The sequence below is a fragment of the Ovis canadensis genome, chromosome 12 (genome assembly GCF_042477335.2).
Source record: "Ovis canadensis isolate MfBH-ARS-UI-01 breed Bighorn chromosome 12, ARS-UI_OviCan_v2, whole genome shotgun sequence".
Lineage (NCBI taxonomy): Eukaryota > Metazoa > Chordata > Mammalia > Artiodactyla > Bovidae > Ovis > Ovis canadensis.
This window is the reverse complement of record NC_091256.1, coordinates 38021278-38134808: the sequence shown is the minus strand read 5'-3', so window position 1 is coordinate 38134808 and position 113531 is coordinate 38021278. Positions and strand designations below refer to the sequence as shown.

Sequence of the window (113531 nt, the reverse complement as noted above, 5' to 3'; positions counted from 1 at the left end):
CATGAAAATCAGGCTCTTAGCAATCACATCTGAGCTTGACCGTGAAACCACAGGTTCGATCCTGGTGGGGAAAGTTCTGTTTCACAGCAGCTTTCATCTTGGGGCCTCTGAGAACTTTCCAAACACAAATTAATTGCATCTCCTGTCACCTCTGAAAAGATGGAGGAGTATTTTACAGATAGTTAAAGAGAGTCTATGGGAAATGAAGTGTCTTGTCTAACATCACACCATGAGAGGCACTCTACATTGAGACTAGAGACTTAGAAATTCCACAGGCAGCCCTCTGGCCTCACCACAACTGTGATGGGTCTCCCCGATAAAGATGAATAGGCCACAGCGTCGGCGGCTCCCTCAGAACTGACATAGCATAATGCGCCATGCTTTGAAGGAACAGCCCTGACAGAGAGGTCAGCCTCCCTTTCTTCACATGAAGCCTCATCTGAAAATATCCTTCCACACATAAATAGACATCTTTTTCAGGGACAACCCAAACCACATCCTCAGGCTTTTATTTCACATGTCCAGCTCGGCTTTTTTAAGCGCAGGGCCTCTGGTGGAATGAGGCAGCTCACCTCCTGTCCTGTGTCCCCTTCTCTCAGCAGACAGGACGTGGCAGGAACAGGCAAGGCCACTGGCCTCGGGCCTCCACCACCAGAGGAAGCCTAGTCTGAGCAGAGCCAGTACGGAGACCACTGGCTCCGGAATCCCCTGAGGAGTCACAGGAAACATCTCTGACGGCTGATTCTGGAACTCATCTCCTCTTACGGCTCCTCTTTCCTGCCTACCTGATCCCCACAGCATCAAGGGCAAGCGACTGGCCGGGACACTGATAAGGTTCTGGTCCTTACCATCTCAACCGCCTCCATGCTTAGCATCCTAACCGGCCTCTGTGGCTCCAGACTGCTGGATGCGATAGTCCTGAAGCCCAAATCCGACCACGGTGGGCCCCCACTGAAATTGTAAGGCCTCCCCACCTGTGGAGGATGGAATCTACACTCCTTCGCATGGGGCATGAGGCCTCCAGCCTCACCTGCCTCTGCTCCCCCTTCCCAGAAGCAGAGCCCCCCTGGAGAAATTCCCCACAGAGCATCCAGACGTGCCATCCATGGGTCAGTGAGGAGGGACGAGTGCAGGGTTCAGGGATCAAGCTTAAGCCAGGCAGGATGAAGAGGGTGGGCCAGCAGCAAAAAGCCAAGGAAGCGCCCAGCTGTGGACACCACCAATTTTCCCAGGCCTCCCGCCCCACGGCTCCCTGGGTTTGCTCCGTGGAGACACTGACCCAGTCCACTGAAGCTCCGAGGGTGCAACGACGCCTGAGGACACTCTAGGTCCAGATGCCGCCCCGGCAGGCCAGACTTAGGCACTGCCGTGACTCCAGCACTCACACCGCTGGGTGAGGGAAACGCAGAGGCACCCAGAGCCTGAGCACCTGTCTCACTACCTGGGCACCTCACACCACAGCTTTGGAATCACCTGGCGGCCAAGGAGCCACCAAGGAGTCTCTCCTGGGGGAGTGACATGATCAGATGGGGACTTTGCAGAAAGACCACTCTGGCAGTTGTATGGAGGTGGGGAGACAACTTGGGAAATGGTGACAAGAGTCTGGGGGAGATGGCAAGAGCCTGAACTGTGCAGGGCCCCTGGACTCAGGGAGAAGGGTGCCAGGTCTCCAGGGCAGGGTGGTGATATCTGAGGTGGGGGAAGCATGGAGCCAGAACAGACAGAGGGAACCAAGAGGAATACTCATGGCCAATATACCAGCAGTGAAGGGGTTTTTACTTACCCTGATCTTTGCCTAGCAGCAGACACTAAGGGCTACTCTTCCCTTGGAGTATCTAACACATTTTACCTCCAGTTTTTGCTCAAATGCCTAGTTCCACTACTAAACTATATGTTGGGTGGGTGCTCGGTAGCTCAGTCATGTCCAACTCTGCAACACCATGGACTGTGATCTGCCAGGCTCCTCTGTCCATGGAATTTTCCAGGCAAGAATACTGGATCAGGTTGCCATTTCCTCCTCCAGGGGATCTTCCCAGCCCAGGGATCAAACCCATGTATCCTGCACCTCCTGCATTGGAAGGCTGACTCTTTACCATTGAGCCACCTGGGAAGCCCCAAACTATAAGTTACTTTATGATAAAAAAAAAAAATCTTATTAGTTGGGGATTCTCTGGTGGTCTAGTGATTAGGTCTCGGTGCTTTCATTGCTGGAGGCTAGGGTTCAATCCCTGGTTGGGGAACTAAGCTTCCAAAAGCCACACAGTGCAGCCAAAATAAAATAACTTCTATTTTAAAAAAAAACCTTACTGTATTTATCTTTGAACCCCAGAGTCTAACACTGTACCTCACATAAAATAAACGTTTAATAAATAAAGTCAATAAGGTTTCACCGGCATGCAGATTCTTTACCGTTTGAGCCACCAGGGAAGCACCAGAAGTGTTAGTCACTCAGTCATGTCTGGCCACTGGACTGTAGCCCATAAGGCTCCTCTGTCCATGGAATTCTCCAGGTAAGTGGGTAGCCATTCCCTTCTCCAGGGGATCTTCTTGACCCAGGGATCGAAACCAAGTCTCCCACACTGCAGGCAGACTCTTTACCATCTGAGCCACCAGGGAAGCCCACAAGAACATATACATACAGAATTAATGGGAAAAGTTGGAAGGTAGAGCTAAGCCATATTTCTAAGGATGCTGAATTAAGTGGATAGTTGTCTATTTGATACTATAAGTAATGGGGAGTCATGGAAGTTTTATAAGAAGGACAGTAATTTGATCAGAGCTATGAAAATCCCATGAACAGAGGAGCCAGCTGGCTATAGTCCATAGGGTCACAAAAGTCAGACATGATTGAGTGACTACCACAATGCTTAGGAAAACCAAACAGGCCAAGATATGTTTAAGAGATTAGAGCAGGGAGGAACTAGAAGTAGGATCAGTCAGAAATATTTTAGCATGAAGAACTCCTACCGAGAGTTTCACTCATGGACTATGGCCCCATTCTATAGAATGCGAGCTAAGTTACTGCTCACTAAATTGGAAATCACATCCCAGGAATTCCAATTAAGACAGACGCAAATACAGTATGACGTCCAACTGTGTTAGTTCGCATATTTGTCTTTGTTGGGAAAGCCCACTCCTTCAAATGCCAAAGGCATTCACAACTCTTCCAAGTTTCAGCCTGTACCATCTTGGGAGTCTGAAGAGGCCCACATCTGGCTTTAATGACCAGTGTCAAAAAAGAAACCTGGCTAGAGAGTTAGAAAGGAGGGAAAACCTTGCATCTGGGGGTAAATGGGGAGAGACAGATTTTCTCTCAAACCATCTAGCTTCTCTGTTTTAAGAGAAGCTTCCCCATCACCAAAAAAGCACACAGGCCTGGATTCTCACAATGCTTACAAATAACAGAAAATAGGGGCTAAAATGGAAACCTGTCTCATTTGTTACTTGGCTATGGCAGATGGCCTGCTCCTGACGTTCAAAGAAATGGACTTTGCTTTCAGAAAGAAGAGCCTATAAAACAATGAAGAGCTGTCCAGGATGGGCAGAAATGCTTACCCCTTAGGCACAGATGTCAAACCTGTAAGTGAACTATGAACAACATTCATGGTCTAGTGGGGACCAAGCCTCCACATACAGGCAGGTAGCAAACACTTTCAAATGTAATTGTATATACAATCAGTTAAAGAAGAAGTCTTGACACAAGGTATAAACTTAAATTGGTCCCTCCCACTGATAAGCCTATGAGGTTTCTGCATTCAGTAAGACTCTAACCGGGAAGCAAGATGCCAGGTAACTGCTTCTTGCAGACACCTTTGATAAAAGAGCAAGGATGGGGTTAATTTGGGGTTCAGGCTGTGTCATATTCAAAGCCAGGGGTCCCCAAACTCTGGGCCACAGACCAGACCCAATCTATGGCCTGTTAGGAACCAGGCTGCATAGTAGGAGGTGAGCAGCAGGCAAGCGAGTAAAGTTTCATCCATATTGACAGCCACTTTCCACTGTCCTCCCATCACCCCCAGATGGGACCGTCTAGTTGCAGGAAAACAAGCTCAGGCCTCCCACTGATGCTACATTATGGTGAGTTATATAATTATTTCATTACATATCACAACATAATAATAATAGAAAGGGTTTCCCAGGTGGCTCAGTGGTAATGCAGGAGATGCAGGAGACAGGGGTTCAGTCCCTGGGTTAGGAAGATCCTCTGGAGGAGGAAATGGCAACCCACTCCAGTATTCTTGCCTGGAGAATCCCACAGACGAGGAGCCTGGCAGGCTACAGTTCATGGGGTCACAAAGAGTCTGACACAATTGAGAGACTGAGCGCACACACAATAATAATACAGTGTACAATAAGTGTCATATGCTTGAATCATCCCCAAACCATCTCCCCACCACCAGTCCATGGAAACACTGTCTTCCAGGAAACTGGTCTCATACCAAAAAGGTTGGGGACCGATGCTCAAAACCTTTTGGTTTAACCATGGACCCTAGTTAACAAATCAGGCTGCAGTCTCTAACATCATGGGGGTCTGAGATATATCAAATGTACATGTATTTGACAAACACTTATACAGACTTTATTATATGCCCAGCATTATTTTTAATCACTTTAAAATATTCATTTAATTTAATGTTCATAATAAACCCAGAAGACAGGCACTGTTATTACCTTCATTTACTGATGAGAAAATTGAGACACAGAGAGGATATTAAGCCTGCCCAGGGTGCCAATGCTACCAGGCGACAGTCAAGATAGGCGACAGTCAAGATTTGAAACCAAATTCTGTGTCTTAATGCTAACTCCTGGCCTTGTACACACCTCTTTTCTGGGTTGATTAAAACATGATCATTTCCTCTCTAGTCCAATTTTGGGCATAGTCTGATGGCTAAATACATGTAAAATTCCACTACAGAAAAGGGTCCAATGTAAAAACAACTAATTCCATTTCTCAAGGATGGCTGAAGGCTGGAAAGATTGAAGGCAGGAGGACAAGTGGATGACAGAAGATGAGACAGTTGGATGGCATCACCGACTCGATGGACATGAGTGTGAACAAGCTCCAGGAGACGGTGAAGGACAGGGAAGCCTGGTGTGCTTCAGTCCATGGTGTCGCAAAGAGTCAGACACGACTGAGCGATTGAACAACAAAGGATGGCTGCTGGACATGGTGACTTATTGCTCCCCTTCTGAGCTCACACTGTTCCCTAAAAGGGCTAGGTCAGGTTTAATGTCAGGGAAGGCCTCAGAGGTAGGCATGAGACAAACCCCATTCTGACTCAAATGCCCCCAGGAGCAACACGCACACTAAAACTCAGTCCACTGAGCAGTGGAGTCCGTGACTGCCAGCAGATCTGTTACTACCAGGGCCGGGAGGAGGCAGGAGGGTGTTACAGAGCAGAGCACCGATGCCTGGCAAAACAGAGGCCAAGCCTGAAGGGAAGGAGCAGAGACAGTCGAGACGGAATGTGCTCGCTTCAGAACTTTGCCTGCAGTGTTTCACATTCTTCTGTTCTGGGACAAAGAGGAGTGGCTGTGTGTGCAGAGGACGGGAATGCAGCCCCTGTCCCGGTGACTCACACCGACACCACTTCGCTGTGGAGTTGTTGTTTGTATTTAACACCCAGTTGCCTTTGTCACAAAGGAATTCCTTCCCAAGAGATTCACTTGTCCCGAAAGATTCATTCCCAAAGAGTCATTATGTCAAAATTCTATGAGCCAAGATTCCTAAAAATAAAGAAGCTTCCCTCCTTGGGCACCAAAATCTTTCTGACTGGGGGCTAGAGAGAGAGTGTGTTTTCAAAGTGGCAAACAAGATTAAGCTTAATTTAAGCCAATCACTTCAAGAGAAATAACCAAAGTTTTAGTGCCATAAGTCACAGGGATCAAAGTACTACTTCCAGTTAAGGCTTCAACCTGTTCAAGGCACTTTGCATCTGCAGGTCTTTTTGGTCATCAATTGAGAGTTCAATTTTGTCTAACACCAAGAGTTGGTATGGTGTCAGGATAAGCAGTAAACGAAATTAAAGTTCAGAATATGTTCTGCAAAGACAGTGTGACTAAAAGGCACAAACAATAAGATAAAACGAAATAAGACCTTAAAGTCAAACAGAACTGCACAGGATTCTCAATCCTGGCAGCTGTGTAATCTTGGTCAACTTAATTTCCTTGAGCCTGTGTTCCACAATGAAAGAAGCCACTGCAATGAGAAGCCTGCACACTACCAGGAAGAGTAGCCCCCATTTGCTGCAACCAGAGAAAGCCCACACACAGCAATACAGACCCAGGGCAACCAAAAATAAATAGATGAATAAATAAATAATCAGCCTTCTGGCTTATTTTTTAAATGGGAGGAAAATGTATCCAAGGTATGTATTGATTATCCAACACATATACACCACAGTTCATGCTATGATGGGAAAACAGAGGATATGTCTGCTTTTAAAGAGCTTAAACTCAAGACAAGGATACAAAAATGTTGACATTAGGCAATTAGCAACATAAAAGTCATAATGAACCTCAACTGAGCATTTACAATGTGGTTAACACATGCAGACTTCAGGAACAGGGTCTCATCTGATCCACTTAACAACCCAATGAAGTCATTACCCATTCACCATTTTCCAGATGAGGAAACTAAGGCTTGGCAAGATTTAGTTACTTACCCAAGGCCACAGAGCTCAAATACCGGCTTTGAACTCCAGCAATCTAAATCTACAGACATGACTTAGATACAACTGAGTCTTGTAAACTAAAGGGGAGTTAGACTAGTGACTCAGCAGTGGCCACAGAACTGGAAAAGGTCAGTTTTCATTCCAATCCCAAAGAAGGGCAATGCCAAAGAATGTTCAAACTACAGCACAATTCACTCATCTTACACGCTAGCAAAGTAATGCTTAAAATTTTCCAAGCCAGGCTTCAACAATATGTGAATCGTGAACTTCCAGATGTTCAAGCTGATTTTAGAAAAGGAGGAGGAACCAGAGATCAAATTGCCAAAATCCACCTGATCATCGAAAAAGCAAGAGAGTTCCAGCAAAACATCTACTTCTGCTTTATTGATTACGCCAAAGCCTTTGACTGTGTGGATCACCACAAACTGTGAAAAATTCTTCAAGGGATGGGAATACCAGACCACCTGACCTGCCTCTGGAGAAACCTATATGCAGGTCAGGAAGCAACAGTTAGAACCGGACATGGAACAACAGACTGGTTCCAAATTGGGAAAGAAGTACGCAAGGCTGTATACTGTCACCCTGCTTATTTAACTTCTATGCAGAGTACATCATGAGAAATGCTGGGCTGCATGAAACACAAGCTGGAATCAAGATTGCTGGGAGAAATATCAATAACCTCAGATATGCAGATGACACCACCCTTATGGCAGAAAGCAAAGAAGAACTAAAGAGCCTCTTGATGAAAGAGAAAGAGGAGAGTGAAAAACCTGGCTTAAAACTCAACATTCAAAAAACTAAGATCATGGCATCCAGTCCCATGACTCCACGGCAAACAGATGGAGAAACAATGGAAACAGTGACAGATTTTATTTTCTTGGGCTCCAAAATCACTGCAGACGGTGACTGCAGCCATGAAATTAAAAGATGCTTACTCCTTGGAAGAAAAGCTATGACCAACCTAGACAGCATATTAAAAAGCAAAGACATTACTTTGCCGACAAAGGTCCATCTAGTCAAAGCTATGGTTTTTCCAGTAGTCATGTATGGATGTGAGAGTTGGACTATAAAGAAAGCTGAGTGCCAAAGAATTGATGCTTTTGAACTGTGGTTTTGGAGAAGACTCTTGAGAGTCCCTTGAACTGCAAGGAGATCAAACCAGTCAATCCTAAAGGAAATCAGTCCTGAATATTCATTGGAAGGACTGATGCTGAAGCTGAAACTCCAATACTTTGGCCACCTGATATGAAGAACTGACTCATTTGAATATACCCTGATGCTGGGAAAGATAGAAGGCAGGAGAAGGGGACGACAGAGGATGCGATGGTTGAATAGCATCAGCGACTCGATTGACATGAGTTTGAGCAAGCTCTGGGAGTTGGTGATGGACAAGGAAGTCTGGTGCGCTACAGTCCATGGGGTCACAAAGAGTTGGACACAACTGAGTGACTGAAAATTAGTGACTCAAGACTTCTTGGAGGAGGTGAGTTGGGCCCCAGGGGAGAGTGGGATTTGGACCAGCAGAAGATGCAGAGTGAGTAAATCGCAGGAAAAGCCTCCCACTGAAGACTCCAAAGGACCACAGAAAGAAAGCGGAAATTTTCTTAAGGGGGAAAGAAACCAGAAAGAGAACTCCTTTACAAAATACTGCTTGGAACCCAGAATTTCAGCTGGCCTCACACGTAAGAATAATGTCCCATATTTTAAACACTGCACCAGAGTTTACAAAATGCTTACACAAAATCTTTGCATTTGATGATGACAAGAGGCAACATTTATTGAGCAACTTATAATAAACCATGGCTTCCCTGGTGGCTCAGACGGTAAAGAATACACCTGCAATGTGGGAGACCAGGGTGCGGTCCCTGAGTTGGGAAGATCCCCTGGAGAAGGGAATGGCTACCCGTTCCAGTGTTCTTGCCTGGAGAAATCCATGGATAGAGGAGCATGGTGGGCTATATAGTCCATGGGGTCACAAAGAGTCTGAGACGACTGAGCGAGTAACAGTACACTTTTATAATAAACCAGGCACTGTATTAAGCTCATTCCGGCCTCACCAGGACCCAAATGAGGCAGGTTCTATTACTGTCCTTCCCAGATGAGAAAATAGATGTTTAGGTCAGTTAACACATGGCAACAGTAGGGCCTAAGCCCAGATCTTAACTCTGGAAGACATCATTCAACCACGTGGTTCTCAGAACAACCCATTTAGTAAGCAGGGCAAGTATTACTGTCATCTTTCAGAGGAGGAAAGTGAGTCTCAAAGAGAGCAAGTAACTTGAGTGAGCTTACTCCATTAGAACCAAACCAGGTTGGCAGCACCTACCCCTTGCTTACCCCTCCACCACCCAGGACAGGCCTCCCCAGTCCCCTTCCTCTGACCAGGTGTAAGATGGACTCCCTTAAAGAAGGGAGAGCCTGTTTGCCTTCCGGGGACTGAGGGGTCTCCAGCTCCCCCCCTCCTGGAAACCGGTTGCCTGGCTACCGCCAGGACCGCATGTTTGCGCCTCTGGGCTGGGCCTGTTATTTCACAGGAGCTGGCACTCCCGCCGAGGCCTCTGCCAGAGGGCTGGGTCGGCTTTCCTGTCTATCTCCTCTGCAACAGCTGTGTTTTCAATAGGGAGAGCCTCCTGCTCGCCTCTCCTCGTGGGAGGACCGCACTCCAACTCCCCTTATTAAATACCAGGCTCCCGAGCGCGGTCGCCGCAGGGTTGTGCGAGGATAAGATTAGGAAGGGGCCCCGCCCCTGTGCCGTGGGTGGGCACCGACGAGGCGCCGGACTTGGCTGGGCCTGGACAACCTCGGGCATAGGCCTCCCCTGGGCCACCGCCTGTGAGGCCCTGGGGGTTGGGAGGCCCGGGATGTCAATTTCAGCACCAGGAGTCCCTGGAAGGCATCGCCTTCCCTCCGCAGGGAACCCCGGGGTTTTGCCCATGCCAGGAGGAAGGAAATGAAGAGGGGGAGCAAGACAGAGGCAAAGCAAATGAAGAAAAGCCAGGGAGGAGAAGACAAAGGAATTACGGGCCAAAAGACTAACACTGGAGAAAGAGGGTACTACCTGTGCTGCCAACCTAGCTTTCAATCAAACCTGAGGCCGGTGTCTCAGCCTCTGCTTAACAAATAGAAATTTTAACTGAACAAAGTTAAGTTTTACCCCAAATTTACTAGTTGTGGACTAAACCGCAGACTGGCCCTTAATACAAAATAAAGACCATCCTCCTTCACATCCTCCTCCCAAAAGGATGGTGACTTCATCCTTGCGGAAGTCTCCCAGGCTTCCCAGGCCGGGTTCTCTCCCCCAGAGAGCCATGTGCTTTAGAACAGACTCCTCCGGAGGCTGGCACCGCCTTCCTGCCCTCTTCCCCTCTCTCCCTCCCTAGGACCTGTCCCCCCACCTTTGCCCTCCTCCACTCTACCCCATCAGCTCACACATTTTCATCATCTGTCTCACCCTCCCCTCCACCTTTTCTGTCTCTCTGGCTCTGTTCCTTGCAATTCATATGGTTTTTAAATCCACCGCTTCCTTTCAGTGGTTAGAGAAGGGATAAAAGCTTTCCTTTATGTTTGCCAGTGTTTAAATTGCTTTTGAAAACACCCAGTGGTAAAGCCTATGAAAGGGGACAGTCTTTTTCAACTGATTGTTTATGTAGAGCTTAGCAGGAAAAACAGGCAGGGGGGTGCTCAGTAATTGCTACGCTCCATCCACCTGGCCCCCATCCTGTTGGGGGCCCCAACTCTTCTTGGAGGGATAGCAAATCACCTCCCCAGGACTGGCTAGTGCAAAGTCACCTCCAGAGGGGCAAAGGCTTTGCCCTGTGCTCTCCCAAGCCAGGGGGCCCTGGAGCAGGCAATGGGGGCTCAGTTATGAAGGAAGGAGTGAGCCTCCGGATCACAGATTTTCAGCTCCTGCTGCACTGCTGCCACCTTTCAGGAGATCTGGGCTTTCTGCTCCCAGAGAGGCCCCTCATCTCCTCCCTCGAAGTCATCAGCATGGAGTTTCTACAGGGAGAAGCCCTCTGCTGCCCAGCTGCTTTCTCATAGGTAATATCTGGACACAGTCTCGCCACTTCTTTTATTTAATTAATTTACTTGATTGCACCTGGTCTTAATTGCAGCATGTGGGACCTAGTTTCCTGCACAGGGACGGAACCCAGGCCCCCTGCATTGGGAGCATGGAGTCTTAGCCACTGGACCACCAGTGAAGTTTCACCACTTCTTTATCTTAGCAGACAGTCACTTGGGTTTCTCATTTCCAGTTCATCGAGACAGTCAAATGACTTGATTCCCTCATTCGTGAGGACTCCAAGCAAACAGGAGCCTCAGTCAGGGTACCATACTCAGCAGCACTTTCGATTCTGCCCATGAGCGGTACCGGAAAGGAAGACCTCTCTGGCAAACCATCCTGAACAAAGCCCATAATCTTCCTCTACTCGCCTGATCCCTACCCCACACTCCTCCATACCATCCCTTCAGTTTCTCAGGGAGCCTCAACCTCCTTGCCCTCCTCTACCTTCTCCACTCAGAGTCACCTCTACAGGGACTTATCTTCTAGGAGAGTATCTCTTTGCAAATTTCTGCACAAACATGATAAACGCTTAAGAACATGAACTCTGGAGTAGGAAAAAATCTAGGTTCAAGTCTCTACTACTGCTGACTGTGTTGCCAACACTAAATGAGACTAAATAAAATTCTCAGAAGCATTTTTTAAAAAGCGCCTTTTGCACAGAAAGCTCTCAGTGATGGTATTATTATTACTCATGACCATTCAACACTACAATGAGCTGAGTAGGACTCCCCCTACCTCAAGGATCCTCCTGTTCACTGGAGGAGTCAGACAAATGGACAACTGGATACAATGCTATAAAATAGTAAGATATAGACAGGCGTCTCTATCTCTGGTTTCTCATGTCTAGTCTTTGACCTTCATTCCTGACACAAGAGCTCCTAAAACCCTTGGAACTTTCTAGGAGCATCTTTTGTTCTAAGGACATGAATCTTGGTGGGCTCCTGGATGGGGAGTTGGTCATCAGAAAGACTAAGCCATGATTAGAAGCTTGGAACTTTCAGCCCCACCTGGGTAGGGAAAAGGAACAGCAAAATGAGTTCCCAACCGATCACACCTACGTGATGAAGCCTTCACAAAAAGCCTTGAAGTACAGAGTTCTGAGAGCTTCCAGGCTGGTAAACACATCCATGTGCCAGGAGGATGGTGTACCCCACCTCCACAGGGACAGAAGCTCCTGAATGCTCAGCATCCTTCCAGACCTCGCCCCATGTACCTATTCATATGACTGTTCATCTGCGTCCTTTATAATGAGCTGGTAAACACAAATGTTTTCTTGAATTCTGTGAGTCATTTTAGTATATTATCAAACCTAAATAGGAGGTCATGAGAACCACAACTGATAGCCAGTTCATCAGAAGTACAAGTGACAGTCTGGGACTAGCAATTAGCATCTGAAGTGGGACCGTCTGTGGGACTGAGCCCTTAAATTTATAGGCAGAAAATAGTGTCAGAACTGAATTGAACTGTCAGACACCCAGCTGGTGTCAGAGAATGGGTTGGTGTGGGCAAAACCACACATCTGGCCTCAGAAGTACTGAGTGTGAGGGTACAGGAAAACGTAGCACATTTTGCCCCAGACAAATGCCAAACAGAATTACATATGAACTGGAATAAATGCATTTACATATGAGCTACAAGTATGGTGTATCCTGGGGGAGGTGGGGGAGAAAAGAAGGATTAGTCTTACCAGGAGAACAGAAGAGACATAGCAGTGGCACTTGAGCAAGGTCTTAAAGCATGCATAGGTCTGTGATCAGTGGAAGCCAATGGAAGCATTGGGGGAGGCACAGAAACGAGAAGGGGCAGGGTGTATGGAATGGACAATGCTGGATGCTTCCTTAGGTTCTAGCCTGTCTTCCTTCCTCCCAACAGTTCCCAATGTCCATTTAGGGGTCCATTCAGTTCTGGGAAAAACTTCTGATGTAAGGAGGAACTTTGTAGTTGCACCTCCCACTGACCACAGGCTTTGGTGCAGGAGTAAAAAGATGGTATAAACAAAGTCTAAGCAGATTGGGCTTCCCTGGTGGCTCGATGGTAAAGAATCTGCCTGCCAATGCAGGAGTCACATGAGACACAGATTCCATCCCTGGGTTGGGAAGAGCCCTTGGAGGAGGAAACAGCAACCCACTCCAGTATTCTTGCCAGGATAATCCCATGGATAGAAAAGCCTGGCTGACTACAGTTCAGGGGGTCACAAAAGTCTGACGAGACTAAGCAACAATCAGATTGAAGATGGATCAGGAATGCTGGGGCAAGGATATTCTGTTTTTCTTTAGAGACATGAACAAAGAAGCACAAGGCCCAAGAGTTGCTGGCAATCATCTTGGGACCATGAGAATCAGTTGAAAATAAACTGAGTCCTTGGGGAAATGGTTGAGCTGCTAGATCAAGCCCTGCCTGCAGCTCAGACAGATAATGGCCTTTTTTTTAAACCCAGAAGCAAATAAATGCCTGGATTGTATAAGCCAAGCTTTTCATGTCTTGATGTTCAAGAGATGAACTCAAAGTATGTATAGCAAGAATTTGGGGGGTGGGGGAACATGGAGGACTGTAAAAGACATTGACACTTGAAAGGAATTAGAGGGTTAAATCATGAGGGGCTTTCCTTGACCCATACTAAGGTATTGGACTTTGTATGTAGGCAGTGGGGAGACCCACACTGAAAATTATTGAGGAAGGGACGTGACACAATACACTGTGCTTAAGGAAATTAACTCTGATGGCAGGATGAGTGATAGACTGCAGGGAAGAGAGATTAGAAGCAAGAAAATGTGATTAGCAATGAGTCTGGGGAAAGGAAATTTTATCAAGCACCCCCCAGAGGTCAACACTGCCTGGAGTGGGGAGCGGTAAGCAAGCAAAAATACTCCTGTGGTAACCCCTCTTATCACTACCAAAGGCCTTTCCTTTGCCCTCAAAGTCATCCAGTATACAGCTGAGAACCCAAATCCTAGTACTGTGATACCTTAGCAGGCTATCTAGTTGTCTTAGAAGTTTCAAATAACAGGACTTTAAAAAAAATTTTAATCTAAAACAAAGTGCATTTCAATTGACTTAAACGTTTGAACTAACAATATTTTTAAAGGGTAGGAAAAAGAATACACCCCAGAACAACAAGCCAAAACAAAATGTCTCCATTCCCCAAGTGTGTGAATCACTGATAAATCATGGTGCTGCTAGCTCCCTTCCTGATGGGAGCATACACCACAGCTTGGGTTCCCAGGCCCCTGGGCAGCTGTCAGTTTGCTAGGCCCTTCTAGAACCTGTGCACAGAAGGGGCCTCCAGCACTCATGTGGCTCCATCCTTTATATCCACGAGAAGATAGAAATCTCTCCTGGAGAGATGTAAGCATCTTCATTTTCTCACACTGCACGTAGAAAGCCCTTGCTCCCTGCTGCCCTTGGGCTGCCCCACCATTCCAGCAGTGCCCTGGGCTGACAACTCCAGGGCAGTGATGGACCACACCCCCTCATCTAGCCCCCCTGCCTCGTAGCTTCCTCGCCAGTGCCTTAACAGCACTTGATAACCTGGCTGCTCCCATCTGGCCTCATTCTCCAGTCTTTCCCACAGGCAGACTGCCACCTGCATTCCACAGCAACTGTTTAATTTACATAATTCCAATAGCACTCATTGCCAGCTTCCTGTTTTTGTAAACTCCTGGACAATTTTTTTGTTTCATAAGAAACAAAAGCCTGGACTCACAATCAACCTTCTACCAACCCAGTCCCTCCGCATCAAAGGAGACAGGGAAGCTTCTCTCTGATAGCTTCCCTTCTTATTTTAGAAACAGAAGCTTAAAAAGCACCCCGTGGTTTCCAATCCAGAGTTTCATACAAGCTTTTGACTTCACTGGTTACTGGCTTCCTGTTAACAGAAAGAAGTTTCAAGCTGAGTCAGAGAAGAGAGCCAGGCCCAGCCGTGATTCATTAGTGTTGTAATGACACCCTGCCACCACCACCAACCGCCATCAACCCTGCTTATGCCCAAGCTGCTGTGGCCCACAGCCTAACCCTAGGAGAGCAAGAAACTGAAGCAGTTTTCCTGATCTTCTCTTCCAGATGGTGTAGCAGAGGCAGTAGTCAGCACAGGCCAAGCAAGGCTGGCCCTGGGATAAGGAGACCAGATGGGCCCTGAATCAGGGTGACTTCAGGGATGCCCAGGAAGGCACCACAGCTTCAAAATGACTTCTGCTTCTCCTACCCTGCCTTTTCTGCAGGGCCTGATGATTCCTCCCTCTGAGCTTTATTGGTCTTCCTTTAAGATACAAAGACAACTTAACCAGGCCACTCACACCCTAATATGATTAATATGATGAGCTCACTTTGGAAAACACGAATCACTTAAGAAAGCACATGGAAGAGATGCAGAAATGATAACCCAAAAGACAACCAGGCCAGAAAAGTGACAGAGATATCGATTACTTCACAGTGTTGCCCAGGACCAGGCTTGGCTGCAGGGTTGGCAGTTGGGAAAACACTCACCCCTTTGCCATGACTCTAGTTTGGGGATTTCTCTGGATTCCAAGGTCGTCTCAAAGAGCCTCAGCAGAGAGCAATTCACTTAGAAGCTGCTTTATAAATGCAGGAATAAAATGAAGGGGGCTCTACTCCTACACTGTTGGTGAGAATGTAAGTTGTTACAGCCACTAGGGAGAACAGTTTGGAGTGTCTTTTAAAACTAAAAATAAGATTGCCGTATGATCCAGTAATCCCACTGCCGGGCATACACCTAAAGAAACTATAATTTGAAAATATGCATGCACCCCATGTTCATAGCCGCACTGTTTACAATAGCCAGGACATGGAAGCAAGGTAAAAAAATGTCCATCGACAGATGAATGGATAAAGATGTGGGAGACATATATAATGCACTGCTGATTAGCCACAAAAAAAGAATAAAATGATGCCACTTGCAGCAACATGAATGGACCTAGAGATTATCATCCTAAGTCAGAGAGAGACAAATATCATGTAATGTCACTTATATGTGGAATTTAAACTACGACCCAAATGAACTCATCTATGAAACAGAAACAGACTCACAGACATAGAGAACAGACTTGTGGTTGCCAAGGGGGACAAGGGGTGCAGACAGAAGGATTCAGAGTTTGGGATTAGCAGATGCAGACTATTAGATACAGGATGGATAAACAACAAGGTCCTACTGTATAGCACAGGGAACTATATTCAATATATAGTCAATATCCTGTGATAAACCATACTGGGGAAGAATACAAAAAGGATATTTTGCTACTGCTGTTCAGTTGCTTCAGTTGTGCCCCACTCTGTGTGACCCCATGGACTGTAGCCTGCCAGACTCCTCTGTCCATGGAATTTCCCGGGCAAGAATACCGGAGTGGGGTGCCATCTCCTCCTCTAGGGGATCCGACCCAGGGATCAGACCTGCGGCTGCTGCATCTCCGGCACTGCAGGGGTTTCTCTACCGATGAGCCGCCAGGGAAGCCTGAAAAGGACATATAAATGAAAGGTTGTGCTGAACCACACAAAGACGCCGGGATTCTTGGCCTCCGGAGAAGAAGAATTCAATCCGGGGCCAGAGATGAAGCTTGATCGCTCAGAGCTTTTGTGTAATAAAGGTTTATTAAAGTATAAAGGAGATAGAGAAAGCTTCTGACATAGACATCAGAAGAGGGTAGAAAGAGTACCCGCTTGCCTAGTGTTAGCAATGGAATTATATACTTTCCAATGAATCCAAAGAGTGTCTGGAGGTTGTAAAGACCTCACCAGACCTACTCCCATAATTTAGATTTTAAGGTAACAGGCCTAGCCAGAAGGTTTAATCCAGAGACTGTCCTCAGGCAGGATACATTATTGTTATATAGACCTACTCCCATAATTTACATATTAAGATAACAGGATTAGCCAGAAGGTTTAATCCAGAGACTGTCCTCAGGCAGGATACATTATTGTTATATAATCCTAAGGATTGTAGAGGGAAAAAAAGTTTGTCCTTTCTTCCTCCTTGAGAATTCTAGACCACTCTCCCCTTGGCGATCCCTAGACTTCTGCCTAGGAAATGACTTTCTTATATATATGTATATAACTGAATTACTTTGCTATACAGAAGAAATCAACACAACATTGTAAATAAACTATATTTCATTTAAATAAATAAAGCGGTTCCAAACCATGCCATAACCATAACAATAAAGAAAGCTCCCAGGGTCTTTTTCAGATAGCCAAGTCTATCACAAGCATTATCCTGTCTAATATTCATAGCCATCTAGGAAATATAGCTTCTCCTGATTCTAGAGGTGGAGGGTAACGATGACTCCACAAGAAAATCTGACCCATGTTTTCTGACTCAAAGCATCACAATACATCACAGTATAATTGGTCAACTCCTACATTTATTGCAAATCAAGTTAAAATTCACACACCATTTTAAAGTATACCATTGGGTGGGGCTTTGTAGATTCACTGCTGCACGACCACCACCACTGACTCATTCCATGCGCCAGCAGATAGGAGATGTGAAAGTCCTTCCCCAGACCCACCCGTGGCCAATCAGCTCTTCCTCCTCAGGTAGATGGTAGTTGGCAGACTCCAGAAGACACAAGAGAGGAGACGATAGCAGACGTCCTGAGGAAGCAGAAGATAGGTACCCAGAAGAAGGGAAGGGCGTTGCTTGGTAACCACTGTGTCACTGCAGATCAGAGATGAACAAACTCCTGCAGCTGGAAGGACGAGGGCTGACTCTCTGGAATTACATGAGCTCTCCAGTAATTTTTCATTTCCCAGATGATGTCCACTCCACATGAAAAGAGCACACCCTACTGCTTAGCTGGTCTCTCTCTCCCCCATGGATATCTCACAAACATCTTCAACTTAACTAAACACAAATTTTCCATGTTTCTCCTCAAAGTCGGCTTCCTCCCTCCAACCGCTTCCCACTCCTCTTGTTCTCCAGACTCGCTGACCTCCTTTCGTCTCTTTGCCTCACCTGGCTCCTCTTGCACCACAGAATCTGCAAGGAGGCTCCCTCAGAGCCACAGTGTCTCCTCTAGGCTCTCTAGAGCACAGCTGCTCTAGGCATAGCTTCTTTGTGACAGTACACGCAGACTGTGATGAGTTCACTCATGTCTACAGCCAGCTGAACTAAAAACTCCACTAGAGCAGAGATCCTCTCTATTAGCCTCAGCTCTGTACCCCAGCACGTAGAACAAAGCCTGAAACTCAGCAGGGCAATAAATATTTGCTGAACAAATGAATTCAATTGGAGGAGGGAGGTACTATCTATCTATTTCAGTTCAGTTCAGTCGCTCAGTCATGTCCGACTCTTTGCGACCCCATGAATCGCAGGACGCCAGGCTTCCCTGTCCATCACCAACTCCCGGAGTTCACCCAAATATTGTCCACCGAGTCGGTGATGCCATCCAGCCATCTCATCCTCTGTCGTCCTCTTCTCCTCCTGCCCCCAATCCCTCCCAGCATCAGAGTCTTTTCCAATGAGTCAACTCTTTGCATGAGGTGGCCAAAGTACTGGAGTTTCAGCTTTAGCATCAGTCCTTCCAAAGAACACCCAGGGCTGATCTCCTTTAGAATGGACTGGTTGGATCTCCCTGCAGTCCAAGGGACTCTCAAGAGTCTTCTCCAACACCACAGTTCAAAAGCATCAATTCTTCGGTGCTCAGCTTTCTTCACAGTCCAACTCTCACATCCATACATGACCACAGGAAAAACCATAGCCTTGACTAGATAGACCTCAGTCAGCAAAGTAATGTCTCTGCTTTTGAATATGCTATCCAGGTTGATCATAACTTTCCTTCCAAGGAGTAAGCGTCTTTTAATTTCATGGCTACACTCACCATCTGCAGTGATTTTGGAGCCCCCAAGAATAAAGTCTGACACTGTTTTCACTGTTTCCTCATCTATTTCCCATGAAGTGATGGGACCGGATGCCATGATCTTCGTTTTCTGAATGTTGAGTTTTAAGCCAACTTTTTCACTCTCCACTTTCACTTCCATCAAGAGGGTTTTTAGCTCCTCTTCACTTTCTGCCATAAGGGTGGTGTCATCTGCATATCTGAGGTTATTGATATTTCTCCTAGCAATCTTGATTCCAGCTTGTGCTTCTTCCAGCTCAGCGTTTCTCATGATGTACTCTGCATATAAGTTAAATAAGCAGGGTGACAATATACAGCCTTGACATACTCCTTTTCCTATTTGGATCCAGCCTGTTGTTCCATGTCCAGTTCTGGAACAACTGGACAACAGTTGCTTCCTGACCTGCATACAGGTTTCTAAAGAGGCAGGTCAGGTGGTCTCATATTCCCATCTCTTGAAGAATTTTCCACAGTTTATTGTGATCCACACAGTCAAAGGCTTTGGCATAGTCAATAAAGGAGAAATAGATGTTTTTCTGGAATTCTCTTGCTTTTTCCATGATCCAGTGGATGTTGGCAATTTGATCTCTGGTTCCTCTGCCTTTTCTAAAACCTGCTTGAACTTCTGGAAGTTCACGGTTCACGTATTGCTGAAGCCTGGCTTGGAGAATTTTGAGCATTACTTTACTAGCATGTGAGATGAGCGCAATTGTGCAGTAGTTTGAGCATTCTGTGGCATTGCCTTTCTTTGGGATTGGAATGAAAACTGACCTTTTCCAGTCCTGTGGCCACTGCTGAGTTTTCCAAATTTGCTGGCATATTGAGTGTAGCACTTTCATAGCATCATCTTTCAGGATTTGAAACAGCTCAACTGGAATTCCATCACCTCCACTAGCTTTGTTCATAGTGATGCTTCCTAAGGCCCACTTGACTTCACATTCCAGGATGTCTGGCTCTAGGTGAGTGATCACACCATCGTGACTATCTGGGTCATGAAGATCTTTTTTGTACAGTTATTCTGTGTATTCTTGCCACCTCTTCTTAGTATTTCCTGAGGTATACTTGGCATTTAGCATTATGTTGGTTTCACATACACAACATAATGATTTGACTAGAATCACCACAATAAGGCCAGTTAACCTGTGTCATCATTGGTCATTGTTCAGCCGCTCAGTTGTGTCTGACTCTTTGAAACCCCAAGGACCATAGCTGCCAGGCTCCTCTGTCCATGGGATTCTTCAAGCAAAAGTCCTGGAGTAGGTTGCCGTTTCTTTCTCCAGAGGATCTTCCCAACCCAGGGATTGAACCCAGGTCTCCTGAAATTGCAGGTGGACTCTTTACTGTCTGAGCCACCAGAGAAATCTGCAAAGATGGCTGCTAGATGGCAAGCATTCTTCTCCTTGCTGAGTTCCCTCAGGGCTCACTGGCTCACATCTGTTGCTGTTGTTCACTCAGTCGTGTCTGACTCTGCCCACGGACTGCAGCACGCCAGGCTTCCCTGTCCTTCACTATTTCCCAGTTTTTGCTCAAACTTATGTCCGTTGAGTCGATGATGACATTCAACCATCTCATCCTCTGTCCCCCTCCTTCTCCTCCTGCCCTCAATCTTTCCCAGCATCATGATCTTTTCCAATGAGTTGGCTCTTCACATCAGGTAGCTAAAGTATTGAAGCTTCAACTTCAGCATCAATCCTTCCAATGAGTGTTCAGGGTTAATTTCCTTTACAATTGACTGGTTTGATCTCCCTGTTAACAAAAAAATAAGGTTTCTTCTCCTGTGATGATTAGGACTGAAACCCTAATAGCTCTCTAGAAGAAAGTTGCTGCATAAAGAACCTCAAAAGAGCCATAGGAGTTAAGCTATGAAGTCATCAAGCTAGTGACCGCATTGCTTCAACTTTGCAGAAACTTGGCAGGAATGGGTTCAAGAAAAAGGATTGTCAGGCAGTGTGTTAATTAGTGACTGCTTTCTGCTTTCAAAATGTAGGCTGAAGGAGGATCTGAATATGTGACACTGGCTACTCTCAGATATATATTCTCTCAGCCTAGTGGTCTCAGAGCACTGGAGGGACACAGAGATAAATTAGGAGGACTTAGCGTGCTAAGGAAATACCTGCGAAATTCATTCATTCTAATCACTCAGACTACATAGCGTGTCAAGGGGCTTGGTCATTTTGGAAATTCGGTATGAAAATGACATGAGATCTAATTTTCAAGTCCTTTTAGTCAATTTTATCAATAAAAGATGTGAAATACCAACTCTGCTGGTAAAATAGAAATTACCTGACCACGGCTTTTGAATCAACATCTGTGATAAGACATCCAAAAATCGACCCTGGTGACTTCTAAGACTAAAAACCTGAAGGGCACAATTACTGGTTTTACATTGTCCTTTCTCATCCAATGTGTTCAAGTTTATCGTCTATTAAAATACTGCAGTAACAACAGCTAATTTACATGGCATTTTGTTTCTGGGGTGGTGACAAGCACAAAGTAGAGTTACTGAAGGAATTCTGACCTGTCCTTTGCAGAATGGAGAGGAAGTATATGAGACCATAACTCGGGGGGCCAGAGGAGAAAGGAACTGCATTCTGTCCTTCCTCACTCTCCTGGTCTCCAACCCCCACATACAGCTTTAGACCAAAAACTACTGGGGAGGGCCAGGAGTGAGAGTGACCTGAATTAACTCTAATGCATGATGAAAGCAAATCATTCACAAATTATACTATAACATTAATAATCACTTGTGATACACCTTGTAACTCATCTGGACACCTGTTTGAGAAACTTAATGTGGAGTTGACTGCTTTCCTCAGGGGAAAAAAAGAAAAAAACGATACACTGGCTTACCAGTCCACATTTACACATTACCACTCTCTGCTAACAAACGGAGTAATTTAGCTTCCTTTCAACCTCTTTGTAGTTCTATCTCACTTAACATAATAACTATGTTCCTGGAAACCTGTGTGCATTTCATGTCTTGTAAATGGTACGGCACTTGAAAGGCACTAAGGGAGCTTCCTATTTAAAGGAATTCCAGGGACTTCCCCGGTGGCTCAGAGGCTAAGACTCTGAGCTCCCAAAGCAGGGGGCCCAGGTCCAATCCCTGGTCAGGGAACCAGATCCCACATGCTGCAACCAGGGATCCCGAATGCCACAACTAAGACCTGGTGCAGCCAAATTAGTTAATTAATTAATTAACAAAAAAAGTAAAGGAATTCCACATTAAGAAAATATCAGAACTAGAGCTACCAAGACTTTGTGGCAACATGAAAAATGCTTATGAGCCAGTGTTGAGGGAAAAAAAATAATCAAAATTGTGTGCACACTATGACTGCAATTTTTAAATAACATAGATGTACATATGATAAAATTTTGTGGTTTTTTTGACAGATAATTGTTTAATTTTTATTTCATAATCATAAATTTAACTTTGCAATCCAGCTAAACTTGGAGGGGGATAAGGAAAATATGGAATCCAAAGAACTGTAGCGAGAGCACAAAGATTATAGGATATTTCGAGCAGATGGGGTGAAGGGGTGCTCTCCTGAGCTACAGAAGGAATGGTCTGGTGGTTAAGTAAAACATAAGTCAAATTTATTAGATTTGTCCATAGTCAGCAATGGTGATCTTCTTGCTGGTCTTGCCGTTTCTGGACCCAAAGCGCTCCATGGCTTCCACAATATTCATGCCCTCTTTCACTTTGCCAAAGACCACATGCTTGCCATCCAACCACTCAGTCTTGGCAGTGCAAATGAAAAACTGGGAACCGTTTGTGTTGGGGCCAGCATTTGCCATGGACAAGATGCCAGGACCTGTATGCTTCAGAATGAAATTCTCATCATCAAATTTCTCGCCATAGATGGACTTGCCACCAGTACCATTATGGCGTGTGAAGTCACCACCCTGGCACATAAATCCCGGAATTATTCTGTGAAAGCAGGAACCTTGATAACCAAATCCTTTCTCTCCAGTGCTCAGAGCACGAAAGTTTTCTGCTGTCTTCGGGACTTTGTCTGCAAACAGCTCAAAAGAGACGCGGCCCAAGGGCTCACCGTCGACAGCGATGTCGAAGAACACAGTGGGGTTGACCATGGCTAGACAGCGAAGAAGGCTCCGGGGTGGCGGCGTCTGCAAGGCACCATATGATAAAATTTTGGAATGAAATTTACCAAAAATGATAATAGTTACATTAGGAGATGGGATATGAGTTATTTGTGTCTCATTCTGCTTTCCAAACTTTCTGGAATGATGTTTTTAAAACTAAAACTGTAAAGTAAAAGAAGTATGTGCTGAATCTCATTGATAGAGTTGAATAATTATTCAGTCATGCTCTCTACTTGGATCTTTTTATGGTGAACTTCACTTAAGTTCAGGAAAATCTGTATTTCAAACATTTTAAAACCAGTAATATTTCCCATTAAAATAAATCTTAGGGCTTTCTAAGTAGCTCAGTGGTAAAGAATCCTCCTGTCAAGCAGGAGACATGGGTTCAATCCCTGAGTAGGGAAGATCCCCTGGAGAAGGAAAGGGCAACCCACTCCAGTATTCTTGCCTGAGAAATCCCATGGACTGAGGAGACTGGCAGGTTACAGTCCATCGGGTCACAAAGAGTTGGACACAATTTAGTGACTAAACAACAGCAACAACAACAATCACATTAACTGACGAAAGTAATTTAACAAAATCCAATATCCATTTAACCAGCAAGTTAGGAATTGAGAGGAGCTACCTCAACCTGATAGAACATCTGCAAAAACAAAAAGAAGAAGAATTTTAAATCTAACAATTAGAACAACCTAAAGTCAATCAAAATTAAGATGTGAAGAAGAAAAATATTGGTAAACTAGAAAAGGACTGTTTCTCAATATGCAACTCCTTAAGCAGTTTTAGTGCACAGACAGGCAAAAACAGGACTCTCTCATCTTTGTGCTTTGTTCTATATGGGGAACCATCTGCTCCCCTCTCTACCTCCTACCCCAATGTTTACTTTTCATTATTTTTGCTAATAGCAGTCATATCCCTTCCTTGAGCCCTTGGGGCACACTGAAACTACATTCAGAGAAGCGTCCCAGTTCTCTCCAGCCACCACCAAAAATGTGCATAAACATACACACACATTCTCAATGTCAAACCTCAGGCAGGTTTGCTAAGGACAATTTTAAGAACCAAAAAGTGGCTTGTAAACTCCCTTTATGCTCTAGAAATATAAAATTTCCACATGTCTATTACATAAATCAGCCACCTACCCAACAACCTCTTTATTACCCACCATATTAAGTTGATATACATAAACTAACCAAATAACTTTCAACAAATTAATCCCTTTAAGCAAAATAAATAAATAGAAGGAAGATTTTACTAGTAGGCCTAAGATGCTCCTGTCAACTAGCAACAAACAAAACACATTTTGCAGGTTGAATTAAAGGCCCTAGGATGAATGCCCTCACTATGCACAGAAATCATTGACTAAATCCTTGTAAATTGATTAGACGGCTCACTCTCCTCCATTCTGATATTATTCGATGTTATAATAAAACAGTCGAAGTCATTCAGGCTTGTTATAAACAAGATGGTCTCTGCCTTTCTCTCAGGCCTAAAGGCCTCTGCCATAAACTCAGAAGAAAAATTGAAATTTTTGATAGTAACCTCAAAAACAGATTCAATAAAAACTGCAGCAGGTACTTTATTGATAGTACAATAAACAGACTCAAAAGTGCAGGCTTTCGCCCGGAGCTGACATCCACAGAAACATGTCTGTACCAAGGACTTCTTGCTTTCTAGTTTGGAAAAAGATGATCCTGTGAAAGCAGCCTACTTATCCTGAGATCGTGTTAAAAAAAAAAAAAGAATTGTGATTAAGTGAACTGATTTAACTGTAGTTAATGTTCTATTTTTGAGTAGATATATGAGAAAAAAATCCTTTTCTTTCTCTTTTATCTCTATCAGTTTAAAGTAGAGATACTTACATACTACATACTTTCATAAACTGGAACGAAACATTCTTTAAGTGGTGTATTATTCCAACATCCCTCCTTAAAATTCATGGGAAAAAAATTTTTTATGAAAATTCTCAGTATATATTTTCAATGTAAAAAAACCTAGAGAAACTTAAAAAGAGCGATTCTATAGACTATATTAATAGGCCTTATCTCCAGTACCCAAAACAATAGTAACAATGGTTCGATATTATTCAAAATGCTTTTACCAAATTCCTCTATTTTTTATAATCATGTAGTTATTTATTCAGGCTTAGTAAAAATTCATTCTCTTTCCTATAAGGTTTAACTGGATAAATCAAATTTGCAACAGTAAGGCTCAAATGTCATTTAATTACATAAGACAAGCTGCTACTAGGACCAAGGACTGTACTTTACAGGTTGAAGGGAGATGCATCCAAACAGTAATATGCCAGTAAATATTTAACATCCAGCTCACCAAAGGAAAAAACAAGCATTTGCCGATGTCTGTGGTGTAAACACTTCCATCATGGCCAATTTTAACATGACATCACTAAACATGGAGCTGGGAAGAGACATGTAATAACACACCATTATATAGTATTTTCATCACAGATGAACGGATAAAGAAGTTGTGGTATATGTTCAATATCTTATAATAAACTATAATGGAAAAGAATATGAAAAAGATTATATATATATGATTATGTTTGTATAACTGAATCACTTTTCTGTATACCAGAAAGTAACAGAACATTACAAATCAACTATACTTCAATTTTTAAAAGTAGCTTTCAAAAAGGTCATACAATAATTAGGAAGTGATAAGTTTTGAGTATTTATTACCACTGATTTAAATACAACCCATTTAATTATAAGTTACAAAGTTTAATTTCTGATAATGGCCATGTTTAATAAGCAGCTTCCAAAATTCCTATAAATTTAGCAGTGAGCTCTCATGAGCCAGCATGAACCAATTCCAGTATACCATGCTCAGGAAACTGTCCTGGAACTTATTCTATGGTTTAAAAACTATGAGCTTTTTAGGTAATAAAGAATTTCCTAGCAGGTCAGGAATTTGACAAACCCGAGTGTTGCAGACAGAGAGACCCTTCAGTTCAGTTCAGTTCAGTCGTTCAGTCATGTCCGACTCTTTGCAACCCCATGAATCGCAGCACGCCATGCCTCCCTGTCCATCACCATCTCCCAGAATTCACTCAGACTCATGTCCATCGAGTCCGTGATGCCATCCAGCCATCTCATCCTCTGTCGTCCCCTTCTCCTCCTGCCCCCAATCCCTCCCAGCATCAGAGTCTTTTCCAATGAGTCAACTCTTCGCATGAGGGGGCCAAAGTACTGGAGTTTCAGCTTTAGCATCATTCCTTCCAAAGAAATCCCAGGGCTGATCTCCTTCAGAATGGACTGGTTGGATCTCCTTGCAGTCCAAGGGACTCTCAAGAGTCTTCTCCAACATCACAGAGAGACCCTTACAGGCTACTAAACAGGTAAACCTCATAGAAACAAATAGGAAGGTCTTTGTTCCTTAGCTCAATAGATGAGCTGATAAAGGCAATAAAATAATTCTGATACCTAAAAGTAAATTATAACTGTAGAGGAGTTACAAGTTAATTCTTAAACCAGAACTGCTCCAGTTTTATTAATATATAACAAGGATGTCTTTGTATATTAACATCTCTTATATACTATATAAATAAAACCAGTTAAATAAAACAAATCAAATGAGTTACATTGAATCAGATAATCTCTAAACAATTTATGAGGTCAAATCTGCATGTGAGTGAGACTTGACCATAAAGAATCCCAGAGACAAAACACACACACACACACACACACACACACACACACACAAACACACATACACACATACAAAACATGGTCACTGTATACACTTCTAGTCCTCAAAATATGAAACCTTGAATATTTCCTATGAGTCACTGCCTACCTAACAAAAATGTCTCTATACCTAACTTTTCTAATATCAGTGTCTGAAGATATATCTTGTCCTTTGTAAAAGTCATGCAAGAAAACTACTATTTTTCTACCATAGACACACTGACAGTAAACTCTGTGATTTGGTAATTTTTTTCCTTTAAACATCTGCTGCATTTTTCTTATTTGATAAACCTATTTTTCTAAAGCCTAGTGTACTCATTTGTTCAGTTGTGTCCAACTCTCTGTGACCCCATGAACTATAGCCCGCCAGGCTCCTCTGCCCATGGATTTTCCAGGTAAAAATACTGGAACGGGTTGCCATTTTCTTCTCCAAGGGATCTTCCAGACCCAGAGATGGAACCTGCATCTCTTGCATCTCCTACATTGGCAGGTGAATTCTTTACCCCTGGGAGGCCACCTGGGAAGCCTCTCTAAAGCTTAGAGTCCCTTGCAAACCTCTTCTTAAGTAAAGTTCTTTTCTCTCCTAAATGCTTTTGTCTCTGAGTCTTTGTTTGACAATAACTTGCTTATTTGTCCCTGTGTTTTTTGGTCCTACCTACCTATCTAGTCACGGCCATGTGGTGCCTATTAGACCAAACTTCTCATGGAAAACAAATATAAACTGAGCTAAATATACAAGCAACTATCTGATGATATTGAAGAGCAACTAAGAACAGGTAGATACTGAAAGGGAGTCAACACTTGGATGAAGAGAAAAGCACTGATGAGTTTCCATTTTTTATCCTGAGAGAAGGCCTCAAATTGCAATGCAATGCAGCTAGAAATCAAAGAAAAATTCAAAATCTTACTAGCTGGTAAAACCAGAGTCTGAGGGAAACACAGCTGCTGGAAAGCAAAGGGAGAAATCCTAAAAAGTAGCAAGCCAGGAAAGAGGGGACCTGAATCATGTGTATAAATTCTAGCCAGATCTCTGGCTGAGGTTGAAGCTATACATGTGTGAGGCCCACTTCAAGCAGAAGACTGAAAGAACTGAGCAGAAATTTGAGCCACCATCCACAGCAAGGAAGATAAAGTTTACAGTTTGAAATCAGCCAAGTTAACTGATTACTATTAAAAAAAGAAAAACTACTCTTCATGGGAACATAGCAGAATTCAGAATCTCTATAACATATCATTCACAACATTCAGGACACAGTTCAAAATTACTTAACAGTCAAAGAAAATAGGAAGACATTACCTATTCTCAGAAAAAAAGAATCAATGAAAGTCAATCCTGAAATGATTCATGTATTGAAATTAGTAGATAAGAGTTATAAAACAATTATTATATCTTAAGTTCAAGGACACAGAGGAAAATATGCTAGTAATGAAAGAAAAACTAAGAAGTATCAACAGGTTACTAGAAGCCATAGAAAAGGACTAATAATAAATTCTGGAATTTAAAAATATACATTTGAAATGTTAAAAAATTACCCATTGGTGGAGAAGGAAATGGCAATTTCCCAGTATTCTTGCCTGGGAAATCCCATGGACAGAGAAGCCTGGTGGAGTCTAGTCCTTGGAGTCACAAAAGAGTCAGATATGCCTTAGCAACTAAACAACAATAATAACATACCATACTTACAAGTAAATTCCAGATAGATTAAAAATTTTAATGTAAAAAGTAAAGGTATAATATTAGACTAAACTAAAAAATTACTGAATGGGCTTAACAGCAGAATAAAAATAACAAGAAAGAGCCAGTGAACTTGAAGAAAGATTAATAGATTAATTATATATTAATAATCTGAAGCACAGAAGAAAAAAATAATTGAAATAATTAAGAGAACTTCAGGAACCTGTGGGACATTATCAAAAGATTTGTCATATACAACTAGAGTCCCATAAGGAGAAGAATAAAATAAAGCAGACAAAATACTTGAGGAAATAATAACCAAACATTTCCCATAATTGTTATATCCCCAGCTAGACCATAAGCTCAATGAAAGCAAGGAATTGAGTTGTACCTCTTTATTAATCCACATAGCACCTAACAAAGGCTGCATAGTGGGTTCTCAATTAATACATATTTATACATTCAGCATCAAGAATGATTATTTATCGAGTGCCTGCTGTCTGTAAAGCATGATGAAAGGTGCTACAGACACAAATATGCTTTAGTTACAGCCACTGTACTTAATGAAGAAAATTTTGAAAAAGATAAAAGAGAGAAGCCTCAATTGTTTTGAAGAAGGGTTTCCAATGGCTCCTGTTTTTCATTTTTCCCTAGGCAATTCATCTAACTTGCTTACTGTACTCCCTGCTAAAAGGAGAATCAGTTCAGTTCAGTTGCTCAGTCGTGTCCGACTCTTTGCAACCCCATGAACAGCAGCACACCAGGCCTCCCTGTCCATCACCAACTCCCGGAGTTCACTCAAACTCACGTCCATCGAGTCAGTGATGCCATCCAGCCATCTCATCCTCTGTCATCCACTTCTCCTCCTAACCCCAATCCCTCCCAGCATCAGAGTCTTTTCCAATGAGTCAACTCTTTGCATGAGGTGGCCAAAGTATTGGAGTTTCAGCTTCAGCATCATTCCTTCCAATGAACACCCAGGACTGATCTCCTGGAGATCAAAAGAAGAATATAACATTGTATATCCAGAGTGAGAGGGGTTACATTCCAGAGCCTGTTCAAACAGTCCTATTCTCCCCAACTTGGTTCAATTAGGACAAACAGGGGCGATACTTCTGTACAATTTTCACTAATTTTTTTTTACATTTGCCTCTAGCTTTCAGGCAGAACTTACGTCCTCTAGACACTTGGTCAGTAAGGACATATTTTTATACCTCAGCAAAATATGGGAGGAAACAGCTAAGAAAGAAAATTTCTACACTTTGGGAAGAATACACAGAAATGTGCATACCTCTCCAGAACCTGGAGTGTATAAGATCAAAAGAATTAGGTGTGCATATGTTTGTGTGTGTGAGAGAGAGAGAACACTGAGAGAGACAAAGTAGGACTCAACATTCCTTTCTCTGTGTGAAAGCTTGAAGCACTTCACTCAGTTTGTTTAAAAACTATCTACTAACAGTCTGTGATTCTGAAAGCCAGTCTATCCACAAATAAACTCAGCAAAACACCACAACAGAGATGCCCTGGTCTGATATGCTCATTTCAAGTATGACCATCTATGTAAGGACATGGTTTGGGGCACAAAGCCCAAACCTAGATGCCTGGAACCATGAATTTAGTAAACCCCCTTAAAATGAGCTGTTGGAAATGTCTTGTTTCTGTTAAAAAATAGAACTCACTCATAAAGATATAAGCAGAAATTAGATTTCGGTATGTTTGCAGGAGCCTCTGAGTCCAGGAAGTGGCATTTATGACTTTGGTTATGAATCTGTCTGTGACTTTAGTCAGTATTTTAGTCTCTCTGGTGCCTATTTAGTCAGTCGACTGGGGATAACACTCTTTGCTATCCATTTTACAACACTGCTACATCTGTCATGATCATAATAGCTGTCATTTATCGAGTTACTACTATGCATCAGACACTGGGATAAGCGCTCTGCTTGCATTATTTGCAATCCTGACAGTAATCCTGAAGATGGGTGTTATTCAATTTACAGATGATGATGCTGACTCTCCAAGAGGTTTAGCAACTTTGGAAAAGTCACACCAACTAGTAAGTACTGGTGTCAGGATTCTCTCAGATACCTTTCACTACATTACGCTAGTTTGCTTTTTTTTTTTTTTTTTTGCTAGTTTGCTTTTATTCCTTAAGCATAGTTGAAATATAAAGAACACTTGAGGTATATATATATACTTACATGGAAAAAAGGGAAGGAACTTAGGAAATGTATTCCAGGAGTGTAAACCTAGACTGAATATAAGACATGGCCTAAATCAACCAGAGGCTAGAAACAAATCACAGAGCAAAGGCAACAGGCTGCACTTAAGGACTGTGCATAAAACATAAAGGGAAAGGGTAACTGAGATGCTAGCAGTTATCACCTGGAACTCACTGGAGGCTCTTAGTTTTCATGTTGCATGCATCCTACCTGGGATAAAAACCAACAGTCCTACACACATACACACACACACACACACACACACACACACACACACACACACACACCCCACAAGACAAAATGGGTTATGCAGCTCTCTACCACATGATATCTAATGTAACCTGAAAATAAGTCTCAATGCTTGCAAATCAGAAGCATTAGAATAATAAAGCTTCTACATCAACTATACCACAATTTTAAAAAGAAAAAAAAACTTTTTTTAAAGAAAAATACAATTTCACAAGTTAATGATTGTTGATTGGTATGTGGAACTATCCATTGTATCAGTCTCGCTGTCTTTTTGCAGGCTTAAAATTTTCCATAATTAAAGTTTTAAAAGAAAGAAAGGTGTGAAATGAAGGGAAAGGAAGAAAAGAGGAAAAGAAAGAATAGCCGTCTTCCTGAGATGGAAGAAGAGTGATGTGTGAAAACAAAGAAACTCTGATTTTAAAATGACTTAAGAAAGAACTTCTTTCCCCCAGTTCAACAATAGTCGTAGGATTTCAAGAGAACAAAACTCAGGAAAGAAAGGAAAAGATCCTCCTGTTAAAACCTGAAAGTGTTTTTACAAGAAATGTAGGACTCTAAATCACCAAGAAAAGCCAGTATCTTGGAAAATACACCAGAGTGACCCAATACAGAAGAGCTGAGAATGAGTACGCAAGGAGTTCATGAGAAAAGGGCAAGTTTTTAACAGAGAACTGTTCCCAATGAACATAACTGCACCTAAGAACAAAGTCCAAAATATTAAGAAATATTAATATATTTGTATATATATCAAAAATATATCTATAGTGACATCTCAGGGAGCCAGTCTGTTTAGGCACTTATCAAGGCTTCCACATATTCATTTTGCCCTGGTTGATCCTGTTGTTTGCTGCCATTGGCATGAGACGGTCAACTGTGGCTGTTACCTCCTTTCGTTCAATCCTAGCTTATAAACCAGTGATTCCCAAACTTCAAGTTAAGACAGATTGTTTATTTGATTTGGTGGAACTTGTTCTTTTCCTCCCTAAAGGAAAAAAGCTGTACGATGTTTTAAAAAACTAAGCAAAAATAACAGTTCTGATAATTAATTAAAATATTTTTCAATATTAATAAAAATACATAAACACTCAGCACTCAAAATGGTGAAACTAACAATGTCTGGCATTCAGTCAAAGATTACCAGACACAGAAAGAAACAGAAAAAACTTACTCTTAAAGAGAATGATAAGTCAAAATAAGCTGAGCCAGAACTGACCCAGAGGTTTTGTGTCCAAAGATGTAAAAATAATGATAATAGTTGTATTATATATGTTCAGAATTTTAGTTAACACATGAAAGATATTTTTAAAGACTCAGCTAACTTCTAGACACCCATAAATCAATGGAACAGAATAAAGAGCCTAGAAATAAAACCATGCATATTTTGTCAATTAATTTATGACAAAAAAGCAAAAATGCAAAATGGAGAGAGAATAGTCTCTTCAAAAAGTGGTAATGGGAAAACTGGATAGCTACACAAAAAGAATGACTGGACCACTATCTCACATCATACACAAAAATCAACTCAAAATGAATTGAAGACATAAATTTAAGACCTGAAACCATAAAATTTCTGGAAGAAAACATGGGACATAAGCTCTTTGACATCACTCTTGGCAATGACCTTTTGGATTTGATGCCAAAAGCAAAAGCAAAAATAAAAATGGAACTACATCAAACTAAAAAGTTCCTGCACAGGAAAAGGAACAATCAACAAAATTAAAAGGTAACCTACAGAATGGGAGAAAATAAGAGCATGAAATATACATGACTCCTTGTGCACTGTCAGTGGGAATGTAAATTGGTGCACCCATTACAGGACACAGTATGGAAACTCCATAAAAATTAAAAATAAAAATAAAAAATTCTTTAAATAGAAAAAATTAAAAATAGAACTACTATGCTCTATCAATTCCACTCTGGGTATATGTTGTTGTTGTTGTTGTTGCTGTTCAGTGGCTACGTCCTATCCTACTCTTTGCGACCCCATGGACTACAGCAGGCCAGGCTCCCCTGTCCTTTACCATCTCCCGAAGTTTGCTCAGATTCATGACCAATGAGTCGGTGATGCTATCTAACCATCTCATCCTCTGCTGCCCCCTTCTCCTTATGCGTTCAATCTTTCCCAGCATCAGGGTCTTTTCCTATGAATCGGTTCTTCACATCAGGTGGCCAAAGTATTGGATCCTCAGCTTCAGCATCAGCCCTTCATGAATATTCAAGGTTGATTTCCCTTAGGATTGACTAGTTTGATCTTCTTGCTGTCCAAGAGACTCTCCAGAGTCTTCTCCAGCACCACAGCTCAAAAGCATCAATTCTTCACTGCTCAACCTTCTTTATGATCCAACTTTTACATCTGTACATGACTACTGGAAAAACCATAGCTTTGACTATATGGACTTTTATGTGTCCAGGTGGCCCTAGTGAAAAAGAACCCACCTGCCAATGCAGAAGACATAAGAGATGTGGGTTTGATCCCTGGGTTGGGGAGGTCTCCTGGAGGAGGAAATGGCAACCTACTCCAGTATTCTTGCCTGGAGAATCCCATGGACAGAGGAGCCTGGTGGGCTATAGTTCATTGGGTTGCAAAGAGTTGGACATGACTGAAGCGACTTAGCAGGCAGGCATAGGGACCTTTGTTGGCAAAGTGATGTCCCTGCTTTTTGATATGCAGTCTAGGTTTGTCATAGTTTTTCTGATAAAATAGATAACTAATGAGAACCTTGTATAGCACAGAGAACTCCACTCAATGCTCAATGGTGACCTAAAAAAAGGGGATATATCTATGTATATAGCCAATTCGTTTCACTGTACTGCAGAAATGAACACAACATTGTACATCAACTATACTCCAAAAAATCAATTAAAAAATAAATGGATGTAGTTTATGGTATGTCAATTATACCTTGATAAACTGACTTTTAAGATGACTCAGAGATCAAAAAATACATGGGTCATCTGACACTAACAAGCTCACCATGCTAGTGGGCAGGGGAACTGAACCAAGGGCCTCAACCCAGCTTTCTCTGAGCTCAGTGCCAGAGTTTTTTACGAGCTCCAAATGTGTTTTGGTTTTGTTTTGTTTTGTTGCCACGCTGGGCAGCCTGCAGGACATTGGGTCTCTAACCACGACTGAACCCAGGCCACAACAGTGAAAGCATCAAGTCCTAGCACTGAACCACCAGGGAATTCCCCATTCGTCCATCTTACAAAGGCAATGCCTGGTTTTCCCCTCTGTGTCCTTAGGAGCCTCCCTCACTGCTCTCCACATATTTAAACTGAAACTAAGGCAACCAAATACGTGCTTCTGAAACTCCACTCCACTGTGAGGAACACTTAAAATCAGTAATTTAAGAACAATAGCCCAACCAGATCTATATTACTATGTGCAGAGTCCTACCAGAGGAACAACCCCTAGCCCCAGAGATTCAATCTGTGTTATTTCTGTTCTTTATTAAGAACTATTTGCCCCCATGCAATAGTATAGATGAGAAACAAGGAAACACCTGGTTATCACAGAGGGTCGCTATTATCTGTTACCACGAAGTTTGGCTTCATATAAGAAAGTCCAGTCGTTCATGTAGGTGGGTTTCTTTTCTCACTTTATTGAGAGTAAAGCAGTCAACTGTTTTGGCAGCTCCATGAAGTCACCAGGCTCTCAGCCTTCTTCTGTCTCCCCAAGCACGTGTTTTCTATCCTCAAGGTCACATGGTGTTGGCTGGAGAGCTTTGATCTGAGCAGGAGGAGGAAGGAAGGAGGAAAAGAGAGGTACCTTGATTTTCCAGGAAGGTAGAAGGTGGGGACTACCTTGAGGAAGGAGAGGTGGGTCACCAAGAGTGATCCAGGAATGCCTGACTTTGGAAGTCAAAAGATGGTGGACACTCGGGTCAATCCTGAGACAGCACTTATGCTGTCTTGCACCTTGAGGGACTCCTAAAAGAGTTCATCACTAGACCATCCACTGCTTAAGATTCAAGCTCCCAATGCAGGGGACATGGATTCAATCCCTGGTGAGGGAACTAAGATCCTGCATGCCACATGGTGGGGCCAAAAATAAAAAAAGAGTTAATCACTGGAGCTGAAAAATGTTCTCTGGGTATAAAGACCAATACTTGAGTGCAGTGCTGAGATTTTCTTTCCCTGAAGAGCTGCTTTGAAAGAGCTCCACTCCTGTGTCCTGGTCCTGATTCCACCCTCAGGGACCACATGACAAGCGCAGGCAGGAACTCTCTCCTCCCTGGAGATCAGACCTGGCCCTGGGAGACTTCCCTGGGGCTGTGCCCTGAACACCTTGCAACTTCCTCTGCGGTCACCCAGTCACCCAGTGTTTCTGGGCTGCTGGCTGGTAAGCTGGGTGAATGGGCACAGTCATGCGAGAGGAGTGTTTGCTGTCCAGAGCACATACTTGGAAAGTGGCTACGTGCAACACACGTGCCCTCATGAAGGCACGTTATCATGAGCGGGAGTGGTGGGAAAGCGGTGGGAGGTGTGTTCAAGAGCAGAAGGCAATGCTGGTGCTGCTCAGTAAGAGGCACAGAGAAGCTAGTCAAAAGGTGACGGCTTTTGTCAGACCGGGCGCTCCTGCCAGCCAGGCCCAGGCCACATCTGCCCCCAGCCCACTTCTCTGGGGTTAAAATCTGGGGAGCTTTTGCCCCGCACCTCAACGGGCCTCGCCTCACACACCTGGTGAAGTTTAGCTCTGGGTGCCTTACACCTGTGAGGCGTCAGAAACTCAAATGAGTGGTTGACTCTCCAACTGGAGCCCCACCGCGGAGCACGACCTCGGGGAGCGGGCAGCCCACACCTGGCAGGATGGCTGCTTCCTTCACTACTGTGACCACCAACGTGCATGCCTCCTAAGTCGCCTCAGTCATGCTGGACTCTTTGTGACCCTATGGACTGTACCCCGCCAGGTTCCTCTGTCCATGAGATTTCCCAAGCAAGAATACTGGAGTGGGTTGCCGAGCCCTCCTCCAAGGGACCTTCCCGACCCAGGGATCAGACATGCATCTCTTATGTCACCTGCATTGGCAGTCAGGTTCTTTACCACTTGCGCCACCAGGGAAGCCCGTGACCATCAAGGGAGAGGGGAATTTTTCCCTGCTTCAGCACTCCGGCCATTCGGCTCCCCAGGACCGGCCTCTGCTCAGCTGCTGGGCTCCCCCACCACCAACAGTGAACAAGATCAGAGGGAGGCCAGCCATACTCCACGCCCTCCAAACACATGAAAGCACTACAGGTCCCTGGACACAAAACCAGGAGAGGGTCGGAGCCCTGGAGGGGAATATCCTGGACTTCCGGGCCTCCTGCCCAAGTGGGGTCCTCCAGCCACACTCAGAGTAACCCTTCCTTCCCGCTTAAAATCGATTTCAGACATAACTAGTGGGTGTAAAGTAAATAAGTTCCCCCTCCCCTCCAAACCTAGCTTCACTCCAAGGACTGTAACATGCAGTTTGGGGTATGTCTTTACAGAAATGTTTTATACAAGTGTATTCTGTTAAATGCATTCTCAAGAATTTTACTCATAAATAATTCAATTAGTAAGACTAACTAAGGTATAAAGTATATCTTATTTACATTGAAATTGGAACCGGAAAAACAAAAACTTAAAAGTAATCAGAAGACTGTCGATCCTCCCAGAGTGCAGTTTTTGAAGTGACCACCAGGTGTCAGAGTTATCAATAATATTCCCCGAATTACAACTGGAAAGTTACAGGATGGGGAAAGTGCTTGGCTGGAAAATGAGATGCTGAGATTCCCCAAACAAGATTATTTGGCCCTTTGGCCCAATATTTTGTCTACTTAGGGCTCCGTAGGGAGACAGTAAAGGGAGCAGCAGGAAAGAAATCTTACGTTCTCTCCCCACAGACTGCCACTCACAGACTGCCACTCAGGTGAGCACGCTTGGATCTTCAGAGCTCCGAGTGCTGGTGAATTTCACAGGGGAAATGTGAAAATGGCTGGGCGGAGTTGGGCCTCCTCCCTTTGTGAGGCTACTTTGGGAATCCAAGGCCATCTCCCCTCTCCTCAGTAGGAGACCAGAGGATGGTGATCACCAGAGGACACACAGGAGGCCACATCAGCTGTGGCCATCTTCATTTTAAAAGGGAAAACCCACTTCTGCGTCAGGAGCTCTTCCTATCTAACCTTGAACACCATGGTCTCTTATTCACTTCCAGTTTGGCCTCCTCGCATATATTTCCTTTACCAGAACTGATGGTGGAGCCTGTTGGCTGTCCTCTAGAGCTGCTGGCCTAGAAAACATGCACCCGCCCACGCTTGAGAGCACAGGGCGGGGCGTCTGCCACCAAAGTCTTCAGGCTGTTGCCCAGGGTTAGTTACACGCTTCCTCTAGGGGCCCAGCCACCTCGCTGGCACCACCCACCCGGCTCTAGTGGAGTCAACATACTGTGGAGGACTCCAGCTGATGCTCATGGCAAGCATTACCCTTCTTGGATTCACCAACTCAGCCAAAAGGGGATGTTGAGGCAGTTACAACACAGACTTGTAGGAGGAGGGGATGATGGCCAAGGCTCCTCTTCCCTGGGAGACGACAGCTGAAGAGTGTCAGAAAGCAAGGAGAACCCTTGCCACGTGTCCCTGTTGGCACTCGTCTAGGCTGTTCCTTGGACCACATCCCATTTCTGGCCGTGGATCCAGGCAAGGGTTCAGACCCACTACACACTGGGGCTTGTCATGGGTGGACCTTTACTGTGAAGCGATGCCAAGCTTGTGGGAGAAGGTGGTGTAAGGAGAGGGGAGAAGGTAAGAAGTTGTCAAGATTTCATGGACAATGTTATTGGTATGAAAATACTTCTCCAGACTTGTGATTTCCATGAATTCAGACAGGAAGATTAAGGGGACTATTTTGGGGTGGGTGGAGGGGTACAAGTAGCATGCAGAATCCTAGTGCCCAAACCAGGGACTGAATGGAGTCCCCCTGCACAGACAGCGCAGAGTGTTAGCCACTGGACCACCAGGGAATTCTAAGGGGAGTTTTCATGTGATTTGAGTGACATCATCTGCTAAATTGGTACATCCTATGTAGGCCACATGAAGCAACAGTAATTATATAAGTCACTATACACCTTAAATGCTATATACATAATTTAAAATGATACACCTGTGGTGCCACAGACATAATAAAAATGCCAGTTATTATTAAAACATAAGTAGTGTCCATATTCAAATATGACCATGCATTATGTTTGATGTTTCAAACAGAATATACAAGCCAAATGCTTCTTTTAAAAACAAAAAGGGATAAAGCCGTGTTTGTATTGGGATCCATGTTAATTTGCCATGACAAGTACATTAACTGTTGCTTTGATGTGGCAACACTGGTATGGCAATTGAAGGGATTTTTTTTTCCATTATCCTATTACATATGCTATAAGAGGGATGGAACAAAAAGAATCTCTCATAATGCTAACCACAGCCTGACTGTTTCAAAGGCAAGGTTCTCCAGACTGAGCCAAGGGAAGGGACCCTTCCCTTCCTAAGGGAGCTCCACCCTAATCTACTCAGGGTTTATCAACCTCAGGAGGCCCCACTCACTGTGGCTCCTGGACAATCCTGGACCCACTATGTTCCTGTAAGTCAAAGAACCTCCCCTAGCCATGAAAAGTCTGGCTGTCCATCACATGCTCTACTTGTGATGGATACTCGAGCCACTTAAGCGACAACGCTGTCACAAGCCCAGAAGAGATTTCTCACAGTTAAGGCATATCTTGAGATCCCCAGACTTCAAGGTTCTCTGGAAAAGGCACAACCAATGGTGCCCCCTGAACTGGGGAAAAAAAGGATTTCAGGCCCCTGCCTCCCCAATGCCTGCTCACCACCTGCCCCCTCCAGGGTGATCATGCTTTGTGTAGGTAAGTCAGAGAGGAGTTGTGTGTAGATATTCTGATGACAGTGACTCCTCCCTTGACTTAATCCTTTCAAGCCCTGCAACTCAGCCAGGCAAGAGGCCTGATTCATAATCTCCTCACCAGTACGGCAAGGCTGTTTCCCTTCGATAAAGCGAGCAAGGAAATTGTTGATGTGGACACACAAAAATAGATTTCCTGAATCAGATGTGAATTTGGGTGCAGAGTAAGGCCAAGCTAAAGGCTCAAACTCACTGACCATAATTATCCCTCCCATAGGGCAACAGCCTTCCTTACCTGCAGCCAGGCAGCTTCTGAGGCAGTGCTGAACAGCCAAACCTGTCGAAACCTCAGAGGAAACATTCCTCACCAGGCCTCCCAGCCCAAGCTTCAGAGGACAGGGCACCAGAAAGGTAAACAGACTAAGCCAATAGCAACAAGAGAGAACTGGTTCTCCTGCTCTCAAGATGGTTCATGACACTTCAATTAAGTTCAACACAATATAGCTGAATTATTTTTAACCTTTTATGGAGCCTCTTGGCTTCACAAACCAAATGTTTGTTGGTAAAGTTGAAGGATAGCTAGAAGCAGAGACCAGAAAAAAAGAAAGAAATCACGAGGAGAAATGAGCCTTTTATTCAAGAAATCATCAGTGTGGTACACTTTGGGTGTTGCTTATTTGTCATTGATTTCTCAGAATAATATAGCACATTTCCTTTAAGCAATTTCACGGTTATCCCAGCAAATGGGAAAGGAATCCTCGGTTCTGACTTTCTCAGTATCTCTGTTGCCTTGAATATCAGCTCACAGCTGAACAGTTCAACATATTCCTGCCTAAAGTTAATATGAAGAGTTCTTAATGCACAGCCTTTTGGACAACTTGACTTACTCACTGTCTAAGCAGACTAATCTCACATTTAATAGCTCTGCCATGGGGCAAAGCGAGAGAAGGGTCCCTTTTCCTTTCTCTGTTCCGCTTTTCTTCTTGGCCCCATGCTACAAAAATCTCTTTTCAAAACTTGTCAAGGGTATTCTGTAACCTCACTGAAAAAATGTATCCAAAGTTTTTCTGATATGGTATCAGAGTTTAGCACAAGAGTTGCAACTTCTAATGCCTTATAGGTTCCAAACAGATTTGTTTTATAGTATCTTGAGCTGTATTCTTTGGCCTTGAAACACTTTGCTTTTTAAAATATCCATTCTGGAACTTCCCTGGCGGTCCAGTGGTTAAGACTTTGCTTGCCAATGCAGGGTGTGATTCCTGATTGGGGAATGAGGGTCCCACATGCCATGGGGTGTGGCAAAAAAAAAAAATTTGTAATCCATTCTTCTTGAAATATGGCCCACTTTTAATAGATAGGTGGGGCATGAGAAATAGCTCTCTTTCCTCTTAATTCTCCTATCAGAAATACAGCAGCTCACAATGGACCATAAATGGCAGCTGACAGTCAATTTCAGTGTTTGAGAGATAATAAGGACTAGTGCAGACTGTAGTAAACTGGAGACCACATGACCTGTATAAAGGAAGAAGCCACTGCTGCTACCAACAGCCAGTCCTGCAAGAGTATGGACTCAAGTCTTTCTGGAGAAACCAGAAACCCAGATTCTGATGTGTAATCTCCCAATTTTAAAATATGAACTACCAGTTTAAAAAAACTCATCAGTTCACCATTTTGCTATCTCCCTTCAGTGATTAAAGGCAGTATGACTGGGAACAGAAAAGCCACCATGGAAGCCAGGAACCCAAGACTGTCAGACCTAGTCTGACACCAACCCACCGTCTATCCCTGGGCAAGACACCTAACACCGCAGTTAATTTGTCTCAAAGGCTTAGAGGTCCAAGAATCCTTTTAATCCTAAATTATTACACTGTGTATTTAAGTAAGTTTTCTAGATGGTCAATTCCACGAAGAACAACCAGAAACATAATTAAAGCGCGGGGGGTGGGGGTGGGGTGGGGACACGCACACACACACACACACACACACACAAACCAGATCATTGTGCCATAGCAGGGCCTATTATGCTGTCTAGACATGGCCTTGATGTGGCCAAGCCACTTGGTTAATAAAACCACAAAGAATGTGAACACTTCTATCAGGCCTGATCGCCTATATCATAGCCACCCACCCACTGGGGAAGATGAAACTTGTATATCACCATTTCTGTGGCAGGGAGCACCTGTCTGTAAAACAGAACTCTCTTGGCCCTTTTGAACCCAAACCCAGGGTTTTCAGGAAACATTTTGAGCTGGAAAATAAAGCTGGCCAGCAGGCTGCCCTGAGCCACGACTCCTGATTTTCAAGTTCATGCTCAGCCTACCTGCGATGAAATTTGGAGTTGCCACATCAGGGCTTTCGGCATGAGCCAACTGTACTCAGAACAGCTCTTGTTATGTAACCTTCGGCCACGGCCCACATGTGTACATGAGCACATGCTCACCCTGTACAAAAGCACACAGATCTTCAGATACAGCTTTTTTTGTTTCAGTTACAGGAAGGGAGTAAAAAACATTAAGCTGGAAAATAATGAGGGATGGGTAAAGTAAAGGCCCTTTCCCACTGGAAAGGTTAAAAAATAGGCAAATTTCAGAGCAGATAAAAGTCCACATTCTTGTGGCTATATTAACTGTATGGCTTGGGCAAACTGAAGGCTCCAAGAAGAGAAAGCCAAGTGGATTACAACTGGGCAGTTTCTTCACACAGGCCATCTTGACATGGACAGCTTGGCTTCCAGTGAAGTGGGGAGGCACCTACATTCCTAAGTGCTTTTGTGCATCAGGTGTGAACAGCAGGGCCTTTTTATTTTGCTATTTGTAGCTGCCAATAAGTATCTAGTATGATTTAAAGAACCTTTGACTCCTAAACCAGCTATGACCTATGGCTTCAGTTCTGCCTGCTGCAGACACTTTCCTTACTGTGCCCTGATATTGCCCTGGCTTTAGGTAACCAGTGTTTGTTCTAAGTCAGCTTGTTCTTACCCTAAGGCCTTTGTATTATCTGTTCCCTCTTCTTGGAATGCTCTTTACCCTGATCTCCACAAGGTAGTTCATTCAGGCCTCAGCCTGCAGGCTGTCGCTCGGAAAGGCCCTCTCTGGCGGTCCACAGAATCCACCCACGCATTCTGTGTCACGTGACCCTACTTTACTTCTCTGCCTACACTTCCTACCATTTGCTTCAGTCCCCATTTCTTTCTTTATTGCTTGTCCTCTTTCACTGGTATATAAACTCCATGGAAATAAGGATTTTGTGTCTTTTTCACCATGTGTTTCCAGCAGCTAGAGTGCTTTGCATATGGCAACTGCTCAATAAATATTAGTCGAAAGAACAATGGACAGTTGGATGAAGGGAAGAATGCATCCAGCAAATATCTGTGAAGCACCTATGGTAACCTGGGAAGAGATGAGGAATGAAATCCTCTTTCAAGGACTCCACAATCTACCAGGGATGACAGACATTTAAGCGGAACAACATGGTGAGACAACTGCTTATAGAAGAATACCATGGGGCTTCCCTGGTGGTCCAGGGGCTAAGACTCCCAAAGCAGGGGTCCGAGGTTCGGTTGTTGGTCGGGGAACTAAATCCCACATGCTGCAACTAAAGATCAAACACCCTGCGTGCCGCAACTAAAACCTGGTACAACCAAATTAATAATAAATATTTTTCTAAAAAGAAGACACGTGCCATGCCTTCCACCCAAGGTGAGTAGGAGGACAATCTCTTAAGGAAAGTTAAGAGTTGGCCAAAAGGGCAAAGATGAGAAGAAGGGTGGCAGGGAAGGCACCCTGTTGAGAAACATCCCAAGAAAGGCATGATTATGTGAAAGCAAACTATGGGTTCCAGAAGCCCCAGGAGGACTGGGATGGTTGGTTCCACAAGTGACAAAATGAGAGAGATGGGGCCTCAAAAGAGAGACCAGGGCTAGTTTTTAAGGAGCCTCACAGACCAGCCTCTGGATGTTAAGATTTTAATTCTGTGATCTGTGGGAGCCATTGAGATGTTTTTAAGCAGGGAAGTGATATGATGGTTTTATGTTTTATAAAGATAATGCTGATGGCAGTGAAAGAACTAGTTAGAGGGAAAAAAGCATTCAGGAGGTTATTGTCCAATCCAGGATCCCAATTAGTGGCAGCAGAAAAGGAAAAGAGCAGACAGATATGAAAGCTATTTAAAGGGCAGAATCAATAGAGCTTAGTGACATATGAAATGTGGGAGGTAAAAGAAAGGATAGGGTTAAAGAAAATCCCAGGCTGTGGTCAGTGTCATCAAAATGAATGGTGCTCCTGCTTCAGGCCTGGGAAGCCTAGATTCACTCTGTTTGTGATGTGGCTGAATCTGAGTCTGCTCACTAACATGAGCTCATGGACCCTTGCCCAGGTGGCTCTCTGTGATCCTAGCACAAAGGTTCCTTTCTCTGCTTATCAAGTAAATTTCTATAGACGTCCCTGTGAAGTGTGTGCATCAAATCTACAACGTCGATGATTTATCGGTTCACAAAGACACACAGTATTGTTTCGATGCTCGGCCATTTTTGGAGGCACACACTGATCCATCACCACAGGAGCATGACTATTGGTCTAAATATAGATGTGCCTGTCACCTCAGAGAAAGAACAGACCAGAAGTCATGATTCCACTTACTCCAGGGAAATTTTAAGGTGACAAAATTGTAAAACAAATTGATATCATGTTTCTTAAGTCTATAAATCTGATCTAAAGAGAAAATTATGATTACCTCACCTGTGTTTCACATTCTCTTGATATTAATTGCTAATTTAGCCCTCAGATCCGTCTAAAGCAGCCCTCACCCCAACCCCAAGATACTGCTTCCGGTCCTCATGGGCTAGCTAGCCCACGGGTGACAAAAAGCAAGCAGAGTGGGCTCTCTGGCCAGAGGCCCTTCAGGGATCCCCAGCTTATTCCTTTTCTCCTACTTTAGCCCCCATCTGCTGCTGCCATCTGAGAGCCTATATAATGTTAAGAGACAGGGGGCACTGGTGCTTGAAACCTGGCTTTACCATTTATAAGCTGTGTGATCTCAGGCAAGTTATCTAGCCTCTCTGTGCCTCAGTTTCCACCCTTGTAAAATAAGGATACTTTTATCTAATTTACCTCATGGGGTAGCTGCGATTATTAAATGAGTTAATAAAGTACTGAAAACAGTACCTAACAGAGTAACAAGTAACAAGCACTCAATAAACGTAAGCTACTAGGGATTTCCCTGGTGGTCCAGTGGTTAAGACATTGCCTTCCAGTGCAGGGGGTACGGGTTTGATTCCTGGTGGAGGAGCTAAGATTCCACATGGTCCACAGCCAAAGAACCAGAACATAAACAACAGAAGCGATATTGTAACGAATTCAACAAAAGACTTTTTAAATAGTCCAATCTAAATAAATAAGTAAATGGAAGCTCTTAATATTACTCCTACTATTACTGCTCTCAGTGGCACTGGGGGTGCCTCTGGTAGGTTCTGAAATAAAGTGCCAAAGCAAAACTAGTTCTAAGCTGAAGGCCAACGTCCTGCTTTTGCACCATATCAAAGGGGCCACAAAGCTGTACAGTGTATGCATACAGTGTTTTCTAAAATTGCCAGTAAAAGAGTTCTTTGCATTTTTCACTGGCAGCCCTCCCTCCCCACGCCAAAGGACTGAGACATGAGTCCACAGGTACCGCGGCTAGAAGACACATGAGTGACAGACAGCACACAGTCTCACTCCCTCGGGGCAGGGCTTCATTACAGGGTCAAGTGGGTCCAGCCTGGCTCCCACTCCCTTAGGACAAGTTCTTCCCCAGAGAATCGCTCATTCCTCACCTAAATAGCCTCCTGGAGCCACCCACTTCTCAATCCCTCCAAACGAAGCATTTAAATCTGATACTTGAAAAGGGTAAAAGACCAGCTATATTGTTAAATTATTCGTAAGTAGAAAGTAAATATAAATTGTAAAAACAAACTGAATTCAAGACTAAAGGCTAGTTCTGATATGGACTTTTAATTTATCTGTAATGATAAACTACCTGTCAATAGTCTTAACATTAGTACAGGCAGAGGAAAATCAAATGTTAAACATGATACCACTTTTATTAGCATAAAAAATTCAATACACAGAACAGAACTGAGAGCCCAGAAATAAACCCACACATACAAGAACAATTAGTAATTTACAATAAAGTAGCAAAGAACGTACAACGGAGCTGGAAATAAATATAATTGGGAAATCTGGACGGCCACATGCAAAAGAATGAAACCAGACCATTATACCATACACAAGAATTAACTCAAAATAGTTTAACACTTCAATGTAAGACCTGATACCAATGGCTCAGCAGTAAAGAATTCACCCGCAATGCACGAGATGCGGGTTCGATCCTTAGACTGGGAAGATCCCCTAGAGGAGGAAATGACAACCCACTCCAGTGTTCTGGCCTTGGAAATCCCATGGACAGAGGAGCCTGGACCCCTACAGTCTGTGGGGTCACAGAGTCGGACACAACTTAGCAACTAAACAACAACATGCTCTTTGATGTCAGCCCTAGCAGTATTTATTTGAATCTGTCTCCTCAAACAAGGACAATAAAAGCAAAAATAAACAAATTGGAGCTAATCAAACTAAAAAAAAAAAAAACACTCAAAAAAAGAAAGAAAAGGCAACCTACTAAATAGGAGACAATATTTACAAATGATATGTCCAACATGTGGTTAACATCCAAAATATATAAAGAATTCACAAAACACAACAGCAAAAATAAACCATCCAATTAAAAATGAGCAGACAGGGACTTCCCTGGCGGTCCAGTGGTTAAGAATCCTCCTGTCAACACAGGGGACACAGGTTCAATCCCTGGCCTGAGAGGACCCCACATGCCTCAGAGCAACTACGCCCGTGGGACACAGCTGCTGAAGCCCAGGCACTCTAGAGCCTGTGCTCCGGAACAAGAGGAGCCACAGAAATGAGAAGCCTGAGCACCACAAGGAAGAGTCGCCCCGCTTGCCACAACTAGAGAAAGCCAGCGTGCAGCAACGAACACCCAGTGCAACCAAAAACAGGTAAGTAAATAAATTTTTAAAAATACTTTAAGTGGGCAAACTATTTACAGTAGCCAAGATATGGAACCAACCTAAATGTCTATTGACAGATGAATGGATATAAAGATGTGGTGTATACATAATATAGACTAATATACATAAAATAGACTACTACTCAGCTATAAAAAATGAATGAAATGATGTTATTTGCACCAACATGAATGGACCCAGAGATTATCATACTAAGCGAAGTAAGTCAGACAGAAAAAGACAAGTATCATACGATATCACTTACATGTGGAACCAAAAAAATTATATAAATGACCTTATTTCTAAAACAGAAATAGATATAAAAAATGAACTTATGGTTACCAAAGGGGAAAGGTGGTGGGGAAGGGCTGAATTAGAAGTTTGGGATTAGCAGATACAAGCTACTATATATAAAACAGGCAAGGGAATTCCCTGCCAGCCCAGTGGTGGAGTTCAAGAACCAAAATCCCACAAGCTCCACTGCGTGGCCAAAAAGGAAAAACAGACAGGCAAAAAGGTCCTATTGTATAGCCCAGGAGCCATATTCAATATCCCGTAATAAACCATAATGGAAAAGAATATGAGAATAATATATATATAATATACGTGTATAACTGAGTCACTTTTCTATATACCAGAAACTAATATAATACTGTAAATCAATTATACTTCAACTAAAAAAATGAGCAGACACTGAATTGATCTTTTTCCAAAGAAGACATACACATGGCCAACAAACACATGAAAAGATGCTCACATCACTAATCATCGGAGAGATACAAATCAAAACCACAATGAGATATCAGCTCACATCTGTCAGAATGGCTGTTATCAAAAAGACAACAAGTAACAGGTGCTGGCAAGACTCTGGAGAAAAGGGAACCCTTGCGCACTCTTGGTGGGAATGTAAATTGGTGCAGCCACCATGGAGGACAGGATGGAAGTTCCTCAAAAAACTAAAAATAGAATACCGTATGACCCAGCAATTTCACTTCTGGGTACATATCTGAAGAGAACAAAAACACTAATTTGAAAAGATACATGCACCCCAATGTTCATATCAGCATTGTTTATAATAGCCAAGGTATGAAAGCAACCTAAGTGTCCATCAACAGATAAATGTATAAATAAAATACACATGTATGTGTGTGAGTGTGTGTTAGTCACTCGGTCGTGTCCGACTCTTTGCAACCCTGTGGACTGCACCCCACCAGGCTCCTGCAATTCTCCAGGCAAGAATACTGGAGTGGGTTGCCATTCCCTTCTCCAGTGGACCTTCCTGACCCAGAGAAGAACCTGGGTCTCCTGCATTGCAGGCAGATTCATCAAATATTGGCTACATTCCCTGTGCTGTATTCCCTTGTAGCTTATTTATTTTATACATAGTAGTTTGTACCTCTTAATCTCTTACCTCTCTTTTACCCCTCCCCTCTTTCCCTTTCCTCACTGGTAGCCACTAGCTTGTTCTGCATATATATTAAGTCTGTTTCTTTTCTGTGATATTCACTAATTTGTTTTATTTTTTAGATTCCACTTGTAAGTGGTAACATAAGTATTTGTCTTTCTCTGTGTGACTTATGGGCTTCCCAGATGGCATGAGTGGTAAAGAACCCACCTGCAAATACAGGAGACATAAGAGATCCCTACAGTCCATGGGATCACAAAGAGTCAAATACAACTGAAGTGACTTAGCACACACGTGTGACTTATTTCACCAAGCATAATACCCTTGTGAATGGTAAAATTTCATTTTTTATGGCTGAGTAGCTTCCCAGGTGGTGCTAATGGTAAAGAACCTGCCTGCAGATGCAGGAGACCTAAGAGATGTGGGTTCCATCCCTGGGTTGGGAAGATAGCTGGAGAGAGGCATGTCAACCCACTTCAGTATTCTTGCCTGGGGAATCCCACGGACAGAGGAGCCTGGCAGGCTACAGTCCATGGGGTCCAAAGAGTTGGACAAAACTGAGCACACAGGAAGGCAGGCAGTATTCCATTGTGTGTGTGTATGTATATATATATGTGTGTGTGTGTGTGTGTGTGTGTGTGTGTATCAGTTCAGTTCAGTCGCTCAGTCGTGTCCGACTCTTTGCGACCCCATGAATCGCAGCATGCCAGGCCTCCCTGTCCATCACCAACTCCCGGAGTTCACTCAGACTCATGTCCATCGAGTCAGTGATGCCATCCAGCCATCTCATCCTCTGTCGTCCCCTTCTCCTCCTGCCCCCAATCCCTCCCAGCATCAGAGTCTTTTCCAATGAGTCAACTCTGCATGAGGTGGCCAAAATACTGGAGTTTCAGCTTCAGCATCATTCCTTCCAAAGAAATCCCAGGGTTGATCTCCTTCAGAACGGACTGGTTGGATCTCCTTGCAGTCCAAGGGACTCTCAAGAGTCTTCTCCAACACCACAGTTCAAAAGCATCAATTCTTCAGCGCTCAGCCTCCTTCACAGTCCAACTCTCACATCCATACATGACCACAGGAAAAACCATAGCCTTGACTAGATGGACCTTAGTTGGCAAAGTAATGTCTCTGCTTGTGAATATGCTATCTAGGTTGGTCATAACTTTTCTTCCAAGGAGTAAGCGTCTTTTAATTTCATGGCTGCAGTCACCACCTGCAGTGATTTTAGAGCCCAAAAAAATAAAGTCTGACACTGTTTCCACTGTTTCCCCATCTATTTCCCATGAAGTGATGGGACCTATGTGTGTGTGTATATATGTGTATATATGTATATGTGTGTGTGTATATATGATACACACACACAATTTTGTGTATAATGCGAATAGCCAACTCATTGGAAAAGACCCCGATGCTGGGAAAGATTGAAGGCAGAAGAAGAGAGTTACAAAGGATGGCATCACCGATACAATGGACATGAACCTGGCCAAACTCCTGGAGATGGTGAGGGACAAGGAAGGCGGGCGTGCTGTAGTCCATGGGGTCACAAAGAGTCGGACATGACTTGGTGGCTGAACAACAACGTGTGTGTGGATGTGTGTACATAAGTATAGCTATGTGCATACATACACACACATAATGGAATATTACTCAGCCATAAAAAATGAAATCTTGCCATATTATAGATATTTGTTCTCACAAATCAATGCACAGATTTTATTTAATTCCAGTCAAAATCTCGGCAGTTATTTTGTGTAAACTGACAAGATTATTCTATTTTTCTATGGCATGTAAAGGGCCAAGAACAGCCAAGAAAATCTTGAAGAAAAACAACTGATAGATTTACATAACCACATGGAAAAACTTATTATAAAATTATAGCAATTGAGTCAGCATGGTATTAGCACAAACTTTTGCCAACTGAAACACAAAGATACATAAACAGACCAATAGAACAAACAGAGCTGAGGAACAGACCCGCACAGGTACACTCCTCTAATGTAGGATAATGATACCACTGCAGGACAGAGGGGGAAGGATGGTCTTTTCAAAACGGTGCTAGATCAGGAATTTCCTGGCTGTCTAGTGATTAGGACTCTTGCTCTCATTGCCCAGGGCCTGGGTTCAATCCCCGGTCAGGGAACAAAGAACCCTCATGCTGCACGGTGAGGCCAAATAAACAAATAAGTAAACAACAACAAAAATGGTGCCAGATATCTGGATGTTCACATGGAGAAACAAATTAATGTAGACCCCCTGCCTCATACCTGTCACAAAACCAAATACTAGGAGTATAGATGTAGACAATTTTAAAAAACAAAACGCTGAAACTTCTGGAGGATAACTTAGGCGAATATCACCATGCCCTTGAGGCCAGGGATTGAATTCTAAAGTCGGACAAGAAAAGCACAAACCATGAAGGGAGCAATTGATGAACTGAACTTCATTAAGAAATTCTGCTCATTAAGACACCATTAAGAGAGTGAGGGCAAGCCACACAGGAGGAGAAGACATTTGCAGTACATACATTCAACAAAGGACTCGTATTCAGAATCTATAAAGAATTCCACAAATCGATAAGGAGGAAACACACTTTTAAAAGGGAGAGAGAGGAGCACAAGAACTTTCCTAGGCACTTCATAGAAGAGACTATAGAAATGGCTCCAAAAAATATATTTTAAAATGACTTAACATCATCAGTCATCAGAGAAATGCAAATTAAAACTACAATAAGGTACTATGGGATCCTGGTTAAAGCTCTATTTCATGACACATGGGTGGTGGTTTCATGGAGAAATATTCACTGAGTTGTGCACCAGGAGGTGTGCGCTCCCCTCTTAATATTACACCTAAATAAAAATGCTTCCTTAAACAGTGAGACTTTAGAAATATATCAACCAAAAGCAATGTGTAGATCCTATTTGGATCTTGCTTCACACAAGCCAACTGTTTAAAAAGAATATGTATGTGAGACAGTTGGGGGAATTTGAACACTAACTGCATATTTGATGGTAATTAAGGGATTATTCAGCTTTTTAGGTATGATGATGGCTTTGTGGCAATGTTTTCAAAAAGGGTTGTTATTTTAGACTTATATACCAAAATATAAATACATATATTATAAATAATATCTTGGATTTACTTCAAAATAAGCAAAAGAGGGAGAATGGATGAATTGACCGCTACTGTAACTGGACAGTGGGCACATGGGAATCTCTAGACTATTCTACCTTTGCGTATCCTTAAAATCTTGCATAATAAGTCTTAAAAAAAGAAACAAAGCTATGGCATAGCCAAAGTTTTATGCTTTGGGGCTATTTAGGATTCCTTTCTTCTACCCGCAAAACCTAATCAAGTAATACTATGTAGTGGCAACAGAAACCAGATACACTGAACCCTTAGGCTACAGGGACCTCAAGAAGTCACCTAGGGCATGATCTTATTTGCAAAAGAAAGATAGAGACACAGACATACAGAACAAATGTATGGACACTAAGGTGGGAAGGGGGAGGTGGGATGAATTAGGAGATTGAGACTGACATATATATACACATATATTGACATATTTGGGTTTCCCTGGTGACTCAGACGGTAAGGATCCGCCTGCAATGTGGGAGACTTGGGTTTGATCCCTGGGTTAGGAAAATCCCCTGGAGAAGGGAACAGCTAGCCACTCCAGTATTCTGGCCTGGAGAATTCCACAGACAGAGGAGCCTGGCAGGCTACAGTCCATGGGGTCACAAAGAGTTGGACATGACTGAGTAGCGACTTTCACTATTGACATATTTATATATGAATAAAATAGGTAACTAATGAGAACCTACTGTATAGCCCAGGGAATTCTACCCGGTGCTCTGTGGTGACCTAAATAGGAAGGAAAACCAAAAAAGAGGGGCTATACCTATACGTATAGCTGATTCACTTTGCTGTACGATAGAAATACAACATTGTAAAGCAACTATATGCCAACAAAAATTAATTTAAAAAAAATTTAAAAATAACAATAAAAAAAGAAGTCATCTAGGCCACTTTCTCGTTATCAAGTAGAGTATCTGAAATAGAAGAGAACCCACACCCCAACTACGCGGTGATGGGCACAGTAGACACAGTGTGCTTATCCTCAGAGAAGCTGCTAAAAAAGAAACTTGACTAGGGCACCAGCACAAGGCAGAGCAATCATTTACCCACATTCTTCGGGGCACATGCCGTTGTAAGGGCTCCAAGCAGCCCAGCCGCCCTCCCTCACAGTAGACTCTCAACAGAAGCTCCTGTAGTCTCTGAGCTGGCCCTTCCTGTCCTGCCCTTGGATACTAAGCATCTGCTGTCTGGCCTCATCTTAGTTAGACATCTATCTTCCTTTGCCAGTTGACCTGGCTGGAGCCACTAATGGAGTAAAGCAATCAAGTACGAATTCTTGTATAAATCAAGGCTGGTTCTTTCTTTTCCCAGGATCCTAGACAAGTACAGGCTTACATAGTTGAGAAACTCGCACTAGAGAGAGACACAAGCAGTTGCAAAACAACCCGGCTGAGGCCTCCTGACTTAATGTGTCTCTCAAGAAGCCCTCTAGGTTTGGAGCTCTCCCAGTTCGAAAGGAAATTAAGTTCATTCATTCCTTCTGGCCCTCCTTCACTATTTTAAGATGAAGTTCGCTAAATGGATAAACAAATCTCCAGGTTATACCTAGCCTAGTGTGCTATCTATCCCTTCTAGGCAAGACGCTGCATTTCAACCAGGACTTTTTTGAAGAAATGAACTGTATGTTTGACAAAGAGCTTTCGGGCACTCCCCCAGGTAGCTTCTGGAAGAAGGAAAACCTTTTCCTAGCGCTCATGAAGTCATTTATCTACCACTAAATGGGCCGATGAGACAACAGGAGCTTCAAAGGTGAGGGACCAAAATTTTATGTACACAAAAAGGGCAAAGTCAAAAAATTAATTCAGGGACCTCCTTGGCAGTCAATGGTTAGGACTTTGCTTTCCAATGCTGGGGGTGCAGGTTTGATCCCTGGGCAGGGAGCTAAGACCCCACATACCAAAAAACCAAACCATAAAAATGTAAGCAATACTGTAACAGATTAAAGTCTTTAACAATGGTCCACATTTTTAAAAAAATTCTTTGAAAGAATTAATTTATAGGACTTGCTCTATTTCTTCTTTTTGGCCCCTTTAAACAATCAGTACTTTTCAGAGTACCAGCCATCTCCAAAAAGCAGTGGAGTGCAGAGCACACAGTTCTGAAGCCTGTGCATCCGGCTCTCCCACACGCCAGCTATGTGACCTCAAGTTTTCTGTGCGTCAGTTTATCACCCATAAAATGGGGGTAATATTGATAATACTGTATACCATCAATAATATTACATACCTCATAAGGTTGATGGGAAGGTTAAAATAGTACAGTGAATGTAAATACTTAAAACAAGGCCTGGTAGGTGTTAGCTCTTTATTTTTTTTTTATTATTATGGTAAACCTTGTGGTGGACATGTCCAATCATAGGAAAGAAAGGATAAGAATGCAAAGGACGGACACCAGGAAACAAAAGGAAAAGAACAGTGTTGTTGAAACTCTGTGACTGAACCTTACAAACACATCTATTTCTATTTTCATAATATTTGCCAAGGGTCAGAGGTGTAGTTAGAAAGTGGACATTCTTGTATTTCACAGATGTACACAGGAAGGTCACTCTTATGAAAAGACACAAACCCCATTGGTATTATAGAACCAGAAAGTCCTAAAACCCTCTAGGTCCTGACTTAGCCAAAGACTGCTCCACAAACCTTTAAAAAAAAAAAAAAAAAAGCTAAGAACTACTGTTTTGCGCTTTTGTTGTTAATGAATGGCATTCATTAATTCCTTCAGCTTTTTAAATTTAGGCTACCATCCTGTGCCACATTTGCCTACACATTTAGTATGATTAAGTAAACAGCACATTTTTTGAGATAAAATTAAATGAAGAAATGCAGGGACTCTTTCAACAGTTTTTTTAAACTTCACGAATAATCACCTAAAACCTTTAAAATGTTTAGGCATTAGACCATTACTTCTATCTGGCCTGTGTATAATCTAATCAGAAAACATATTTTCTCATACTAATTAGAATTTGTTGGTTAACAATAATTGTGTTTTTCCACTGATTATTATTTACAATTAACATACTGCCAGAGAGATGAACCACATACAAGAAACTGAGAAGAAGAAAGATTGCCCAAAGGGCCTGCTATCCAGTGTCCATGGACTCCAGGGGCTATTAATTATTTATCTACTTTTCAAAGTTAATAAATAGGAATGTCTTTTTGCCCTTTATTCCCCAGATGAATTTAACCAAATGAGAAATGGGTGTGTGTGTGTGTGTGTGTGTGTGTTGTGTGTGTGTGTGTGTGTGTGTGTGTGCAGAGTCAGCAGTCTGAGAACATAGGAAGTGCAGGTAATGGGAAAGAAAGAGATGTTTACAAAGCAAATATATTTAATGTCATCAATTATACACAACACTGCTTCATCTGGCATCTTTAATTATGATTAATGACCATGAATATTTTGATTGGTTTTGAGTGTACTTTTAAAAATGTGAAAAAATTTTAAAAATTAAAATAAAAATAGAAACGAGTACTTTAAAAACATGGCACTTATTAATATATAAAAAAGCAAAATCCAAATAACCTCTATTGACACTTAAAAAAAATACTTATATTTAGTTAGAAAATGCAAACACTGCAGAAGAGTATCAAACGGAAAAATCAGAACCTCCCTCCTCAACCACCCCAGTCCTTCCACTCAAAGATAAATCACTGCTTTATGCTCTTCTAGCCTACCAGAAAAAAATAATGCATACATTTCTATTCATTTATTTATCAGGTGAGTCATATTAGGCACACTGTTTTGTCATAGGCATTTTTTACTCAATATATCTTGATCCTATTTCCATATTAGCACAAGGTGATGACCCCATTCTTTTTGCTCCTACCAATGATGCTTCAGTGAATATCTCTGCACACACATCGTGTTACATGCATTTTGTGACAGAGCAGCAAGAACAAGCTACTCCAAGCAGTCTAACCCAGCTGTGTGGTGGGAAAAGAACAATCTAGTTTTCTTGGCAAAAAGGACGGTATTCAGCTGAGAGGAGAAAGAATACTTCCACATGTTCCCTTCTAAGTATAAGGCTCCTGTCTCTGCACTTGGATTCACCCAGTGTGCCACCCCTCCCCTCCCTTTCAGGAGGGTACTGGTGGACGGTACTGGAGGGTACTGGAGGATGCTGGTGGCCAAGAGCAGAATGTTTGTAGGAGGGGAGGACAAGCAAGTGCTGGAGAGACACGCACAGAGCAGCAACTGCCGGGTTACCGTGCCATTCACTGTACAACGCAGGTACTGGAAACTCCCTGTTCATGGAAGACCAATCGGAAGCACAGTATTGAGAGCTGTCAGGCTAGAGGTGCACAGGAACCCAGTGGAGTGGCAGTGTTGGGGTTAACAAATGACTATAGAGTCCACAGCTCAGAAATAACGAGCAGTTATTACATTCTCTTTGAACTTCATTGCCTCAAATCCTTTTTGAAATGATGGAAGATTTAAATTATGTTTTAAAACCTTTCAAGATAGTCTTTTTCCAGCTATCTGTTATACCTGATATCTCCTTTGACTCCCAGATTAAGTCTCTGAGGCAGGTAGGCCGGTACCATTATCCACACTTCTTTTTTGTGAAATGAGTGCAGGGCAGTGAAGTCAAACTACTTGCCCAAGGTCAACTGGCTGATCAAATGTGCTCTCACTCCAAGAACAGTGCTCTTTCCTGAATTCTCCCAAGTCCAACAAGTCCAGCTTGCCAGTATTAGAACCCTGAACAAAGAAAAGCTAGGAATGATACAGGCAGATTCTTTACCGTCTGAGTCATCAGGGAAGCCCCAGAAATGATGCTAGAGATGTAAATACAAATATATCCCTCTCCAAGGACACCCGAGAACTACCTCTTCCAGTAGAAATTTAATAAACTGAATAATAGTAATGTTGCTAACACTAAATTTAAAACTTGACAGAAGAGTAAACAGTCTCTTCTAGTTTTTTTTTACAAAGTCTTTTATGAAAATTTGGTTTTATGTTTTATTATGAACACCCATACTATCTAAGTAGCTTTTAATTTTTTAATCTAGTAGCTTTTAATTTTTACGGCTAAGACACTGCTCTGGACAGAACTTGTCTAACACTGATTTCCTGAGTTGCCTTTAGTCAGTCTAGACCATCCGAGATGAGGGTTTTGCAAACTTTTATGAGAATGGTCTACAGAAGAGATGCATTTTGCTTTGTAAAGCTGAGAGATATGTCTGTCATTAAAACAGAACTTTAACAAAATAATAATGACCTTTCTTACTAGTGACTGACTTGGATGTTTCCTACTCTTCCATTTTTCCATTTCATTTTTAAAAATTGTAGTCACAACCAATACACCAATTTTATGATTCACAGGTCAGGGTCCAAAATCTGAAAAACATTGTCTTAAATGAACAATACACAGATCCTACCTCAAAGAATTTATACACTAGTTGAGAGACACATAATGTACATAACTCACAGACATCTTGTAGTTGGAAAGTCCTCAGACATAAATTAGCTCAACTATCTTTTACATCCCTGTAAGTCTTTGCTTCAGTATCTCTAGGATAAAAGTTGCCTCTTATTTGGAACCTAGCACAGGATTGGTCATATAAAGACCTGTTAAAATAGCACAGGAAATGAAAATAAATGAATCAAATACCTGAATATACATTCAAATTTTTTTTTTCTTAAAAAATATCTTGGACCTTTACTCATAAATCTATCTCAGTCTTTTCCAGGAGGAGGGTGAAAAGGGGAAGAATCAGGGGGACTGAATCAGTCCTCTCTGAAGACTTGAAGAAGGGGTTTTAGTTAAATATTGCAAGCAGGCTTCAATATTGGAAGTCTAAATAAATGACTCTCAGAAGGAGGGTAAGGAGGCTGGAAGTCAGGAAAAACTCCTCCAAGGAGGTGAGAAAGGAGCCAAGTCTTGAATCAGAAGGGTAGAGAAAAGGTGGGAGGGAGCATGTGATCAGACTCAGAAGATGAGGCCAGCACATTTTGGGGAGTGAAGAGTTCATAAAGGGAGCAGTAAGAAACAAAGTCAAAGAGAAAGCTGGAGAACAATCTGTGGAGAGCAAGATAAACTCTGGATTGCATCCTGCAGGTAATATGGTATTACTGAAGATTCTGAGTGTGTACAGAGTGGTATTTCAGAATTATTCATCTGTACATGGGCTTCAAACCTGGCTCTAAAAACATTCAAAGTTCAGACAACAGGGTCTCCAGCTGTACTTTAGTTTAGAGAAAAATGTGTGCCCACATGGACTTCATAAATTCAAAATTCTAGTAACAGCCACCTTAGTCATATAAAACATACAAAAGCTAGGGTGTATATATATGAGTTTAGACACCAATTGAGACCAGTTTCCTTTGCCTTTCATCCTTTACTTTTGTTCATGAAGTGTAAGCCTTGTCTGTGGCTATCACTAAGTAATTGTTTCCTTCATGAAAGCTACAGACTTTATTCAGAAGCTTGTCCTCAGTACTGCTATGGGTCTCATAAATTATTATAAATGACTTTGCAAAATTTAATTTTGTATAAACAATAACAACACTTTTAATAATAAGGCTGTCTAAAGTTAGCATACAACCAGGACTCTCTGAAGTGTTAACTATCTAGTAATTCAGGCTCTGCTGGATACAATGGCAGTGCCCTATGAACCTCAAGTAGAACTCAGGTCTGTCTCAGGTGAGTAAGAATACTGAATGTGAGTCAGCTTGAAATTACACCGCCACCTGGAAGCATATTTAAGAGATGAGACTAAAAGCTAAATCTCTGTCAGATCTTGCATTGGTCTTCTTCCTTCCTTAAGTTTGAGGATAAACAGAGCTCAGGATTCTTTAATACTTTCTCATAAGAATTATTTTTTGTGGTGGTTTAGTCACACAGAGTCGGACACAACTGAATGCAGAGCGGCGGTCACTAACTAGTGTCCGACTCTTATGAACCCATGGACTGTAGCCCACCAGGCCCCTCTGTCCATGGGATTCTCCAGGCAAGAATACTGGAATGGGTTGCCACTTCCTGCTCCAGGGGAATCTTCCCAGCCCAGGAATCGAATCCAGGTCTCCCGCATTGCAGGTAGATTCTTTACCAACTGAGCAATGAATTTTTCTAACTTTAGAAACCTAACCAAAAGTCTCAAAGTTATTTTGCGCTATAAACTTTTGAGATTTCTGAGCTGTAATATACTCTATTGTTGAGTCTGTTTTTCCACATGGAAACTACTTCAGAATAAGATTGTTAAATGTCTGAGAAAATCACTGTACATGTCAGGTGTATATGCTATCGACCACATATATGTAAATAATTGTTTGGGATAATGGAGAGAGACTATCCACCAATGATCAAGACTCAGCCTAGCTCTTGGTTGTTGCACTTCTACAGCCACATAAATGGGTTAAGTTACAGCGACGCTGAAGCCTCGCAGTTCACCTAAACATTTAAGCCTGGATCCAAATTGAGTCTGAATTCTCCCTGAGATGCATGTTTTGGACAAAGCTGTTTGGTCTCTACTACTGCTGCCTAGAGTGGGCAGTGACTCAAGAGGCAACTGGAAGGGAGAAGGAGATGCTGGGCAAAAGCTAAGTGAAAGCCCCTCAGCAAAGTCCTTCCCCGCCCCTCTACACCCACAGCCTTTTTCTGACTCCTTGCCCCCATCAGATATTGCTCTTAGCCATCTTATTCCATCTTCCCTGGGTGGAACACAGAGTCTCCCAGGGGGCCGGCTCATCATCTCAGACCTCCAGGGATGGCCCAGGCACGACAACTGTGTGTGGCACCTGGCTGTGGAAATTCGAATTTTCCACACTCAAACCAAGAGCTGGCCAGTCCTGGTTACCATTGAGCGAGTCGACAGGGCCTACTACAGCCCTGTGCCTGATCATGACAAAAACCTCGCCACCTGCTCGGCCCCGTCCTCGGCCGGGGATGGCGAATCTGCAGTCCCTCCGCACCCCTGGCGTTTCTAGGTCACCCCGGGGTCCACACGCACACTTCTCGCGCACACGATCGAGATCGCCGCCCGCCTGTGCACGCCCAGCCTCGGAGGGCGGTTACAAACTTACTCCTCGCCGAGGCAGCCCTGCCAGGGGCGCTGGGAGCGAGGCCCAGCCGGCCAGGCCCGGGCTCCGGGGCGGATCTGGTCGGGTCGGGTCGGGGTCGGGGTCGGGGTCGGCCCCCTGCCGGCCCGCCGGCCTTCCTCCCCTCCCGCCCGGCCGGCCCCCGGCGCACGTGCCGGGTGACAGGCCCCCCTATAGGTTCCATACCTGCCACCGGAAGTGAGTGAGGAGGGCAGTATAGGCATTTCCTGTGACGCGAGCGCCTGGACTCCATTAGGCAGCAGCTGGGGGAAGAATCAACACACCAGGGAGCAGAGCGGAGCGGACCCGAGGACAGAGGCGGCAGCTGCCTCCGCTGCCGCCCGCCGCCGCCGCCGCCACCACCGCCGGGGCTTAGCCCAGCGGCGGGCCCCGAGCCCCCCGCAGCCGCCCCGCGGCGCCCCCCCCGGCCCGACCCCCGGGCCGCGCACCCCGAGCTGCCTCCGGGAGGGGGGGGGGGAAAGGGCCCGGATCCTCCTTCTCCCCCTCCTCCTCTCCCTCCTCCTCCCCCTCCTCTCACCCCTTACCCTGACCCCCCTCCCCGCCCCCCCAGCCCCCCCTCACCCCGACCCTGTCCCCGGCCCCCGCCTCCCCTCCCCCGCCTCGCCCCACCGGCTTCCCACCACGGCCTCTCTCGGCGAGGAAACTCTGGCCTCCGCTTCCTCCTCCTCCGACTCGGACACCGGCGGAGCCTCCCCGCCCCCGCGGAAGAAACCCCGAGCCTCGGCGGCGGAGGGAGCAGGAGAGCCCGGGGCTTCGGCAGGCAGAGCAGGCCTCTCCCCTCCGTCCTCGTCGTCCTCGTCCTCGTCGTCGTCGTCGTCCTCCTCCTCCTCCTCCTCCGTGGTGGTAGTGGTGGGACTCCCCCCGGCTGCTGCCCCTTCCGCCGCCGCTGCCGTCCCCCACCGAAGTAGCGGCCACAGCCTGGTCAGCGGCAGCATCATGCAGGCCAACGGGGCAGGAGGAGGAGGAGGAGGCGGCGGCGGCGGCGGAGGAGGAGGAGGAGGGGGCGGCGGGGGCCAGGGACAGACCCAGGAACTCGCCTGCCTGTCGGCCCAGAACGGGGAGTCGTCCCCCTCGTCCTCGTCGTCCGCGGGGGACCTGGCCCACGCCAATGGGCTCCTGCCTTCCGCCCCCTCCGCCGCCAGCAACAATAGCAACAGCCTGAATGTCAATAACGGGGTCCCCGGCGGGGCCGCCGCCGCTGCCTCCGCCACCGTCGCCGCTGCCTCCGCCACCACCGCCGCCTCTTCTTCCTTGGCCACCCCCGAACTGGGCAGCAGCCTCAAGAAAAAGAAGCGGCTCTCCCAGTCAGATGAGGATGTCATTAGGCTAATAGGACAGCACTTGAATGGCTTAGGGCTCAAGTAAGTATCCCTTACAGGCAAGCTGGTGTGGACGGACCAAGGGGACCGAAGCTGGCGGGGAGGCGAGGGGAGCGGGGCGCGCTGGAAAGAGCTCAAAGAGAATTACTGCTGGGCCCAGGACACGGGAGGACGCGGCCCAGACAGACTGACCAGGGAGGAGGAGCTGACCTGAAGGGAAATAAGGGAAAATCAATCTGTAGGACAAATTGTGAGAGGAGACAGGCGGTTGGGAGGGTTGGGGGAGAGGGGGCGTAGGAGCCCACAGATTCACCCCTCTCCACACACCTTCAGAGCTTAATTGTCTGTCAGTAAAGACAGATGCGGGAGTGTGTCTCTGTATGTGTTGGGGGAGGGGTGGATTAGAGCTGATGGAAATAATGAACCTTGGAGGATTTGTTTTTCAAGTGTATCTCAGAGGCATCTTTGTGGGACACCTCCCCACCCCCAACCATGACAGACGACCCAGGCAAACTACCAATCAGGAAAGACAATCAGTTACAAGTGTTTATGGGAACTGGGGGGCTGGGATCATTCGGAAGGAGGCTACTAAATAAATCTGATGGGAATAATGAAGTAAGATACCATGTTGATGACATGTAAAGGCCCTTGTGTGTGTGCAAGAGGCCTACCACTAACTTATCTGAAATCCCAATGTAATACCAAGAAAGCGGTTGCCTCTGAAAAAGGGACATCGGATCTGGTGAATCATTTATTTTCAGATACAGTTTAGATGGCCTTGTGTACCTAAAATGGGGTGAAGGTAGACGACCTTGGCCCCAACCCCCCCACCCCCGTTTTGTATACACACAAAGAAAAACCAAGCCGGGGGTGGGGGTGGACGGTAGGATTGGTGAGAGTACCGAAGAGCCTGATGGAGGAACCAGACAGAATAAAACTAGGAAACAGCATGCAACAGTCAGTTTCCAGCTTCAAAGCATAGATTAAATAGAATAAGTTCTTAGACCTAGCCTACACTTAGTATTTTTGGATTTATAGATTTGTTCTGGGAAGAAGGTGAAAGAGCATTTTTAAGAGTGACATAAATATTTTGATTTTCAAGCAGATTATTGCACTGTTTTTGCTGAAAAATGGAGCTGAATAAGAAAGCATTGAAACATAAGTATGTAAGATGGATAAAGATTCTTAGAGATATCAAAATATCTGATGGAAGAAACCACATGTTGTGAATCCTTTAAGCTCTGAAAGAAATGTATTGAAGGAAGATTTCACTTTGTTCCCTAAGGAAAAGGATTAGTGTGAAAACAGATTTTTGTAAATGCTAACAGAACCTATTACTGAGACAAGAAGCAAGCTGACAGCAGCAGGAGGAAATAACTCGTGACTGTTTGGAACCTACACCATAGTAAATTTGCTATTTTTAGTATAGAGAGAAAGGGAATGATTTTTTGATGCTGGATTTATTTTAATTTTAGAGATTGACTTGTTAGAATTCTTTGCAGACATAATACCTGGATGTAAGGCTCTTACCTAATACAGGTCATTTCCATCACCTTGTATGGAACTAACTTTTTTTTAATCTTTCAAACTGTAGTAATGTAGCTAGTATGTAAATCATGGTTTTTCATGTTTCTTTACCAGTTGGTTACAACACATTTTTAGAAATTTTATACTTTATTAAAGGCATAAAATAGAAAAGAAGAAAGAATTTTATTTTGATTCTGGTTTCAAGAAGGTTTTCGACTTTAGATGTAAACATAGATGGCAGTTTAAAAATCTTGTTTAGCCAAGCACATCAAAGCTGTTTCTTTTTCCTTCATCATGAGGTTAGCTTAAGAACTTTGGAAACTGTTTTCATAGACAGTAGTTTATTTGGAAGAGTAAACCCTAAAGTTGGTCAGGTCTTTTTTACACTGTATCTCTCCTGCAGCCAGACTGTTGATCTCCTCATGCAAGAGTCAGGATGTCGTTTAGAACATCCTTCTGCTACCAAATTCCGAAATCATGTCATGGAAGGAGACTGGGATAAGGTAAAGTAGGGCATATAGAGCTGTGTAACTGCTGCTAAAATTATGTATTTGATGTGCATTTTGTGACATTTCTGTTTTTCTCTTATACCAATTTTTGCAGGCAGAAAATGACCTGAATGAACTAAAGCCTTTAGTGCATTCTCCTCATGCTATTGTGGTAAGAGGCGCACTTGAAATCTCTCAAACGTTGTTGGGAATAATTGTGGTAAATACACTTTTGTTCTTAGTTTCACATTTATGCTTATGTTAGTAGGTTATTGATAAGTCTAGGCTTCTGCCTCTTATAAAAGATAAGGCTGTAATTTTCATATCATTACATTTGTAAACTAAGATGAATATTGATGGTGTTTTAAAGTTTGAGCTTTATATTTTTAAAATCATATTTAATAAATACATCCTTTGAATCTAGTTTATAAATTTTCTACTAAGTTATATTGAAAGATCTTTACACTCAATACTATTAATAGGAGTTTTATATTTATAGGATCAAGGATAAATTATCCTTTTATTCTTTAAAATACTGAATGTGCTGTTAAAGAAAACATTTTGGGATGTATGTGTATCTGTATAACCTTAAGTAGCTGACCACATTAAGTAACTTAAAAAATCTTTGGGAATTATAATTAATTCAAACCAGCTCCGTTGGTGTGCTCACCATTTTCCATTCCTGCATTCCAGTTGTGTGAATTGACAGTGTCAAAGTTTGTATGATATAAATCACTCTGGTGGAGGACTCATAGGCAAATTTGACCATTGGGCTCTGCTTATTGCCCTTATTTCCCGACAAGATCATTGTCGAAGTTTAACCTGTTAGCCTCTTTCATAAATCTTAATGAATCTTTTATACTAATAGGCTTTAATTCTTCAGTAGATGTTGGTGAGGGAAAGGAGGGGATCAGTTTTTTTCCCTAACTCCTTGTGATTGGAAACCATGAAGAATCAGCTGCTGGCTGCTGTCTTTTTAACTTCTAGCTGATTCATTTGTTGTCAAAAGCAGTTTCCTGTCTGGTGGGGGAGGGAAAGAAGGCGAATAGGAAGTGAAGTAGGGAAACCAGCTGTTTGTTGACTGTTACATTTTGATTTTTTTTTAATTGGGTCAAACATTAATCTTTCTACCTTTGTCTATAAACCTAATAGACCCTCCTGTTCTGTTTTTTGGGATTTTTTTTTTTTTAAGAAAATCTTAATTACGAGAGTTTTCAAATTCTTAATGTTTTATAAAAATATAACCCTAGAGAATGGACTTCAGGTGAAATAAAGGAGGAGCCATATGAACAAATATGGAGTCATTTAAATTGATGATCTAGTGTTTTGTGGGATTTTTCCCCTTAAACACTTTAAATACTAAAATGTTTAAGTTACTATTGAATCAGATGCCTGATAATAAACTGATGGAATAATCAACTCTGTGGTAAATTTTTTAAATGGGAACACAGAAGTTCAACATCTATATTCAGAAAGATTGCAGATTTTCTAGCAAGTAAATTTTCCCCAATCAGTATGTTTGGGGGTTGCTTTTTTTATTAAGTGATACCCAAATAAATTTTGATTGAGCAGTTTTTTAATAAATTGTTAGCCCTGACAGAATGGAGGTGACCCTAATGTGAAGACAATTAAAAGGCCAAAATAAGAGTTGGGGTTCCTTTCCCATTGGACATTAGCACTACTTGTATGGTGACAGTAGAGAACTTGCCTGTGGACTATTTTAAAATGTGTGATTTCTTGGAGGATTGTTTTCCTTTTTTAAGCTTCATCCAAATTGTATCTGTAACTTCGTAGTAAGAATTATTAATAGGCTCACTTCTTTTTTTCTTACTTATTTGTAGTAGTTTGAGACTTCTGTATTGGATTTTGATTATAAATATCTCATTAGAAATCTGCATTAGAAGCAACATGTAAACTGATGAGAGGTAGTTGTAGATAATAAGGAGGAATCCTTTCTTTTTACAGCCTGTTCAGTCTATAGAACATTCTAGGATCTAATAAGAGATGAAGATAAAATCTCTGGCTGAGCCTCACACCATCAAACTGTTTAGGTATTTATAAAAGAAAGGGGTTCCAACTGTATCTCACTTTAAACATTAATATCAATTGCTTTTAAAGATTTAGGTCAGCATTTTTTCACCTAATTATGTTTAGATATACTCCTTTCCTCCACTCCATTGCTAAAAGATAATCTAATGTAAGCATAAATTTGTAATAATACCTTAGAAGACAACTATTTGGGTTTTTTTAAAAAACATAATTATTTTAATTGTATACCCAGACACATTTGATGACTTAGTCTAGACTAAAATTGTATTTTCTTTTTAAACCTGAATGTTTCTGTTGACCCAGTCCACTCTCCCTCTCAGCCTCCATATTTTTAAATTGTTCCTAGTCAAGTGATTCTACGAATAGCAGAATTTTTTTCTGGAGTTACTAGAAGCTGAGCCTGTGAATCAACATATTTCAGTTTGGGTTCAGATATGCTTAGCTGTGTCTAGATAATTTCGGTATTTGAGATCAATAACATAGAAAACTTTATATGTCTAGAAATGTTTGATTCTTAATATAATAGAAACATGTTTAACAAAAGTGTTCAGATATTAACTTGATATACAAAAATTTACTAGTGTATTTTAAAGTCAAATAGGGAGACATTTTGAAAGCCATGGTTTAAATATAATTCATTTCCCCTTTCTCTGAGTCATGATTTAATTGATATAACTTGGTTATAACCTTGTTTCAGAGTTAGTCAGAATCACTACTAAGTTAGCTAGCAGTCTGCCCTTAATAACCAGACTTTCTGTATATCATAAGTTCTGAATTTCAGAACTTCACATTACGTTCAGTTAATGGAAGAAAACAATAAATCCAAACAATGGATAGGGTTGAGGGGACAACCTAAATCCTTAAGATTTACCACATACACTATCTTTCAAACTATCCTACCTAGTCACTTACAATTTCAAGTTTTTGTTAAATAATAAAAGAGAAAGAATTATTACTAGGACCAAAGATGCTGAAAAATTACCAGAGATTAAGAATAATCTCTTACAGAGGTCTAGTTAGGAGGTGGGGAAAGATACAAGGAGAGTTTATTTTCTCAACCTGTTTTCTTTTTTTCTTCATTTAAGAAGCATGTGATCTTTAAAAAAAAAAACATAGCAAAACCATATCCCTACCTCAGCAAGCTTTAATTTTACCTGATTCTTTAAATTTTTTCAGTAAATAGTTAACATTTTGTGAAAGATGTTCATTTTCTTGAAATTGTATTTTTACTTTTGTGCTTTAAATTTTGGAAACTAAAATAATGGCTTTACTTTCTCCATCTTTATCATATGTGTCAAATACTGAAATTGATTCTTAGCAGAATAAACAGTTTCTCAACCAAAACTCTAGCAGTTCTTGGCCAGTAACATTAGTTGCCATGCACACTACCAGAAATTGGTATCTGTTTGAGGATATTCTGTGTCTTAATCTGGATAAAATGACTCATAGAGAAATGTTCTTGCACTGCTTTTATAGCATTCCCTGTACATGCAGAAATGTGTGTTTATATTGGCTTCTCTCAAAGTTTTACTCTGCCTTTCTCTTCTCTCCTGCCCTGCCTCTGCCCTTTAGAAAGAGAGGGACATGTAGTAGGATATTGATGGGAAAGTAAGGGGGAAATAGGAAGTAGCTCTTGGGGCACTGTCCCTACACAGATTGGAATGGGCAAGGAGGAGTACATATACCCCACAAATTAAGATGTGCCCTGAATTAAAACAAAATTTTCCACCAAATTCTCAATTACTAAGAAAATTTAGTCAAATTAAATACACATGCCACCAATGGCATTTAAATGAAAAAATTCTACAAGTAAAAGATACTTGAATTTGATTCAAAAACACTATAAAATGAAACTTTTTAACAGTTTGTTGATAAATATATGAATGCTTCATTTTCATAAAGAATTGATGTTCTTTCCAGAAGATAAAATGGTGAGAATACCCATAATAACTTTAAAATCCTTTGATTTTTAGATTTTTTTAATTTAGACTTTTGGTTTTTGTCACCTGGTAGACTTTACATATTTTATTTGCCATCTAGAGATTAACATTAGGTTATATGTTTCAAGACATCTTGGTAACCTATTTCTGAAACATTCACTGTCTATCTAACTTTATGTGTAAAATTTGGTAAATGTAATTTTTCTAGAGTTACAGGAGCTTAGCGCATAGTTTAAAATTTTTTCTGTTCTTTAACTGTCGGTTTAAGATTAGATTATTATCAAACATAAGCAATGTATATTGTAAAAGATGTATTTAAATGTATGCCTAAGTTACATGGGAGGGTATGTTTTGTTTACTTTCTCTAGAAACCATTTTTATAAACTTGTAGGTTAAGCTTTCCTTTCTAAATACTCCCTAAAAGAAAATCTTATAGACCATTTAATTATACTGTTAATTTTTAAGTAAAACATGATTTCTCCACACCATTTTTGACAGCAGTACCTTATTTTTTAAAGTAAGCGTCTTATTGAAGAAGAAAAGTCATTTGGCGTTTTCTTTTAAATGGATTTGAGATCTTAACTGCTATATTCCTTGGCATCTCTAAGTATGACTAACGTTTCCTGTCAACTTTTCTATCTGCATCATTTGGCTTGCTTAAGCACCACAAGTAGCAAATATGATAGATGAAACCCTAACCCTCCAAGCAGTGGTCTTTAATTAGGTTTAAGGTTTAAAAGAAATTCCAAACTTAATGTTAGTAAAAACTTTTGTCTAGCAGAAAGCTGCTAAATGAGTGATGATCACTTTCAAGTTAAAAGTAAAGTAACAGAGTAAAGGAACATTAAAAGTATTAAACATGTATCGGAAAAAAACTAAATGTGAAAGGGCTTCACCATAAGCTGGAAATGGTTTGTCTTTTGTGGGGAGGAAAGTGTTAATAGTAGTGCTTCATAGTGAAATGCATCAGGATGAGATGTTACCAATACACAAAGACCTTCAAGTTTAACCTTCAGTTGTAGGCATCCCTTTATTGCCACCTGGAGAGAGTGAGTCCATCAAGCTCGTGCTTGTCCACTTTAATCATAGGAAACTCAGTACTTTGCACACCAACCTCTAGTCCAGCTGCCGGTCGACTCCTCTTACCTTTGATAAGCCAAAATCTGACACTTTGTAGCTTCGACCCAGTGGCTCCAGTTCTGCTTTTGGTCTCCTTAGTCCTTCTTTCACATTGTGGCTTTTGAATAATTCCTTCATTAACTGGTTTTTCTGCCATCTTTTTTAAACTTGTTGCATGAAACTCCCCAGTACCCATTAGAGAAGAAAGGCTAATTTAAAAGCAAATTTAGGATATTTGAAATAGTTCTAAATTTTCACAGAAGTAAAATTCTAGGTGAATGTTTTGAGGACAGTAAGTTTTCTCCAATGTTGATGCCTTGGTCACTAATGATCTTTTCTAATTTGAGATTATTCGTTCAAAGAGTTTTATTAAGATGTGAAATGGGCAATAGAGTCACGTTTCATCTGTTGTGACCCTATTAAATAAAGATATTTTGAGTCATTTTAAAGCTTTATAAAAATTATTTTCAAAGGGCATAGTAGAATGGTTTCTACTGTTCTGTTTAGGCACAAACATTTTCTGAAACCTCCATCAACTTTTTTCCCCTGACTGCTGCTTTCTGTCATGTCAGAGGATGAAGTTTTTGCTGCTGCAGCAGAAGTACCTGGAATACCTGGAGGATGGCAAGGTCCTGGAGGCACTTCAAGTTCTACGCTGTGAATTAACGCCACTGAAATACAATACAGAGCGCATTCATGTTCTTAGTGGGTAAGGAAGCTCAATTCTTAGACTTCAGGTTGAGGAAGAAGCTATTTTTATCAAGGTTACCATCCCAGAGTTGCATTTCTTTTAACATTTTCCCAAGATCTGAGTATTGCTAAATTCTTGGGTAATACTTGTTGGGTAGTTTCACTTATGTGTGTTCAGACTATTTTTGTCATCCTAGGAAGCTTTCCATATTAGAATAGAGGTATTTAAGTGAATGAAAAGAAGAAATATGTATCGACAGTGAAATGCCATTTCATGATCTTCTGTAAAAGTCCTACAGCATAATGTTCTATAGATAAAATAAGCAGTGAAGTTTCTAGGGTTGTTGCATACATTTTTTTTAAACATATACTTGTCATGTACAAGGTCCTTGCTAAGCATTTTATATACATAGTCTCATTTTATCCTCACATCAACCCTTTAAATATTAGAGTGCCCCGAACCTTGGTTCTGGACCGCCTCTGTTCTGTCTATACACACTTGCTAGGTGATCTCCTTCTATGCCATGGCTTCGCATACCATCTGTATGCCAGTAGCTCATAAAATTACCCTCATCTGAACTCCCAACGTATATATCTAATAGCCTGCTTGATAGTGTCCATTTGGATGTGTAATAGGTATTTATATATATGTAAATAATAGGAACAAATTGTGTGTTCAGAATAAAAATTCTTGATTCCTGTGATCCCTCCACCTACCGCCACAAACCTGTTCTTCCTCTAGTTTTCCCCATCTCAGTAAATGGTAAGATCATCTACCCACTTCTTCCAACAAAAAACTTAAACTTCATCCTTGGATTTTAATCTTCTAACTGTGACATATATTGTTCGTATAAGGAAATAGCCCATAGAAGGCAAGTATCAAATTTGACATGGTTTTTTTCTCTTAGTTCAGTGTCCTTTGAGTTATACTATGTGACCCTCATGAACAGACACACATTTGAAACCTTAAAGTATAATGTATATTTTCAAAAGGAAGCAGAAGTAATCATGGATAACTTGGAAATTTTTTTTAAGAAAACAGTTTTTCATAAAATTGTTAATAAATTTTCCTCCCAAAAAGTTATTTTACAAACCAAATTTTTGTAGTGTCCAACTTCTTTCATAGGGTTTTGTGAGTCTGATTACTACACTATTAAAAAATAAATTCTCATCAGCTAAGGCATGTGTGCATGCTAAATTGCTTCAATCATGTTTGACTCTCTGCGACCCTATGGACTGTAGCCTGCCAGGCTCTTCTGTCCATGGGGATTCTCCAGGCAAGAATACTGGAGTGGGTTGCCATACTCTGCTCCAGGGGATCTTCCCCACCCAGGAAACGAACCCACATCAGTCCCCTGCATTGGCAGGCGGGTTCTTTACCACTAGTGCCACCTGGGAAGCTCCAGTCAAGGCATATTATATAGCAAATAGCAGGAGAACAAGTAGTCCTGCTATTGGGTAAGAGGCTATTAAATTCTTTACCTGCTAAATGCAATTTGCTAAATGCAGTATGCAGTTTAAGAAAAGAAGGTGATGATACTCATGTAAACTGATACATTTCTGTATACCAGACAGTAGATCAAGTACTTCATGTATTCCATCTTATTTAATCCTCACTACTTCCCTTCTTAATATCCTTTTTACAAATAAGAACAGATTGGTCTGAGACCAGAGTATGAGGCAGAATAGGAGGAGAGTTACTTGCCAGGGCTAATATCCATGTTTGGTTAATGCCTTCACTTCTTTTACTTTTAAAGCCAGTTCTTCTGAGAAGAGGCAGAACCAGGTTAGACTCACACTTCCAGCAGTGGGCCCTCATGTATTCTCTAGAATCCATGAATTTAGCGCTTACACCTCCTTCGGCATATATAGTGAGTAATAAAATAGTACCCAAATGTTCTTCTTTGGGATCCCATAACTTTCATAAGATCACACAATGATGATAACCCAGTTATACCACTTCTTGAGTGGCATTTATGATAAACTCTTGAAGATATGTTGGTTTGGTTTATTTAACTTAGTATGAATATCTTTGAAGGTTTTTTGTTGGGGGTTTTTTGTTTTGTTTTGTCTTAACTATTGAGGAGCAATTAAGTTAGCATGGTGATTAAGAGCAAGTTCTACAGCTACCATGCCTGGATTTATTTTCCTACTTTGCCTCTCCTAAGCCAGTTCCTTAAGCTTTCTGTGCCTTAGGTTCCTCATTTATAAAAATAGAATAATAGTGTTTACTTCATAGATGATCGTTATGAACATAAAATGAACCAATATATGTTGAGTGCTTAGTGAAGAATAGAGCCTGGCACACCATAAGAGCTACATATGTATAATGATACATAACAGTAAATCTAAGGATGGTGGTGGTGGTTTAGTCACTTAAGTCGTGTCCAACTCTTGTGAGCCCATGGAGTATAGCCCACCAGGCCCCTCTGTCCATGGAATTCTCCAGGCAAGAATACTGGAGTGGGTTACCATTTCCTGCTCCAGGGGATCTTCCCAACCCAGGAATTGAACCCAGGTCTCCTTCATTGCAGCCAGATTCTTTACCAGCTGAGCTATGAGGAAAGTACCAAATCTACGGATACATTCTATTAATTGATAGCAAATAGTAATGTCTGTTATGCTGTAACTCTTATTCAGGTGCTAGATTGTATTAATGAATTGAGTCCACTGTATAAATTTCTTCTTGATATATATTTTTAATAAGAACTAGATCTCCAGAGTATAATCAGTATTTATCAATTATGTTTAATCCAAAGAAAAGGGTTTGATATTTGGTGCTCTCTTTGTCATATTTTTTAGGTATCTGATGTGTAGCCATGCAGAAGACCTACGTGCAAAAGCAGAATGGGAAGGCAAAGGAACAGCTTCCCGATCCAAACTGCTGGACAAACTTCAGAGTAAGCATCTTCATTTTTGATGTTTCTATGTGTTCTCTTAGAAAGGATACTCTGAATCCATTAGGAAGACTTATATCTAGACATACTCTTATCAAGTGGTTATATAGAAGGGATGAGCGTGGAGACCCATTAGGACGCCCTTTAAACTAGAGGCTTCAGAATCCACCGTGGAGTCAAAGAATCTAAACCTCAGGAGTCAGCAAGTGGATGCTGTTCCCAGAGCATGTCTCCTTCATTTCTTTTATGTAGTGATGCTCCCCTTAAGATTTTGTTTGGGGGAGAAGTACTGTGGTTGGAGAAGAAACATGGAAACCACAGCTTTAAGCCACAAGTGTTTTAGATAGAAGCAGACCTCATTGTGCTTCACAGATACTGCATTTTTTTATAGATTGAAGGTTTGTGGCAACCTTGAGTTGTCAAATTATGGTTAGCATTTTTTAGTAATAAAGTGTTTTTTAATTAAAGCTTATACCGTTTTTTAGACATAATGCTGTTGCACACTTAAGACACTACAGTATAGTATAACCACAACTTTTATATGCACTGGGAAACCAAAAAAGTTTCTGTAGCTCACTTTATCAGGATGTTCGCTTTATTTCGGTGATCTAAAACTAAACCCTCAATACCTCTGAGGTGTACCTATTTTTATGTTGATTTCAAGCGTAAAGCACCAATTTCCTTTGGTAAATTGTTTTACCCTCCCTCTAGATATTTTTATATAACTTCCAAATTACAGTAGCCATTTCCTGTTTGCCACATCTTTATAATAAAAGACTGTCTTTCCCTCTTTATTTAAACCATATCCTATGTTTTCATACTGAGGTGAGAGTGGAGATACTTCAGAATCAGAAAACAATGTTGTGGAGGGATAAGGCATTAAAGGATTGAAATAAATTGGTAAAACACCAGTTATTCCCTGCATTTTCACAGTACCTTGGCATTAGACACAATTTGATGAAACCTGGAACTTGATTTCTTCCTCCATTTTGGTTTGCTCCTTGTTAAGTAGAGATTTTTCTTACACTTTTAGTGATGCTTTGTCTACCTGTGGGACACAAATATCTTTAGATTTTATTTTCATCATCACTACCTTTTCATTTTCTGTCGAATTTTTTTTGTTAGGTTTTTGCTGTTGTTTTAGAAAATTCACTTGCAATTTAAAGCTCTCCTACCCAAGTATATTCGTTCTAGTGACAGCATAGCTATAGTTGCTGACAAATACTCATAAAGCTTACATGTTACATCATTTCACCCAGAACTGCTCTATTTAAAGGTCAGGACATCACTCAGGTAGGGGCAAGTGCAAGAGAAGATGAGTCAAATGTCCTAAATAAAAGTAAACTGTTCTGTTTTGTTTTTTAATTTTAATTTCTCTTTTTAAAAAATATCTTCTATTAAAGCCTATTTACCACCATCAGTGATGCTTCCCCCACGGCGTTTACAGACTCTCCTGCGGCAAGCGGTGGAACTACAAAGGGATCGGTGCCTCTATCACAATACCAAACTTGATAGTAATCTAGATTCTGTGTCTCTGCTTATAGATCATGTTTGTAGTAGGTAAGAGGAAAACATTTTATATTTTAAAGTAGGCTAACATTTTACAAACTCACTTATGAAATTTATTAAAATGTTAGGATTCTGTTTTAGACTTTTATCCTGTCACCATAAAGCAATTCATGTTTGCTTTAGCATTTACAAATACTGCTAGAACCACTGAAGTTAACAATTAAGAGAAATTTGTATATGTTTGTATAGGAAATTACTCCTTGAGAACTGAAGCTGGTTAGCCTGTTTGTTCCTTTACTTGTCTGTGGGTTTGGTTGGTCATTTTCTGTATCTGGCCTTTATTTATTTTATTTTTTTTAAGAAATTGTAAGTGATCCTATGTGAGAATTCCAGTGATCCAAGCCTTTGTTGTCTTTGTATGCCAGAGACCACTTAGTTATTCCCCTCCCCAACCCCCACCCCCCCTGCATGTCCCCACCCCATCCACTCCCTCCCAGACATTATGACTGTTTTAATTGTGGCCCAAATTATTTTCTGCTGATGAAGATCATGGAAGTACTTTTCATAATGGACGCTCTGCTTTTTAGTTGAAGGTAACCTTTTGACTAGAAACACTTATAAGAACAGGTATTAATTTTCTGGTTTGGGTTTTGTTGCCATAACCTATGCATCTGCATAGTTGAACTTACAAGAATCCAGGCTTCACTTTTGATGTTAGAAGTATTTTGAGTATGAAAGTCCCTACCGTTTTAATGACAATCTCCAAAATTTCAACAGAGCTTTCATTTTTAAGATACTGAAAAACAAAATGTGAAATCTTTCAAACTCTAAGATTTATAAAATGTTAGGGTATTTAGCTTGATTAAAATGCTACTTTTTTCAGTTTGATTAAGGAAGGTCCTTATATTTTTAACAAATTTTACATTTATTTGAAACAAAGACTATCATTTTAATACCCTAGAGTTAGCCTTTTAATAAACTAAGGGCTTAATTACTAGTCTTTTTAGAAGATTACTTAAGTAATAATAAAATAGTGACTATTTGAGTGCCACTTTGGTGTTCCCATACAAGAGGGGGCTTCCCCGGTGGCTTAGTGGTAAAGAATCCACCTGCCAATGCAGGAGATGTAAATTCAATCCCTGGGTCAGGAAGATCCCCTGGAGAAAAAAATGGCAACCTACTCCAGTATTCTTGCTTGGGAAATCCCATAGAGAGAAGAGCCTGGCAGGCTACAATCCATGGGGTCATAAGAGTCGGACACAGTTAGCAACCTGAAACAATATTTTTAAAAATAGACTTAAGAGTTTACCCATTAATGTTTAAGTAACTTTTACAATACAGATCTGTATTGTTCCAGCAGTAGCCACTGATTACATTTAAATTTAAATGAAAAGTAATTCAAGTTAAATTAAATGAAAATATCTAAGTTCCGCAAGTATGCTAGCCACTTTTCAAGTGCTCAATAAACACATACAGCTAGGGTTATCAGATTGTACAGTGCAGGTATATAACGTTGGAATTATCACAGGAAGCTCTACTGAACAGTCCTGATAACTGGAAAAGGATAGAATGGTTTTTAAAAGTGAATACTTAATGAGAATAGTCAGTCTTAACTTTTTCCTCTTTAACTCAAAGTTAATCATAGAATTCTTTGTCTTTAATAATAACTGCAACTTTATAAAATACTAGCTAAACATCAGAGCCAGTCTAAATGCTTTACATTCATTGTCTCATCCTTTTTATTTCATCCTTATATAAGGAGTTCTTGTCTTTAGGTTATGGTTGGATATATTGAGATTTAGAGAGATTAGGCTTCTCAGAATCACAGCTAGTAAGTAGCCAGAGTATGAACCTGAGTCTCTCAGACTCTACTGCCCCCATTCTTAAAGACTTTACTTTTGACCACTACGGCCTCTACCATATATTGCACTTCTCTTATGCTGTCCCCAAAATAATACTAGCAGTCCACTTTTGAATGGCTATTGCATTCCAGGAATTTTAGATGTATTTCTCATCCTTATAGGAACCCTAAGAACCTTGGTAGATTCATCTCGTTTTATAAATGAGAGAGCTGAGACTCAGGAGTTAAATGGCTTGGCAAAGATACTAAACCTTGTAACCCCAAATTCTCTATAGTGCCTATTCTGTTTGTCATACCAAGTTGCTTTTATATCAGTGAAAATGTACATTATTTCTTCTAGAACAGCCTGATCCCAGCCACAAATACAGACAAACATGAAGACCTGGTTAATTTTTATTTATATGAATTGACTTAATCTGAGCAAAAAATGTTTCATTGTTTTTTTTTAACATTTTTCATTATTATTACTCTTAATTGATTTAAGAGTAATTATTTGTGGCTTTATTTGTTTTAGGAGGCAGTTCCCATGTTATACTCAGCAGATACTTACGGAGCATTGTAATGAAGTATGGTTCTGTAAATTCTCTAACGATGGCACTAAATTAGCAACAGGATCAAAAGATACGACAGTTATCATATGGCAAGTTGATCCGGTATGTATTCTAAATATGAATGTTTAGATTATAAAAAGGTAATTTTTCATCTAATTAAGTACATAATTTTCAAGTATGTGTATATAAATGGCATTCTTTTCCAAGAGCATTTTTTGTCATCTTTGTCATGTCTTACCTCTTTTTGTGTTGTTTAAATAATACATAGAGATTCGTATGATCAGAATTGGTGAGTGTTACATGCTAGGATTGTACTTAGTCTGTGTGTGCATTTTGTAATTTCATCCTCTGATTAACTCTCTTGAGATACTAATATCTCCTCTTTTCAGATGAGGAAACCAAGGTAGAAGTTGAACACCCAGGCTCTCACAGCTTGTAAATGGCAGAGTTAGACTTAAATCCAGGGATATTTTTACTCTAGACCTACTGCTCTTCAATTTCTCTGACAGTCGGCTATCTTTGTTAGTATTTGATTTACAGATTAATGCAGTAACCATTCTGACACAGGTTAGAAAAGACTCATTTACCATTTTGCCTTCCCAAACCCTTCATTATCTTTTGTAATTTGTGGAACTTCTGTTAAACATTTCCCCTACACACACACTTCTTTCCCGCCAAGTGGTGCATACGAAAAGTATTGTATTCTAGATTTAAAATTTTCAGTGCAGTTCAGTCACTCAGTCGTGTCCGACTCTTTGCGACCCCATGAACTGCAGCACCCCAGGCCTCCCTGTCCATCATCAACTCCCGGAATTCACCCAAACCCATAACCATCGAGTCAGTGATGCCATCCAACCAGATCATCCTCTGTCATCCCCTTCTTCTCCTGCCCTCAATCTTTCCCAGCATCAGGGTCTTTTCAAATGAGTCAACTCTTCGCCTGAGGTGGCCAAAGTATTGGAGTTTCAGCTTCAACATCAGTTCTTCCAATGAACACCCAGGACTGATCTCCTTTAGGATGGACTGGTTGGATCTCCTCGCAGTCCAAGGGACTCTCAAGAGTCTTCTCCAAAACCACAGTTCAAAAGCATCAATTCTTCGGTGCTCAGCTTTCTTTATAGTCCAACTCTCACATCCATACATGACCACTGGAAAAACCATAGCCTTGACTAGATGGACCTTTGTTGGCAAAGTAATGTCTCTGCTTTTGAATATGCTATCTAGGTTGGTCATAACTTTCCTTCCAAGGAGTAAACGTCTTTTAATTTCATGGCTGCAGTCACCATCTGCAGTGATTTTGGAGCCCCCCAAAAATAAAGTCTGACACTTTCCACGGTTTCCACGGTTTCCCCATCTATTTGCCATGAAGTGATGGGACCGGATGCCATGATCTTCGTTTTCTGAATGTTGAGCTTTAAGCCAACTTTTTCACTCTTTCACTTTCATTAAGAGGCTCTTTAGTTCTTCTTCACTTTCTGCCATAGGGTGGTGTCATCTGCATATCTGTCTGAGGTTACTGATATTTCTCCCAGCGATCTTGATTCCAGCTTGTGCTTCCTCCAGCCCAGCATTTCTCATGATGTACTCTGCATAGAAGTTAGATAAGCAGGGTGACAATATACAGCCTTGACATACTCCTTTTCCTATTTGGAACCAGTCTGTTGTTCCATGTCCAGTTCTAACTGTTGCTTCCTGACCTGCATACAGGTTTCTCAAGAGGCAGGTCGGGTGGTCTGGTATTCCCATCTCTTTCAGAATTTTCCACTGTTTATTGTGATCCACACAGTCAAAGGCTTTAGCATAGTCAATAAAGCATAAGTAGATGTTTTTCTGGAACTCTCTTGCTTTTTCCATGATCCAGCGGATGTTGGCAATTTGATCTCTGGTCCCTCTTGCCTTTTCTAAAACCAGCTTGAACAACTGAAAGTACACTGTTCATGTATTGCTGAAGCCTGGCTTGAAGAATTTTAAGCATTACTTCACTAGCATGTGAGATGAGTGCAATTGTGCGGTAGTTTGAGCATTCTTTGGCATTAAGTTCCCTCAAAAATCATAATTGTCTTTCTTTATAACCAGGTGACCTACAAATTTGTAGAGAGGAGTACATCCATTTCTTTCAGCCAAGCAATTAAGGAAGTACATGACTCCAAATAGGTTCAGATGTATTTGGTTTAGGAGTCATTCACCTAAAATCAGAAAGTATAAATAACATTATTGAGAAAGGGAGCCATAGAAGGAAATATTTTAAAAAGAGTAGAGTCAGTTTGAGAGCATACATCAATTCTTGTGTACCTGCAATATGCTATGAATGAAGAAAGATGAACAAGATCTACTCTGCCTTAAAGCAGGCATTTTTTTCCTTTTATTGTACCATGTACTCCTCTGGCAGTCTGAACCCTATGGACTCCCTCCTCAGAATAATGTTTTTAAACGCATAATCCAAAGCACTTAGGAAGCCCAAGTATATATCATAAATGTAAACCAAATTATACTGAAATACAATTATCAAAATAGTACAAAAACAGATACAGTATAGTAATATGCTGCTTTTTATAAGCTTAGTAACAGATTCTAGAAGCAGATCTGATAACTTCAAAAAAATTTTGAAGTAGTGATAAGCATAAAATTTTGAGATATCCAAAGCTATAATATGTGAAAATAGTTGAAATTTCCATTATTAATAGTCGCCTAATACCACCCAATGCTGCCTTGTTAATTGCCTGTATTCAGGATTGAAAGAAATGCTGAATATCAGTGTGTGGTTAGTGAAAATAAAGAAGTGCATTTTCAAATATAAGAACTACTATTTAGTAAGCGAATAGGATGAGTAAGGCAAAGCATGGGAAATGTGACTAGAAAAATAGGTTGGGATCCATCATAACCTTATCATTGGAAGGACTGATGTTGAAGCTGAAACTCCAATATTTTGGCCACCTGATGCGAAGAGCTGATGCATTTGAAAAGACCCTGATGTTGGGAAAGATTGAAGGCAGGAGGAGAAGGGGACAACAAAGGATGAGATGGTTAGATGGCATCACCGACTCAGCGGACAAACTGGGTAAACTCCGGGAGTTGATGATGGACAGGGAGGCCTGGCTTGCTGCGGTTCATGGAGTCGCAAAGAGTCCGACGTGACTGAACTGAACTATTACAAGAAGTATTTTCATTCAGTAGATATTTATAACATGTCTGAAAAGAAAGCAGCCGTATCAAAACTTCTTTATTACATATTTTCTTTTAGCAGCGATGTATGAGTCCCTTTTGTTTAGGGAGTATTTATTGAGCACCTGCTGTGTGCTTGACCTTTTTGATAGAAGTCGGACTAGGCTCCCGATAATACATGTAATTATTCTTTAGTGAATGCTACAGGAACTCAAAAAAGATCCTACTGGAATTGGAAAGCAAGGAAAAGTATGACAAGTCTGAGATGAAGGAGAAGTAAATTATTTAGGCAAAACGTTACAGCTGGCCCTCAGGTAAAAGATAATGTGACTGGGCAGTTTGAGTGAAGACTCTGTAGACTAGGAGATGAGGTTCATGAAGTAAGTAGCCAGATCAAGGAGGATCTTCTATACTTTGCTAAAGACATCAGACTTTTATGCCATTGTTTCCCAAAGTGTTTTTATCAGAATACTGGTTATGTAAAATGTTAACAGTGGTTACATGTAAAGGGCTTTTACGTCCAGATTAGCTTGGCAAATGCAGAGTCAGTGCTTATATTTAAATCTGTGATACAGTGGGTTTTAGAGTTTGGTATCATGGTATTTTTCTATGTCAAATACTATTTGAAAAACTTGTTAGGAAAATCAGTTCTGTTTTTGAATATGTATTTTTAGTGGATAGAAAGAATATATAGAGAGAACCTTAATATTTGAATTGATGTTATTCCAGTGGCAAGTTTCCTTTAACAGGTTTTTTTTTTACCTTTTTTCCCAATAAAGAACTTCACCCATTCCCCTCCTCAGAATCTAAGCAAAATTAAGTGGATTGCATGAATATGATATTACCATTTGGAATAGGTTACTCTTTATAAAGGCATTGTACTTCTGAAGATATAATATTAATATTCTCATTTGTTTTCAGCTTTTCCTTTCACGGCTTTCTATTTTTTAATTGCATGAAATTATTAGTTTTTTAGGTAAATACTTCTGTAGTAGCTTGTCATTAGTTTAGAAGCAAATCTTTGTGTAAATCTAAAACACCACTGTAAATGAAAGTTTGTTCCCAGAAGATACTGGGCTAGTCCGAAAGACTTGACTTGCTTATTACATTATGCATGCTACTTTGACTTAATGATACTATGATCGAATACCCCAGGCCTATTATCATCTTCCCAAAGAAGAATCAGAAGTAATAGCATTGTAAACTATTGAATTTTCAAAATAAATTCCCAATCTAGTTTTATCAGACTAGTTCCAGACCCATTTCTAACTGCTATAGGTCATCACTGAAATTTCCATCAGCATTGGAATTAGCCCAAACTGGTCTCCATTAGTCTAGTCTTCCCAAATTCTGCTTCCTTCACACGGTTTACGTTCATCCTTATTCCCTAAAACAGAAATTTAGAGATAGTCTTTGAACAATTTTTGTCTCATTCTGTCATGTCAGTTTTATGTTCCACAACCTCTTTCAGTCCTGACCATGTTAGTTTAAGGCCCATTTCTTGTCTTAACTATGTGACTGTTGTGCTGGCTTGTTGAGTTCAGTTCAGTCGCTCAGTCGTGTCCAACTCTTTGCGACCCCATGAATCGCAGCACGCCAGGCCTCCCTGTCTATCACCAACTCCCGGAGTTCACTCAGACTCATATCCATCGAGTCAGTGATACCATCCAGCCATCTCATCCTCTGTCATCCCCTTCTCCTCCTGCCCCCAGTCCCTCCCAGCATCAGGGTCTTTTCCAATGAGTCAACTCTTCGCATGAGGTGGCCAAAGTACTGGAGTTTCAGCTTTAGCATCATTCCTTCCAAAGAAATCCCAGGGCTGATCTCCTTCAGAATGGACTGGTTGGATGTCCTTGCAGTCCAAGGGACTCTCAAGAGTCTTCTCCAACACCACAGTTCAAAAGCATCAATTCTTCGGTGCTCAGCTTTCTTCACAGTCCAACTCTCACATCCATACATGACCACTGGAAAAACCATAGCCTTGACTAGACAGACCTTTGTTTGCAAAGTAATGTCTCTGCTTTTGAATATGCTATCTAGGTTGGTCATAACTTTCCTTCCAAGGAGTAAGCGTCTTTTAATTTCATGGCTGCAGTCGCCATCTGCAGTGATTTTGGAGCCCCCCAAAATAAAGTCTGACACTGTTTCCACTATTTTCCCATCTATTTGCCATGAAGTGATGGGACCGGATGCCATGATCTTCGTTTTCTGAATGTTGAGTTTTAAGCCAACTTTTTCACTCTCCACTTTGACTTTCATCAAGAGGCTTTTTAGTTCCTCTTCACTTTCTGCCATAAGGGTGGCATCATCTGCATATCTGAGGTGATTGATATTTCTCCCGGCAGTCTTGATTCCAGCTTGTGCCTCTTCCAGCCCAGTGTTTCTCATGATGTACTCTGCATATAAGTTGAATAAGCAGGGTACTCCTTTTCCTATTTTATTGGGAGTATCCTTATTCTGTGTCTCTCTCTGTTCTGATTCTTCTTCCACCCTGTTAATGAGTTCTCTTCCTAAAGCCAAGTATGCTGTATATTTCCAAGCTTAAAAATCATTCTTCACTTGCAGGATAAAATTTAACCCTTTAGTCTAAAATAAAGATGTCAATTTTCCAGTCTTTTCATTTGCCGCTCCATGTTTGCAGTTTATGTATTTCATCCTATGTAGCTTTAGAGTCAGGCACCTCAGGTTCAAATCCCTGATAATACTATCAGTAAAGGCAAGTTGTTTCTAACCTTTCTCAATCTTCGTGTCCTTTCCTGTAATATGGGGGAGGAGAATAATTCTTAACCTTTTAGATTTATGAGGTTTAAATGAGATTGATTGTGAATAGTGCTAATACTGATTAGCACCAAATAAGTGGTAGCTCTCCTGGTAGGAGTGTAAAATGGTTTAAACACTGAAGAAACAGTTTGGCAGCTCCTCACATTGTTAAGCGCAGGATTGGCATATGACCCACCAATTCTACTCCTACACATATACCCAAGAGAAATAAAGACATGGGTCTGCACAAAAACTCTTACATAGTTGTAGCAGCATTATTCATAATAGCCAAAAAGTGGAAACAATCCAGATGTTGCTTAATATGGTATAGGCATAAAGTGGAATACTATTCAACAATTAAAAGGAATAAAATACTGATACATTCCACAACAGGGATGAACTGTGAAAACATTATGCTAAGTGAAAGAAGCCAGTTACAAAAAACTGGACATGTTGTATAATTTATTTTATGTGAAATGTCCATAAGAGACAAATCCATGGAGAAAGTGGCAGTTGCCAGGGCTGGAGGAAGGGAGAATAGGGAATAACTGCCATTTAGTATAGAGATTCTTTTTGGGGTGATGAAAATGTTCTCAGTAATGGTTGCACAATCTCTGAATATACTAAAAGTCACGGAATCATATACTTTGGAAGGGATGAATTTTATGCTAAGATACATCTCATTAAAACTTTTTAAGAGGAGGGGGTAGCTTTTATTATTACCTGTTTTAAGTTTCCTTGAAAGTCTCGTAAGTACAAAACCTGTGTCATCTTTATTTCCATCTAGCATTCAGTGCTCTGTGTGTAGTTGATGCTTAACGGATGTTGCAGCGTGAATGAGTTTTTATGAAGCAAGTTAGAGGTTCTCCTAGGGGCAGGGAATTGGCAAAATCTGTGAAAATGTCCTCCTATTAAACTATATTATCAAAGCGCATCTTTGTAGCTATTTAAGTTCTTAAGCCCAAAAAACAGTGACTTTAGAAATGAGAGTTAACTGAGTTGTCTGTTTTCTCTCCTAGGATACACACCTGCTAAAACTGCTTAAAACATTAGAAGGACATGCTTACGGCGTTTCTTATATTGCATGGAGTCCTGACGACAACTATCTTGTTGCTTGTGGCCCAGATGACTGCTCTGAGCTTTGGCTTTGGAATGTACAAGTGAGCAAATTTTATCCTTGGTTTAGTCTTTATAAAGTATAATCATACTGCACATCTTTGTTATAACTTTATTCATTCAACCTAAATTCCCATGATGTATTTCTTATAAAAGATGATTAATTCATCAGATGGAACCCAGGTGTCCAGATTTATAAATCTAAATATTTTGTTGAGCATTTTTGAAAGAATGATCGGTAGGTATTTTTAGGGATGTTGTACTTTGTAGTGTGTAATATGTACTATTTTACTTTGTGCCTCAGTAAAGATTTCACAGTTGCTTTGAGGTTGCACAGTTTTATATAAAACTTACTTTCAAGTGTGGAAACATGGACATGACCACACTTTCCATCCCAGTGGCAATTGCACCGTTTCCTTACCTATATTTAATGTTACAGTCTCGTTTAGTAGATTTAAATGATGTTTACAGTACTTACTATCAAGAGTTTTATTGTAATTTCCAAATGAAAACTTAAACACTTTATCTAGAGTTCCATTTTAGAAAAACTCAGCACTGAGTTCACCCTATCATCTATTGGCTCTATTTTGGAAACCTTCTAGTTAATCATTTTAAATTATTTTTAAGTTTCTTCCATAAGCTGGCTGGTTAAATGATTTTTTTTTTAAACTTCTTGGCAGGGGAATAGTTCAGGCTACAGTTTGGGTGTAAAAGTATAAGCTGATGGGATATGGTTTTGAGTTTAGGGACCCCTGTGTAAATTGATTTTTATCAAGAGTAAAGATAAAAGCTCCATAGAAATGACTCAATAAGATGGTATAGGAGACAGATGAATACTAAAATGTACGTGTGCCATAAATCTAATTCTACAGTAAGATTTATATTTCACCCCAGTTTTTTTATTAAGAAAATTTTGAAATATTGAGAAAGGTTGAAATATGAATATAGTGATGACCTGTATCTGTGCCACTATAGATTCAGCAGATGTTATTAACATTTTGTTACATTTTGTGTGTACATACACGCGTGCATACATATTTATATATCTATACCTAAAACATCTGGAAGTAGATTAAGATTATATTTTACCACTAACTATTTAAACATGTATCTCCTAAACAGTAATATTTTCCTGTGTAATCAAATGCCATTATCTTACCTATAATTCTCTAATATTTGTTTCATAGTTTAAAAATCCCCAGTTGTTCCCAAAATGTGTCTATGCCATTTTTATCAAACTAGTGTTGAATCAGTGTTGTATTTGTGATTGGGCTCAGGGTGGCAAAGCACAGAGCAGATCAGATGGCTTCTCAAGCTTAAAATGAATCTGACCTAAAAGACAATTTCCACCCCTCAAAGGGAGAAGAAGTATATGGTCATAGTGCCACAACAGAGAGTCAGCCTGTATAGTCTTCTTTAAATTCAATTTTGAATTTCTGGACAGTTAGACTATTATAGCTTAACTGTTTTACTGTGTGTTATGTTATAGACTTATTCTAAAAGGGTGGTCCTTTTAAGTCAGTTTTCAAAATTGCTTCTTTTAGATTTTATGTAGACTGCTCATTACAGGTTTCCCCTGCTATCTGAAAGTAATTATTTCTGTGAAATTTTTCATAAGCTAAAATGGTGTAAAGAAGCAGTTACCTTAGGACACATCTTACTAAAGCATGCACAAAATAAATCAAGATAAAGCACAGGTGCTCACATAGCTCAGAGCCATGGCAGCTTGATGCTGAGATGCTGAGTGTAGTTCCTGGGAAGGAGCCACTCTCACTCTTCAGAGTGTATGCTGCCTCTGTAACAACTCCCTGCGAAACACTGTTTCACTTTCCACAGACATTTTTCATAAAAGCAAACATCCTCTTCAGATGTCTTTTGCTTGGCAAAAACAGGTACTAATGTAGATCTTTGTAAAAGCCAAGTGGTACAAAGCAACCTTTCAAAATTCTGGGGATACCTGTAATGTCCTCATACTCAAACAGTCCTGAGCATAACAGAAGAAAAGACCATTTCTGCCTTCAGAACTTACTATAAATAGAAAATGCTGAAGGTTCAGCTGTTGCATATGTATTTGTGTTTCTAAATTTTTTTTTTTACCCATTTATATCAAAAGATCATGACTTGAGAATAGTTAACAATATGAACAATATGGGGGGAAGGGTTTAAGACTGCTGAATATTTTTTTTCTTTTTCAGTGTAAGGAAGACATTCTGGTTTTTGTGCCCTCTTTGCTTTTATTACTTTGCCCCATTTCCTGATCATGCACCCTTTTTTTTCTTTTTTTTTTTTAATTTGATTACCCATTTCTCACAGGAAAATTATGCCCATGTACTTTTTATTATCCCAAGGGCAGCTCTAATCTCTCAGATCCTGTTTCTAATCCATGAACAAAATGGAATCAAGACTAGATTAAATGGTATGTGTCTACCTTCTAAGTTGAATAACTTAGAAAAAATAACAGGAGGATATCTGAGGGTTGTAACCAACTAAATAGTCTTACTTAGTTGGGAATGCTTTAAAATGACTATGCTAAACAGTACAAATGTCCTTCACTCTTTTCTGTTACTTTTAATTGAAATAAAGTTGTGTATCAGAAAAATAATTTTTGTTTTCCCATTCTCCCTTCTACATTTTGAGCATATCGGATATGAAATTAATGTAATTTAGACTACCTACACTCTTGGCCTAGAGTAAGGGCATAGTTTTTCTGCCTGTTAATCATGTTCTTAAGGAGTTGCTAATTGCATGAACTACAATTTTAGAATAAAATAAAGAACTGTGAACTAAGGAGAAGTGAGAACTCAGAAGCAATAGGTATGTTGTGCTGGGCTTTTCATCATTGTACTTGGGGAAAATTACTTGTTTTAATTTATGCATGTAATTGATTTAAGACAAGAGTTCTGTTTGAAGTTTATCTCATAGCTATTCTTTGAATCACCTATACCAGGCTTTGTTTGACTCCTGAGTTTTTTTCAAGTATTTAATTTCTCTTCTGAATGCTATAGTCTTGTTCTGTAAGGCCAATTTAAACAGTTTACTTCACTAATTAGGAGTATTAAACTAACCAGATATCCCAGTTACTATCCTTTTTCTTTTTTTTCTTTATACATTCCCTTTAGAGGAGTATCTTGAAGATCTCATCCACAGTTTTATTTCCTTGTAGACGGGAGAGCTAAGGACAAAAATGAGCCAATCTCATGAAGACAGTTTAACAAGTGTGGCTTGGAATCCAGATGGGAAACGCTTTGTGACTGGAGGTCAGCGTGGGCAGTTCTATCAGTGTGTGAGTATTTAGTGCCCTATTTCAGATGCCTACAAATTTACTTAAAAGCAAATTTAGTTTTGTAAAAATAAAGAATTCACTTGACTTGATAACTTTTATAAAATATATAAAAACCCATTTGACTATCTAAGATAAACACTGTCCAATAGAACTTTCTGTGGAATCTTTTTCTTTTTTAAAAACACATTTCAAGTGCTTATACAAAGTATAGGCTTTGAATTTAGTGAAACATTAAAAAAGAGATTGTCCTACTAAACATTTTGTTCTTATAAATAAATAAGTTTCTTATGTATAGGGACAAAAAGTTTTAGTATTAATTTTCTTTGGTGGGGAGGTCTTTAGCCCTTTGGATTTTTTGTATCTCTCTCGGCCTCCCGCCACCCCACCCCCACCCCCCGAAAAATGCTGTATTTCATGAGGAGACTGACTTTTAAATATTTGAGGAATAAAAGTGATGATGAATGTTGCCAGGAAACTGTCCAGTCTTTATTTGAGGTGTCTTCTGATCATTACCTGCCCTATTAATCTTGGAGTGTTGGGATAATAAAAGTAAGTAATAGGTAAAAAGTCTTTTGACAAAGTAGATAATGATACAAATGCAGTGTCATTACTCCCTATTATCTAGATTTCATGTCTCATATCACTGCCTACCATGGTTCCAGTAGATCCTTCTAGATTTATTTATTTAAGACTAAAGTTAAATATCATAAGCCCATCAAATCATTCAGTGTAGGTCATTTATCATAAAAGCTTTCATGTTGCCATTACAAATTATCAGTTTCATTAAGCTGACTGCAAGACTCATGGAATCTAGTGTGCTATTGTCTCAGCATGGTTGTAAGTCATTTAATTTTTCCCCAGTTGTCCCAAAACAGTTTATTGATACACCCCTGATTTTCTTTTAAGTTATTTTAAGTGGTCAGTACCATTATAATATACTAATTTAAGCATTTTATGTCTGGACTTTCTCTCCATGGGCTAATGCTGTACTTTCATTGATTGATTGATTGATATAATTGACATATATTGTTACATTAGTTTCAGGTGTATGACATAATATGATCAGTATTTGTATGTATTACAGAATGATTTCTACAATAAGTCTTATTAACAAACATCACCATACATACAAAATTTTTTTCTTAGGATTTTTAAGATTTACTTTATTAGCAACTTTCACATATGCAATACAGTATTATTGACTATAGTCATCATTTTGGCATTTAAGCCATTAGTTCTTAATTCCCTGGATTCAAAGTGGCCTTGTGTGTTTCTTGCCATCCCTTACAGTGTTGAAGCCTTCAGGGTACATGACTTGGTAGTTCCCTAACCTGTAAAAATAGGATTGCCACTCAGAGCTTTGAATGTTCAGGAAGATAATGATCCTAAGAGCTTTGCTCAGTAGAGCATGTTACAAACTTGGTGATTTTTTTAAAAACATCATAACAGATTCCTAAGTTCTATACAGCTATAATTCATATTAGTTATCTTTTTCCATATCACAACTTCTGAATATTATAGTACAAATCCCAGTATAGTGTGTTTTAAAGGGATGTTTAAATTCTTTTCCAAAAGTTGTGAGCCCTTGAAACTTAAGGATTCTTTTCTTTCTTTGTATTTATTGTATTTATCTATGCTTGATAGAAGGGGAGATAGATTTACTAAGATTCTCCCCCTTCCCCTAGGTATTGTAATGAAATTTGACTTATATAAATTTTGATGATTGAAAATACTTAAGGAACAACTAGGTTGCGATCAGTCTCAGGAAAAGATAGATATTACAAAAAGATATATTAAGAGATTCTTTTGGGGTAAAAAAAAGATTCTTTTGGTTCTTTGTTTGCTTTCTGAGTGCTGTTCAGTAATGAAGTTAATAGTGATTTTTTCCTCAGGATTTAGATGGTAATCTCCTTGACTCTTGGGAAGGAGTGAGAGTGCAATGTCTTTGGTGCTTGAGTGACGGGAAGACTGTTCTGGCATCAGATACACACCAGCGAATTCGGGGATATAACTTCGAGGACCTTACAGATAGAAACATGTAAATATACTTTATATCCATTAAACAACAGTTATCTGATTTATATTACAACAAAAGTGTAGTAGAACTTGCTTCTTCAAAAGAAGAGTTATTATTTTTATTATGTTTTTGGTTTGATTGGTAATTTGGGTGGATAGTCAAGTGGTGCTTAGTAATTATTAACTCAGATTCTTTTTCTTGATTGAAATATAGTATGTAATAGTGATTACAGACAAAATTTGTTGTATTTAAATAATTTGAATGTCTTGATTCTTAGTATGTTGGTTTTGACAAATTATTTTTTGGTTACAGAGTACAAGAAGATCATCCCATTATGTCTTTTACTATTTCAAAGAATGGCCGATTAGCTTTGTTAAATGTAGCAACTCAGGTAAGTTTATTAACATAATTCTCAGGAAAATTTAGCTTAGTTAAAATTCGTGGGTTTTAGTTTATATAAACAAATATCTTTATGAATTCTTAAATTTTACTTCATATGTTTGATCCATAAGTTTGTAGAGTCAATTGGAAATTTTTCAGGACATTGGCATTTTGCATAAACAGAAAATGGAAATGTTCATCAGGCAAATGCATAGTCACAGATTACTCTTTAAAATTCTTTTGCGTTAAGAATAAATACCTATATTCTCTTTTGCTTACAGGGAGTTCATTTATGGGACTTGCAAGACAGAGTTTTAGTAAGAAAGTATCAAGGTGTTACACAAGGGTTTTATACGATTCATTCATGTTTTGGAGGCCATAATGAAGACTTCATCGCTAGTGGCAGTGAAGGTAAATTGTGTCTCTGTTGATTCACAGATATATACAGACGGACTGAAAGTTCTATAATTCTGTTTGTAAAGGTAGTTATGTCTCCAAACAAATTCAGGATGTTAAATCAGAAACTGTATGAGTCATTTATCCAGTGCACTGTTGATTTCCCTTTTCTTGAGATGATTTGAGTCCCTCATTGTCACAGATCAATAGTGCCTGTTGTGGCTGTATGGAAGTGTGTTTGATGCATGTGTCAAATCAAGATTTAGTTAAATCATTACTCTTCGTGACATTGAACGGTTTTCAGATATTAATAGTATCTTAAAAATCAAGGTTAATGATGTTTTACTTGATCTTGGACAAAATTGATTGTAATTAGATCTTCAGTGGTTCTTTAATGACCGAAGAAAATAATTTAGATTTTCTTTGAAACCATGGGATTCTTATGATCTCAGAAGAGCTCAAATTATGGAATTAACTACTACCTTTTTTAATAGCTTACTCTGGTCTAATAACATCAGTATATCAGGCAGGCATGTGCCTCAAGTAGTCTAATTTAAAACAAATTGTTTAAAATATGCAAGCACAAATAAGTGAGGCAGTATTAAAAGTTGCTGTACATTTTAAGGTAATAGAAACAAATAATGGAAGATTATTGAAAATTTCACTTCTTGCCCATCAAAAAATCTTTTTTATCTGTTAATTTAATGTTATTTTCTTCTAGATTTTCCATTGGTTTCTATTTGATATGATTTAAATATATTAAGCCTTCTACATGCTTTTTAGCTCCTCCTACTCGAAGATTCTTCCCCATGCTCTATTTAATCCTGCTCCTGGTGGGGTTTTTTACCCCTCTTAATTATGCCTCACAATCGTGTGTGTGTGTGTGTGTGTGTGTGTATGTCCAACTCTTTGTGACCCCATGGACACAATCGTGTGTGTGTGTGTGTGTGTGTCCAACTCTTTGTGACCCCATGGACCGTAGCATAGGTTGCCATTTCTTCCTCCAGAGGATCTCCTGGCATGTGTATGTTTGTGTGTGTGTGTGTATCTGTGTCTGTCCAGCTGTTTGTGACCCCATGGACCATAGCATAGGTTGCCATTTCCTCCTCCAGAGGATCTTCCTGGCTCAGGGATAGAACCCACATCTATTAGGTCTCCTGAATTAGCAGGTGGATTCTTTACCAACTGTGACAATCCCCTATTCTCTTTCTAAAAATAAGATGTAACCTAGAAGTACTTTTAAAAAATATGTATTGCCACCATTATCCCTAGTGATGCCAATCTTTTTTTTTTTTTTCGGCCCAAACTAACTTTAGAACTAAGCCTGATGAATAATGTAATTAAGCCACATTATATTCTATTTAGGGCTAAAAATGAAACATAACTGTGAAGGAAAGAGATTAGGATTCTCATGACTCGGATGGTTTAGAATGACTCTAAAAATGTTTTCAACACCAAATGGTTATAGCAAATATGTTCTCTCCCAAGATGTCCACAGTAATCCATTCGTTGTTTATTTGTAAGAAATATATTCCAAGAACCTTCCAAACCCCCAAAATCATGAATGTCAATATAAGATAGAGCAATAGGAAGCATTTCCACCTAAAAGTTATGCCATTACTCCAGCCTTTTCATTATGCTGATAATAAAGAGAAAAACTTATTTTTTCCTCTGCATTGGCACTGGATTCCTTAAACTGATGAAAGTAAGCAGAACTTGATCATAAGGCCTGTCATTCTGACCTTGACTGCTCAGATCTTTCTTAATTTTTCCTTCATATTCAATAAATATCCTCCTTGGATATTTACAATGTTCACAAAAGCATTTTTCATCCAGATTTCAGTAGGCAGATTTCAGTTGCATTCTCACTTTTCAAGAAAGCCTGTAGTCTTTCTTTGTGGACTTGCTCTGTCCAAGGGGAAACATAGCTGGTCTGGGCTTTTTTTTTTTTTTCAAGTTTTATTTTATTCAAGGAAAATTATTTTCAAAAATGACTGAACAACAAATACCTTCTAGGAAAGATAAATTCAGTATCAGTGAGTTCCTTTTAGCTTTTGCTTCCCATACACAAAAAAATGTTCAACAGTGGTTCCAACTTTTTACCTTTGTAAGTTTTGAAACCAGGGCATGTTCTTTTACCACAAGTTTATTACCTATTCACCACTGTAAAGTTTCCTCAGTTGGCAGCACATCTGCTGAAAGTTCTCACATTGATCATGTAGTTGAGTGACAGCTCTTCAGATGGGACAATTCTATAACTCACCCTGGGGTTCTGCTGTCTGTTCAAGAACCATCACTTATATTTAGTTAACTCTTTATGGGAATACATGGTGTTTACTGTGTGTTAGACTCTGGTCAAAACATTTCTTCATATACAGACTTATTTTATCCTCATAACATGATGAGGTAAGTATGACTCCCCATCTACAGAAGAAAAGTTGCAGGGAGCGGGAAATGTGCCCACAGCTGCACACCTGGTCAGGAACACAGGGAGGATGTGGACCAAGCAGGCTGACTCTACAGCCCTTTCTCTGAACCACTGCTCTGTACTAGACAGTTGTTTCGTTTTGTTTATGAAGATTAGTTTATCCAAAGAAACAAAGTTGTTGGGGTTTTTGGTTTTTATGGGCACTTGATGAGAGTATAAATAGACTACCACACAGTTATATCATGATACAGCTGTAGGACAGCTGTCTAGCCTCACAAGTAAACACGTGAGCAGGACAACCCGGGTTTCAATCCCAGGGTCACCGTTTACCAGCTGTTAACCATGAGGAGATTGCTTACACTTGCAGTTCATCGGTCACCATAAAAGGGATGAGCACCACCTCTTGATGGTGAAGATTAAATAAGAGTTATTTAGCACCTAGAACGTTGTAAGCACTCAATATTTAGCTGTCATCTTAATTGCCATATTTGAGTTTGGATATATTGCTTCTCTGTCACCTCTCATTTCCATAGAATTTATCTTCATCCTAGATTTCTTTATATTCAAAGGTCTTGACTGTGATTATACATTATGTATTACAGAATATTGCAGATTCTGTGATGACTTGCAAGCTAGTCTGTCGTTTTTAACAGGGAAAATGTGTATTAAAATTTAAATGGATTTTTCAAAAAATAATATATGTTGTTTTTCACATTATTTTTGTTGTCCTTTCAAGTCTGATAAATGTTCTGTAATGAGCAGAAAACTTAAAATCAGTCAGTTTTGTTAATCTGTTAACATTTTCCCAACTTTTTTCTGAATTACTGTTATTCAGATCACAAGGTTTACATCTGGCATAAACGTAGTGAACTGCCAATTGCGGAGCTGACAGGGCACACACGTACAGTCAACTGCGTGAGCTGGAACCCACAGATTCCATCCATGATGGCCAGCGCCTCAGATGACGGCACTGTTAGGATATGGGGACCAGCACCTTTTATAGACCACCAGAATATTGAAGGTAACCGTCATACAGTATTGTGTTTATTTCCAAATGAAACCTTGCCTTAATTTATCATAAAGTTGTAGCACTTTTAGGTGGTACTTTAAAGTGTAGGATATAATAGATTTTCTCCCTCATTTAAAGATTGTACACTGTATCTCACTCCACAGGAGTTTTAATTAATCTAATATGCAACAGTATTTTTTTGTTTGTTTTATTGATGACAGTGGTGAGAATAAGCAGGAATATGCCACCTCATTTACAGGCAAGTTAGTATTGCCACTTTCAAAATCTTCCTAAAAATCTTCCTTCATTAGACAAGAAGTATTTTATACATCTGTGCTCATGAAAACTAGCTAGTATATGAAATTTGAACAACTTCAGGATGATCTTGCTTATGGTTTTATCCTTACAGATGACTGTCTGTTAATACCATGTAGCACACTAGCATGAACTATGCATGATGGATAAAGAGAATGGAACTAGATTTCATCATGTACCTGTGTGCCTAGTAACCTGCTAGGCCCTTTATGTACACTGTCTTGCAGAACATCTGTATCAGTTCAGTTCAGTCGCTCAGTCGTGTCCGACTCTTTGCGACCCCATGAACCGCAGCACGCCAGGCCTCCCTGTCCATCACCATCTCCCAGAGTTCACTCAGACTCAAGTCCATCGAGTCCGTCATGCCATCCAGCCATCTCATCCTCGGTCATGCCCTTCTCCTGCCCCCAATCCCTCCCAGCATCAGAGTCTTTTCCAATGAGTCAACTCTTCGCATGATGTGGCTGAAGTACTGGAGTTTCAGTTTCAGCATCATTCCTTCCAAAGAAATCCCAGGCTTGATCTCCTTCAGAATGGACTGGTTGGATCTCCTTGCAGTCCAAGGGACTCTCAAGAGTCTTCTCCAACACCACAGTTCAAAAGCATCAATTCTTCGGCCCTCAGCCTTCTTCACAGTCCAACTCTCACATCCATACATGACTACTGGAAAAACCATAGCCTTGACTAGACGGACCTTAGTCGGCAAAGTAATGTCTCTGCTTTTGAATATGCTGTCTAGGTTGGTCATAACTTCTCTTCTAAGGAGTAAGCGTCTTTTAATTTCATGGCTGCAGTCACCATCTGCAGTGATTCTGGAGCCCAAAAAAATAAAGTCTGACACTATTTCCACTGTTTCCCCATCTATTTCCCATGAAGTGATGGGACCAGATGCCATGATCCTCATTTTCTGAATGCTGAGCTTTAGGCCAACTTTTTCACTCTCTTTCACTTTCATCAAGAGGCTTTTTAGCTGCTCTTCACTTTCTGCCATAAGGGTGGTGTCATCTGCATATCTGAAGTTATTGATATTTCTCCTGGCAATCTTGATTCCAGCTTGTGTTTCTTCCAGCCCAGCGTTTCTCATGATGTACTCTGCATAGAAGTTAAATAAGCAGGGTGACAATATACAGCCTTGACATACTCCTTTTCCTATTTGGAATCAGTCTGTTGTTCCATGTCCAATTCTAACTGTTGCTTCCTGGCCTGCATACAGATTTCTCAAGAGGCAGGTCAGGTGGTCTCGTATTCCCATCTGTTGAAGAATTTTCCACAGTTTATTGTGATCCACACAGTCAAAGGCTTTGGCATAGTCAAGAAAGCAGAAATAGATGTTCTTCTGGAACTCTCTTGCTTTTTCCATGATCCAGTGGATGTTGGCAATTTGATCTCTGGTTCCTCTGCCTTTTCTAAAACCAGCTTGAACATCAGGAAGTTCACGGTTCATGTATTGCTGAAGCCTGGCTTGGAGAATTTTGAGCATTACTTTAGTAGCATGTGAGATGAGTGCAATTGTGCGGTAGTTTGAGCATTCTTTGGCATTGCCTTTCTTTGGAATTGGAATGAAAACTGACCTTTTCCAGTCCTGTGGCCACTGCTGAGTTTTCCAAATTAGCTGGCATATTGAGTGCAGCACTTTCACTGCATCATCTTTCAGGATTTGAAACAGCTCAATTGGAATTCCATCACCTCCACTAGCTTTGTTCGTAGTGATGCTTTCTAAGGCCCACTTGACTTCACATTCCAAGATGTCTGGTTCTAGATTAGTGATCACATCATCATGACTATCTGGGTCGTGAAGATCTTTTTTGTACAGTTCTTCTGTGTATTCTTGGCACCTCTTCTTAATATCTTCTGCTTCTGTTAGGTCCATACCATTTCTGTCCTTTATCGAGCCCATCTTTGCATGAAATGTTCCCTTGGTATCTCTAATTTTCTTGAAGAGATCTCTAGTCTTTCCCAATCTGTATAGCCCTATAAGAGAAATGGAGAAGTGTATTTGTCCTCATTTCTGGAGTGTGAAAACTGAAGCATGGCAAGACTGATTAACTTGTAGAGTGCTACCAGGTCTTCAAATCTAAGTCTAAAAGGTGTTTTCCATTACTTTGAGATACCAGAAGAAAGCCCAAAGCCAGAAAGCTAAAAAGTTAAGCATATAGCTTAATTGAGCAAGATATGCTAGAAAGAAGAGATAATGAGAAATTTTATGTAAATGACTTACCTGTTCTTTTTTCAGAGCAAAACTATTTAGTTTGCTTAAAAGGAAATAATTTACCTAGAAACGGATAAACAGATTTTTTGGTTCACAGTGTGTCCCACCTAAGTGTAAGTGTTTTTAGTAAGAAAGATGACCAGCTGCTCTCAGTTATTCTCAGAGGAGGAGGGTTGTCAGGGTAGCGCGAATGGCTTAAAAGCATGTTCTCTGTGCTTTTATCTATATGGTACAAGCTGTACCAGATCTCACTGCTAGGTGAGGATATACAGCCAAAGACAAGGGTAAAAAGCATGTAGAGTACACACCTCAAGAAGTTTGAAAACTACTCTTGAGTTACTCAGAACATTCTAGGGCCTTTTTGTGTTTGTAGATCACTACATGACATGATTTCACTAACATACCTCTGAAATTAGCTAAAGGCAAAAGTCTTGATTGATTTTGTGTGTGTTTGTTGGCCCTTTTTAGGTTTCAAGGCCTACTCATAGATACTTAAGAGATCTATAACTGAGATTATATGTGATTTTCAAATTTTATTAGTCATTTTGGAAATTATTTCTTCAAATAAACATTTGATACAAAGAACTAGGAAAATACTAGGTATATAGTAACAGATTTACCTTGTAAGTAGATTTATTTTAGACATAGCTTTAAGGATATGTTTGTGCCTCCACTACAGTGGAATAAGAGTTGCAGTGCTATTTGGTAATTTAATTATTGTGGATACTCATTATGGTGGATGAGACAAACTTAGTCCAGTTGTAAGAACTGGGTCATATTAAGCATTTTTCAGTTGTGCTTTGCAAATAGGTATAGCACTAAAAGATTTTCATTTATACCTACAATAAGAAAACAACTTCTTTATAACCAGATACTTATTTACATGCCTTTTATTAAGGTATCCTCTGAGTTCTTTTTCCCCTGCTTGAAAACATGTTTTCTAATTAATACCTGTTTGGAATAGACATTTGGGAAAAATGTAGATGAAGCTAAGGAAATGGCATTCCAAAACCATAAGTATCCTAAGATACTATAAGTCATTTAACTAAAAACACTTAAGTTCCCAAAAAAAAGAATCGCTGACCTTTCATTATAAGTAGCAATCCATACTGCACTTTTTTTTTTGGAGGACTATACAAAATGGAATAGAATCAAGTACTCATACATGCTACAACATGGATGAACTATAAAAACAATATGCTATGAAAGAAGCCGGACGCAAAAGAGTACCTATTGTGGTTCCATTTATATGAAAGTGTCCCAAATAAGCTAATCTGTAGAGAAAGCAGACTAGTAATTGCTAAGGATTGTTGATTGACTTCTAATGGTGATGAAAATGTTTTAAAATTGATTGCCTTGATGGTTGTACAATCCTATGTGAATATGCTAATGACTACTGAATTGTCCAGTTTAAATGGGTGCATTGTAGAGTATGTGAATTATATCAATAGAGCTGTTAACACATTGTCCTTCCCACAAACACACACAGAGTAAGGTAATATTGCAGAGTTTCAAACTGAGCCACTAAAAGAATTCAATATTGGATTGGACAAAAAAGTTTATTTGGATTTTTCTGTAAAATTGGGGAACTGAACAAACTTTGGCCAACCCAGTACAATAGCTATAATGCAGTTTTGCCTTGGACTGCCTGATGTCCTTTCTTCTATTCTATCTCTTTCTTCTCTTCTATTTCTTTCTTCTCTATTTATTCTACCATAAAAATGTTTCCACTCTGAGTAACTATTTCAAGATTTCTTTTTAAAGTATAAGATTCCAATATGATTATTCACTTGGGTTCTCCAATATTCAAAATAATCATGGGTTTAGACTGTTAATATGTAGCCTAAGATAACACAGTTTTAATGATCATGATGAAAATACCAAGAATTTGCCTTGATGTGATTGTTTTTTAATGTTAAGATATTTTGTGATGTCATGATGCTGATTTCAAAACTTTCTAACTGGTAACTTTTTTCTCCCCCTCCCCTCTTCTTCTTTTCCCCCAATACACATTTCATCTTGTCTTCATTCAGAGGAATGCAGTAGCATGGATAGTTGATGGCGAATTTGGAGCAGACGACTTCTGTTTAACTTAAAATTAGTCGTATTTTAATGGCTTGGGATTTGGTGCAAACAAACATGATTGATAGCTGGACTGACATGCTCGTCATGAAAAAAGAACCATTTCTGAAGCCCGATTGGGGCCAAACATTTACACCTTGCTTCATAGTAACCAGTTGAGATGAAGCACGTCGTTAGAACGTTGTTGGACACCATGTTGAATTATCCCCCCATCGGTTGTGAAGAACTGTGCTACATTCAGGCTTACCCATTGAACTCAGTATATATATTTTTTTCCCTTCTGCCTTTTGTCTGGCAGGATACCATTCTTGTTGCTCTTCTGTGTAATGAAGTTTAAATGCTTGTTTGGAAAACTTTATTTAACAGTTTAGAAGGCTTGATAGAAAGAGTGCATTAGTCTGAAGAGTATACATTGGATAGGAAAGAATTTCCTTTTGTTTCTCCAAATCTTTCCGCCTTATTTAGCTTGAGATCTTTGCAGCTTGGTTCATGGATTCTAGCCTTGCCCGTTGCGCAGTATATACTGATCCAGATGATAAACCAGTGAACTATGTCAAAAGCACTCTCAATATTACATTTGACAAAAAGTTTTGTACTTTTCACATAGCTTGTTGCCCCGTAAAAGGGTTAACAGCACAATTTTTTAAAAATAAATTAAGAAGTATTTATAGGATTAAAGTGACTTCATTTGTATACATTTGGAATCTAAACCAGCTAAAAAAGAGTTTCCTCTATGACTTAGATACGCAGTATAACTGATGCTCTTCTGGAATACCACATGAGACATGGTCAGAAACAGTACTTGGAAGGACATTATACAGAAAGTTCAGAGTAGTGCTTTGAAGATTTTCCCCCTTTTGTTTTATTCCCGAAGGAACATCAGTACCTGATCTTGAAGAAATTCAAGATTCAAAAAGAGAATTTTAAATTTGTACCAACATGAGAGATCAGTAGTCCGTATAAGTTTTCAACAAAGCTTGTTCCAAGTTGTTTTCAATTTGGGGAATCATTTTGGTGTCATCTAGCAAGAGAGTAGAAATCAGCAGATATAACCACTTTGGAAGTTTATAGTATAATTGAGCTTGTTAGAATTCAGCAGGTTACAAACATACTTAAACTGGGTTTCAAACCTCATAATCATTTCTCTAATTGCCCTTAGTATTTTGACATAGGGATACATAAATTTAAACACTATTTCTCCTCAGTTTTTCAGATATTGCCATACTGAACCTCATTCTAAACTGGTGCTGTGGGTAGTGTCCCTCTCCCCTCCCTGTTTAGTTTAAGGAAAGGTTTCCTTCATGGAAAAGCACTTTTGAGAATTTCACATTTAAAATACGCCAAAAGCCTGATGTTCACATTGTGCTTTTAAAATCCCATAACAGCTGAGTACAACATACTTAGTCTCCTTTGAAATTTCCTCCCCTTTTCAGTAGAGGATGAATATGGTGACCATAGCTGTTACATTGAGAAGAGTGGGAATATCTCCAAAATAAGATTCTGGTGAAGAAAAAAGTCTTAACACTGTTTCCTTTTGACCCAGCCAAATCTTTATTATTTACCATGAGCAGACTTCTTCAGGATCCACAAAGAAGAGAAGAAAGGCTTGGATGTCAGGAGTTCTTCCTTGGTGGGTGGGATGGGGGTGGGGGGCGTTTAACAGGAGGGTAGCAGGGAGAAATGGTCAAGTCAGGGAAGGGGAGAAGAAAGAAAAACACAAATTGGCCTTAAAATAGCTCGGATTCTCCCAGAAGCTCATAGTAAGAGGAGATGACAGATCGTGGTCAGCAGATTATTTTATCAAATTGGTAATGTAAAAGATTTCTTTAAGCTCCATTTTGCAGAGACCACCACTTAGAGAATCAAGAATTCCTGTTTTGATATTTCTAAGTTAAAATAACTATATGTTACAGTTTATCTGGTACTTCATTTTTCTTAACTAAAATTACTTTTTACTTTAAGCTTGAATAAAATCTTCATTGGTAACTGTATATAATTAAGTGGCAACTTCTGTTTACCTCAGTACAGTTAAATCCATTCATATTTTAAGTGATTCATGTATACCCTGAAGCCATTAATTACCCTGATCTCTATGGTAACATCACTAACAAAATGTGGGCATAGAAACTCCACAGCTGTTTACAAATTGCATTACAGTGTGCCATGGTACATTTGTAACATTCACTGGGATTTGTGCCCGTTCAGGGGCAATTTGGCACTCAGAGTCTACTGTCCTTCACCCAACCACCCCTAGATCTGAGTTTTCAGAGTGCTTCTGAAGTACAGTTTAAGAACACTTTAAAAAAGTGGAGGCAAAGTGAGGCACATTTTACAAGAACATAACTCCATTAAAATGGAGTAACAACTATGCAAAGGTTTCTGTAGCAGCTAGGTGAGTTTGTGTTCCAAGTCTGTCTTAATCGGCAGCTTCCTACATAACTGGAACTTTGCGGTGCCAAGTTGCTATAAACGTCTGTTTCGTGCATGTGCCGTGCAGCGACTGTGGTAGAAAGGTGAAATACGTGAAGAAACAGGATTTTATGGGACAAAGAACCTGATGGCAGGATGGTCTAACTCATAGCTGTCAACTGAAACCTCTGTGCTGTAGTCTCTAGGCTTGAGGTGAGAGTATTTTCAAGCCAGCTGCAAGATACTCACAAATGTATAAACTGAAAAGTACCAATACTTTTTGCACATAGATCAAAATAGAGTGGAGAATTTTGGCTCCAAAAATCAGGTTAGTAGGCTCATTTCCATGTGCTTGAAAATGTTTTTGTTGTTAATTATTCATTGATCAAGGGCTAGAGCACGTATGAAATTAAATGTCTTTTTCCTCCAAATAACTGGTTATTAATAGTTCAGTGTTGGATGTGGGGTTCCTAAAATGGGTGTGTGGGTGGTGAATTAAGAGTAGGGAATTAGCTGGGAGGGAAGATGGCCTCAGTTTTTATTTCTGTATTTTATTAGTGTTCACGCTAGCTACACTTTGTGTTACTGGCCAGGTAAATGTTCTATTTAACCAGGTAAGTAGTTTAAACAGGAAATTTTGTTTGCAAATACCCCTACAGATTGGCCCATTTTAGTGGGTGGGAGAACAAAAAGGGATTACCTAACTTTAAAAATAAACTAAAATGACTTGTCAATATTTTATCAATCTGAAATCACACTAGTAGTAATTTGGTGATTTTTATTATTAGGAGTGTTGTCCCTGTAGAGTGGCATTCCATGACATTAATAGAAAACCCTTTTTCCCCACCCCTCCCCATCTTGAAATTCTCTTTTTTAGGTTCCTGCACACAAGAACTGACCCTAACACCTCTGCTCACACTGGTAAATATATCTTACATCTCTTGAAAGGGAAATATCCATGTCAGTTTCTTTCACAGCAGAAGAATGACTACTTTTGAATGGGGAGGAAAGAAGACATTTTTAATATCCTTTTTGTCCCATATCTAAAATGTTTATCTTGGTTTCGTTTTACTTTCTCATTTAAATTTTAGCAACGTTTTTGGGGTTGTTCCCAAAAACATTACTTCCATTTCAAAAACCATACCTGATTTAATACAAACCGCTAACTTTAAGAGAAGAGGTGAATTTGCATTTACACTTAGACACTTTCTAAAAACAGGGTGAACTTAATTGAAAATTTTTGGTGGTGTTAAGCTATTGTTACAGTAGCTGCCCTATAGTTGCAAAAACAAAACCCATCCTTTATCTACTTAGTCCAGATAGCCTGGATTTAATGAAACTAATAGTATAAAAATGTGTGTGTGTGTTGTATCTGTATGAAAGAGAGAGAGTACTTAAGCCCTAGGAGCAGCTGTTCTGGGTTCTTAGCAGTTTTACTGACAGTCTCGTGCACATGTGAAGTGCCCTCTCTGAATTAAGGTTTGGTTAATACTGGTATATTTTTATAAGACTGAAATTGTGTCCCCATCTTTAACTTAAAAAAACATTTTCATCATCAGGGTCAGTGTGCTAAAACTGAATCAGAACATTTTTAGGCACAGGTGGAAAAAATTTTATTGGCTCCTTGAAAATGTGTGTGTGTGGCGGGGAAATAGATCCACAAAAGCATGTGTGTATTTACAAACCAAGCTGTAGAGATCAAAAAAAGAACTTAAGTGTTGATCTCAAGATTTCTAAATTGTCAAGATTTACATGGCATTGTGGTGGAACTAGTTAACACTTAGAGCTTTTGGTATGTAATAATTATTTGCTATGGACTGATTAAATGTTTCAAAGGATTGTGTTCTTAAATTTGGTGGGGGGGGTTGTTTTTTGTTTTTAACTGCCTCTCAGATTATATTTAGTAGTTTAAATTTCTTTGCTTTGTTATTTCATTAAAGCGTAAAAAACTTCAGGTCTCTGGTATATTTATTTTCACTTGTTCTACTAATTATTTACAAAACACCCTTTGTTAACTTTTATTTTATAAATGTGTAGTATATTAAATGTCTTTAAATTTTTGTTCAACTGAAACTACGTTAACTTTGATTTGCTTTTCTGGTTTTTTTTTTTTTTTTTAATACACCTTTTCCATGTCAGTGCATAGCACTTAACCAATTGTTTGTACTCCTTTTTAATTCAATAAACAGAATGAATAATTAAGTAATTGTAGCTGTGTTAAATCTAATAGCCATTAGTCTGAGTGTTTAAATAGTACTTGTTACCTAGAACAATCAGTTTGCTGAATTTGACATCCATAGATTCACCTGGAATTTTTTAACCGTGTCTAACAAAGCACTGCTTAGCCAGTTATTTTTTTAAAGAGCTATTGTATGTAATTATGGATTAATTTAGAAAATCTTCAGGAACATTTGTATTTTAAAGGACTCATATGCCACATGTTCAAAAATGTTGTTCAGTCACCCGGTCGTGTCCGACTCTCTGCAACCCCCTGGACTCCAGTGCACCAGGCCTCCCTGTCACTCATTATCTCCTGAAGTTTGCCCAAGTTCATGTCCATTGCATCAGTGATACCAACCAGCTAACTCATCCTCTGACTCCCTCTTCTCCTTCTATTCTCAATCTTTCCCAGCATCAGGGACTTTTCCAATGATTCGGCTGTTCACAGCAGATGACCAAAATATTGGAGCTTCAGCTTGTGTCAGTCCTTCCAGTGAGTATTCAGGGTTGATTTCCCTTAAGATTGAATGGTTTGATCTCCTTGCTGTCCAAGAGACACTCAGGATTCTTCTCCAGAGCCACACTTCAAAGGCATCAATTCTTTGGCAGTCTGCCTTGACCTGGGTTCGATCCCTGGGCTGGGAAGATCCCCTGGAGACAGGAAAGGCTGCCCACTCCAGTATTCTGGCCTGGAGAATTCCATGGACTGTATATAGTCCATGGGGTCACAACATGGGGTCACAGAGTTGGACACGACTGAGCGACTTAAACTTCACTTGTTTACAGTCCAGCTCTCACAGTGGAGATAACAGATAGATTCAAGAGATTAGATCTAATTAACTGTACCTGAAGAACTACGGACAGGGGTCCATAATATTATACAGGAGGCAGCGAATAAAACCATCCCAAAGAAAAAGAAGAGCAGACACAGTGGTCATCTGAGGAGGGCTTACAAAGAGCTGGACAAAGGAGAGAAGCAAAAAGCAAGGGAGAGAGGGAAAGGCATATCCAACTAGACACAGAGTTCCGAAGAACAGCACAGAGACAAGGCCTTCTTCAATGAAAAGGTGTATAAAACTAGAAGGAAACAACAAAGGGGTAGGGATCTCTTCAGGAAAATTGGGAGATACCAAAGGAACATTTCACCCAAAGAGAGCACAATAAAGGACAGAAATGGTGGAGACCTAGTGGATGCTGGAGAGATGGAAAGAACACAGACCTGTACCAAAAAGATGTTAATGAACTGGATTGCTACAATGGTGTGGTCAGTCACCCAGTCAGACATTCTGTGTAGCGAAGTCGAGTGGGCCTTAGGAAGCACTGCTGTTAATAAAGCTAGTGGATGCGATGGAATCCCTAAAGGATGATGCCATCAAGGTGTCGCATTCAATATGTCTGCAAGTCTGGAAGACCCAGCAGTAGCCACAGGACTGGAAAAGTTTCAGAAATACTACTACATCTGAAATTGTGCAGTTAGGCAGTGGAAATGTTGACAAGGGATGAAAATACATTTCCAATTTGAAATTAAAATTTATTTCATAACAAAGATCTTCTTTAAAGATCTCCTTGGAGAACACATTCAATATATACAAAGCTATGTAGTACACTTGTATTTATGGAAGTGAAAACCAATTGCCCATCAGTGAATTACTACAGAAGTAGGCTTTATGATTTTTACTGCTAAGGACGACATTCTGCACAGTAGAAGGAACTTCAAATGTGGAAAATCTGTATTTGGCAGGTAGTAAGTGGAGAGTCAGCTTAGGATAGCAGATCTACTGGTGAGGCAGAGAGAGTAGGGCTTCCACACACTGCTTCCCCTCTTTGAAGGTATGGTTGCCACTTGCTCTGATAACAGGCAAGAGGAACTTTTTCTACTTGAGTCTTTAAATATACAGCTACCCCTCTGTTTAAAGCTTCATGCCAGATCCCAGCAGGTATAGAAAACTTCCCAACCTTAATAAATCTGACAACAGAGAGTTGTATTTTAAAAACACAATTCTCTTCCACTTAAGCAAGAGAAAACTTGGTCTTTAGTTACATCATTTCATGACTTGACATTTTTTCCAGAAAAACAAACCTGTAAACATTCAACAAAATCACCCCATCACCCTGTCACTCATACTCATGCTGAGTCATATTCAGCTCTTTTGCAATCCCATGGACTGCAGCCCCCCTGGTTCTTCTGTCCATGGGATTTGCTAAGCAGGAATACTGGAGTGGTCAGTCAGTACTTCCAACAATTCTAGGTGCCTGCCACTGGTTTTATGGCAGTGGGCTCTTCTCCCTCAGATTTGATGAGTGTGCCAACCATGAGCATTTCCTTTTCTGACGTGAAGATAGCGGCTGCTTTGGTCACTGTATTAAGTGGATGTAATGAGTCCAAGCCTTTTTTCTTTTTATAGCCTCAGGGAAAACATCTTATTTAAGATATAGTTAGCCATGGTGATAGACTGTATCTACAATTCAAATAAACATATTAATGTTCTTCATTTAAGTCCTGTGTGGCTTCATTTCCTTTTTAATATATTAAAATGCAGCTACATATTGAATTGGGAGTTGTGTACCAAATAGTTTCCAAATACTAACCTTCCCTCATCCCCCAAATGGAAAAATACCAGTTTTCAGCCTGTGAATCCAGAAGAGGGGTCTTGATTTTATTACCAATAAAAAATTTGTTCTAAAAGTTCTTTCACACTGTTTAAATGGGTTCTTTTTCCCGTTAATGGATCCACATGAAGACCTTTTCAGTAAGATTGTTTCCTTGTCCAGAAAGAACTGATTGATAAATCAACTGGTTTAGTTTTAATTTCCTTTTCCTTTGTATACTTTCTCCTAATGTTTGTGTATATAATTGGAGTGCTTATCGGATACCAGGTACTTTATATACATTATTTAAACTTCTCTGTAAGCAAGTATTGCTCACTTTTTTTTCAGTGATAAACTCAGGCTTAAGAAAACTAATACAGTTAATAGGTGGTAGCATTGGGATTTTCAAACTCATTTTGATTCCCAAACCTGTGATTTTAACTCCTAAATCCAGGTGCACGTGGGACTCAAGGCTTTTTTAACTTTTAGATTTCTAAGCCATCTTCAGATCATAAATCAGATTTGTTAACACATGAGGTAACTATGTTGTCAGCTGGCACCTACTGGTGGTTTTTGAAAACTGGGACTGTGCTACATTACTTTAGCATTGAGACCAAGAATTAAAAGTAGAAGCAAGAATGGTATTGAGAGGGGCCAACCACAGCGCTTAAGCTTCCCTCGTAGCTCATCCACCTGCAATGTAGGAGACCCCCTCAGCTCCTGGGTTGAGAAGGTCCCATGGAGAAGGGAACAGCTACCTACTCCAGTAAAATTGCTTGGAGAATTCCATAAATTGTATAGGTATAGTCCATGGGGTTGCAAAGAGTCAGACACTCTCAAACACAACGCTATACACTAGTTGGTTAAGTAACATGATTACAGAACAGGTATTCCTTTGGGCTAATGCATTTGGTGCTTGCTTTAGGCCAATCACTGTGGATGAGCCATTCATTTCATTCTCATTTAATTCTCATTCTCAAGGTAGCCTCATGGGGCAAATACTAATTTCCATTTTATAAATGAGGGAAGTAGGTTTAAATAAATTAACTGGTATGAAGGAGCTGGGATTCAAAGCCAGGTGCCCCTGAGCTTATGCTTTTAGCCACTATGTCATACAAACCTTACTTGGTCTGTAGATGGCCACTTAACCCTGGATTAAAAATTGACTTAAAACTTGTCAAAGATAGGTACAATATTTAAGGGCACACTTGACTGATTCTAATTAACTGTGTAGTTCATAGAAGAAAATGACACCTTTGAAATTCTTGATATTTCTCCATATAATTAATAAAACAGGCTCATGACATTTTATAGAAGAAAACCTCCACAGTAAATATGAATATCTCAATTACTTTATAAAGTAGTGGTTTTGGAATCATCAGACCTGAATGCAAATCCTGTAACTTGCATGTCACTTTAGGCAAGTACTTAAGTTAGTTCCCTTACCTAAGAAAGGATCTAACAGTATCTTATCAGACAGCACTGTGATGGGTGAGAATGTACACAGTAAAATTACAAACGATTTTTTTTTAAGAGTTTATGGCAGAGGATGCAGTCAGCAAAAGCCAGAATACTACAAGTTCTACACAACAAATGACTTGATTGCTATGTCAAATGAAACCATTTCTTCAACAAACTGCAAAGGAAAAACGGGACTTTAGTAGATTAAGAGCCTTAAGAGAGACTAATCAAGTGAAATGTACAGATCTTTGGTGGATCCTGATGTGAACAAATTATAAAACTTAAGCCAGTGGGGCAAACCAGAGCACCAATTGGCTATTTAGTACTAGTAGTTACCAACTTATGTATGATATTGGGACTGTGTGTGTGTGTTTTAAGAACCTTATATATGTAATGTCTGGTACTGGCTTCAAAATAGGTGAGGCAGGAAAGGTAGTAGGTTGTGGATAATGCCCTTACATTTGATTACTGTAGCTGGTAAAATAGAAAATTACCAATTAGACTTACACCAGAAGACTAGCCTTGCCCCGCAGGTCTCAGAGATTAGATGCAGTGGCAGCCAAACTTGCTTTTAACTGGGCTGTCGAGTTCAACCCTCACCTGGTTTGCATCCAGTCTGTGAAATAGGCTGCTGATAGATCAAGTGATGAGATCACTCTGGAACTTGATTTCCTGTTACATCCTCTCCTTCACAGTTATCAATTTGAATGAACTGAGCTGTGAAAACACAAGAAGGATGCAAGCTCCTTCCTTGTTTAAGTGCCAGTCTCTGACCCTGAGAGTATATGGTACTTAAAATATCATATTTAAGATTAACTATGTCCCCTGGGTCAGTAACAAAGTGGGGACTGATAAAACACAGGGTGTTTAAAAGTGAACCAAGAATACGAGAGATGGCTGGAGGGAGATGATGTAGTAGGGTGTAACTTGGCACCTTACTAGTCCTCTCAGCCTCTACACACAAGGTGCTCTGCTGGAGAACAGCAATTTCAGTTTTTGTTAAGCTGACTCACTTTTTGACTAGGCATTAATGTTGAATGGGAACTAATACAGATGAAACCAAGATTGCTCCGTAAATGGAAGCAACAAACCAGATACACAGCAGGGAAGACACAATCAAACCTCTGAACTCTCAGCTAGCTTATCTGGACTGCCCACCCACTCACTCTTCCTCACCCAGCTTCAGAGGGAAGCAACTGAAAGCAAAAACAGCTTTTATCAAAGAATTTATTCTGAAGAGAATTCGAGCTCAGTACCAACTTAGTGATCAATCCCTTTAACATCTATGTCCTAAAGGTAATTATTACTGTGGTTACCAAAGTTCACAATGCTAATCCCTAAGGCTTTGAATGCCCCTCAGTCCTCAGACTATATTTAGAGCAAAACAGTTTTGACTACTGTCTTAGAATTTTCATGGTAAATATGGCTTAAAACCAAAAGGCTTCACTGACAAGTTCTCACAAAGGCATAACAGCCCATTCTCTGAATGACCTTATCCACTGTAGTGTCACTACACCAAGACTATTTCAAGTTTTGTTACACTACATTGCAAAATAGTAAATTTGGCCTAAGTACATACATTCAGGTGGCACCAATCTAGATAATAAGCATAGAATTTCAGATGTCCCTTCTCTATCTTGCTGCCTGTTCCCATATATTAGAACACTTTTATTTACATTTGAGAATAATTATACCTAGTACATAATTATCACAATTACTAACAAAATATTACTTGTGAGTAAAGTTCACAAGTCTCAAGTGCACCAAATACAGCTGTTTCCTTTCCTAACCTAGCATGTCTTAGAACATTCCATGTCACTGCCTCGAAAACAGACGGTAGACTTTGATTATGTTGCTCCATTACTTCTGACTTCTCTGACGTAAAGGACATCAGTTAAGACTTCAAGCTGAAAGAGCAATAGAACAACACAATCAGATTTACTTTTTTTTTTTTCTTGTAAGTAGTATCATCTTTAATTTGCATATGAAGAAACTGAGGCTTGAGAAGGTTAATAACTTTAACTGGAAGATGCAGGGCTTGAAAATCTGAACCCAGAACTACTTCCTAAGTCCATCCCCCTTCTTCTATGTCAGATTTATTCGTTCATTCAACAGTCAGTTACTGTTTCTGTGTGCAAGGCACTATATTAGGTGCCAGGAGCAACAGGAAGAAGATACAAACATAAATAAGAATATACTGAACCCTCCACGAGTGTACAGTCTAGGAGGAGAGATGAATTGCATATAAATGACCATAATACCAGAGAGAAAGTGGTGAGAGCCACAGAAAACAAAGTTCCATTGGGGAGCTTTCTTATCTCTCAAAGTTCAGATGTGGGGAAGCAGATTTGGACAATCTTATTCCTTTGTCATCTGTGTGGCATGACAAGGTGGCTGTCAGGCTTTGAAAAACCAAGCTGTACCTTAGATCTTTCTTCCTCAGCTCTCTTAGCTGAGAGTCCCATGATCAGTAAGGGCACCTGCTACCACTGAAGGGAGGGAAGGAAAAGGACAGGACACACAGATAAAAGTATTTTGCACCCAGGAGCACGCCACTGCAGCCTTCACTGGCTGGGCCCTGGGTACTATCTTCACAGACAGGGAAGAGGAATGATACCCAAGAGAGAACACTAACCAGCAGGATTCCAGATGCAGTCCCCAGGGCTCTGCTCTCTACCTCTAAGATGAAGTTAGACCAAAGGATTTCTAAGGGCCTCTGCAACTCTCCAATCAGATAAAAGCATAGAAAATTAATCTTTAGCATCTTAATCACAGCTCTTAAAAGTCACTGCTCTTTTCCTCTTTTCATCATTTGTAGAAGAGCCCCTAAAAAACAAAAAACTAGAGTCACCCTCTTTCCTGGCTTTGATACAGACAAGCAATAGAAGAAAGGTGGTTTTGCTTTTAACCACAGTTAATGTTTCAGAAGAGCTCCTGTCTTATAAACAAGGCAACTTTCTGATCTGCTCAGCCTCTGCTCTGTGCCCAATGACATGCAAACTGACAGCCAGATGCTCTCAACTACATGGAGTTTCTATTTTGGTTACTGGGAATACTTGATATATTCAATACCTCGTAATACACTATAATGGAATAAAATAAAAATTGAATCACTATGCTATAAATATGAAACACAACATTGTGAATATTGGCATTTTTTAAAAAAGAATATTTGAATGAGAAGGTAAAAACATTTTGTTCAACAGTCCTTTGAAGTCCTTTGAGCTTCCTAAAGTAGCTTATTTATCTCTCAGTTCTAAGTTTTCCAACACCTTCACTGCTTTAAAACCTTGAGCAGAAGAACATTTAGAGGCACTGGAAGTTAGGGATACAGCCAGAGTAAGTGACAGCTTTTTTTAAACAGAGGAAGGTGCCTAAGATAGAAAAGGTAAGAGAGATGCAAACAAACTAACTTCTATGTTACAGCTCCTTGGCTCTTTCCCTGGAAAAAATACAAGATAACCCCAAGGAGCAAATTCTGAGACTTGCAAAACGAAAGAACCAAGTTTACTTTGCTACCATTTCACCCTTCCTTTCACGTGTGGCCAGGGCATACCACCATCCGCAAAATGTGGGACTGTCCATAAAGGGAGTTTTGCTTAGTGGCTCTCTGGCTTCTGCCAAGCCAAGGCCTAGTCCAAGGCTGAAAAGACATGCAACATTTGATGTTTGGTGACCACACAACTTATCTGGCTAGCCAATTCTGCCTCCACAGACTAAAGAATCTCTCTGGACTCTGTCATAAACCACAGCTGTTTCACCTAAATACCAGCGCCTAGAGACATTAAAACACAAAGGAGAACCAAGAATAAAATGCTAGGTTCCCTTCACCTGGCCAACAGAACCTACGAAGCTACTTCTCTCAACAACTGCAAGAGCTGACAAATACTCCAAGGCACCGAGTTTGCTTAGATATTGCTATGTCCATGACATGGACAAAGTGGCCAGTGCAGCAGGACAGAAGTATCAGTCAGGCACCACGCAGACTGGCAGCAGATCAATTTCACTGACACTGAATGACCAGCTACTCCTGCATCTAACCTGATGAGCATCTTCCACCAAATCACCTCTCCAAAACCACTGAAAGACAAATCAGAGAGATCAAATATAATTAGATCAATGAGAATACAAAACCAGGATCCAGCAAGAGCCAGTGAGAGTGTATGAGTTTGAGGGTGATTGTGGAGGCAGTGGCTTTTAAATGAAAGCTCTTGATAAAATTTGTTTTGGCTTATTTTCCTTTCTATAGGCAGGAATTACATTATACCTGTAATGGCTTATAAGGCTTCACAAATTCAGCAAAGAAATATATATTTTTTTGAAATGTCATTTTTATGTTAACATTCTTATGAAAAGATATTTGGCTTACAGTCCCATAAATCTGTAAACCATGTGAAATACAAGAAGCTGCCACAATATAGGCAAAAGGGTAGTTTAGTTTCTTTCTTCCTTTGCCCAGACTAACAGTATGGTTTTGTACTCTTGACCTGAAGAGCCACCTTGCTTATCTATTACACTTTCCATTTACAGCATGTTCTTGACTCTTTGGCATGCAAGGCTGGAATGAGTCCTCTTCCTACATACAAATAACTGTCTTCTATATACAGATGATGAAACACACCTTCACATGTTGGGGGTTCAGGCTAAAGTTGAGAACCAGAAAGCTACAAAAACTCAATTCATGTTTTTTAAATACTTTATATGGTAAAAATACAGCAAAAATATTTTTTGTTCAAAGAGGAAAAAATATACTGCTATGGTCACGGTTCTAAGGATGATTTAAGTAGTCTCTGGCTCCTCAACTGTGCACTGTAGTGTAGGCTGACTTCAACCACGGCTGCTCCAGCTTCAGTCATTTATCAAAGCTAAAATCATACTGTGGAGAGAAGAAATTCACGTTACTAATGTTTCCTTAGGAATGTTCCTACAGAGTCTGTTCTGTACAGACCTGCATCCCTAAGGCTCACCAGGTGACACTCATTTGGGCATAAAGCAATACCTAAAGGGAAGAAGATCTATACTGGGGCACCAAGGGGCTCTTATGTTTCAAGAAAGAAGGAAGGAAGCAAAGAAAGAAACCTGGGGTAGAGGCGAGGGTGGGAAGTATAACCTAAAACCAACGTTGGACTATAGTTGAGGAAGAACAGGCTATATCCAGGGAAGAAACTTTAATTCTCTATGGAGGTCTCTGCACATGTTGTTCCTACTCCTGGAACCCCTCCTCTCACACCCTACATTCCTCTCAGGCTGCATGACCCCTCGGCTTTGGCAGCTCCTCTGAGAAGCCAGCCTCTCAGCCACAGGCAGTGGCCAGGCCTCCCTCCAGAGCTCCTTGGCCCCTGCATGCCTCAGTTCCTGTCCACTTTCGTTTTCCAGGTAACACCCACATACTGCCATCAACAGGGTCCCAACTTTGACACAGGGATTCTGTGCTGCTCCTTTGTATCAAATACAGTGTCTGACATGTGGTGATCACTCAATAAATACACCATTAAAACCATCACATTTAACAAGAGTAAGGAGACTATCATTTTTAACAGGAATCAGCCTTGCTCTGAGATCAAATGACTAAAAAACACAGAAATACCCTTACATTACTACTGCTAAAAGTGATTAGTTGTCCAAATTTAACAAAACTAAGAGTAAGCACTGCATAGCACAAATTAATGGCAGTAACTAATTTTTTTTAATGTGTTGTTTAGAGTTTACTAGAGGTCAGCAAAAAACAAAGCACTTTATGTGCATTATCTCATTTAATCCGTATCATAATCCCATGAGGCAGACACTATTATCATCTCATTTTCAGATGAAGAAACTGAGGCACAGAGAGGGTAAGAAACTTGCCCCGGGTCATACCATGAGGAAGTAGTAGCTTCCACCAGATTAGTACCCAACAAACTCCAAAGGCATAGATTCCACCAATCTCTAAAGAAGTTGGGCATTTTTTCCCTTTAATTCTATTTAACAAACCCCAAGTGTCTACAAGGTGCCGTGGTGCAACACACCATGCAAGTAGTGGCAGGTGGTCTAGAAGGAGCAGCATAAACCCCTACATTAGAAAGTGGTGATTCAGAATCACAAACACTTTTTAAAGATGACAACCAAAAGCTAAGAAAAAGTGTTACAAGGACATCTTCTGAGATTACTCTTCCATCCTGAATCCCTGGGCTACAGGGAAATGCCAAGGAATAAGGTAATAGCACCATGGCTAAAAATGGTAAGCTAAGAAGGGAAGGGGAAAGGAAGGGGGAAGAAAGAAAAAGGATGCATTCAGTCAGGAATGCAGCTCCTCAGTCAAACCAGTTTTATAGGTTGCCTATCTTTTATTTGGGCTTCCCTGGTGGCTCAGAGGATAAAGCGTCTGCCTGCAATGCAGGAGACCCGGGTTCGATCCCTGGGTTGGGAAGATCCCCTGGAGAAGGAAATGGCAACCCACTCCAGTATTCTTGCCTGGAGAATTCCATGGACAGGGGAGCCTGGCGGGCTACAGTCCACAGGGTCGCAAAGAGTAGGACACAACTGAGCTACTTTACTTACTATCTTTTATTTCATTGTAAAGGACCCTTCCTTAAACCTGCCCTCAACTGCTTTCTGATTCTTCCAGTCCCTAGTCTTCAGTCCATCTTCCCATCTCTTTAAATTCAATAGCTAAGAACTAAGAAAGTCTTGTCAATTTTAAAATCCTAAGACTTTTCTACTAAGCAAGATACTGTTCCCTAATCCTATGTTTACACCCGGAAGTGTAACTACACTGGCTTTGCCCCTAGATGTCTCCAGAAGCACGTGTTATCAAGACTCAGGAGGCATCCACTCTAGTTTACTCTCCAAAAGCATAAAACCTGGAGGGGAGAGGAGGATGAAGAAAGGATAACCACCTTGCTTTTTGCCTCTGACAAAAACAAGGGAACATATATGATGGTAATGATACCTTCATATGGTTTGACTTTAAAAGTAATAAAAATGAGAATAGGTGTATCATTGTATTCTTAATATTAAACTTCTTTGCTTTTTATTCTTTATGCTAGGATCTTTGCATCTTTAATGCTAGGATTAAAAATTAAACACATTAGCAATAAGATAGAGTATGAGAACCAGAAACTAATACTACTGTGCTTTTTTGGTCCTATTTTTTAAAATATAGGAAAGCAAATAAATAGTAAAAAGGAAACCATCTAAACTCTAATTTCAACCTAATTTATGCTAGTGGGTGGAATCAGCACAGCAAAAGAATTTTAGGAAGTCTGCTTTTTCAGGTAGAGGCTAAAATGGCTCTGACTTCTAAGCTATTTCAGAAAAAAATAGCAATTTTTAGAAATTCTTATCTATGTACAATTTCTAATTATTAGGGCTGTTTTGAGTGACAGGAGTTTAATTCAGTACAAGTTTTTTCCTACTAGTCTTATGCCCATGTGAAAATTAAAATTTACCTCAGGAAAACATATGATATAATTACGCTTGGATACAAAAGTTAAGCCTTGACTTCTAGCCTTTTAAAGGCTTAATTAAATCATACACACACATGACAATTTTTTTCTATTCTTTGGTCTATCCTATGGGTCTATAATGAGTAAGGAAAGAAGTGGCACATTATCTCTAAAACTTCAGGTAATAAATTTAATTTTAAAGCAGGATAGCATAAGGCTTGCAGTGTCTGACAGCTAATCCTTCATATTAATCCTTACTTCCAATCTAACTGGAAGACTGATGCAATCTTACCAGAACAGACCACTTGCATCTTGGAGAGAAGGCCATCACACCTAACTAAATTCCCTAACACCAAGAAAGAGCAGCCCAGGATGGATAAAAGCTGTTGAGAACTGCCATCAGTGGTCTGACTCCCAGAAGACCCAAGAGGGGGAAAGTCTCTGGGAGGACATCTAGAAATGCTTAAAACAGGCAGTAAGACCTCATAACTGGACACTAGAGCAGGGGAAGAAGAGCAAAGACAATTTTAAGTGTGTGGACAGCCTCCACAGCTAAGGAGTAACTAATAACATGGAGTAAGTCTACTGCAGGTCAGACAGGATATGGATTCAATGACATGACATAAAAAAAAAATCTATGTAAGTCATAAAAAATTCACATAACTCCCAAAAGTTCTACAATGCCCAAATAAAATCTCACAGAATAGTAGTATCTCACCCATCAAAAGCAGGCATGGCATCCAGGGAAATGCCAAGAGGACTGTAAACTCACCTGTAAAGATACATGAAGAAACAGAGCAGGTGGAAACCAAGTTTGATCATGGCTTCTTTCATGTGTGACTTCAGCTGCCCTCGGTTGTGTATTTCTGTTGGATCAAATACTCCCATGTTACCACTCGGCACCATAATGTACCTGATAAATTAAAGGATGTACATACATTAGAAAGAAAATCAAACCATCAGCATAAACACGGAAAAATAAGTAACCAGTAATATTCAAACTTTAAAAAGGAATCAGTCATAGTTATATTCAGACCATATATTGACAGGGTATTATAATGATATCACCACAGGTCATGACTTAAGTTTTTCTCTGAAAGATACAATACTATTAATTTCTGGTATAATTTCTGCCCTCTGAAACAAATCCACTAATATTCTAGAGAAGGATATTTTATGTACTGCTGAGTCACTTCAGTCATGTCTGACTCTGTGTGACCCCTGAGACAGCAGCCCATCAGGCTCCCCCATCCCTGGGATTCTCCAGGCCAGAATACTGGAGTGGGTTGCCATTTCCTTCTCCAATGCACGAAAGTGAAAAATGAAAGTGAAGTCGCTCAGTCGTGTCCGACTCCTAGTGACCCCATTGATCGCAGACCACCAGGCTCCTCCGTCCATGGGATTTTCCAGGCAAGAGTACTGGAGTGGGGTGCCATTGCCTTCTCCCATTTTATGTACTAAGACCCTTTTACTCATTTTTTGTAGAAAACTACTGAATCAGTAATATTTATAGCCATCTTCCTTGAGACAAGTGAAAGGAGCCGCAAAGACCAAATCAACTTGATCAAGTTCTTAGAAACTTCTTCATCTACAAAGTTCTAAATTAATTAATGCAATTCCCTTCACCTTCACAATGTGTTTGTAAGAAGAGTAGTGTCAAACATTATTCCCATTTCACAGATGACACTGAAAAGAGAGAGTCTACATCCAGAATGCATCCTAAGCTGCTTCAGTCGTGACCGACTCTTTGTGACCCTATGGACTAGCCCATCAGGCTCCTCTATCCATGGGATTCTTCAGGTAAGAATGCTACAGTGGGTTGCCATTTCCTACTCCAGGGAATTTTTCTGACCCAGGGATAGAACCCACATTTCTTACATCTTCTGCACAGGCAGATTCTTTACCACTAGTGCTACCTGGGAAACCCAGAATACAACACTCATATGTGATGCTGCTGCTGATCAACAGATGTGTCTCAATCTGCATGGTAAATAAACAGTACTTACCTTGAAAGACCAATTTCAAGGAGACAGAAATGATTTAGAATAAATGCTACTGTGGTAAAATAAAACTCTTCTTCAATGAAGACTATAAATGGATAGTTCAGACACAAATGCAGTGCCTAACTTTACATGACTCTTAAAAATTTTATTTAGATTTAATTTAATTTACATCTAAATATTAAATTATACTGTTTTGACAGATAAGAACTGTACTTTTTATAGTGATGGAGGTATGACCACGCTGTGGGGAGGAGAATAGG

At 40.5% G+C, this 113531-nt stretch overlaps 3 protein-coding genes across 8 annotated transcripts in view; 1 reads left to right on the top strand and 2 right to left on the bottom strand.

The window, feature by feature from the left end:
• Nucleotides 1-21968: 21968 nt before the first annotated feature.
• On the bottom strand, nt 21969-58570 carry LOC138416386 (peptidyl-prolyl cis-trans isomerase A-like). 4 transcript variants are annotated; one of them, XM_069545436.1, is made up of 2 exons: nt 58223-58570; nt 21969-22718 (listed from the first exon to the last, which is right to left on the bottom strand). In XM_069545436.1, the coding sequence occupies exon 2, from the start codon at nt 22680-22682 to the stop codon at nt 22188-22190; it is 495 nt and encodes a 164-aa protein (XP_069401537.1). In that variant the 5' UTR covers nt 22683-22718; nt 58223-58570; the 3' UTR covers nt 21969-22187. The 4 variants fall into 4 exon arrangements, with proteins under 4 accessions (XP_069401537.1, XP_069401538.1, XP_069401539.1 ...); XM_069545437.1 differs by having other exon boundaries at nt 58022-58240; XM_069545438.1 differs by lacking the exon at nt 58223-58570 and adding an exon at nt 34048-34267.
• On the top strand, nt 58044-99776 carry WDR26 (WD repeat domain 26). Of its 2 annotated transcripts, none has more exons than XM_069545434.1 (14): nt 58044-59418; nt 61307-61406; nt 61507-61563; nt 67072-67208; nt 69992-70089; nt 71490-71646; nt 73971-74109; nt 80949-81089; nt 84209-84328; nt 86221-86366; nt 86658-86736; nt 87008-87137; nt 90386-90571; nt 95117-99776. In XM_069545434.1, the coding sequence occupies exons 1-14, from the start codon at nt 58994-58996 to the stop codon at nt 95140-95142; spliced, it is 1941 nt and encodes a 646-aa protein (XP_069401535.1). In that variant the 5' UTR covers nt 58044-58993; the 3' UTR covers nt 95143-99776. The 2 variants fall into 2 exon arrangements, with proteins under 2 accessions (XP_069401535.1, XP_069401533.1); XM_069545432.1 differs by having other exon boundaries at nt 58255-59418; nt 61507-61611.
• Nucleotides 99777-108526: 8750 nt separating this feature from the next.
• Nucleotides 108527-113531, bottom strand: part of CNIH4 (cornichon family member 4) — a 14594-nt gene continuing 9589 nt past the window's right edge. For both annotated transcript variants that reach the window (XM_069545442.1, XM_069545443.1), the window contains 2 exons: nt 112041-112181; nt 108527-108720 (listed from right to left, as the gene is read on the bottom strand). In XM_069545442.1, coding sequence (XP_069401543.1) covers nt 108693-108720; nt 112041-112181 — 169 coding nt within the window. In that variant the 3' untranslated portion in view covers nt 108527-108692. The remainder of the gene's footprint in view (nt 108721-112040; nt 112182-113531) is intronic.

What these genes read in the sequence shown, in the direction of transcription:
- LOC138416386 (XM_069545435.1), bottom strand. Translation starts at nt 23,187, where the DNA reads ATGGACTGTAACCTGCCAGTCTCCTCAGTCCATGGGATTTCTCAG. An exon ending in CAGTCCATGGGATTTCTCAG is followed by an intron (nt 22,719 to 23,142) that starts GCAAGAATACTG and finishes GGTGCCTTGCAG; the next exon opens with ACGCCGCCACCCCGGAGCCT.
- WDR26 (XM_069545432.1), top strand. Translation starts at nt 58,994, where the DNA reads ATGCAGGCCAACGGGGCAGGAGGAGGAGGAGGAGGCGGCGGCGGCGGC. An exon ending in TCATATGGCAAGTTGATCCG is followed by an intron (nt 74,110 to 80,948) that starts GTATGTATTCTA and finishes TTTCTCTCCTAG; the next exon opens with GATACACACCTGCTAAAACT. An exon ending in GTGGGCAGTTCTATCAGTGT is followed by an intron (nt 84,329 to 86,220) that starts GTGAGTATTTAG and finishes TTTTTTCCTCAG; the next exon opens with GATTTAGATGGTAATCTCCT.